The 101646-nt window shown below is 33.0% G+C and overlaps 11 protein-coding genes and 1 non-coding gene across 17 annotated transcripts; 6 read left to right on the forward strand and 6 right to left on the reverse strand.

The window, feature by feature from the left end:
* The first annotated feature begins 2509 nt into the window (after window positions 1-2509).
* Window positions 2510-3922, forward strand: LOC137809520 (uncharacterized). The gene has a single exon (XM_068610628.1). The coding sequence runs from the start codon at window positions 2510-2512 to the stop codon at window positions 3920-3922; it is 1413 nt and encodes a 470-aa protein (XP_068466729.1).
* Window positions 3923-19372: 15450 nt separating this feature from the next.
* Window positions 19373-23846, forward strand: LOC137812382 (inositol-3-phosphate synthase). The gene is made up of 10 exons (XM_068614333.1): window positions 19373-19712; window positions 19799-19867; window positions 19986-20121; window positions 21853-22100; window positions 22207-22433; window positions 22524-22639; window positions 22833-23009; window positions 23088-23276; window positions 23364-23426; window positions 23508-23846. Exons 1-10 carry the CDS (start codon window positions 19525-19527, stop codon window positions 23625-23627), a joined length of 1533 nt encoding a protein of 510 aa, XP_068470434.1. The 5' UTR covers window positions 19373-19524; the 3' UTR covers window positions 23628-23846.
* A 9016-nt stretch (window positions 23847-32862) lies between these two features.
* On the forward strand, window positions 32863-32935 carry TRNAA-AGC (transfer RNA alanine (anticodon AGC)). Its single transcript has one exon. It is a non-coding gene; the product is annotated as a tRNA-Ala (tRNA).
* Window positions 32936-34379: 1444 nt separating this feature from the next.
* Window positions 34380-37189, reverse strand: LOC137812384 (probable glucan 1,3-beta-glucosidase A). The gene is made up of 8 exons (XM_068614334.1): window positions 36679-37189; window positions 36394-36513; window positions 36094-36291; window positions 35827-35988; window positions 35563-35732; window positions 35300-35449; window positions 34825-35168; window positions 34380-34674 (listed from the first exon to the last, which is right to left on the reverse strand). Exons 1-8 carry the CDS (start codon window positions 36919-36921, stop codon window positions 34490-34492), a joined length of 1572 nt encoding a protein of 523 aa, XP_068470435.1. The 5' UTR covers window positions 36922-37189; the 3' UTR covers window positions 34380-34489.
* An 8733-nt stretch (window positions 37190-45922) lies between these two features.
* Window positions 45923-47745, forward strand: LOC137809794 (protein SOSEKI 2). Its single transcript, XM_068610871.1, has 5 exons — window positions 45923-46259; window positions 46339-46408; window positions 46502-46614; window positions 46722-47409; window positions 47496-47745. Exons 1-5 carry the CDS (start codon window positions 46061-46063, stop codon window positions 47638-47640), a joined length of 1215 nt encoding a protein of 404 aa, XP_068466972.1. The 5' UTR covers window positions 45923-46060; the 3' UTR covers window positions 47641-47745.
* A 6222-nt stretch (window positions 47746-53967) lies between these two features.
* Window positions 53968-55579, reverse strand: LOC137809795 (protein NEN4). Its single transcript, XM_068610872.1, has 5 exons — window positions 55093-55579; window positions 54955-55001; window positions 54761-54824; window positions 54478-54651; window positions 53968-54355 (listed from the first exon to the last, which is right to left on the reverse strand). The coding sequence occupies exons 1-5, from the start codon at window positions 55540-55542 to the stop codon at window positions 54263-54265; spliced, it is 828 nt and encodes a 275-aa protein (XP_068466973.1). The 5' UTR covers window positions 55543-55579; the 3' UTR covers window positions 53968-54262.
* A 1625-nt stretch (window positions 55580-57204) lies between these two features.
* Window positions 57205-60889, reverse strand: LOC137812385 (bifunctional aspartate aminotransferase and glutamate/aspartate-prephenate aminotransferase-like). Its single transcript, XM_068614335.1, has 10 exons — window positions 60572-60889; window positions 60276-60492; window positions 60110-60203; window positions 59908-60011; window positions 58755-59003; window positions 58552-58665; window positions 58306-58389; window positions 57922-58092; window positions 57698-57811; window positions 57205-57477 (listed from the first exon to the last, which is right to left on the reverse strand). The coding sequence occupies exons 1-10, from the start codon at window positions 60673-60675 to the stop codon at window positions 57337-57339; spliced, it is 1392 nt and encodes a 463-aa protein (XP_068470436.1). The 5' UTR covers window positions 60676-60889; the 3' UTR covers window positions 57205-57336.
* A 2797-nt stretch (window positions 60890-63686) lies between these two features.
* On the forward strand, window positions 63687-66230 carry LOC137812386 (L-ascorbate oxidase). Its single transcript, XM_068614336.1, has 5 exons — window positions 63687-64055; window positions 64186-64278; window positions 64426-64632; window positions 64739-64915; window positions 65077-66230. The coding sequence occupies exons 1-5, from the start codon at window positions 63768-63770 to the stop codon at window positions 66031-66033; spliced, it is 1722 nt and encodes a 573-aa protein (XP_068470437.1). The 5' UTR covers window positions 63687-63767; the 3' UTR covers window positions 66034-66230.
* A 6802-nt stretch (window positions 66231-73032) lies between these two features.
* On the reverse strand, window positions 73033-74835 carry LOC137809796 (fasciclin-like arabinogalactan protein 21). The gene is made up of 2 exons (XM_068610873.1): window positions 74206-74835; window positions 73033-74103 (listed from the first exon to the last, which is right to left on the reverse strand). Exons 1-2 carry the CDS (start codon window positions 74719-74721, stop codon window positions 73294-73296), a joined length of 1326 nt encoding a protein of 441 aa, XP_068466974.1. The 5' UTR covers window positions 74722-74835; the 3' UTR covers window positions 73033-73293.
* A 249-nt stretch (window positions 74836-75084) lies between these two features.
* LOC137812387 (photosynthetic NDH subunit of lumenal location 4, chloroplastic) lies at window positions 75085-77356 on the forward strand. Of its 4 annotated transcripts, XM_068614340.1 has the most exons (7): window positions 75097-75515; window positions 75611-75703; window positions 75785-75845; window positions 75928-75996; window positions 76268-76412; window positions 76893-76909; window positions 77071-77356. In XM_068614340.1, exons 1-5 carry the CDS (start codon window positions 75183-75185, stop codon window positions 76348-76350), a joined length of 639 nt encoding a protein of 212 aa, XP_068470441.1. In that variant the 5' UTR covers window positions 75097-75182; the 3' UTR covers window positions 76351-76412; window positions 76893-76909; window positions 77071-77356. The 4 variants fall into 4 exon arrangements, with proteins under 4 accessions (XP_068470438.1, XP_068470441.1, XP_068470440.1 ...); XM_068614337.1 differs by having other exon boundaries at window positions 75085-75515; window positions 76893-77356; XM_068614339.1 differs by having other exon boundaries at window positions 76496-77356.
* Window positions 77357-80306: 2950 nt separating this feature from the next.
* Window positions 80307-81390, reverse strand: LOC137812388 (heavy metal-associated isoprenylated plant protein 23). Of its 2 annotated transcripts, XM_068614342.1 has the most exons (3): window positions 81253-81390; window positions 80754-80918; window positions 80307-80673 (listed from the first exon to the last, which is right to left on the reverse strand). In XM_068614342.1, the coding sequence occupies exons 2-3, from the start codon at window positions 80914-80916 to the stop codon at window positions 80375-80377; spliced, it is 462 nt and encodes a 153-aa protein (XP_068470443.1). In that variant the 5' UTR covers window positions 80917-80918; window positions 81253-81390; the 3' UTR covers window positions 80307-80374. The 2 variants fall into 2 exon arrangements, with proteins under 2 accessions (XP_068470443.1, XP_068470442.1); XM_068614341.1 differs by lacking the exon at window positions 81253-81390 and having other exon boundaries at window positions 80754-81143.
* Window positions 81391-87221: 5831 nt separating this feature from the next.
* LOC137812390 (protein CELLULOSE SYNTHASE INTERACTIVE 1-like) lies at window positions 87222-98450 on the reverse strand. 2 transcript variants are annotated; one of them, XM_068614344.1, is made up of 8 exons: window positions 98305-98450; window positions 97948-98030; window positions 96887-96960; window positions 93568-96625; window positions 90354-92898; window positions 89055-89509; window positions 88224-88340; window positions 87222-88017 (listed from the first exon to the last, which is right to left on the reverse strand). In XM_068614344.1, the coding sequence occupies exons 2-8, from the start codon at window positions 97996-97998 to the stop codon at window positions 87877-87879; spliced, it is 6441 nt and encodes a 2146-aa protein (XP_068470445.1). In that variant the 5' UTR covers window positions 97999-98030; window positions 98305-98450; the 3' UTR covers window positions 87222-87876. The 2 variants fall into 2 exon arrangements, with proteins under 2 accessions (XP_068470445.1, XP_068470444.1); XM_068614343.1 differs by lacking the exon at window positions 98305-98450 and having other exon boundaries at window positions 97948-98278.
* Window positions 98451-101646: the final 3196 nt, after the last annotated feature.

The following is a 101646-nucleotide window of genomic DNA, read 5'->3' on the forward strand; positions in this document are numbered from 1 at the left end:
ATGTTTAAGTTGTTTCATTTATTATATTGTCACCTTATGAAATGAATCATTTAACTCTTTAAGCTAAGTTATCGACTATGAGATCATAATTATGACAAGTGGTTTGCTGGATGGATTAAATACCATTAAAAAGTTGAGTTAAGCCTATGATGGAAGCAAAAGGTATGGACATATGAAAATAAATATAGCCGAATGCATGAACTTTGTTTTAAAAGGGCACGTTCCTTACAAATTTATGTTATAGTTAAGACAACATTTGAAAAAACAACAGATAGAGTCCATGTTACGAGTAGGCCATCAATATCCTAAAGATATTACTTATAATTAGGAAGAATGAACAAAATTTGATCATGTGCATGTGCATAGGTATAATCAAGAAAATTCTAAGCTTAATGTTCAAGAGATAGTCTCACCTTACCTTGGTCAACGACCAATGCTGTAGACAATTAAATTAAATGATTGATGATGTGATTGTAGATAGTTTCAAACTCTTCAATTGTTTTATCCTTACCTTATTGCCATTTGTTTCTTTTTCCATTTAACATTAGTGACATTTATTGACCCAATGTACAACCTCCACAACATTTACAATGTTTATGAAATTTAGTTTCATCCAATTAAAAATGATGATTAATAATATACTTTTATGGTACCAAATTTCACACCTAACTTTCACACAATATAAATATTCAATCTCGAAGTAGTCAGAGTAATTATTACCTCACTTTCTTGAAATTTGTGTACTTAATCACAAGTCATTATTTGCAATTATAAATATTATCAGCATAATAAAATAAAAAATATATTAAAAAATATATATCACATATTTAAATAATGAAATATTTCACATAGTAATTAAAATAAAAAATAATTTATTAAATAATATTTTTAATAAATCAAAAAAATTATTAAACAATTTATTAGATAATTTCATTTTGTATTGTTTATTACATTCCAAATCATTTTGTTATTTTTTATTATTTTTTCATTATTAATAAAAAATTATTAAATAAGCAAAAAGTATTGATTCTAAATAAACAAAGAAATCATGCATAACAAGTACAACTTCAATATAAAAATAAAACATTTGAAACCATTGTTGTCATACACAACTTCTGTTGATTAAATTTGCACTAAAGTCGTACTTACGATGCATGTCTTCTCTCTTTTAGAAAACAAAATCTTTTTGGCCATGCAAGACTTCTAACAATTAGTAGATACTTAACCAAATTAAATTCGAATTTAAAAAGCACAACTTTTGTCCGTGAAAATTTTAAGGCGAAAGGTGTCTTTCATATCCTTACTTTTTTTTAAAAAAATCAAAGTTGTAGTGTTTAATAAACACAATTTTCTTTATATAAAGTCATGTACATTAAACATGACTTTTTAATATAAAGTATTTAACTAATACATTTGTAAGTTATATATAATTTAATCTTTATGTAATTTAAAACTTATAATTTACATTCTAATTTCATTTTTTGTTTTTTTTTTGTTTAAATATTGTGTGCAAAAGAAAAAAAAAAGAAAAAGTAAAAATAAATGACCAACATGTTATGTATAATATGTAACTAATCAATTGTTTAATCTTAAATTAGTTAATTTGCATCTTAATATGGCAAAGAATATTCTATCTCAATATTAACAACATATATATAACTTAATATTATAAGATGTTATATCTCAATATTAATAATATATATGGCACTTGAGTCTTTGTATCTATTAACTAAATGTTCTCGTATGTCAATACAGTCCCACATCGCTAAGAAATCGAGGCCAAGGGCAGTTTATATACTCCCTCCTCACTTCACCCTTCGAGGCGCCTTTTAAGGACAAAACCGTGACGGAGCACCAACCTCCAAAGCGGACAATACCTCGAATGCGGTGATTGACCCTAGTGATGTTGTCCAACGACTTGAGGTCGGAACAATGGCGCCCACCGTGGGGCCGAAGAGGCTCCTTCGCCCCTCAACTAGGGGGACAAACTCCCCTTAGACCTCGACTGGGGGGCTTGTTCCCATATGCCAATACAGTCCCACATCGTTCAAGAATCGAGGCCAAGGACAGTTTATATACTCCCTCCTCCCTTCACCCTTCGAGGCGCCTTTTAAGGAAAAAACTGTGACGGAGCACCGACCTCCAAAGCGGACAATACCTCGGAGCGGTGATTGACCCTAGTGATGTTATCCAACGACTTGAGGTCAGAACAATGGCACCCACCGTGGGGCCGAGGCAAAATTTCAATTTTTAAAGGCGCCAAGAGGAAGAAATCGCCTTATTGAGAGAGCAGAATGCACGACTCCAGTGACAGGTCGATAATCCCGAACGAGAAGGCCAATCCTGCTTCCAGAGCTGAAACAGTCGAAAGAAAGTCAAGTAAAAGGGGTCATCCTTTTACAGACGATTCATCACCACACCACTTCCTGACAAATGGAGAGGCATCACCATTAAACTCTATGACGGCTCGACCGACTCGGACGAGCATTTAAATGTTTACAAGACGCAAATGACTTTGTATACCACAGATAATAATGTGTGGTGTAAAGTATTCCCCACGTCGCTTCAGGGAGAACTTCTTACCTGGTTTACAGAGCTGCCTCCGAACTCCATTGACAACTTTGACATCCTAGCCGTGAAATTCTCCACTCAATATGCCACCAGCCGACCGCATCACATGTCCTCCATGTCTCTCCTAGCGGTACAACAAGAAAAAGGTGAATCTCTCAGAACCTTTTTAGATAGGTTCAACAAAGCATGTATGAACATCCGAGGGGCTCAAACAGGAAGTTGCATTACTGAAAGTCTCATCAAGAAGCCGTCTCAAGACATGGAAGACCTTCGAACTCGAGCAACCAAATTCATGCAAATCGAGGAACACATTGACTACCACCAACGGTTCAAAGCCGTCGGATCCGGAGTCCTCAAAGACCAAATACCGAGCAAAGAAAGAGAAATTGAGATCGAACGTACCGACCGAACCACTCCAAGATCCGACCAGAATAGAGGAGGCCGAATTTCCAGGTTTAACAGTTACACCCCTTTAACTGTTCCGCGGGGACGAGTCTTAGATGAAGCACTACAAACGGACTTAATCCCGACACTAAAGCGATATCAAACGCCACCAAATGCTGATACTGCTAAGCATTGTCAGTACCATCGAAACTTCGGCCACACGACCGAAGGATGTCAGGCGTTGAAGGACAAAATCGAAGAGCTCATCCAGGCTGGCCATTTGCGGCAGTTCGTCAAGAGGACAAGGAATTCAAGATCCCCACCACGGAGTACCGACCGTCCATCCCGTGGTGTCGACCGGTCATACCGTAACAATTACAAACGCCGAACTGACCATAGCCAGGCTTCGCGGAAACGCAGTGAAAGCCCCGTTCGGCGTACACGCGCCTGTAGCACAAGTCCCGATCGAAACGCCCGCCCTCGCCAACGAGTCCGCGAAGTCATCAACATGATTGCTGGACCCGTTACCTTGGGCGAACCGAACCATGAAGCAAATTATATAGCCAGGGGCTTCGCCGGTGGTGGGTGCTCAAATTCCGCCCGAAAGAAACATCTCCAGGACATCCAGTCCGCTCATGCTACCACGAGGAGGCGTCCACACATACCTCCGATCACTTTCACTGACAACGACTTCACAGCCATAGATCCAGCCCAGGACGACCCTATGGTAATCACCGTGGAAATTGACAAGTTCGCAATTGCCAAGACTTTGGTAGACCAAGGTAGCTCGGTCGACATATTATACTGGGAAATCTTCAAGAAAATGCGCATCCCAGAAGCAGATATTCAACCCTATAACGAACAAATTGTAGGGTTCTCAGGTGAACGGGTCGACATTAAGGGGTATATAGACTTATATACAACCTTTGGTGAGGAAGACGGTCTCCACAAAACAATAAACGTATGATATCTTCAGGTTAACGCTCAAACTTCCTACAACATCCTGCTCGGTCGTCCGTCCATCAACAGATTAAAAGCCATTGTTTCCACCCCACACTTAGCCATGAAATTCCCTTTGGCAAATAACGACATCGCAACAATCCATGTCGATCAAAAAACCGCTAGAGAATGTTATGTCGCAAGTTTGAAAAGTGAGCCAACTCGACGGCTCTACACGACCAATCTGGACGACCGACTTCCGCAAAAAAGAGGACGATCCCCGATCCGACATTCCGGACGACGCATGTCCCGGCGACAAATGATAGCCCTTGTTGATCTCGACCCTCGTATGGACGATCCCCGTATGGAGGCAGGAGAAGACTTGCATCTGTTCCCACTTCGCGACGATCGCCACGCTACACATATCGGCACTTCACTGAAGCCGAACGACCGAATGGCCATCGGCACGACACTTGTCAAAAATGCCGATCTGTTCGCATGGACAGCCGCTGACATGCCTGGCGTAGACCCACAGGTCATCACTCACCGATTATCACTGTATAAAGAGGCTAGGCCAATAGCTCAAAAGAAAAGACATCTAGGCGAGGAACGACGCCAAGCCGCACGTGACGAAGCCGATAAATTGTTACAAGCTGGATTCATTCGGAAAGCCCATTACACCACATGGCTAGCCAACGTGGTTATGGTAAAGAAAGCAAACGGAAAATGGCGAATGTGCGTTGACTACACCGACCTCAATAAGGCATGCCCAAAAGACTCTTACCCTCTGCCTACCATTGATCGTCTCATTGATGGGGCGGCCGGACATCACATCCTCAGCTTCCTTGATGCCTACTCAGGTTATAATCAAATCCAAATGCACCCGGCTGACCGAAAGAAGACAGCCTTCATGACTGATTCCGATAATTTCTACTATGAAGTTATGCCCTTCGGACTCAAAAATGCCGGGGCCACTTATCAAAGACTAATGGACCATGTATTCCATGACATGATCGACAGGAATGTTGAAGTCTATGTCGATGACATTGTTGTCAAGTCTGACTCATGTAAGCAACATATTGCTGACCTAAAAGAAGTTTTTCAAGCCCTCTGCCAGCACCAGATGCGACTCAATCCAGACAAGTGTGTGTTTGGCGTCGAGGGGGGGAAGTTCTTAGGTTTTATGCTTACCCATAAAGGCATAGAAGCTAACCCTGAGAAATGTAAAGCTATTTCCGAAATGAGAAGCCCCAACTCCATTCAAGAAATTCATAGACTCATCGGCCGGCTCACCACCCTATCCAGATTTGTTCCTAAACTTGCAGAACGAACGAGACCCATCGTCCGATTATTGAAAAAAGCATCTCGCTTTGAGTGGTCGGCCGAATGCGAGGAAATTTTCCTCCAATTGAAAACTTTTCTATCTTCCCCGCCGGTCATCCAGAAACCGGACGCCCGAGAGCCCATTATAGTCTACCTCGCCGTTTCACACGAAGTCGTTAGTTCAGTCTTAGTGCAAGAAATTAATTATGAAGAACGGTCAGTTTATTTCGTTAGTTGCGCCTCCATGGCGCCGAAATCCGATACCAAACGATCGAAAAGGTGGCTATGACTCTCATCATTACCGCCCGACGAATGCGTATGTATTTTCAAAATCATCGTATTATTGTTCGAACAAATTACCCCATTGTAAAGATTCTCACTAAACCAGATTTAGCCGGACGAATGATCAGATGGACGATAGAACTATCCGAATTCCATATTCAGTACCAACCACGAGGAGCCATCAAGTCGCAAGCTCTTGCTGATTTCGCGGCTGAACTCACTCCTTCCTCAGCCGAGACTGAACACTAATCGTGGATCTTATACGTGGACGACTCCTCCAACGAAAGGTCGTGCGGCGCTGAAGTCGTTTTGGAAGGCCCCAACGAGATTGTCATCGAGCAAGCCCTCAAATTCGACTTCAAAACTTCAAACAATCAGGCCGAATATGAAGCCATTTTAGCCGGTCTACGCCTCGCTCAAGAATTGGAAATCACAAAGTTAATTTGTAAGTGATTCAAGGCTAGTCATCGGTCAGCTTAATGACGAATATGAAGTCCGAGAAAGCTTTCTACAGCGATACTATCACTTAGTCAAACAGTTGATGAGCGCCTTTTCTGAAATTTCCATGCAACACGTTCGACGCGATCACAATACTCGCGCGGACGCCTTGTCCCGGTTGGCAACCACGAAGTGTAAGGGAATGCATAGGTCAGTCATCCATGTTACGCTTGCACGCCCAAGCATCGACCTACAGGAATGCCTAACGACCAACGCAAAATCTATATGGATTACCCCAATTAAGCAATATTTACTCGACGACACATGTAATCCTCTCGGTGAAAAAACCATGAAGTTGCAGGCCGCCCGTTTCCTCTTAATTGGCGACGACCTTTACCGTCGAGGTTATACCCGACCACTCCTCAAATGTTTGACACCCGACCAAGCTTCCTATGTCGTCCGAGAATTGCACAAAGGAATTTGCGGAACTCACTCCGGCGCGCGAACAATGGCTGCCAAAGTATTCCAGGCCGGATACTACTGGCCGACCGTCCAAGGTGACTGCACCAATTTCGTCCAAAAATGCCTTAAATGCCAAGAGTTTGACACTTTGTCCCACCAAAAACCTGAAGAACTCCATTTTATATTATCACCGTGGTCGTTCGTCCAATGGGGTATGGACATCATTGGCCCTTTCGCCCCCGGTAAAGGCCAATGTAAATTCTTGCTGGTCGGCACTGACTACTTTACCAAGTGGATTGAAACTGAACCTCTAACCGCGATCACCGCTCGCAATGTCCAAAATTTCGTATGGAAAAATATTGTTTGTCGTTTCGGCCTCCCACAGATCATCATCACCGATAACGGTCGACAGTTTACCGACCGGACGTTAGCTGAATTTTACGAGAAACTCCACATCAAACACATCGCCAGTTCCGTCGAACACCCACAAACAAACGGCCAAGCAGAAGCCGCCAACAAGGTCATTCTTAACGAGCTGAAGAAACGTCTTGGCCCAGCCAAGGGTAACTGGGCTGAAGAACTCCTAGAAGTCTTGTGGGCATATCGCTGTACCCCTCAGACGACCACACAAGAAACGCCGTACAGCCTAACATACGGCACTGAAGCCATGATCCCCGTCGAAATTGGAGAACCTTCCCTCCGCCGACAAACCCTTGATCTTGACCTAAACAAGGAAAGTCTCTCTGTTGGCCTAGATCTTATCAACGAACTTCGAGACAAATGTAGAATTCGTGAGGAAGCATGCAAAATCAGAGCAGCCAGGCGGTACAACTCCAAAGTTAAACCAAGACAGTTCCACAAAGGTGACTTAGTGTGGCGAATGCGAGGTGACGCCCGGAAGGAAGGCGACAAGTTTTCTAGCAATTGGGAAGGACCATTCCGCATAGCAGACACGGTAGGCGGCGAAGCCTATTATTAAGAACATTTATCTGGAAAGAACATACCGAGAACGTGAGATGCCACGCATCTCAAATTTTATTACAGTTGAATTAATACAAGTGCATTCTTTCCTCGTTCGGTCGGTTTTTCCCTAAGAAGGGTTTACGACCGAGAAGGTTTTAACGAGGCACTATAAACCACACCTATTTTTTCTCTCCCAAACTATGCCTCGTTCGGCACCAGAATTATCACATTATTACTAACGTAATCAGAATTAATTATGTCTCGTTCGACATCCGAATTATATTATTTCAACATAACCAGAATTCCTTATGCCTCGTTCGACATCCGAATTATTATTTAACGTAATTAATTATGCCTCGTTCGGCACCAGAATCATCACATTATTACTAACGTAATCATAATTAATTATGCCTCGTTCGGCATCCGAATTATATTACTTCAACATACCAGAATTCCTTATGCCTCGTTCGGCATCCGAATTATCACATTATTACTTTAACGTAATTAATTATGCCCCGTTCGGCATCTGAAATATCACATTTACTTATGCCTCGATCGGCATCCGAACTATCACATTCTAACGTAATCAGAATTAATTACGCCTCATTCGGCATCCGACTTATCATTATTCAACGTAATTAATTATGCCTCGTTCGCCATTCGAATTACCATTATTACTTAACGTAATTATGCCTTTTTCGGCGTCCGAATCATCATATTGCTTTAACATTATAGATCGCCATACCAACCAAACATTGTTCAGAAATCATCGCTCGTTCGTCCTACGAACTATACATACATACCCATAAATATTACAAATATCCAAGATACAAGTTTATATTGCCCACATGCCAGGTCCAGCAAACATATCATTGAATATTGTTCATCAATTCTTCAAACGAGGCGTTCGGTTGTGGCCCAGCAGTCTCTGCCTCGGCTTCTTCGTTCGAATTGTCAATGGGGTTGGTCGGCACCAGCTCTCCGTCAACCACCATTTTCTCTATATCGTACCGGTCGTCGTCCACCGGTATTCCATGTAAACAAGCCACCTGTTGAAGACCCAGCCGGAAGTACTCCTCACTTATGCGAAGCATAAAGTCTTGGCATTTTGTCACTTCAGCTTTGAGGGCCTCCTCCCGGTCGGCCCCCATCCTTCAATTGCAACTCAAGGCCCCTTTTCTGCTCTTCACACGCCCTTACGGCCGCCCGCTCCTCCTCCAGTTGGCCTTTCAGCTTCTCGACCATCCCGGCCGACGCCTTTGAAGCTTGGTTTGCTTCAGTCACTTCCTTCTTCAAGCGAGGAACGGTGACGGTCGTAACTCTCTCGAGTTCCTCGATCACCGTTCGGCTCGCCACGAGCGCCCGACTTTGCAGTTCTAAAGTCTCCACCATCAACTTTGTTGTAGGGATGGTGGAGAGCACTTCATTCTCCTCGGCCATCAACTCTGTTTGCAGGTGGGAAGCAATCTCCAAACCGGCCGTCAATAAAGAAGGCTCACCAACCGTTCGGGATGGCCCGGTCGACCTTCTTGATTCCCCTTAGGGGGTCGCCCCCTTTTCTTTGTTGCGGCCGCAGCTGTGGTCCCCGCAGCAGGCACCACGGTAGTCGGTCGGGCGGCCAACGCCCCACTTGTCTCAAGTGAACCCCTCTGTCGGTTCCTCTATTGGCGCAAATTGTTCATGTACTCGTTCAAGGATGTGTCCGTCCGTGTTAGGATTTCTGCAAAACACACAAGAATTAAACACTATTAATGAAGTTATTCAATCACAAAAAATTTGCAATCACATACCAATAAAATCCGCCCAGGGATCGGACGACGCATATAAGGCAATTATTTCCCTTGTTGGCAATTTATGCGGGAGCTGGTCGAATATCGCCATTACAGCCTTACCCAGCACCGACACGGCCGGACGGAAATTAGAGTTAAGGGCAACGGGATTCTGCATCCAATGAAATGGGAACCTCGTTCCACCCTCAGCAGAATAAAAATACTCCCGACCGTCCGGTTCCACGAATATCTTAAAATACCTCTCTTTGAAGTTCTTGTAAGAGGTGGTAAACGCCGCGAATCGCACACTCCCCGGGCGGCTCACCAAGGAAACCCAACTTACTGGACTAACCGGATATGTACTATAATCAAACAAAAACACTTCCGCCATGGGTGTCAACTCAAAAAGTTGACACACCATTCGGAAGGCTTGTAAACACGCCCATGAATTTGGGTGAAGTTGCGTCGGAGCTAAGTTAAGGATTCGTAGCACGTCCATGGTAAAATCATCGAACGACAAGGTCACTCTCAAATCAGTAAATAAAGTTGTATACACAGAAGAAATCTATCGACGCATTCTCCCTCCCATGGCAAACCCGGTCGGTATACCCACATATTTCGGCTATTAAAATATCTGAGGGTAAACCAAACTGCACAAACGGCGCCCTCGCTATCACCTTATCTAGGTCGTTCGGTTTTCTAAAAATCGTAGGAAAGTTCCTAACGCTAATGTCCACCCAGTCATATGTTGGACCCCTAGACCCACTTGTACTCTCACCACTCCCGGACGAAGAGTCCTCACTCCCAGATGACTCTATATTCACTATCCTATTTGACGAATGTTGAGACGACATAACTAACCTCAACGCGCAGAAACACACAGCCGGTCGGCAACACACGTTCACAATATAGACTCGGCACTCGGAGCGACTCGGATGCCGGATTCACAAAAACACGCAATTCACCCAAATGCGAACGCTATTTATAGCATTCCTCCTCTTCCCTCAACCGTTGGATGCACATTCATCCTACGGCCTCAGCCAGTCGGAAGTCGAACCGCCACTCGATCTCCACCGTCAGATCGATCTTTGTCCCATCCGACCAAAAGCAAACGTCTCGTCATTCCGTTACATTAAATGCCTGACACCTCGAAATGCACAACAATCATTACAAATCTTCGGCTTTTATTCACCTTGAGCCTGGGGGGCAAGTGTACCGGTAGACACCGGACGGACATGGCCGACCGACCGAATGTAAAATAAATGCAAGTGCATTTATGTAACAAGCCAAAGTAGTTAAGATACACCCCCGAAAAATAAGGAGAACGCGCTTAGAGAATATATGTTCTCCGGGTATTCCGGAGCACGACTGGCAAGACCTATCCATAACCACCCTGAGCCCAAGGGATAGAAAGCCCATTAGGCAATCCTATAAATACTGTGCTCAAGCCAGAGAAAGGTACGTTTTCATTCACTGACTAAATCACACTTAGAATCTCATACTTACTTGAGCGTCGGAGTGCCTTCGCAGGTACCCTCCCCCGCCCGACCGAAGGAGACACCAAGAAGGAGCGACCGACCAAAGGAGAAGAAGATCGACACGTCAGCAGTTATACTACGTCAACCGACCATGCCTGGGCCCCATCTCTCCACTCAGGTACAATTGGCGCTCACCGTGGGGCCGAAGATGCTCCTTCGCCCCTCAACTAAGGGGACAAACTCCCCTTAGACCTCGACTGCGGGGCTTGTTCCCGTATGCCAATACAGTCCCACATCGCTCAGAAATCGAGGCCAAGGGCAGTTTATATACTCCCTCCTCCCTTCACCCTTCGAGGCGCCTTTTAAGGACAAAACCGTGACGAAGCACCGACCTCCAAAGCGGTCAATACCTCGAATGCGGTGATTGACCCTAGTGATGTTGTCCAACGACTTGAGGTCGGAACACTAAATAAAAGTCAATATAATCATACAACATATATAAAAAAACTTAATGTTCAAATGCATCAATGAATAAAGCATATGGAAGTAAAGAGTAGATAGATATTAATTTTGTTGTTTCTATAATCCATTATGCAAATCAGGTAATTGATTGTCTACAATAGAGAAAATGCGTAAACAATACTGGAGAAAACATGTGAAATGAGTTTCAAGCTTGTTATTATTATAGAATAAGATTCAAATAAGTGAGTTTCACAACAAAATAATAATTAGAACCTGTAAAAACTAAACATAAAACAACAATTTGTTTGGTATTAGTTACGAGATTAGTGACATCACAGTAAAAAATGATTAATGACTTACTGGTTGAATACATATCACATTAATTTTTCTTTAATAAATAGATAATAATTTATAAATATTAAATACATTCTCAATTATATTAATTATATTCAATATTATCAAAATTCAAATAAAACTAACAAAATTAAAATTTTATATTAAAACTTTATATGAAGACCGTTGTTTTTCTCATTACACTAAAAATAAAACATATAAGTATTTATTATTGTGAATCGATTAGTGTTATAAAAGTTAATAAATTTATTTTTTGTTCGACATAATATGTGATGTCATTGAAGACATTTGATGTCGGAGCATTATAGATGTAACTAGTTTTTTTTTCTGTAATAGCATTCAATTATTGATGGTAAGTTTTCACCAAAAGAAAAGTATTATTTGTTTTTTTTATCATTAAGAAAAAAATAAAATAAATTATTTGTAAGACATGACAGCTTTTATGCAATGAACAATAATTATGACTTGTATAATTTAGAGTTGTTATTATATAAATCAATAATGAATGAATTATCGTTTATAATAGAATTAAAATAATTTTACAATGTTTGTGACGTCGATTTCATGTTTTTTCTATTCTCTGAAATTGGACTTGTAGTCATCTAGTGTTTTTAACAACGACACTAACGTGAGAGGTTAAAAAACTAGTGAGATGGTTTGCATAACATTTTAAAGGTAAAGAAAGGTAAACAAATCTATAAAATTTATATTAAATGCTGATATATTCCTTTATTATTATAAATATAAAATAAATAAATTTTATAACAATATATTAAAAACTATATTTAAAATAACATTTAATTAGTTGGAATATAACAACTTTACACTCCATAAATATTAATAATATCAAAGCATTTCAAAATATATTTAAACATTTATCACATAAGAAAAACTAAACATTATTTTCAAACAAAACAATTTTATGTTCAAATTCAATTATCTTAAAATCCATGTTCAAATTTAATCTATTGTTTACTTTTTAATTCTACAATCAAACAATATACAATTATGCTAAATTTTTAGGCCAATTTCAATAAAGTTCTCACTTTATTTTTTACTTATAAAATACAAGAATGATAACTTCTCTTATGTGAAAAAATTTCAAGTTATAAGAGACACCTATAGTCACTAAATAATTCTAAAGTTATAGAGAATTGAACTATATAATCAACACATAATATAAATTTCAATGTAAGGCTAAATAAAAGGAGATATTCAATTTAATTAATTGACCAAACTAAAATATTTGTGATGAATAAGAAAAGAAGAACAAATATCTTTAAACCAAAAGACACTTATGGGTGTGTAATAAAGGATATTTTAGATAATATTGTGATTTCAAGAATCATATCATTAATGTTGTGTTTATTTCTATGTATGAGGAGGGAGGAGGGTGCAGAAGGAGGGAGGAGGTAGTTCTTGTGTTTATTTCAGGAGTTTTGAGAGTGGGGGAGTGGATGAAGAAGAGGATGAGAATATTTTTTCAATCTTCTTACAAATGAAGGAATTAGTGTTGGTTCTATGTAGGATTATTGCATTTTATCCAAATAACCTTGTGCATCCATTTTATTATAATATACAATATACAAAATTAAATATTACGTAAATTTATTTATCAATTTAAAAAATATTTAATTATATTATTAATAACAACAAATAATTATAAATAATGAAATCAATAAAATAAAATTATAATATCAACAACACAACACATATATAGTTATATAAAATAACAAATATATATAATAATAAATATTATGTTTATAATTTTTAATATATTTAATAAATTTATTTTAATTTAGCACAATTTTTTTATTGAAAAATACAAGTAATTATAGATATTATATATTATAAAAGTTTAATTAATTCAAACCTACACACACAAAAAACATCATAATTCATTATTCAAAAGATTTTAATAATAAGGATAAATTTGTAAACTTACATTTTATATCTTAAAAATAATATTTAAATTCCTTCCAACTATCACACTTTACCCACAAATTTCAATAAATCATCCTCACAAATCCACCGTGAGAGAATTCTAATTTTTTTTAAAGGTATAAAATGTTATTTTACAAATTTACCCTTGCCTATTAAAAAAATTTAATAATGAAATGAGTTATTTTTGTTTAAAAATAAAGAACTTTCACATATTCATAAATTTAAAAATTATAATAAAAAATAAATATATATTAAATGTAAAAGGTATAATTTAAAAATTATAATCAGGAAAAAATATGTATTCAATAAATAAAATAAAAATAAAACTTCACGTAATTTATTAAAATATTAAATATGTACTATAAAATTGAAAAAAAAATAAGATATTATATAAATAAAAAAAATTATTTTTTAATATTAAAAACCATGTAGTAATGAAAAATAAAAAATACTACAGCAACAAAAGTATAATGTAATTAACAATAGAAAAGAATGTCATAACAAATTATTATCAAATAAGTTATAACTCATAAACATAATAATAATACACAAAAATATATTAATATAAAAAAATAACAAATTAAATAAAAACAGAACATCAAGTAATTTTTTAAAATATTAAACATATACTATAAAATTGAGAAATAAATCACATCTTATATAAATAAATAAAAAATACTATTTTTTAATATTAAAAAACCTTACAGTAATGAAAAGTAAAAAATACTACAATCAGTAGAATAAAATAAATGAAAGTAAATTCGAAAATAACACATGTTGGCCTGACTTTTCTTTTACATCTCTTCATTTTACAGAGAGAGTATATTTACTCTTAGATGGATATCCTCTCATTCTCTTCTTCCCAAAACCCTAAATTCGACAGATATCATCTCACTTCTTTTGTAAACCGTATATCCACCTAAACAAACAAGTCCTAAGTATAAGAAGCCTAAAATTCTCTTATTTTATTTTATTGATAGTCTAAATAACATATTAGGAAAATTTTGTATTACATGTTGATAATGTTTGTATAAAGAATTATCTTCGTGTCATAGAGTTGAGGTTTGCAAAGAAGAAAAACTTAAAATGACTCATGTGTTTGTCTTATTGGAACATGGAAAATGCTTTGAAAAATATCAAGTTGAAAAATAATACTATTTCCTTAAAATGTGTAATTCAATATTCCTATTACTGTGATAATTTATTGCAACTTTAGATTGATGTGATTGATAGGTGAAATTATACATATTATTGTGTAATTATTTATAAATTATTAGTTCACCTTGTATATATTGTTATGATCGTGCTTATGCAATAAGAAGATGGTAAAAAAGATAAAGCTATGAATAATGTTTTATTTGTACTGATAATGTCTTTCACTAAAATTTATTTTTAAAGTCTCGAATTATATATATACACATATATATAAATAAGTGGAAATTTGAATTTATTTAAATTCACACACTTTTTTATATTTTAATTTTAATCCCTCATAATATAATTTGATAATTAATATTTATCTTTTCTCATTATTAGATTAAAAATATTTTCTCTCTTGATGTGACTTGCTTATCTATATAAGTTTTCTTATGATAAAAACATATACATTGAAAATTGAAACATTTACGTATTTGAAAAGTAACAAATTATTTTAAGTTTTGTAATATATATTTGTGCCTGTCGGGATTTATTTTTCGAGTTTTTTTATTTCTGTTTTTTCCATTAGGAATTTTAAAAAAGATAATAAAATCAATTTATAGACCTATTTTTTTTAAATAAATTATTCAATTTGAAAGTCAACAATCATTATCTTTTTAAAATAAAATCATTTATAACTATATTACAATTATCTTCATTTTTTTCATATCAGTATTGTTGTTGGTTGTTGCTAACACTGATGTTCTATTTGAGAGGGAAAATAAATAAAAAAAGTGGAAGGTGAAAGAAAAGAAAAAGAATAGATAAAAACAACAAAAAGAAGTTATATTAATAAGCAGAAGAAAAATATTTTTTTGTTAATAATTTTAAAAAATACTATTATTATTCTTAATTTATTATTATTATTATTATTATTATTATTCCCCCACTTATTCCAAACTAAGTATATCTATTATCAATATATAGGGAAATGAACGGTGTATTGGTCAAGGCGAATTTGACTAACCATCCTCAATGAAAATAGAGAGAACTGAAATTTTAGCTTTTGCAATGACGAAATATTTTTTTTTTCATAATTAATAATAAATTGTAAACTAAAAGAAAAATCTATTTTAGCGTGAGGGCTATAAAAAAAATCAATAGAAAAGGTGAAGTTTACTCAAGTTGGGCACAAAAATAAATTTTAAATATTGTGTTTACAATGAAGACTTTTAACTCACACTAAAAATTATTAAAATAATAATTATAAGTTAACGTTTAGAATGAGAACACAAAGTAGATGCAATAAAAAAATAAGTTGTAGAATGATACTGGATCAAGAATGAGGACACAAAGTTGATGCAAATTAATACTTTACTAAATTTAGTGTAGGTCTAGGCGACACTAATATTTGTTTCCGAGATAGTATTCCTAATGACGACAATTTACTCACATTTTTTTTTCTCAAGTAGTGTCCCTAATGGCGACACTAAATTTAATTATCGTTGGAGATCCCACATTAACTAGATATTACGACATTTCATAGTATATGAGTGAGTGTAAACCTTAACTTATAATTTGATATTATGAGTTTGAGTTAGACTTAAAAGTCCACTTCTTAATATGATATTCGAGTGTGACAGTCTCCACATGAAGAGGGGTTATTGTTCGATATCTCACATAGACATTAAGACCATTTCATAGTATATAAGTGAGTGCAAAGACTTAAAATTCACTTCTTAATAATTATTTAATTTTATAATCATTTTAGTGTCCTCCAAATCTACGCTATAGTTAAATAATATATTTTTCTTTATGTAGCCTTAACCAACACTACCTTAAAAATTTGTATCCCATTGTAGGTTGTATCTAATGCATAGCCACCACCAAAACATTAACTTCCATTTCTATTGAGACAATAGATTATCGATATAGATCGAAGATTTAATGTAGTTAGTTTACATTTTTGGGTTACTGCACCAAAAATTAAAATAAAGACAAGATAAATAATCTTAAAAAATAGAAACATTGTTTTTAAATTCTTAATTATAATGACTATTCAATTTACTTCTCGATCTAATAGTTTTATTGAGGGTCAACTAATGAGTTGAAATTTATAAAGTTGAAAGGTTAGTTTTAATTGAAAAACAAATTTACAAACAACCATCATTCTAAACACTTTTTATGCTATTTATTTATTGTTAGGTTCGACAACTTTTTACTTTTTGTATACATCACCAAGTTGCCTTTTAACGTCCAACATTCAATATCGAAGTGTTTGGTAGAAGATTCCTTCTAAGTTTTAAGGAATCTTAGGTTCCATCATAAAATTATTATGCTTGTATAAATATTTTAAAATACTTTTAAAACCATTTACATGAATTGCATTCTAATTAAGTTTATCACTAGTGTTCTATAGAATGATTTTTTTTATTGATATAGATGGATTCAATTTTTTAAAAGTATTTAAAGAGATTCAAATCAGATTATAAGTTGCTTCAGATTGAATAAATTGAATTTAAATATACCAAAAAAAAAAATTGTTTTGAAAAAAAGAATGAGAAAGGGGTTAAACATTTAAGTTTATAGAAACCCTGCCTATTCTGTAAATCGTAAATGGTATCTGTGCCATAGTTTATATAAGTTTTTTTAATATTTTATTATTGTGTAAAATAATTTATATATTAAATACGACTAAATATTTTTAATAATTATTTTTATTAATATCATGTACAATTCAGATTTTTACTTTCTTTATTTATTGTTATATTTGTATTAGATTTTTTCACAAAATAATTAATATAGAATTAAAAAATCTTAATTACTCTATTGATTTCTTGTTTCATTTTTTTAAAATTGTGCAAGGCTGTGTAGGCTTCTAGTTATGTACAACAGATCAAACATATAACTAGCAATGCTTAAATGGGACTATCCAAAATGGAATTAGCCAACCCACATTCTCATCATTAAAGAAAAACAAAAATATAGATTTTTTTTTTATAAATTAACACATAGATATATTAACTAAATAATAAAAACTATAATACATATAACATCTAAAAGCCTGTGTGTGTGAACTAATTTAAGACTGAAAAACAAATTTAATTGAATATTTAAGACTTGTATTGGATTTATTAATTTAGACTAGTTTAGATATTATTTAGTTTTGACATTATGTTTTAAGTAAGAATGAAAATTAAGGGAGGTGTTATAAATATATAAAAAGAAAAACAGATGGGCTCATAAAAGAAAACAATAGCTGAGCTTTATTATGAGAGGGTGCCAATAAGATAATCTTTCTTTCTCTTCCATATCTGTGTGTATCTATATTGTTAATGAATTCTACTTAAATAGTACAAGAATTTGTAATTTTTTAAAGTGGTTGATTATGGATTTTTTTAAATATTAATTTATTGAGTTATGGTTTGTGTTTCGCTTGTTGTACTATTTGATCCGTACTTTCTGTTGTTTCTTTCTTCCTCTCTCCAACACAAGAAATGAGTGTAAGTTTAGACGACATTAATATTTGTTTCTCAGATAATGTTTTCAATTACGACAATTTACTCACATTTTGTTGTCTCACGTAGTGTTTCTAATGGCAACGTTAAGTTTAATTATTGTTAGAGATCTCACATCAACTAGATATTAAGACATTCCATATTTATTAAAATTATTTATGAAAATATATATGTTTGTTAATAAAAACTAAACTCGAAAAAGTATATTTAATAATTTTACATGAAAAATGTTACTTATTAATTAAAAAATTAACACATCTAATAAAAAATTTAAGCTCTTTAAACTAAATAATTTTATAATACTCATTAAAAAGGTAATTACAATTATTAAAGTATCATCAGAAGAACATATAAAGTTAAAAATATTTATCCCTAAATAAAATTTAAGAGGCAATGAAAGAAATAATAATAATGTAACACCCTTATGTTTATTTCAGAAGGGTATTTAATGAAGTAACTATTATTAGACATTTCTTATCTTAGACAAAAAAAAATTCAAAAATATATTTAATTGAATTATATGCAAGGCTTATTAATTTTAAATAGCAAGCTATATATAAAACTTTCTTAATAATAAAGAATATTATTTTTTTTAACATTTTTTTCTGTATTGAAATTTTAAATTATAAAACCACGTAAATATTTGTAGTTTTATTTATTCATAGTGTTAAATAGCTTCATTAAAATTTGTTAAAAAATCAGTATTAAAAAAATAAAATAAACAAAAATCTGTGAGAAATTACAATGAATAATATTAACAACATTAAATATTCCTCTTTTAACTGGATATTTTTAATTTATCAATCATTACCTCATGTTAATGCTGAACATAAATAATATTACAAAATGAAAAGTCTCATTCAAAATTTTTAAAACATTAAAAAAATATGTTATTTAATTTACTTTTCATAAAATATGAGAAATTACTAAAGAAGAAAAATGTAGTCATTTGTAGACGAAAAAAATCCAGTTAAAAAATTAAAAATGATCAACCAATATTAGATACTGAAATGATTGCTCCAATATTTTATACAAACATCATACTTATTAAAAAAAAACTCGTTAACATTCAGTATCGAATTTTAGGATAATAATGTGCCAATTAATTAGTTCACTGATAATTCCATTGTATATCTTGTTTAAATAGTTGCTATAAAATTGAATAATTTAATCACAGTGATCAAATATTGAATTCATAATATTTATATATAAAAGGACAACATACAAAAGATTGACACTGACAGACTGTAACTGTGTTTTAACCAGAAATTGTAGAAAAAAATATTGTAAAGTTGTAAAATAATAATGCACATAATATTTTGACAATTATTGTAAGAGTGTAGATCTCACAACCACTCATCTTGTGACATGTGAAGTAGCATACAATAGCGGTTCCTCTATATATTGAGGTTATGTGCTACGTGAAAGTGCACACACAACCACCCATCATCTTCTTCTTCCCAACAGAGTTTTTCTTTCTACCTTCGGAAAGCAAGAAAAATGTTCATAGAGAGTTTCAAGGTTGAGAGTCCCAACGTGAAGTACACAGAGAGTGAGATTGAGTCTGTGTACAACTATGAAACCACTGAACTTGTTCATGAGAACAAGAATGGCACTTATCAGTGGGTTGTGAAGCCCAAAACTGTGAAATATGAATTTAAAACCAACACTCGTGTTCCTAAACTAGGGTTAGTTCTGGCGTTTTCCCTTTTCCCTAGCTTTTGAATTATTTTGATTGTTTCGTTGTTGATGTGGTTTCTTTGATGTGTGTCAGGGTAATGCTTGTGGGGTGGGGTGGAAACAATGGCTCAACCCTCACCGGCGGTGTAATTGCTAACAGAGAGTTAGTTTCATCTTCCTAACCATTGCTTTTTTGAAACTGTTTTTGTTGTTATGATTATTATTATTTGTGGCTATGGTGATGATTATGGTGACCAATGAGAGGACGTTGTGGTTCTCAGGGGTATTTCATGGGCAACTAAGGACAAGATTGAAAAGGCCAATTACTTTGGGTCCCTGACCCAAGCATCAGCTATCAGAGTAGGATCTTTCCAAGGAGAGGAAATATATGCTCCATTCAAGAGCTTGCTTCCAATGGTACACTTCCATCTCTCTTGGTCTTTTCTTCACTCTTTTTCTGTGCTATTAACTCACTTTTTCTTCACTACAAAAAATAACACTCCTCAACTAAACTATATTAATTATTATAAGTACTTTTATTATTTTAAATTAAATCAAAATTTGTTTTAGACTTATTAAAATAAAAATATATATAGGTTATATTTGTTTATTTTTAATTGAGTTTGTATTAAAAAAATATAAATAGTTGATTGGGTTTGTATTAAAAAAAATCTTTTAGTTGAGTATACACAATATTTTTTATTTTTCTGTGAATATTTTATTGTTCAATTTTTATTTTCAACGAAATAATATAATATTTTTTTTTCTTTTTATCTCATTCATCAATCAACTCTTTTTCTCTTTTTTTTTTTCAAAATCTCTAATCAAACTCTCAACTAGTTTATACTCTATCTAAGAGCAAGTTAGAAGAGTTTGAAGAAGAAAAAAACGACTTAATATGCAAATTGAAAATGAAAAGACGAAGTCATATAATCCTAATAATCAGGGATAATCCCCATAATTAGAGATAACAATACAGACCAATTTATGAGAGAAAATATAAGTGTCAGATAGTTCTTTGACCCACCTAAGTCTTCTCTCCATAACTTGCATCCCATGTGAGTCAATGACAAGGTGGAACAGATTAACAGCATAACAAGTAACAGAAAATTCAACAATAATTTTTTTTTCATCCATAAAAGATTTAACGTAAATTGTCAATGTTAAACAAAAATGTAAAATATTAAAACAAAATTATTGTTACTGTATGTAGTTTTCTTTAAAAAAAAATTGGAGACAGATCCATATACGAACCAACCATTATACAAGCCATACCAATACAATTAATTTGTAATTCTTATATGAGACAACCTATTCCAGTTCAATTTTTTTTACCAAATACGAGAGGGCTAAAAACAACCCGATCAGCTTGCATTATCATTTTTATGAATAATGGAGAAATCAAATAACCCCTAAACCTAAATAATTTGTTGTTATTTTTAAAAATAATCATTAAAATTGACATAAATTACCTGCATAAAAACAAAAACAATTTATGATATTACACTAAAGTTTTGTTGTCAAAATATTATTAAGTTTTTATTAGAAATTATCTGAATTTCTTTTCTTTATCCTGCCCCACTTATTTTATTTATTTTCCTTTGTCCCGTGAGTTCAATTGTCTCAGAAATGCGTTTTTATCAAGGAAAAAGTGAGCAAGGCCCACAAGGTACTGGGCCACCGGGGACAAAAACGAAGATTGGAGATGAACATTATGAATTTTTTTATAATAAAAATAAGTATTAAATAGGGTGCATATATTTGGAAACATAAAGTATTTAATATTATTCTATTTAATAATTAAATTTATAATTTTATTAAACTATCGATATTGTAAATGTATTTATTTTTATTATATCAAAAAAAATATTTAGAGTTGTTTCTAATTATTTGAGAATACAATATTAACTCATAATTTTTTTAAATGTTAAAGAGAATATATATTTATTTATAGTTGAATAGATTAAATAAATACAATGTACAACACAGTATAAAGATGTGGGCGATGAGGTGAGTCGCACTCCACAAGGGTGGAAACATCAGTGACATGAACTCCTATAATACTAACATGTCGAAACATAAAAATTCTTAAATCAATTATACCTTTTTCTCCAACCATGCATGAATCAAGAGTTTTAATTTATGTAGGTAAACCCTGATGATATTGTGTTCGGGGGATGGGATATCAGTAACTTGAACCTGGCTGATGCCATGGCCAGGGCCAAGGTGTTTGACATCGACCTGCAGAAGCAGTTGAGGCCTTACATGGAATCCATGGTTCCACTCCCTGGAATCTATGACCCCGATTTCATTGCTGCCAACCAAGGAGACCGTGCCAACAATGTCATCAAGGGCACAAAGAAAGAACAGGTTCAACAAATCATCAAAGACATTAAGTAAGTCCAGCAACCTCAATCTAACTAACTGACTAGTTAGCACTTTGTATACTCTGTTTGAAACTCACAGAATTTGTTTCATCCACTATTTGTTATGAAAACTCAGGGAGTTTAAGGAAAAGAGCAAGGTTGACAGGGTGGTTGTCCTCTGGACAGCCAACACAGAGAGGTACAGCAATGTAGCTGTGGGATTAAACGACACCGAGGAAAACCTCTTGGCTTCCTTGGACAGGAACGAGGCTGAGATTTCCCCTTCCACCTTGTTTGCCATTGCTTGTGTCATGGAAAATGTTCCCTTCATCAATGGAAGCCCTCAGAACACCTTTGTTCCAGGTTTCTTAAATTATGATTATTATTAAGTGGATCATTAAGTTTTATTTAAGCAAAAGTAAAATTGATGAACTTTGGTTGTGTTGTCATCAGGGCTGATTGATCTGGCTATCAGGAGGAACAGTTTGATAGGAGGAGATGACTTTAAGAGTGGTCAGACAAAAATGAAATCTGTGTTGGTGGATTTCCTTGTAGGGGCAGGCATCAAGGTACATGTTACTAATGTCGTATCACGTGGTGCTACTTTCACTGGTTTAGGACAGAGTATCGTTGTTAAATTGTTTGGTTGTATGCTTAAAATTTAATTAAAATAATGTACTTCATTATTTTTTTAAATAATTTATGTCAGCTAATAAAATGGAAGCAAATTGATGTTTTTACTGTCTTGGTGATGAGTAACAGCCAACATCAATAGTGAGTTACAACCATCTGGGAAACAATGACGGTATGAATCTTTCAGCCCCTCAAACCTTCCGCTCAAAGGAAATCTCCAAGAGCAATGTCGTTGACGACATGGTCAACAGCAACGCCATCCTCTATGAACCTGGCGAACATCCTGACCATGTTGTTGTTATTAAGGTAACTTTTGTTTCACATTTTCATACTCTCTCTAATTGGTTGTTTATCTGATTCTTTTGTTTACTTGTTATTTTGCAGTATGTGCCTTATGTTGGGGACAGCAAGAGAGCGATGGATGAGTACACTTCAGAGATATTCATGGGTGGAAAGAACACAATAGTGTTGCACAACACCTGTGAGGATTCACTGTTAGCTGCTCCTATTATCTTGGACCTGGTCCTTCTTGCTGAGCTTAGCACTAGAATCCAGTTTAAAGCTGAAGATGAGGTATGCATATTATGTCTCTTAATCTTCCAATTTCCAACTTCTGTTATTTTCAGCTTTCCAAGACTCACTGAATTATGGGTTTAACAGGGCAAGTTTCACTCATTCCACCCTGTTGCCACCATACTCAGTTACCTGACCAAGGCCCCTCTTGTAAGTTTAAATTCTATATCTATATATAATATGTAAATTTGGAAGGTCGCAAAACTAATTATTGTGGTGGCATCAATACAGGTTCCACCTGGTACCCCAGTGGTGAATGCATTATCAAAGCAGCGAGCTATGCTGGAAAACATCATGAGGGCTTGTGTTGGATTAGCTCCTGAGAACAACATGATCCTGGAGTACAAGTGAAGTAGGGAGAAGAGAGTAACAGTTTGGGATAGTGTGGTTAAATGTGCCCAAAATTGAACTTATATCCCATAGCCTCTTTTTTCTGATATATATTGCTGCTAAAAAATGTGAAATTTAAAGATCTTACGATCTCTGGGTCTATGTTCCTGCCACTTATTTGAGAGCAGGCTATCTACGCATGTAAAATAATACGAAGTTATCCAAGTGTTCTGTGCTTAATTGACGTTTCTCTTCCTTAACCTCTTTTATTTTGTGTATTTGGAAGCATTGACACAGCCTTTTTGGAACTGATAATACAATGTTAACTTTCAGGGACGCTAAGGACCACACATCACATGAACAAAAATATTCCAATAATCACCCACAGTTCCTCAAAAAAAAAAGAGTCTAATACTGTATTTTTTTCTTCACTTTAATAAAATGATTATAAAAAATTTCATTTTTTTATTTCTCCATGCCAATAAATACACACGTAAACTAATCCCTAGTTAATAGGGAAATATATTGGTATATTGTAATATTTTGGATAATATTTGTAACAATCAATATTTAGCTTATTTGTCGGAGATATTTCTCACATATTTCGGGATATGAATGTGACTCCTGAAGTGCTATTGTAACTATCGTTTATTTATTACATGACTTGAGGTGTTTTTTTACTCGATTGGTCGGTTATCAAGTTCAAGACTAACTCGTCGAGTCAGGTACCGACTGATACATCTTAAATTTTAAAAAAACACTTAAATAACAATATTTTTATTAAAAAAAATAGTCATAATGTTTTTAGATTTGATCAAAATATTATGAATTAGAACATTTGAAAATTTTATTTCGACTTGTTTTGCTTTAGTAATTCATATTAATAATTCTCATTGACACTTTTAGGAATTTGGTTGATTAAGAATAACAAATGAATCCATTTTTTCTATCGGTAATGTCTTAATTTATCTCAATTTTGATAGAATTTTTTATATTAATTATGATTATGAATAGTATTTGATTTTTTAAATTGAGTATAGTGATGAGGATAAGATAGTACATATTTATGTCATCTTCGTTAACCTTTAATTTATTAGCTAATTACAAAATATATATTAATTTTTTTTATCTTAATTTTGCAATTTTTTTTGTGTGTTTTATTTTTATTTTTTCTTTAATTATTTAACATTCTTATTACCGGACAAAATCATTATTAGACTTAATTAAACTTAATTACAGGAATATAATCACTGTTAATGAGTCTATAATTAGACTTAATTATAGGAATATAATCACTATTAATGGGTCTATAATTAGTCTTAATTACAGATGTTATGTGAGAAAAAGAATCTGTACGGTTCTAATGCTATGATTATATATATGTATCATTGTTATAGATGAAAGACAGATTGAATAAAACAGAGAATATTCTTTCATGGTATCAGAGCACAAAACTCTGATACCCGACAAACACAAAGCAAAGGCAACGGTGCACAACCATGGCAGATGCACCAGAAAAGAATAATGCCAACAAAGCAGAGCACGAAGGAGGAGGTGCTAAGAAGACCTACTCGTCATATGATCTCAACGCGAGTGACAATCCTGGAAACATAATCACGCAAGTCCAATTGCGCGGAGAAAATTACGACGAATGGGCAAGAGCAGTAAAGATCTCGCTTCGTGCCCGGAGAAAATGGGGCTTCATTGATGGAACACATATCCAACCAGAGGATGAGGCACCCGACCTTGAAGATTGGTGGACCGTGCAGTCCATGATTGTATCTTGGATTCTAAATACCATTGAACCAAGCTTACGATCCACAGTAGCATATGCTGAGACTGCACATAACTTGTGGGAAGACATTAAAGAAAGATTCTCGGTCGTGAATGGACCTAGAATTCAACAACTAAGGTCGGACTTGTCAAGATGCAAGCAGGAGGGAATGGTGGTGGCAACTTACTTTGGAAAATTGAAGGTCCTTTGGGATGAGCTTGCTAACAGTGACAAAATTCCATCTTGTACGTGTGGTGGATGCAAGTGTGAGATTGGTGCTCAGTTGGAAAAACGAAGGGAGGAGGAGAAGGTTCATCAACTCCTTATGGGGTTTGATGACGCAAGCTACGGGACAGTAAGATCAAACATTCTGGCCTCAGATCCATTGTCGTCTCTGAACCGCGTATATGCTATGTTGGTACAAGAAGAAAGAGTGAGAATGATGGCCAAATCAACGGAAGAAAGGGGGTTGGTCGTGGGTCTCGCGATGCAGGCCAACTACAAAGAAAAAGGGCGTGGAGATATGGTAGAAAAATTAATGACGTGCAGTCATTGCGGTAAAAATGGTCATGACATGAAGGGATGCTTCCAATTGATTGGATATCCCGAATGGTGGGGTGACAGACTAAAAAGTGAAGGCAAATGGAACGGTAGGGGACGCCAAGGGATGCGAAACAAAGGTAACCCGACACGTGCAAATGTGGCACACGCTAGTGGAAGCAACAGTCAAGCCAACAATGACGACAAGAAACTTGAGATGGCAGGTCTGACCAATGAACAATGGAAGGTACTGGTTGATATGATCAACAAACGAATCAGAGAAAATGTCTGGTAAGAGCATTTGGGATTTGTGGATTATTGACAGTGGGGCATCAAACCATATGACCGGGTCACTGGAAAATTTGAGTGAAAAGGAAACTATACAAAGGTGCCCCGTAGGGTTACCCGATGGTGAACGTGTTCTAGCTTGCGAACAGGGAACAGTGACTCTTGAAGAAGGACTTGAATTGAAAAATGTCCTTTATGTTCCCAAATTAAAATGCAATTTACTTTCAGTACCTCAATTGACGGATGAAGAAAATTGTGTTGTAACATTCACTGATAAATTGTGTATTATACAGGACCGCACTTCGAGGACGCTGATTGGAGCAGGTGAACAGAAAGATGGGCTTTATTGGTATCGTGGGGTACGGAAGACTCAAGCATGTCATGTCAAGATGGAAAATCAACTAGCACTTTGGCACCAAAGATTAGGACATCCGTCATTTCAGATTGTGCAAATGCTTCCTGATATAAGTGGGAAATGTACTCGTGATGAGTTGAATACAGTTTGTGAAGTTTGTGAAAAATCGAAACAAACGAGAGATAAGTTTTTCTTAAGTGCGCATCAAGCTTTGAATATTTTTGATTTAATTCATTGTGACTTATGGGGTCCTTATAAAACTCCTTCATCCTGTGGTGCTTCATATTTTTTGACAATTGTGGATGATTGTTCACGGGCAGTTTGGATCTATTTGTTGAAAGAAAAAACAGAGGTATCAGTGACTTTGAAAAAAAATTTCACACTCGTTGAGAGGCAATACAACAAATGTGTTAAAATGGTTCGCTCTGACAATGGAACCGAATTCATGTGTCTAAAACACTATTTCATTCAACAAGGTATCCTTCACCAAACTTCCTGTGTCGGGACCCCGCAACAAAATGGACGCGTCGAACGCAAGCATCGGCATATTCTGAATGTTGCTCGGTCATTACGGTTTCAAGGCAATCTTCCCATTAAATTTTGGGGGGAATGTGTTTTGACTGCAGGCTTAATCAATCTCACACCATCCTCCATTCTAAAAGGAAAAACCCCTTATGAAGTGATCCATGGATGTGTACCCAGCTACGCGCACTTACGAGTATTTTTGATAGTCGTAGCCGAAAATGTGTGTTTGTCGGGTATCCATATGGCCAAAAAGGATGGAAATTATTTGATTTGGAAAAAGAAACTTTCTTTGTCTCTCGTGATGTACATTTTTTCGAAAATAAATTTCCATATTTTGAAGCCAAAAAGATGGACACTGCACCACCATTGCAAAACCCAATTATTGCCAACTCTTTAGAAACTGGAACGGACCCACATTTTCTTCATGAAGTTGCCTCCTCAAACCTAGATGAATGCATCGTCAACCAACCCATTGCATCTCCCATCCCAGCCAAGGAGGATGCTACCCTCACAGATGACTTCGACCACACTATCAATGACTCCGATCCGTGTATAGAAGCCTCGACGCTACCCGCGGATCCACCGTCGCGTCCGACGGAGACGGCGCCGTCGGTTTCTTCACCACCGCTGACGGCCGCGGTTCCCTTGGGCGAGGGCATCGCGCGAAGCTGCCTTCCGTACGGTTACGCGATTTTGTCGCAGCCACCACGATACCGTCAAGCCCCTCTGTTCCGTCACCTCCTTCAACAGAATCCTCAGGTGTTTCGTATCCTATACATGATTTTTTGAATTGTGATTCCTTTTCTAACCATCATCAAAGTTTTCTTGCCTCTTTACACACCGAGCAGGAACCCCTATTTTTTTCTCAAGCGGTCCGAGAACCCCGGTGGCGTGATGCTATGGCACAGGAGATTCATGCTCTCGAACTCAATGACACCTGGAAACTCACCGCTCTCCCTCATGGAAAGAAGGCACTTGGGTGTAAATGGATCTACAAAATCAAATACAACTCGGATGGAACAATTGAAAGATTCAAGGCTCGATTGGTAATTCTTGGCAATCATCAAGTGGAGGGTTTGGATTACAACGAGACGTTTTCTCCTGTCGTAAAGACGGTAACCATTCGCACAACTCTAGCAGTAGCAGCCGCAAAAGATTGGGAGCTTCATCAGATGGACGTTCACAATGCGTTTCTCCATGGTGATCTTGATGATGAGGTTTATATGAAACTCCCTCCTGGCTTCCAAGAATCTCAATCAGGGGCAGTGTGCAAGCTTCAAAAGTCTCTATATGGCCTCCGACAGGCCCCCAGGTGTTGGTTTGCTAAACTATCTTCTTCTCTCACTCGTTACGGCTTCCAACAATCCCCGAAGGATCATTCCCTGTTTACTCTCAATAATAATGATATACAGTTGGTTGTGCTAGTCTACGTTGATGATCTTGTGATTGCAGGGAATAATGGTACTGCCATCCAATGTTTTAAAGGCTACTTAAATCAATGCTTTCATATGAAAGATTTAGGCTGCCTCAAGTACTTCCTGGGGGTTGAAGTTGCTCGCTCCCCCAACGGAATCTTCCTTTGTCAGAGGAAATATGCCTTAGATATCATTACTGAAGTCGGATTGTTGGGTGCGAAGCCCGCCACTACACCATGTGAAGAAAATCACAAATTGAGCTCCGCTACTGGTTCTTTTCTTTCTAACCCGGCTACTTATCGTAGACTTGTTGGGAGGTTAATTTATCTGTGTTTCACTCGACCTGACCTTGCCTACAATGTCCAAGCTTTATCTCAATTTATGCAAAATCCAGGCTCCGAGCATTGGCAAGCTGCTCTTCGTGTTGTTCGATATTTAAAGGGGCATCCTGGACAAGGAATACTCCTACCTCGAGAGAACAACTTATAACTCTTTGGGTGGTGTGATTATGATTGGGCAAGTTGTCCACTGACACGGAAATCTCTCACCAGATGGTTTATTCAACTCGGCACTTCCCCAATCTCTTGGAAAACCCAGAAACAACAAACGGTTTTTGCCTCCTCTGCTGAGGCTGAATATCGATCAATGGCTAAGACCACCCGAGAATTAAAGTGGATTAAAGACATTCTCGTTTCTCTACATGTTCCTCATCCTGACCCAATTTGTCTTTATTGTGATAGTCAAGCAGCACTTCACATTGCTAAAAACCTGGTCTTCCACGAACGCACCAAACACATTGAAGTTGACTGCCACTTTGTTCGAGATGAAATCATTCACAAGCGCCTTCTTCCATCCTATGTGCCCACACATACACAACTAGCTGACCTTTTCACCAAAGCTCTCGGTGCTAAAAAGTTTGGAGCCATCTTGGTCAAGTTGGGCATTCAAGACTTACATGTTCCAACTTGGGGATATTACCGGACAAAATCATTATTAGACTTAATTAGACTTAATTACAGGAATATAATCACTATTAATGAGTCTATAATTAGACTTAATTATAGGAATATAATCACTATTAATGGGTTTATAATTAGTCTTAATTACAGATGTTATGTGAGAAAAAGAATCTGTACGGTTCTAATGCTATGCTTATATATATGTATCATTGCTATAGATGAAAGATAGATTGAATAAATCAGAGAATATTCTTTCAATTCCCCTAAATATTATTTGATACTCTTGTTTAATATTTATACAATTTTTTTTTCTTGATATATAATATTTAAAAAAGATTTTTTTTATAAAAAAAAATATTTAATTAGTATTTAAAATATTAAGAGATAGGTACAAGCAGAGTACAAGTAAACCCGTCTCCAATAAAGGTAAGATAAAAATCCATATCCATTGACTGTAAGATGGGGATGTGGACAGATTCAAACCTGCACTCCTTTCATCCCTTGGTTTTATTAATAATACTTTTTATATAAAATAATAATTATATTTATGGTAACTTTAAAATTATTTTACAATAAATGCCGACCATAAATAGAAAATCAGTATCTAACATTTATAAAGAGGACTTCACATAAAGTTATTAAAGAAACGTTGGTGTACAAACACAAATAAGTATTGTTTTTATGAATAACAAATTCTAATTAACAGCAAACGATCTAATGCTACTTAACTTATAAACATTTTTATACTCAATATTATTTGCATTAAGAATATACGAATTCCAAATAACAGACAGTTTTTAGATTTTTTTTGTATTAAAAATGAAGAAATAAGATTAAAGAATCAAATTTTAAAATAATTCTGATATATGATAGGATTCATATGTTACCAGCCGAATATTAATCACTTTTAGTTTTTTTTTTTATTAGAGACGGTTAGCAGAGCGAGAAAAGAGTGAAGAGAGGAAGTTTTGTCCAACTACGTCGCCCTTTGGAACGAACTGAGATTTTGTCAGCAGGCTCGTAACTCATGGTGCTTTAATTTGACCGTTTGAATTGTTGAAAAGTCATCGGAACAGTTACCTATAGGCTGCATATAGTAGTTGCAGTTTGGTGAATTTTTTGGTTTCTTGTTCTCTATTTTATCTTTGTTGTCTTGCTATTTGACTGATAATTGAGCACAATTTGTACTTTGATTTGAGACTCTCTTGTAACCTTAATTTTAATCAGAGCTTGATTGACTAGCTTGTGTCCGTGGTCTTTACTTATCACATTGAGAGGAATTTTTCACGTGTGTCTTCCTTCCTATGTTTTTGTTATTACCATTATTTATTATTGCTTCTCACATATTCTTATAAGTTAGAAAAATTATTATTAGTTGCTTATTACTATAATTGAATTATTTGTTTTCCTGTGTTGAATTTCCCATCACGACAATGGTGGTATCAGTGTGATTCAAATCTATTAATTTTCGTTTAGTTAATTACTCAGTTGTATTTTTTTTTCATGAATAGTATTAAATATAAAATATTTATACGTTAGGGTTTAGGGTTTGGGTGTGGAATCTGGAATGACGCAGATCCTTTTTCGACTGGGAGAAGTCTTTGGTGGAACAGCTAGTTCAGTTATTGCAAGAGGTGAAGTTGACTTTGGGGGAGGCAGACTGTTGGGTTTGGAAGGTTGGGGAAAGTCAAACTTTCTCAGTCAACTCTGCTTATGTTCAGGTAAGGCGGGGTAGAGGAGGGGAATTTTCTCCTGAGCACAGTAAGTTGTGGAGGTGTAAAGCCTTGCCTTCTGCTTTGTTCACTGCTTGGAGGGTGGTGGAGAATAGGATTGCCTCAAGGGTTAATTTGGTAAGGCGTGGAGTGGCGGTGGAAAATTCCTTGTGTTGTTTGTGCGGGGAGGAGGAGGAGTCGTCGTGTCACTTGTTCTTTGTTTGCAGGTTTGCTTGGCGTATCTGGTGTTTGTGCTTTGAGTGGCTTGGAGTGTTGTTTGTTTTTCACAAGGACCCTAAGTCAAATTTTGCACAATTCAGGATGAGTCAGACTTCTGTTTCGGTTAACGACGTTTGGGGTTCAATTTGGGTTGGCATTGTGAGCGAAATTTGGAATATTAGGAACTCAGTCATCTTTAAAAGTGGAGTGGCAGATGTGTCTGAGGTGTTCGCTTCAGTGCAAGTTAAGGTATGGTCTTGGATTCATGCGAAATCTCGTTTTTCTTATTTCCCGTATTCTAGTTGGGTTTTAAGTCCTTTGGACTGTATGAGGTTGATTATGTAATGTTGGGTAGTGTTGGTTTGGTAGCCCATTTGACAAACTGGTAGACAGACGTTCTAATAGGAGTTATTGTCAGGTATTTATGTATAAGGGTTGGACCACCCCTGAAGTGGTCCCTATTTATTTATTTATTTTATTGCTGATAAAAAAAATTTTATACGTTAGGACTGAAAAATAATTAATTAAAAAATTGGTAAAAAAACAGCAATACAAAGCTTTTTCGCTTTTGCTCTCGAAATGAACTAAACGAATAGTGGTTACTATTTCCTTCAAAGTTATATTAAATGAATTATTGGTTGTCTAAATGAACTGAATGAACAATGAAATATAAAACGAATAATGGTCAACATTATTGATTGTTGTTTAGAAGGGAACCAACTTCATAGTGTAGAATAATATGAATCAATGTTCCCCATTATTAAGGCAGAGGTTCCATCACTCTAATGTTACATTGTATTTATTCAGGAAATAGATTTTGTTCCTTTAAATCATAATATTTAATATTACTCACTTACCAACACATGCTAAATTTGTAAGATATAATAATTTGAGTTTAATGTTCGCAAAAACCATAAAAAAATGATTTTATTATTGATTCAAAAGGTCGAACCCTGAAAAGATATTTTTAGAATTCTTCATTACATAATAAAAACTATGTAAGGATTATAATCAGTTCTTATGTGTTTGGGCCACATTTTTTAGGCCAAGTTTTAACACTTTTCTTGTAAGAAAATAGATAAAACGAATAAGAGAGAGACAGAGAAAAGCAAATAATAGATGGAGACAAGAGAGTGCATGGAATGGATCCATAATGCATAGAAGTTACCATTTTTTCTCTCCACATTTGGACCATTTAGCCAAATGCAGAGCATCACACATGGACATCCCTTCAATCATATGCCCTTCAACACACTAATTCACTTCTGGACAACACATTTTAATCACTACACTGTCTCTCAATATATCTTAAGCCTACAACATCAATATTTTCCACTGCATTAAATCAATTATTTTCTCATATATAATAATTTAAAACTATATCATGGTGTGTTTTTTTTACATCATTAATATACTCTAAAATATATTTTAACATAGATTATTAACTTTTTATAAATAGAATCAACAACGGGGATGTAGCTCAGATGGTAGAGCGCTCGCTTAGCATGCGAGAGGTACGGGGATCGATACCCCGCATCTCCAATATTAATCTTTAAATTTTGGGTTTTGGTTACCACATTTGAACAGTAAATTTATTTAAATATTAAAAATATAAAATGTTTTAAAATATAAGAAAAGTGAATTATTACCAAAAAACCCCCAAGAAGTATGATTTACACACAAATTAAAGTTTTAAATACAAAAATAATTCATTAATAAGTTGTTATTTTTAATGCATGACACTATGTATAGTGAAAATCTTTTAATTAGTAATGGGTAGATATCTTTAAAGTATCAAATTAAGTGTTTTCAGATTATAATTATTTTTAGCCAAGTATAAAATCTAAAACCTAAATGATAATTATTTATCAAACCCTCTATTATGTAATACTAGATTTTAAACCGTGCTTTATACGGCTTCTTTTAAATTAATAAATTTTCATTTTAAAAATATATGAACATAAATAAAATTATCAATTTATAAATATTTAGTAATATATTAAATATATCTATATTAAAATTAAAATTAAAAATACGAATATATATATATATTTAATTAAGTATGTTTTTTAATTTAAATTTATTTAAATATATTATAATTTATTCTTTCGCAAATATTGATAATACTGAAAAATTACTGTATAAAATTTATAATTACTTAAATTTGAGTGTTCGCTTTATAGTAGTATTTTTTTATTAAAACATACTTAATTTTTCTGTATTTATTTGTAAAATTAAAAATTATTTGAAATTGGAAAAAATTATAGTATGATTTTAAAAAAAATATATATAGTCGCTAAAAATTTTAAAAAATTATTTTTTATTTTAAAAAGATGTTACTTTTGATCGGATAACGCAGTTAATGTTTTTGAAGTTTTAATTGACTCGCAACATAAATTCAATAAAAAAGTAATATTTACCATTTATTATCATTTTATATTAATAATAATTAGCATTGGTTCTTTAGTCTTAAGTTCAATACTTGATATATTTTAAATTTTTTTGAAGGGTTATTTGAAAAAAAAAATTATCTACAAAAGATTATAATTTTTATTACTTTACAACATATAAAAGTTATTATAAGAATGATCTAGTTTTAAGTATATAACACTTGTTGCTTGTTAAGAATTATTATTTATATATATTAATTTTTTTTAATCATTTATTTCTCTCACCATTTGTGAGAAGAAAAGAAAAGAAGACTTGTGTGGACCCAAAACATTACATGCATTTCCTCCCAAGTTAGTTGAACCAAATACCACACTTTCCTTCCCATCCGCACCAAACAGTATACCCCGAAACAAACACAACTTTAGTTATTACTTAATCTTACCAATTAAAAATATAAATTACTCCATAAAGTAAAATTTATATTTACTCTGATCATATATTTATGTATACGAGATGTTCGATTATATAATTAACTCGGAATGAATGCAAAGAACAGAAAGTTGTAGCATGTATAGAATTAACCAGGGACAGTGAGTTTTGTTTTTGTTTAACAGTATTATCTTTTTACGTTTGTAAATTACACTTTCATCTTGAATAGAATCGAAATATAAAAATAGCCAACACTCTTTTTGAGCATAGGTCACACTAACTAAGCCTAACATAATCGTTTTCAATCATCCACTTGATATCCCAAGAGTTAGAATCACATTTGTATGCCCAATAAGCCCATCCAAATTTGGCACCAGAGTATACGTCCAATTGGGCTTTCACAAATTTTTGCTGACTTTGCTTTGATGCTCTCTGAACTTTCCAATCACCACTCCACTCCCCTGCACATTCCACCAACATGTTATGATATGCTATTGTTTTCTTAGAACACAAGCTTTTAAAAGAAGGCTATGCAAGTCACATATCAGAATCCAAGAATATGATAAAGCATTTATGCTACTTTCTTGCATGTGAAAAAGTAGAAAACTTGCCAACAAAAATGAGGGGTCCATTAGATGTGGTGAGAGAGCTAAGATCTGAAGCTCTTTGGTTTTTAACATAGTCGATGTTCTGCTGCACATTCATATTGGAGAACCTATCCGAAAAGAGATTGTAGTAGTGCACGTCAATGGCCACTTTACTGAAAGCTCCAGCAAAGGACAAAAGCACTTTTGATTCTCTATCCAGAGGGTTAGACATGATCACGTAAGCACTTGACGTGTGTTTTCGAACCGCATCATAACCTGCTTGATAGTAGCTTTTAAGGCTTTCCAAATTGACACCTTGAGGCTCATTCATTAGCTCAATTGCTACCAGACCTGATCTGTTTGCATATCTGAAACCAAATTTTGGTATATGCAATCAACACAAATAGTATATAGTACATGGTATGATGTGTGATGTATTTATAAATATAAGGGTCAAGATGGTGACACATTTTAGACAATTAGTAAAAGGGACATTAACCTTTCAGCTAGGAAGTCTATGGCTGCCACAGTGTCAGATATGTATGAATCACCCCATTCTACATGTCCATCTCTTGATGCACTGTGAGGTTTTCCATTTTGTGAGCCTGGAGCAGCATGCAGGTCCACAATTACCTTAATTCCATACTTTCTGCAACAACATTAAAGAGTGTCATTTATTGTGACAACGTGATAGAAAAAGGGGCTTTTCCAACTTTACATTGTAACGAAATTGACAGGGCACTGTCCCTTAAATGGTCTTACTCTGCCCATGTGAAGGCATTGTCTAGTATTTCCAAGGATCCCCCAACAAAAGGCTTTGGTGGTGTTGGGTCTTGAGCTATCCACCACCCCACGGGAATTCTGACACCATTTAAGCCATTTTCTGACATGAACTTGAAATCATCTTCAGTGATATACGTATTCCTGTGATCCTGCATGAGCATGCCCCGCATAGCTTTATCATTGATAAATTAAGATTTGATATGAATTTCTGCCCCTTGTTCTCTTTAAAGCTGATATTTTTACCTGCATGATTTTGGGAGCTTTGTCAGGGCCATAACCATTTGTAATTTGGTATTCCCCTCTTAGAGTGCTTCCTGTCAAAACATTCATTTTGAAGACTGAAGGGTCATTATCATCCCAACTGGATCCTTCATAATCTGCAAGTACCACAGTCTCCGATATGGCCTGATAAACAATAGTAAGAGCATAGAAACATTACATCCTACAAAATCTATAGTGGTCACGAGAGTTAGCTAAATAATAGTACAAACACAAATAAGACCAAAGTACCTGTAAAAACAGACCGTTTGGTGCTCGGATCCGAACCCTGTTAGGATCATCATCATTCCTCAGAATCTCAAATGTTTCCATGTCGCTTGGTGAATCAGAATCAGCCACTAAACTGTTTCCTTCGTCTTGATTTGTCAATCTCACAAATTGCTTACTAGAAACTCTAAAATTGAAGGCCGTTTCATTGACTCTCCACAACTGCGTTGTTGATGGATACAAAAAAAATGCCACTAATTAAATACACAAAATTATAAATGTGTAACAAATAAAACTCTTGAAAGTGTATGTGGAGGAACCAACCCTGAAGGTTTCCCAACCCGAAGCTTTGGTGCGGTTGGCAACAACAATACTTCCTCCCCCATTTTCTGCACAGAGATACTTTTGCAACTTGGTAGACATTAACTGCACTTGAGTTCCATCCTGAAAATGACCAAAATAATCTATAAACAAATAATTTAACTGTAAACTAGTGACACAATTTTCTATGATAGAAAAGATAAAAAAATAGAGGGCAGTGCCAAAAGATCAAAATAGAATGTACAAAATTATTAATAAACAATAATCTGATAGTGATTAGCAACATACCAAAAGATCTTTGTTGGGTATTCCATCAAAGAGAGAAGGTTTCATCCATCCCTCAATAACGAGCCAATTTCCAAGATTCACAGCTTTGAGGGGCAAATTGAAATTTTCAGTCTGGGCAAGAGCATAGTGACATGAGAGGTAGAAAGCTAGCACAAGGTTCGCATAGAATAATTGGTTGCTCATCTTACAACACTTTTTGGTGTGTGGAGTGAGTGCTACGCAAGAGGATAGTGTGTATAACATATATAGAGTTCAAAGTCTACAAATATTTTCGCATTTAGATGTTGTGTTTGATGTTATATGGTGTCATTTTGCCCATCACAATCTGAAGATTGGAACCTAAGTTTTAGATTTAGCACCCTAAAAATTAGCCAAAAAGCATATAGAAAAAGCTTCAATCATATGCCTTCAAATACCACATAGGAATAGTATGTTTCACGCAAATTTTTCCATCAAATGACTCTCCATTGGCCTATACAAGTAGGTGAAGAATATCATCTCAATTTCATTTGTGGATTTAGATCACCTTTGTTTGCTTTATTATTTCTCATTAAAAAAATGACACTTTAACAAAAAACATTTTTTATATCAATATTTTCCCACTTAGTTATTATTTCTTCTTGTTGAAGTATCATTTTTCTGTTGTTCATACAGCACTTTCGCAGAAATAGTATTATTTTTAGTTTTTCATATCATTTTTAAAAATAATGGTGCATGTGTATATTTTACTCAATTGACATCTCAGTGGATGTTATTTTTTTTTTCTTTTCTTGTCACGTTATTTTCTTTATTATGTTTATGTTTGTCTCTATGAGAAGAAGAGTTAACTTCAAATCCATGAACACTGACACCAACCCACGTGTGCTCTATCCCTCCCCTTTGATCCAAAATATGACGAGTTTTTCTTCCTTCTCAGTTAAACCAAACATTCAAACAAAGGTACCTCTCTTTTGCGGCCATCTATTCAACTTTCTTTACTCACTTTCCTTCCTCTGAATTAAATTAACGGCTAAGGTGTTTGAATAAAATTACTGAGAAATATTTATAAAATTACTTGTTCTCGAACGAGTTTGGAGTCTAGATAAAGATTGTTCTGCTTCCACCTTCGATCGGTATAGGACGCTTCAAGCTTTTTGCTACTCCTTCCTCCTCTCGGTCGTCTGACTCCACAGGCGGGATGGTACCTGCAGAAGACACTCCAACCCTCAAGTTAGTCGAGGTGTTAACACTCGGGCATCAAAGTACTGTAGTTAATGACGCACATCTCTCCTTGAAATGCATGCTATTTATATTATCTTAATGGACCTTCAATGGTGGGCCGGATTAGAAAGTTGGTTCATGTTTAGGATTGCACTAAACAACCCTTAACAATTGATTAACTCTACTGACTTAATCAACCGTTGGTTCATCGTCAAGGATCGGTCGATCACATGTTGTCATGTGACCTTCTTATTTTGATTAGGTGGTTGGTTGGTCTGAGTGCTGGCTGACTCGAGTCGTCCGGTCATACCGGTACATTACTCATTTCTTTTTCTTTTTTTTCTAATTTTGGTTTGTAGTTGCCATAAAAATGATCCAAAATCCTACCGCACAGAAGAAGCGGCCAAAAATGTTTGTTGAAAAAGTTGAATGACTATTGGTGCATGAAAAGACTATAATGATTGAGTTTGTTTGGCTTAAAACTTGCAATCCCTATAGAGTAGAGTAGAGGCATTGATTCTACAGAGAATTTTCTTAACTCTCAACCCCTCTTACTTTATCTTCCCACATTGCAAGTGATGCTTCATGCAACTGTTGTTGGCTCAATCATGTCAAAAATTAAAATTGAAACAAACACACACCCTCCATAAATTCATACTATTTTTTGCCCAATAAGTGGTTTGTTAACATGATACGTTGCTCATTCTCTTTAAGTAACTTGAATTACAACCTTACTAATGCACGGCTATTTTATGATAATTTAAAAACAATATTGATTTTAAGAAAGGCAATTTGACAATGATCTGATATATTTTCAAACTTAAATATAGAGCTAGCTAAGTGGTTTTAATATACAATAAAAGATGCATTAATGTGATACATGTGTGTTATAAAAGCAAATATAGAAAGACGTATTAATGTGAAATGGGCACACAGTGAGAGTCATAGATTTAAAAGTGTTGGGTTGAACGTAAATTGCAGATCGAAGAATAGCAGTTAAAATGTGGTTGAATGCATTGCTTTGGAATGAATTAAAGAAGAAATATAGGCTTGGAAAAGTACTTGTTACTTACCATAATTTTCAATCTCTCTCACCGACACAATACGTCACATAGGGTGTTAAAAGGTTAGCAAAGAGTCAACAAGAGGTGATGTAGTATTTGAACAAATGAAAGTTGCTAATAACTTTTGTGTTGGTGACGTGGTCATGATGGAAGTCTTCATACAAGAATTTACCACCCGCATTAGGTGTGGAACCATCAAGACTATTCAATACTCACAAATTAACTAACCAATCTCAACGTTAGACCACTAACTCTGTATTTTCCCTTCTTTCTTTTCTTCTTAATTTTCAAAACTAAGCAAACCAGAATTTGGAAAACTAATTAATTACTAGAGACGTGCTTACGTAATGTTAGGAATCTAAAATCAATCCAGATACTTAACATGTAATAATCGAACAAATTTTAGTCCTTTTTCTTCTTCCCTTATTTTCTGATATATTTTTGGAAAATTTTACATCTACATTGTTAAGAAGTGGACTTTAAGCTTAACTCAACCTCAAAAAATCGGCTCATTGAGGTAAGGTTTGCACCTACTTATATACTATAAAAGACTCTAATCTCTAGTTGATTGTGGACCCCCTCATGCCGAGACTACCAACTCGTACATGGAGATATATATTATGGATGGTCCGATAATAGTCCGATAGCGGGTGACCTGATAAACCCAACAAATACTCACTAGGATAAGCTCGAAATGACTCTGATACCATATTACGAAGTGGACTTTAAGCCTAACTCAACCTCATAAAATCGGCTCAATGAGGTAAGGTTTGTACCCACTTATATACATCTGTCAATTTTCCTACATCCTTCTACCACCTAATAAAAGATAATATTTTAATTTTTCAGTTCATTCATCGGAAATTATTTTATATTTTAAGATAAAAAATTATTTTGTTGGTGTTGAATAGGTGTTGAGTAGAAAATGGGGTGTTTTGTCGGTATTTCTTTTCTTTAGATTGTTCCGTTCTTGTTTTACTAAATGCTAGTTATTGTTTGGGCCTTGGCGTATTCAAACTCCCGTCAAACAATACTACGTTGTCATACATTTGAGGCTAATACTTCCTGCACCTAATGAATTGTCACTTGCACTCTATACACTTTTAAATCTCTAAAATTATTTTTTGATCTAGAATTGAAAATTTAAAATATTAAAAAAATTTAGAATATATTTTTGTATTTTAAAAATGAAATTTTGAAATAGAATTGAAAAATCAAATTCTCATTCTGAAAAAGTTATATTCTGAAATATATTTTGAAAAAGAAATTATGAAAAACAAAATCTGAAAATATATTCTAGAAAAAAAAATTCTAAAATTCAGAAAAGTGATTTTAAAATTCAAATCTAGAAACGTATTAAAGAAAAATATTCCGAATGTATTTTGATCCGCACTCCCTTCTTGTTTAAGGAATTTTTTGTCAATTTATGTAATTAGTATCGGGTGCAGTTTACAACTCTTTGGGTGCAGAAAGTAATTGACCACATTTGGTGTTGCGGTGAATGGGCCAACCAGAAAAAAGAAACCCAAAAATGAAAAACACAAGGCCGACCATAGAGCATCACAAAACCTAACCAAAGCTAAGCCTAAGTAACAAAACACACCATTTGTTTGGAACTGCGTTTCAAAACCATTGACCTGCTTAAAGTATTACAAGCTTCTTAGTATTAGATGCCAAAATCGGTTTAAATGTGTGAACCAATAGACTTACTATATAAATTTAAGTTGAAAAAAATAATTTTTAATATATTAAATGATTTGACTGGTTCTCTATTTGAGTTGATTAAATCCATTTTCATAATTTTGAATCTTTAATTTTCAACTTAACAATATTTTTAAATGACAATAAATACGTGTTCGAACTCATGATAAATGAATTTTTATTGTACTGAAATAAGTAAACGGGTCAAAAAAATCTAACTAATAAAGCATGTTTAACTTAGTCAATTCACTCGTTAAGTTATGAGTTAAAGTGGATTAAAAACTGAGTAAAGTTACTTTGACACCTCACTTTTTCCCTTCCATTCACTTAACTACTTATATAATAATAAAATATTAAATTAAGTTATTTAATTAAAATATAAATTGAATTATTGAATAGAAGTACAAACTTACCCTGCATTGAATTGAAATATTTAAATGAATGACTCATTAGTTGAGTTAGTTGAATTTGACAATCCTAATTGATATCAGCAATAAGATGAATTTTGTTTTAGAAAATGTGGGTGATAGAAGCATATGTTATTTGAGTGAAGGAAATATATATAGTGATAGATGTAGAAATGTAGTTAGAATTTGAAAGTGGTGGGGGCAAGATCTACAGAGTAGACGAAGCAAAGAGGCAGAAAAGGGTTTTTTTCTTCTGACGAGAACTGTTTCACGTGCTGTAGCGGAAGCTGTGTATACATCATGCATGCATGGATCCAATGCAATCCAACAGAGTCACAGGAACAGCCATAGGAGCTTCCAAGATCCAACATGCAATACATATCAACTATCTCTTTCTACCTGACCCAACCTCTCTGAAACTCTCTGCATTATGTTTCACTTTTCATCGTCATCATCCATTTATTAATGCAACCAGACCATCCCAACCTCTCCACTGTACCACGCACGTAACACAAAACAATCATGCTATTAGTTCCTTGTCCTTTTCACCTTTTTTCTTTTTAGATCGGTCAACTCAAACATAACCTCATACACTACCTTATAAATTACTGTCTAATTCACATTTTATTAGGGTTTTCCATTTGAAAAAAATACGAAACATAGTTGTTTTTGGTTCTTTTTCCTTATCAATGTCACGAGATGCAAGGATGATTTTGGCAGTTGCTTCGTCTGCTTCGCCGTATTTTGGCTAAACTGTTTGCAACTGCGAAGCTGCAACTAGTCTCGAGGAACGAGAAGAATCTATGCAATAAGTAATCCCAATGTGTTGTAGATGTTAGTAGTGAATGTTGTAGGTCGATTCAATTTGTGTTTTTGCATTGTGTCCGTTTCATTTACAATCAAATAAGAATTTCCATTTTAAACTAACATGTTTTAAGATTTTTTTAACATTTTTCTAATTGTAGAACGTGTAATAAATATGTTCAACAATGTTGCAATGGAACACAAATGCCCATTTCACTAATTTGAAGTACCTCAAGTTAAACTTATTTTTATTAGTTATTCAATTAAAAAATCATCAAGATATTAAAGACTCCAATTTTTTTTTTCACTTTAAAAATCAAAATAATTAGTTGTTATTTGACTAAATTAAATACCATTTTATAAATTAAAAAATAGTTGATATCTATATTGGATTCATGGTGACATCATCATTAAATAAACTATATTAAGAAAGAAATATCTATATTATATGTACTCAAAAAGTAATGATATTAATTATCATTTCAAATAATAAATAATCCGTATCAGTATCATCATTGAAAAACCTAAAATAATAATAAAATATGAATTATGTCAATCTTATATAATATTGCACAATTTGTTTACTTTGGATTAGATTTATTTGTTGTCTTCAAGCTTTTTTAGTCAATTATATATTTAGTTTTGAAAATTAAATATATTTAATATTTACAAAATTTTCAAGTTAATAAATTAGTGAGCGTTTAAAAGAATTTGCTGAAAACATGTAATTAGGGTTTGAGAGAATTTAAGATTTTTTTTTAAAACAAAATATGTTTCCATTTGTAAGTTTTAAGTAAAAGAAATTTACAATAATTTAAATGATTCCATTAATGAAAATATATTTATTGGTTTTGAATTTGTGAAAATCTCTAATAACTGTTTATGTTGAATTTTTGAAAATTTTGAATAAAAATTTAGGGAAAGACTGACAATGAAACTAAATGTCAGGTACAAGACATTAAAATCCCATATATTTGCTTTATTTAAAAAGGAAAGTACGATCAAAGAAAAGAGAAGGAGAGAAAAATGGAAATATTTTGGATTATTTGGTTGGTAAGAAAATTAAAGAAAAATATTTGAAATGGGTAAAATATATACTTAAATGGTATAAACATCCTTAAAAAATAATTCAGATAGAAAGAGAGTGTCATTTTACTCATCATTTTATAATGATGTTGTTTACTTTTTTTTTCTAATTTGAAAGGAACCAAATTTATGATGGGTGCCACCAAAATGTTTCTTTCAACTGATTTACATGTGAACCAAACAAAAGGAAGGAATATAATATTAAATTATTTATCTTCTCTCCTTTTAGTTTAACTCAACTAAACAAAGTGTAAGTTTCAAACAAATAAACCATTAGAATATTTTTGTTGCATGAAGTGTTTAAATAAATGGTTATTTATTGCTTAATTTGAATTGACAAAGACACTTTTTTAAGCATGGTTTCCTCAAGCTTCTGACTTTATGTTGCATTAACATGAGACAATGAACTCCAAGAACACCAAAGAATTGAAACAAGCTAAGTCAAATAACTTACACCATTGAAGAACCTTCCTCTTATCAAAAGAGATTAACGTAAGAAAATAGTTGACACGTAAGAAAAATAATGGATAAGACATTTCTTTAGAGAAGGAAATACACAAGTAGAAAAAATTGAAGCTATGTATCATGCAATAATGGAGCAGAAAGAGAGAGAGAAAAAATAGGCATTCCCTATTCTAGTCATACACAATAAAAGATAAGATATTCATATTACATTTGCAGAAGTGTAGAAAACTTTTCACAATGAGTGGTCATCTATGAAAACTTTGAAGCTCAACGAGTTCAAAAAGTTGACAAGTCAAATCTATTGTTGTTATTTACTTTTAATCGATCATTTTAAAACATTCTTCGCAACAATATAAGTAATGCTCCAAATGTGCAAGACTGTCTCATTTAAGAAAGATATTATCAAATGTTGTCACAGAGATAAAAAAGTATTTTAATAATATCATCATAATCATTACTATAATAATGATAATTCAGCAAATTACGTACACCCTTTTATTTTTTACACTTCCTACAATATCTGTATCTTTAAAATTTTCACCTTAGTTCAGAATTGTTTTGAAATATTATTGTTTTGTGGTACTTAATTACTAAACACATTATACAGTATAGATTTAAACCTTTCTTTAATTCCTTAACTTCACGAAATTGTCATTTTCAGCCTTTAAAAAAATATTTATCTATTCTTTGTTTTAAAAGGTTTCAGAAATTAATTCTAAAAATTACGGCGTGAACCTTTTCTTTATCAACTTTATTATATTATTGTTTATGTGACACATAGAAGATATGTTCTCTATTGTCATGCTATATTATTGAATTCATGATAAAAACAACCATTTATTGATAGAGATGTTAGCTTTTTATATAATTTTTTATTAAATCACAAATATTGATGAAAAAAATACGATTTCTTTAAACAGTAAAATTGATTAGTGAGTATGCGAAAACTATATTATGAAATTCTCTTTGTCTAAAGGATCGTGGATTTTATTAATAGACTGACAATGGTGTTCTTAAAATAATTTTTTTATTTTTCTTCCAAAATCAAACAAAAAATTATTTTCTTTATTTTATTAGTTAAATAACTGATTTTTTTTAATATTTGAGTTTTGAATATCGATTGAAAATTTATTAAAATATTTTTTAACATTTAAATAAATATTTGAATGTAATTAATATTACGATAATTTAATTATTCTGAATACATGTTTTAATTAATATGTTTAAATTTAATTCTTTTGGACATGATTTGTGATCATTGGACCCCTAATAATAATAATAATAAAATGGGTATACTAATATAATTAAGTCTAATGATTATAGTATAAAGTTGTATTAGTTAAAAATCATTTCACGTACTCATCAGTTCCATGATTCCTTACTTTTTAATAATCATGAACCCAAAAATTGGAAAAGCGTCGAGACCATCATTCCCTAGCAAAAAGCTTTCTCCCAAAAATCGCATGTAAAGCTGTGCAAAGAGTTTATACGACTGGAAGCGTTGAAAGTACACAGGCAAGTCGAGCAGTTTTTCTTTTGTTTCGTTTTCGAAATCATGTTTTTATACACATTTTAACAAGAAGTGCAGAAAGTTTAGAGAATGGGACTTGTTAGGGATATTTTACTAGTATCAATTTAAAACTATACAATTATTTATAAAATAAAATTTATAGTGATTTATATATTATGAAACATATATGAGATATCTGTGAATGGTTATCCTAAAAAAGCAATGGTGTAAGAAAGTGATAGAATAAGAGAATTCATAATTTGTATAAGAATTGTGTTATGTGGATGTTTTGTTAGGTTAATGAGAAAGTAAAAAAGAGAGAAGATATTTAATTGTTAGAAATTGTGGTATTTTTGTTGTCTTACCTGTCCTGTCCCCTCCCTAGAGGAGGGTGAGGAATGGAAAGTGATAAAAGTAAAAATGCGTCAACGATGTGAAGTGAAAATGGGAAAAAGTTGTCCTTACTAAGCCATGTCTGGCAAAGGTGACTGTTGTCTCAAATCAGGAACAGAGAGAGAGAGAGAGAGGGTAAAGTCAAAATTAAATTCATTTATTATGGGAAGCTGATTGAGACCATCACCTTGTCCTTCACCTTTTCCCTTCTCTTCTCTTTTGCTTTCTTTTCACCCACTCCTCCTTCTCCCATTGTGTCTTTCTTTCTTTCCATTTAACGCTCCTTTTTTAAGGGAATCTTTCCCTGCAACCACATGTACCATCCTGATTTCACGCTTTTTTTAAGCTCTATGCACTATATACACTGCCTCATCCCTCATGCTTTCATATACATCTAAACTAATATTAAATAAATCCCATCCCTACCCTACCACTCCCATCCTAATATCATTTTTCTCTCTCATTTACAAACTACTTTTTCTTAAATGGTAATTCAAAATTTTGAGTGAATAAAAGAAATTGGAGGTGGCATTATAATTGTGGTATTATTAAAAAATGGTACGAACTTTGTAAACGGGTTTCTTATCCATGCAATGCAACATTAATTACGCACTCCGACTCACTCTCTTTCCCTGGTCCTTTTCTGGTGGAGTTTCGTTGTGGTGCGAGCATAAATACCATTCTGGGGCCTGCTCATTCCTCCGCTAGCCACCGTTATCAGAAGCAAGAAAAGAGGTTTATTTGGTTGGAGCATGGATGTGAATAGTGTTCGTTCACAAAGAGGAAACAGGGAGACGAGCCCAGACCGCGCCAAAATATGCAGGTTGAAGCATAAAGTGAAACCCTCTAGAAAAGTTCAAGTAGTGTACTATCTCTCCCGAAACGGCCTTTTGGAGCACCCTCATTTCATGGAGCTCACCCTTTTGCCCAATCAACCTCTCCGTTTAAAAGGTACGAGCATATATCAACACAAAAAAGGAAAGCTTCCTCCTTCACCTTTCTTTTTCTTATATGGTTTCATTTTCTAAAGATGTCTTCGACCGGCTCATGGCTCTCCGTGGGACTGGCATGCCTCTGCAATATTCATGGTCTAGTAAAAGGTAGTTAGCCCTGTGTATTAAATCGATTTCATTCATGTTCTACAAACACACGTTCCAATTTAACAAGGTTGTTTTTTAATTTGGCAAACTCAGAAACTACAAGAGCGGTTATGTGTGGTACGACTTGGGTCTGAAGGATGTAATACATCCCGCAGAAGGAGGCGAATACGTGCTCAAAGGATCTGAACTGGTGGAAGGATGCTCTGGTAGTTAATACTCTCTTTTTTTATTTTTCATTTTTTTTACTTTCGTTGTTTGGGTTGAAGATTAATTAATTATAACACTTTTGATTTTGGATTGATTCACGGTTCAGAGAGGTTTAATGTGAGCAACAAACAGGGAATCCATCAGCAGGGAGAGGGGAATTACAACTACAATTACGATTCAAGGAGCAAGGCGTTGGGTGTGTGCAACAAGCCGCCGCAGAAGGAGCGTGAGGAGTACGAGGATTACGAGGAGGGGGAGAAAACAAGCTACACGAGTTCCACCACTACCCCACACTCGCGTTGCTCCAGAGGCGTGTCCACGGAAGAACTGGTTTATGAAGAGGAGAATAACAACGGCAACGCGACGAAGGTAGCTGGTGCGACAACGGCGAGCGATAATAATGATAAGAATTTGGCAGGCGGTGAGGGTGACGCGCGGAGTGAGAAGGTGAAGCGGAGGGTGGAGGGGGATGGGTCGGTGTCGAGCCGTTACTCCGTTCTGCTGCAACTGATAGCGTGTGGGAGCGCGGGGACGGAGTTGAAGGGGAAGCAGGGGCCTCGGCTGAGCGATGTGGGGACCAAAGAGAGGGAGAGGGAGAAGAAGAGTTTGTTTTGGGAAGAGGGTGATAGCGAGATGGTGAATTGCGTGTCGGAGAATCCGAGGATGTTGGGGAATTTGCAGGCAGAAGAGAAGGAGTACTTCAGTGGGAGCTTGGTAGAGTCAATGAAAGCGAACAGGGTGGCGTTCCAGGGGGAGCCTGTGCTGAAGAAGTCCAATTCCTACAACGAAGAAAGGTTTGGTTTGGTTTGATTTTGAGTTTGGTTTGGTTTTGTTTAATTTTGATAAATTGATTAATTAGTTTGGTTGTTGTTATGTGCAGGAGGAGTAGGCTGGGGATGGAGGAGGTGAAGGAGGCGAAGGTGGTGGTGGAAGAGGAGAAGAGGGTGGTGAAGGGAGGAGGAGGAGTGAAAGAGAAATGCATCCCTCTGATGAAATCTCCGAAACAGAGTAGTGGTAGGAAGTGATGTGGTCACGTGAATGCCCAGGAATTTATGGGATTTTTAAGTACAGCATTTAATTAGGGGTTCAGGGCTCATTGCCTGCATCATTAATTTCTTTTCACTTTTTAATTCCCTCTAATAACTGCTTCTCTGCTACCGAATCTTGCTGCATATTTAAAATAATAATGTCGTAGAAAGTAGCAACCATAAATCTCTTTCACCTCGTATCACCCTGACATCAACTTTTATGCTTTCCTTCGATAAGGAAAGGGAAAGAAATAGGATTTTAAAAATGGAGGTTTGAAACACAAATTGCAAACTAAATAAATACAACTGCAGCCTCACATTAACTTAATAACTTGTAATTAATAAAAAGTATATTTATTATTATAATTAATGTTTATAATTTATTATATATAATATGATTAATTATGTTATTTTATAAGAATTAGTTTTTTATAATCTTTAATTATATTTTTTATATTTAAATTATAATTCTATTTTAAATAAAAATAAAAAGTAAAAGAATAAATTTTAATTAATTAATTAAATTTTTTATATATGTGTATATATATATATATATATATATATATTCAACTTCACAACTCTTAAATAAAGTTTAGAGTGCAAAATTTTGTTGAGTTTCCGTATTTTAATGTTTTGATTTTCACACTTTAGTAAAATTGTTTTTTCTTGCCCAACAGTCTTAACTGTTATTGTTCATCTATTAAAGTGAGATAGAAATGTGTAATTTTTATGATTATGCATCTTTCATTACTTTACATGTAAATTTGAAATACACATAATCAAATTTAATCATGAGGATTTTTTTTTTTATAAATAATTTATTTCACGTCATATATGTAATAATGATTAAGAAATATATAAGATACCATTATAAAATGAAAATATAAATTTGTCTAATTACTTTGATTAATCGGTCTCATTTATTTATCCAATATTATTTGTGATATAATGATGATCTTATCATATTAATATTAATAATGATAGAAAAGTGTGGAGACTTTCCAAAATATTGTTATACGACACACATCATTTATGCATTTGACGACAAATTTAGATTAGTTTGTCAATTAAAACTTATGCATGCAATGGTAGATAAATGGAACCTATTGAATGACATACTACACTTGATCCAAGTTTTATGAAGTTAGAATATATTTACACATGTATGGAACTAGTTACCTCACCAAGAAATTTAATGTTATTAATACATATGGACTAAAAATAATATTTTTTATATTTATAAACTAAAAAAATATTTAATTTAGAGGAGTAAAAGTAGGAACAACATTGGGATGGGGCATGCGTACTTTGCATCCCACAACAATCAATTCTTGATAGAACTATATTTTTTTATAAAATAGTCAGGGAAACCCAACAAGAAAGAAGTGAAAATATATAAAAGATAATAATAAGGAGTATTGAAAAAAAAATGAGGAATATACCTATCTATCTAAGGAGTTAATAAAGAAGAAACAAGTTAATAATGTCTGTTGCAAAATAATAGTATTAGAGAGATCAGTTAGGATGATTGAGAATGGTTATCTAAAGGTATGAAAACTTAAAAGAGAAATAAAAAATTTGAAATAAATTACGAGGGATTGAAAAAGTGAAAAACATAAGAAAGGAAGAGAGAAGAAAATGATTTTTTTTTTAATAATATTTATTTTTATGTGATGACAAATGATTGTTGTTATCAGAGGAGGTGTGAACATAAAAATAACTAACATGAAAATATTTTCTAAAAAAAAATATTTGTAGTAAAAACTAAAGAGGCCAAGGAGATAAACAAAACAATATTTTAAGATTTAATACTAAATGACGAGTCAAAGTAATTACTATTTAATTTTAATGTTAAAAAATTATAAAAAAAATTGAATATGAAATTAATTTCTATCATACATGATTAATTGTTATCTATAATTAAAAAGAATATTGAAATTTTAAATTTTAAAAATATATTTAGGTCATTGAACTAAAAATTACAATACTTTTGAAAACTAATTAAAAAATATAATTATAAAAATAATATTATCTTTATTCATTTTTTATTTATTAAATATTTTAAAAAGGGTTCGTATTCAGTTATCAAGAACCGAATTTTGACCTGCTTTACAAACCGTTTCTGTAATTAAATTTTAAAAAGTTTTGTGTTTGTATGTTTTTAGCACAGTTTTTTAAGAAAAGTTTCCATTTTTCAGCTATAATTTATTTATCGATATATTAATTAAATAGTTGAATAGATTTATAATATTTTAATTCTTTTGACGAACAATCATTTTAACATAATAATTTTTTTTTATTACTCGCGTTATTTAAAGAATATAGTACTTCAGATGACAAATAATAATAAATTACATGTACGCTTTGGATTGGGTTTTTAATGTTGCTCGGTTGAGTGGCTGGGAATTTTGATGTATGTGGAGATGAGAGGAAAGTAAATAAATTAAAGTATATTTATTAATTTATTTTTTCAATAAATGTGTGTATTTTAAGTCATAGGTGAACGGAAAAAAAATTACCCAAAGACACATTGGCAATTTTTAATATAACATAATTTTTATATTTTTTTCAATTATTCCAATTTAATCTGTTACAATTTTTTATGATATTTTCTATTCAAATTTATTCACATGTTTTCTATTTAAATAATCTCACTTTAAATTATTTTTTCCTTTTATTTACATTGTCATCCCAATTCAAACATAATATTGAGCAAGAAAACATACGGAGCACTCAAATATGTTACATGATGGGTTTATCCTCTTACATAGAGTTTAGAAAGTATTTTTAAATTCAAAAAATTCATTATCAACTTTAAAATTTGAAATTAAAAATTGTATCTCAAATTTTACAATTTAAAAGGTATTTTCTGAATTCAAAAAGTATATTGTGAACCCTAAAATTCAAAATACACTAAAAAATAAATTTCAAACTCTAAAATTTGAAATGCAATTTTTAATTTCAAATTCTAAAGTTCAAAATGTATTTTTGAATCCAAAAAATAATTTTTAAATCTATAATTCATAATACAAAGTTGTATTCTGAATTTTAGAATTTTAAATTTTAGAATAAAAAAAGGAATAAAAATATCAATAAAAAAGATAAAATTATCATTTAACGTGTGTTTGAAGAAATTCAAACCAATTATTTTCTGCCTAAGTAAAGAAAATCCAACTTGCCCATTATCCGGGATAATCTACTATATTAAGAATGTTTCTTCTTGGACCTCCATGTGTTTTTCTACCATCCCTATACACAACATGAAAAATATTTTTTTATCTTTTTCGTGCCATCCTCATAGAGTAGTTTTTGGATTATGTAATTCAAAAACTAAAAAAGACTTTTGAATTACATAATCTAGAAACTAATCATGCATATGAAAAAAAACTTTTAAATTATGTAATTCGAAAACTAATTACAAATTTGAAAAAAAACTTTTAGGTTACATAATCTGAAATATTATAAAAAAGTATCTTTGGATATATGAAAATTTATGGAGGTGATAGAAGAATATATGGAAGTGGACGAAGAAACATTCCTCTATTAAGGAGGATATTGGGTACTAACGTTATATTTTTATGGCCCAATACAGTTGAGAAGCTCACAAGTATAATTTTAACCTATTCAGACTATAACAATCTCTCCAAGGTGAAAATAAAAAATGCTCTATTATTATTGATTATCCATAAAATGACCTAAATTTATAGTTTCTATATTTTTAAATGAAAATGGTTCCCTGCTCAAACCACGCTTCTTCATTAAATTTCATATAATCCAACAACCTAACCAACATTGACGTTGGAATATATATATATATATATATATATATATATATATATATATATATATATATATATATATATATATTCTCTATCACTCTTTATCCAGTTAAGAATTATTTATCCAATGAGGATAGAAGTAGAAAGGAAAAAAAAAAGGGAACTATTGTGTTTATTGTTTAGATGTAGGAAAATGGAGAGTCAACACATTTAAGTGAAAAGATTGTAAATGATATAATTGATGTGATTGAAAGGTAAAAAATTAATTGTTATTTTTTAATTTACCAATATACCATTGTCTTGAAATTTGGAAGGATTTTAAATAAAATAAAGATAATTATTAATTGATTGTTGAAAATATTTCGGACATAAAATTTTGAAAGATTTAAATTGAAATAAAAAATAATGTTTATAATTAAAAGTATTTATATTTATTTTATTATTATTGTCTGAAATTTGTTAATTCTCATCAAATTAAGAACACTGTGACCATTGATTATTGTAATTACAATATGATTTGATACAAAATAGAACTCTTGATCGAATCGATTATCTTCAAGCACAATTCATTAAGATCCACATGCTAATCAATTATAAGAAAACACATAACCAGTTATATTATGGGGTATCATGAAGTCAAATGTAAACAATTATACCCCTTAGTTTCATACCAACATTGTCTGGAGTGCTTCAAATCCATGCACCATGCAACACAAATACAACATTCAGTAACAAATATTAAACGTATTGTTTCAATGGAGTGAATACATTTTCAATTGTAAACTTAAAATATACATTTCTTATATCACGTACAATGGTAACATATGTTCTATTTTTATTCTTGGTAACCATAACCAATTATGATAATTGATTATGAAGAGGTCCATAATCGATTATGAAAGAAATATTAATTATGAATGAATGGTCTAATCATTCTCATGTTAGTGAAGATTTAGAGACATATTAGTAATTGATCTATTCATAACAAAGTTTTTATAAATTTTTTCAGGATTTAGGAGAGTCCATCTTTCACTCTCCTCTCATTTTCCCCCCTCCAAAACTAGTGTCAATCCATCAAACTAAGCATGAACAATACCATAAGGTTTTCGATCCTCAAATGCATACCAACATTAAATACACTTATTCAAACAAAGCATTAGTAACAATATCAACTTAAAATACTTCTAGAAAATTCAACGAGTGTGATCATATTGTTTACTTAAAAAAAGTCCAAAAGAAAAGAAAAGAAGTGCACTGCAAAAAAAATATACGTTTATGAAAAAAAAATATAAAAAAAAATATAAACATTTTATATAAATTGAAAAGACACAATTTAAAAGCTTCCTATTAGATTTCATAAATAAACTTGAAAACACTATTTAAATTTATAAAGCCTCCTCAATATTTATATCTGCAAAATATTTATAAATTTATTTTATTATTTTTTAAAAATAAATTACGAAAACGTATGCACTACACATATTTACAATATTTTTTATTAAATTTTAAAACTAAATATTTCGTCCTACGCGACATTTTTTTACTAAGCTTTAAAAGTAAATTTATGTGGATTTGTGACAAATTTCTAAAAATTTGCTTCGACGACACATCCCCCATCAATCACTGCAACATAAGCACATCAGCTACTGCGACACAAGCACACATCAACAACTGCTCGCGATTTCAACTATTCATTAACTTAGTTTTTTCTATAATCTTTTATTATTTTTTTATTATGATTGGGTTGTACTTTATGGAGATGACAAACACATGAATTAGCTCCACAGTGGGACAACCGCATTACATTCTGATTCTGCATCATTCAGCTACGACTCTGCTGTCAATCTTCTGTCACTTCGTCTTTAATCTTTCGCCACTCTGCTGCATTCTACAAGCTAATTCTCCACTGTAAACAATTGGTTTGATTATTATTTCTTATTCTAATTTCACTCTTTTCATTGCAGGTCTTAATAGGTGATGCTTTAACCTGTGATAATGCTAATGTGTGCACTGCAACTTGTATCTATTTAAAAAGTGGACTCGCGGATAACCAAAGTGCATAACTTGTGACTATTAACACTTTGTCTTTCATGTTATATAGAGCATAGATCTTATAAAATTCCATTCAAATTTAAGTGCAAGTTTTGAGGTACTTTTCTTTTATAACAATGGATCAAAAGACCACAAAGAATTCTGATGGAACTAAGTCATCAAATGGATAAATGTTTATCATGACACAAACTTAGGAACAATGAAACAGAATTTTTGTAAGATAGTCTTATTCATTGTTTCATTTTTTATAATAGTTTTGTTTGAATCATAAGTATAATTTTTATTTGTTTTTACTTTTAGTCAAAAGCTTGATAATGTCATTACTTCTCAAATTCAAAAAAAATAAAAAAAATCCAACTCTCCATTATGTATTTTACAAAAATTTGGAGACAATCGAACATATGACTATGGTTTACTTTCCTCCCAATAACAAACTTTTAATCAACGTGTACTTGCGATTCAATGGACCGGTTAAGCTTGAATCCGAAACTCATTGTTGGAAAATATTGATGTCAATATTCATTTTGATTTCATTTACAGATATTGTGTTGTTAATTATCATCTTTGAATTAAGAAATATGCTTTACATATGAATCAGAATAACTGAATTATACACAAATCAAACAATTAATTGAACTCTACACAAATGAATTAGTGATGCCACTTGGTTTGTTCAGAATCCTGAAAAACACTCTGGCATCTTGTTCATGCACAGCTTCCTTTCAATATATGCCAACTCAACTAAACCAAAACGTGAGGCCTTTTTGTCTTCCATGATGCCACTTTCTTCACCTTAGTAATGAATGAGAATGCTTGAGAAGTTGTTGAAGTGGTGGTTGCCCTTGTGCTTTATACAACAAGCCCTTCACTCTTTCGGTCACCTACGTTTAAAGAAATTCCACTGTCATTGTTAAAGGGTACAAATATCTGAGGTTATATATATACTAAAAACATGCACTTGAAAATCAAATAAGCACTATGCCAAGAATGTATAAAATAAAACCTTTCCCAAACTTCCCCTAGCATAGGGGACAGTCCTCTGATACCCTAATGTAGTAGGGGGAGACTTTCTACTAGTCTCTTCCTTGCAGGGTGATTTCCCATTGCTTCTGCTTCGCGTCATAATGCTGGGAGATTCATACCATTTGCTTTCAAATATGTTTGGTAGACTAGATTCCTAGCATCACCCATAAGCCATAACAAACGTGTGAGAATCATGCTAATAGCTCGAATATTTGCTTTCAAAGGTAACCAAGTAGAATTGAAAATGGAGATTAATTGCACACCAGAAACAACACCGTTGCACAGTGCTTAACCACCTCCAAGTTCATGCGAACATCATCTAGGCTCCTGCATACAAAAATTGTTAGCTTTGATAGTGATTCATCTAATTAGTTAATGTATTAAAATTGAAGTCTTGTATATGATGCTGAAGTTGGTACAAATAACCATTATCAGTACTAGAGTTAAAAATGTGTACCTGTGCTTTTGTTGGCCCAGACCAAAATAAGAAGCTAGTGATGCCATCTGCTCATAAATAATAGTGAATAAGAACTTGAAATAATTACGAGGATTGTGTTTGTTGTGTGAAGAATTAATCACTAGCTGCTATATATACCTTCATATTACCGGCTCTTCTTCCAAACTTCTCAGTTAGGACCCCCAAAGAATCAATGATTCCAACAGGTAAAGGTGCTGGCCTATTGATACCATCAAAGGCCTCTTTGATTCGGACACAGTCAAATCTCTGGATGTTATGCCCGGCCCACACCCTTCCATTTAAGATACTGAATATTCTGTCTGCAACATCCTCGAAAGATGGTGCATTTTCAACAGCTTTACGAGTTATTCCATCACTTCTGCTAGATTTCACTGAGACCACAGACAGATCTTTGGGTTTTATGAGGGTGGTGTAGCTCTCAACCTCGTTGAGTTTGTGAGGAGTAACTACAATAGCACCAAACTCCAGCACCCAGAAACGTTCTCCACCTCTTTTGGGCACTGTAGTTTCCAAATCAAAGAAAACAATCTCGGGGGCGTGCTCGTTGCATGAATAAGAGAAATCCATGATGAGAAGGCTTTTGTGTTATTTTTCCCTTTCCTATAGATTCTTTCATGTGTTTTACTATATATAGATGAAGCTAAGGTTTGAAAGGTGGTATTTTGGGACAGAAAAGTGCATGTAAAGGAAACCCAATTGTTGTGTGTGAAGGTTGATTGTCTCCAGGTTGAAGTCACTATGCAAGATTGCAGGAAGAGGAAGGAGCTCCTTAGCTTCTTGAGAATGTTTAACTTTGGTGTTGATGAGAATATTGAAGAGGTAGAGTTAAGATTGCCCTTTCTTCTAACCTTCCTTCTATTTTTGAATGTGTTGCATTGCCTTTCCAACAGGAAACTTCTAATCAGACCTTAACCTTACATATTACAAAACTTGTGGTTCTGGGGCAGGTCAAGCCGTTTCTTGGACTTCATTACCACCTTTGCTTTTCCAAATATATTATATGCTTGGGATCCTAAGTGTGGTCCCTCAGTACCCTTAAACAAAATTCAGTTTCTATTTCATCCAATATTCCTGGGCTTTAATATACGAGGCCCAACTCAAGGCTCTATTGCATTGTACAATTGCTTCCTACACCTAATCATTTTAAACTTGCACCCAATAACTTTCTAAAATTCTAGGACTGTCCTTGATTCCAAAACTGAAATTCCATAACTAAAAAATACATTTCGAAAAGGAAATTTGGAATAGATTTTTTGCGTTCTAAAAATGAAATCAAAAAACAAATTCTCATTTTAACAAGATAAATCTGAAATACAAATAATACATTTTAGGAGGTTGTCCAGTTTCATAATCACTAAGAAATGGGTTTAAATATTTTATTATTAGCTAATATATAAACATTTCCGTAAGTATTTTTGAAACATTGTATTTTCACTACTTTAATTATTTTCTTAGACTCATTTTACCTAAATTTTTTACTCAACCACGAAAAAATATGAAACATAACTTCATTTCTTTCTAAATTATCAAATTTCGATTAATGAGAATAATTCTTATATTATTCATTCACACGGTTTGACAATTCAATGCTAAAATTTAATGGGTCTCTTTAACTATTTTTATTGGGTGTCTATATATTATATTTTAAAAAATTTGTAAAAGAACTGATTTTGCATGTCAAGTTATCCTTTCCCCTGCAATAATTAACTAACGATTTTACTCAAAAAACTCAATGAAAAGGCCTGCTGTTAATATGCTAACCTTCCAGTATAACGTCAATGAAGAAAAGAAGTGGTAGCTTAAAATTTCCAACCAAATGAGCAATGCTTAATAAAATTATATATTTATCCAGAGTCTAAAAACTAGTTTATAACAGCACTGTTCATTTGGATCCTCTTCCCTGCTTTTAAGGTTATTGTTTATAGATTATCACAATAATCGATTATAATTTATTATTATTATAAAACAACTTATATATCATTATTATTATTATTATTATTATTATTATTATTATTATTATTATATATTTCATCTATTATCAAATAGATAACTGAAATTACAAACAATTTATTTATCTCAAAAACCAACTAAAATTTCTACATTAATTTCTACAATAATATATTGACAGTGCTGATACGAAGCCCATTTTTAATTCTGATCCGATTGATAAATTGAGAGATTCCTTTTATGTAACACAAATAAAAGGGCCAAAAATTTAGTGGTTATAACTTTAAACCATTAATAAGACAGTTGCTTATTTTATTAGTGGAAAACTAGCCAGAGCCGATTATTTTCAGACAGATTAGACATTGCCAGCATTAAAATAAAAATAAAATACAGCAGTTACACGAAACATCGATATTAAACAAGTGCAGCAGAGCTTAGAGGGATGAGTGCTTTCTTAATTCTTTCTACAGCTGCCTGTAGGGTAGTAAGGGATTCTGCATAAGAGATGCGGATGCAAGTATCATCTCCAAATGCACTCCCTGGAACCAAGGCTACCTGTAAGCCAAAATGCCAAAACACAAAGTTATTATACTTTTCACTCTCAGCACTTTTGTAATAATTAGAACAACAATTTCTGCCCTTTTGCTAAGAACACTTATTCTTTATTTCTTTCTCGACTATTTTACAGGTTATACAGTAAAATAAAATATTATTTGAAAATTTCCTACATATAAAATATCATTAAATCTTTAAAGCAGTTACATCATGAGAATACCTGGCCCACATCCAGTAGGTATCGACAGAGGGACTCAGAATCCTCAATTTTACCGAATCCTTCAGCTTCTCTTCCATAATAGAAGCTGAAATCAATGAATAGATAAAATGCTCCCTGCGAGTGAAAAAGAGAAGAATCTTGTTTAAGTAGAAAAGCAGACAAGGGTGATACAAAACAAAAAGAGGTGGATTATTAACAAAAAAATAAAATAGAAGAATTTGCACCTGAGGTTCGGATATCTTCACACCATCTATTTCTCTAAAACTTTTTACCAGGAAATCCCTTCGCTCTCTAAATGCTTTAACCATGGTAGAAACTGCCTCTCCACCAGCATAACCTAGTCCTAATGCAGCAACTGCAGCTTTCTGGGCAATACTACTGGCCCCTGAAGTGAACTAAATTCAATATGATGCATCAGTGCATGCCGCATATAATATGGTATAGAAACAATAGTCTAACAAATTCCAAATGAATTCTAAAATCTTAATCAAATGCTAAATCTCATTAAACCTAATGTATCGTAGGCTGTAGCAAAGGGAAATTCAAGACAGGTAGAAGTATAGAATTGGATGAGGCTGATGAAAATGACCAAAAATAATCAAGCATACCTGACTTTGGATCTTTCCACATGCAGCAACAAAATGTTTTGGACCAGCAATATATCCAAGCCGCCAACCCGTCATTGCAAAGGCCTATACGAAAACAGCTCAAAAACATCATAATCAAGCTTAAAGGCCTCCATGGCATATCATTAACTACAACCACACTGTGAAATAGACCATAAGCATTTGAATATAAAATAAGAATGAATGATTAACACACCATTCAACTCTAACAAAAAATTACATACTAACCTTAGAAAATCCATTTACAGTTAGAGTTCTGTCCCACATTCCCGGTAAAGATGCAAAGCTTGTGTGGGTTGTTGGGGCATAAATTATGTGTTCATAAATTTCATCCGAGAGGACCTGCATAAAACAACCATTAAGATCTTGAAAGAAAATATCATCTAGGTTGCACATTAAAGCACTAGTGATCTTCTCGTGGATGACAATACCAGAAGCCTTGGGTGCTTCGCAACAATCTGGGCTATCTTTTCAAGTAATTCCTTAGGGTAGACAGATCCTGTTGGGTTAGATGGCGAGCAAAGAATAAGAAGTCTCGATCTTTCAGTTATTTTGGATTCAAGAAGTTTGGGATCTAAGAGGAAATTATCAGATATTGATGTTGGAAGAATCACTGGTGTTGCATCAGCCAACCTTGCCATTTCAGGGTAACTAACCCAGAATGGAGCTGGAATAATGACCTGAAATATTTACAACACAGATGAAAGCCACCAAAGTGAGCAAAAGGAAAAATTACATATGAAGTATGTGATAAGCTGTCTAAAAACAAATCAGACATAAATATGCATATGAAATACGTTGTACATAGTGTAGTGCCTTTTTTATTTGTTTGATCCAAGAGCAAACATATTACTTGATTAGGGAAGCATTGCCCATTTATGTAAAACAGGGAAATTCTGATCTCTTTCTGTTAGTTGTATGAGTAGATTGATCCTAACTCTTGATTTTAATCCCTAAATTTATGGGATTGATTCCCTCAGTCTTGTATATAACAGACTACACAGCCAGAGACAATAAAACAAACACAGAGGAAAAAGGTGCAGAAGCTGAAAGGCCGTAGGATCTATTGGATAAGCAAATGCAAGTCAATAATTTCAGACTGGAGACAAATTGCAGTTATAGTACCCCCTTTATACTCGAATATAAGCAAAAAAATGGGTCATGTTCAGTGGACTTAAATATAACAAAAATTCAACTACTTTAGCTCTATTTAATGCTATTATTTAAAAACTATCCTTATCTTTTAAACCTAGGCCTCATATCCAATATATATGAATACGGATAATCTGGAAAACATACCTATGGAATGAAAAACCTTAAATTAACTTAACTATCATTCTTAATCAATATGAAATTAGTTAATTTTGCTTATATTTAAGTCCAAAGCCAGTAAAAGTGTGGCACCACCAATGTTATACATAGAAATTTCAAGCTTCTGCAACGAGCTGAATAGACAAAAAGGAATCATTCTAACAACAAAGTTCAAATCAACCATCCATTTTCAGACATAAACAAATGACTAGGCGGCATAAGTAGTTAGGTTCTCTAATGCTTACTGAGCATAAACCAAACCCCTTTACTTACCTCATCTCCAGGGGAGCAAACTGCCAGCACCGCCTGAGCAAGACTCTGTTTGGCTCCGTTACTAACCACAACCTGATCAGGAGTATAAGTAATCCCATTCTCCTCTGCAACACCGATTCAAAACTCAAAACTCAAAACACCTATTTCTTACAATAATCCAAATGAATCATAAGAAAAAAATCAAATTCAAATAAAAACCAACCTTTTAGCTTCCGACAAATCGCTTGACGCAGTTCCATGGTTCCGGCATTGGGCGTGTACCTCGTGTAACCTTCGCGAATTGCATTAATCCCAGCCTACGCACACAATTACACTATCAAAGGAAGAACGGATGGTTGCGAACGAAAAGGGAAATGCAGAGATGAAACCTCGGCGATGGGAGCGGGCGTATCGAAATCAGGCTCGCCGGCGGCGAGTCGAATGACGGGAACGCCGGCTTGGACGAGGGAGGTGGCGAGGTCGCTGATGGCGACGGTTTTGGAAGGCTTGACGGCATTGACACGTGGACTGATGGAAGGGTCAACGGGGAAGTCAGCTTGCGAAGCCTTGACGGCGAAGGTGTTTGATTGTTTTCCGGGACGTGTTCTGCGAAGGTGAGATCGGAAAACGGTGAGAAGGAAAAATTAGTGCGAAATGAAATTGGAGGGAAGAAGAGAGGACTCACTTGGGAAGGAAAGAGAGGGATCTAGAAACGTGACGAGATAAGGACAGGGATTGGTTCCGTAAAGGGATTCCGCAGTTGGCACCGTTATGTACAGTCTTCGCCATAGGCCAACAGAAAAGAACAGAAGAGAAGAGAATGGAGATGGAGAGGGTTAAACGGGAAAGTGGCAGTGGTTGTTGAAAAAGAGAAAGCTTTTGAAAGCAGAAGAGTGAAGGATGGTAGGTAGAGGGAGTTTGTTTGGTAGGATGGGTTTTGGGGTTGGAGAGTTGGTGACACTCTCCACTTTCATCAAAATTACATATTCACCAAATTATTTTTTATCATATTAATAACAACTCTATTTGAACTTATACAATAATATTTTTATCAAATATTATATTTCTCTCCTTTTTTTTATCATTATAAATGTGATTCATATATATATATATATATATATATATATATATATATATATATATATATATATATATATTAACTTGAATGTCTGAAACTTTTTCGCAAGTTCTAATCGGTGTTTAGATATTATTTTTTAGAACTTGATTCCATATAGTCAATAACTTGACAACAAGGTTTTACCACCCTTTTTAATAACTTATACTGTCATACTCAGTGTTGTAAAATATTTGTTTACGATGTGGAAAAAAAAATTCACTCTTTTCTAAATATTTATAGACCTAAGAATTTAAGTTTTATTATTGGAAGATATTTTTTTACAAATGTATCTCTTACATTGCCGTCTATTCTGTAAATAATTATTATTTGATTAGAACTTGAGAGTAATTTTGTAGGAAATCAATATTCTCTTATAAAGAATATTAATTATAACAATCACATAAATGCATATTTGCGTTAACATTTTAAATTTTTTAATTATTTAAAATATAAACAACTATAAGTTTTTTCACTAATGAGTTCTACATTATAATAAAATATTATTTATATATTTAGTATTTTTCAAAAATATTAAAACTAACTCTTTCATCCGTCATGAGAAAAAAAATTGTTATAGGAATAATAGACTCCATAAGAAACACATGAAACCCAATATTGTGATATTGATCATTCAAATAGTGAAGAAACTTTATAACTTGATTTCTTTTTAACAAAAAATGGAAGAAACACATAGCAAAATATTTTACTTGATAAGTACGAACAGATCGGGTTCAAAAAAAATTTAATTCATCCTAAATTATTCTTAATTTCGTAAAATACTTAGTGACTTACCAATCATCTTGACTTAAAGAGATGACTTTCAATTAAATCAGACATTTTAGAAAGATTTCTTAAAGTGTTTTATTTTTTTGTTATTCCAAATATCTATCAACATATCCATCCATATAAACGAAATATAGTTTATTACTTATCATTTAAAAAATATCAACAAACTAAAAAGACATAAACTTATCAATCACAAACTTTCAGTTTTTAAGGTGGTGTGAAATAATCTTTTGTATGAATTTGTTTATAAGGTAATTTATCTTCATGATGGACTCCTACGAGTATGTTATGTAATGATTATCGAAAGTTTAATTTTCAAGCAAGTGAAATGCTCAAAAGACCCAATATTTGAGAGACTTATTTTCTTTTTGTTAAATATTTTATGAAGTAATTATTTGCCTCTTGCTTTTCTTCAGCTGTTTTTAGCTCTGCCCAGAACAACTTCCACTCTGATCATCATGGTCACCCAATTTTCTCTTTTCACTGATATTTTTTCACACTCTGACTAAGTCAATTTGTGTAAAAATAATATTTTATATTGTTAAGATTTAGTTACAATTGAAATAATATTTATGGCATGACTCTAAGAAAAAAAAATTATTATTATTATAATTATTTATTTAGAAGTGTTTCGTTTTAATGAAAATAATTTTAAATAATATTAAATAATAATTTGCTGAATAATTAAAATGTTAAATTTATTTATTCTTTTAAACGTTGATATTTGTTTCAATATGTTAAATTTAAAAAATAATATTTTTTAAATACTTTTAATTAATTATTATTTTATAATAATTAATTATTTTATTATATTATGTATCCTTCTACAATATTAATTTTTTAATGTATTATTATTATTATTATTATTAATATTAGTCAAATTATATGTTTGATTTTATTAAAAACTTTCATATAGTATTAAATAAGAATTGACTGATATAATATTAAATGATAATTGACTGAGTAAGTTAGCATGTTAAATAATATAATTGACTAAATTAGATAAGGTCATACATATTCACTCTTTTTCACTTTTAGAAATGTGTTTCACTTCTTTGAAACCAAAACAATTTACATTTCCTGGGAATATATTTATTTATATCTATGCTTGTTTTACATTCATTTGTTTATATTTATGTTTGCTTGATATTTATTTATTTATACTTAAGCTTGGTTTATATTTATTTATTATACGCATTATAATTTTACTTCTATGTTATTAACACTATCCATATTATGTCAATTATTACTTTGTTGTTTGAAAAAAATGTTATAATTATTATTTTAAAATCATATAATAATAAATTTTGATATATATTATACATATTATTTGTTATTATTTTAAATCCTTTTATTTTTTAAAATTAAATTTGCATAATAAATATAACGGGTCACCATAATATATATATATATATATAGATAGATAGATATATAGCACTGAGACTTGCGATTTCTTCGAGGGCATTCGAATTATATATTACATGATTACGATTTCGTCTTTTGGAATGTACATTGTTAACGAAGTAAGGTTCGTTATGTCAGAAATTGAGGGTTATTAGTAAAATGAGTTAAGTGTATGACTATTCTTAAGAAGGCTTAAAGATACAAATAATATAATCAGGAGTAATAGAGTGGAAAAAACTATAATAGATAAAAAAATCTCTGTAACAAGTTATTCCAAAAATAAAAGATTGTGTGTATTTTTTGTACAGTGATGTTGAAGTTGTAACTTTGTAATCCGAAAAGAGAGCGTCAAAATCGCCAAATTGAATATCAAAGAAACTTCGGGGCAGGGTAAGCTAGCTGATGGTCAACACGGTGCGGGAAATCAAAATTTCACTGTAACACATTTCATCACTATATTATATTAATCTAATTCACTTCATCCATTATATAAACACCATTCTGGCTTTTAACATCTCTCAACTATATCTCAATTAGCTTTCTCTCTTTCTTACGCATATTTTACTTGCTAGCCATGGTTGAGCTTCCGTTCAGCTCAAGGGCTATTCCAACATTGTTCATTCTCTGTTTCTTCCTTATTTTTGGGAATTTCCGCAATGCAGAGGCCAGAAATAGACATTACAAATGGGAGGTGAAGTATGAGTATAGGTCCCCTGATTGCTTTAAGAAGCTTGTTATCACAGTCAATGGAATAACTCCAGGACCCACCATCCAGGCTCAGGAGGGTGACACAGTTGTTGTTCAAGTTAACAACACTTTGATCACAGAAAATCTTTCCATCCACTGGCATGGGATTAGACAGGTTTGGCTTCATTTTCTACCCCAAAATATTTTTTCAAAATATAAGCTTGAATGAAAGAGATTTAAATGATTAATTTAGACTTTTCATCTGTTCTTATTGATTATTCATGTGTATGGTTTGTATGTGGCAGATTGGAACTCCTTGGTTTGATGGATCAGAAGGGGTAACTCAATGTCCTATATTGCCTGGCGACACATTTATTTATCAGTTTGTTGTAGACAGGGTTAGTTCCAAAATTCTAACTTATATTAACCCACATGAATAATCATGTTAATTCCTTATCTTCTGTTTGCTGTTTGGTGTTCAATTCTTTCATACATAACACCAAAACAGTTCTTAGTGTCTTATTTGCTTGAATATTTTGTTACAGCCTGGTACATATCTTTACCATGCTCACTATGGAATGCAAAGGGAAGCGGGGTTATATGGACTAATTCGTGTGGCACCCCGTGACCCTGAACCCTTTAACTATGACTTTGACAGAAGCATTATTCTGAATGATTGGTACCACAAAAGCACTTATGAACAAGCTGCTGGACTGTCTTCAATTCCATTTCAATGGGTGGGAGAACCTCAGGTAAATTAATTGTTCAATGCAAAATCTACCATCTTTACTATTTCCTTTCTTCAATGTGTAACTGTTGGTTTTATTCTTATTCTTTGTATATATTTGTTTTCCCCAGTCACTTCTGATTCATGGAAAAGGAAGATTCAACTGTTCCAAATCTCCAAGCTTGAGCACTGATGTTTGTGACATATCAAAATGTTCTCCCTTTATACAAACTGTGATCCCAGGCAAAACATACCGACTCAGAATTTGCAGCTTGACTGCTTTATCCGCTCTTAGTTTCCAAATAGAGGTAATCAAAGGTTTTATATTCATACAAATTCTTTCAATTAGCTTAAATCGAAGTATAACTTAAACTGAAAGTTTAATTTATTTATTCTGTCATAATCTTCTTCCTTACATGTCATGCTATTCTTTTGCCACTTGATAATAACTTCTGACTTGTCAATGCAGGGCCATAATATGACGGTGGTTGAAGCAGATGGTCACTATGTTGAACCATTTGTGGTGAAAAACCTCTTCATATACTCTGGTGAGACCTATTCAGTTCTGGTGAAAACAGATCAAGACCCATCAAGAAACTATTGGATCACCTCAAACGTGGTAAGCAGAAACAGAACCACCCCACCAGGGTTGGCCATTTTCAACTACTACCCCAACCACCCAAAACGGTCCCCTCCAACGGTTCCACCTTCCCCTCCTGCATGGGACGACGTCGAGCCAAGGCTGGCACAAAGCCTCGCCATCAAGGCACGCCAAGGGTACATTCACAAGCCCCCAACAACCTCGGATAGAGTCATAATGCTCCTCAACACGCAGAACAACGTAAGCGAGCGCAGACACTGGTCTGTGAACAATGTCTCTTTCACACACCCTCACACCCCTTATCTCATTGCCCTCAAAGAGAACATAACCAACGCATTTGACCCCACTTCTCCCCCTGACGGCAGTGAATTTGCCAACTACGACATTTTCAGTGTGGCTGAAAACGCGAATGCCACTACTAGCAACGGCATTTATAGGCTGAAGTTCAACACAACGGTGGATGTTATACTTCAAAATGCCAACACCATGAACAAAAACAACAGCGAGACGCATCCGTGGCACCTTCACGGGCACGATTTTTGGGTTCTGGGTTATGGGAAAGGAAAGTTTGACGTGAAGAATGACACGAAACAATATAATTTGGAGAACCCCATTATGAAGAACACGGTTCCGGTGCACCCCTTTGGTTGGACAGCGGTGAGGTTTAGGTCGGATAACCCTGGCGTGTGGGCTTTCCATTGCCATATAGAGTCTCACTTCTACATGGGCATGGGAGTGGTTTTTGAAGAAGGAATAGAAAGGGTTGGGAAGCTACCTTCATCCATCATGGGCTGTGGTCAAGCCAAAGGTTTTCATAACCCATAATTATCATACACTTCCTTTCATTCTATTCTTTTTTACATGAACTTTCTTTCTCTTGCAATCGATGGCAAGAACTGATATATGTTAGATAGAGTTCTTAGTGACAGAATCACTGTAATACTCAATAACTATATATCTTATTGTTATGACCAAAAACGTGTCAGCAACTGCGTTTTGAAAAAAAATTGTCACTTACTATAGTTCAGATGAATTTTTCTTTAAGAGACTCACTATAATACTCTTATGATGATAACTATTACTTCAAATGTTTAGCAATAATAAATACACTCCACTTCTAAAAATTATAAACTTTTTTCAATACACAATTTTTGGTTTATAGTATTAAAGATTTAAATACTCGCTAATTATTTTATTAAAAAAATCAACTAGCTAGTGAACGAATATAAAGGTCGAAAGTTCAACAAAATTTGGTATTTTCTAATTTAACTTTTTATCATTTATATATCAAATACAAATTGCGTCATTTGATTAGAAAGAATGCTCATTTTTATTGGTAATATATTGAATAACCTTTTATTCTACTTTACTTTAAGTACGAGATTTTTAAATTATTTTCAAAACTTTTATTTCATTATAATTTTCTTATAAGCACTCATATTTTTATAATTTTTTTATTTACAATTTACCTTTGAATATCTTAAAAATAATTTAACTATCCTTTTTATTCCTATTTTTCTTGTAAAGCACATTTCAATTATTGCTGCCACTGAGATCAGATTGACCGTACTTTATAAAAAAATAACTAACTTTTGTTAAGGACCGAGTTAAGTAAATATAATATTATTATTTTGACTGTTGACTAAATAATAAACATATGCACCCACAAAAATTTAAACAGAAACCACAAGTAATAATGAAAAAGAAAAAACCTTTTAAATTAATAACCAGATGTTGAACAGATATTTTCACATATGTATGGGAGAAAATTTAATTTATTTTCTTGTAATCACAAAATGAAAGATTGAGATTAATAGTGATTCATTTTCATTATATATAATAATATTAATATAAGTAAGTAAGTATATATATATATATATATATATATATATATATATATATATATATATATATATATTTGAACGGGTGTTGGAACTAGAGAACGATTGTTTTTACTTCTACCTTCGGTTGTTATCACTCTAAACTTTCTGTTTCATCTTCCTCCTCTCGATCGTCTGGTCTCACAGGCAGAGATAGTACCTGTAGAAGATAGTCCAACGCTCAAGTCAGAGTGTCGGTCATCGAGTGTTAGAGTACTTTAAATAATGACATAGTTTTTAGGGTTTGTGCTATTTATATTTTCTTAATAGGTCTTTGTTGATGTGCCAAATTAGGAGGTTGATTCATGTTTAGGGTTGTGTTAAACAATCCTTAATTATAGATTAACTTTGCTTACTTGATCAACTCAAGATGAAATCTTATTATTGTAGTTATTGATCGTAGTTGATTGATTGAATGGTAAATATATATAATATATAATAAGAGTGAGTATGCTTATATATACTCTGGATCTATTTCCTATATATTTATTTGACTGAGAAGGCAATTGTATTTGAGTTTTATATCATCTTCAGTATATAATTTTGGCTTAAATACGTGCTGTTTCGTCAAACACGCTTCTCTGATAACTTCATCGATCATCACCAAACTAATAGTCGACTACTAGTTAGAAAAATAAAATAAAATATATATGACACTAAATATTTTTTCACGTTAACTAATAGTTTGGTAAATATTTTTTCTTAGAAACTAATAACATTATTACGACTACATTAAAGTATACTTTAAAAGACGTGTTGAGTTAATCATAAGACGTAGTGTCATGTGGAAAGCGCGTTCATCCCGAAAGGGAAATTTTAATAGTTTATATATAAATGTCGCATGCATTGTAACTCTTTTCAGCGTCTCCTAATCTACTTTTAATAGTTCTGAAGATAAGGATATACCAAAAATTGATACTAATTCAATATTAGTGAGTTTTAAGAATTTAATTTAATGATTAGTGAAGTTTTCTTTACAAGCTAAGTTGCATCAATGAAACGCTGAGTAGCTGATAATTTAGATTTTAAATTTTGCTGGGGTGGGAAAGGGAAGGGCTGTCTGTGGTCCGCTGAAAAAAACGTGGGATGGGTTATTTATTAAAAATCCGCTAGTTCATTTAGACCCGTCCCGCATAGTTCGTACGGGTCAAGTGTGGGACGAGGTGGGTTGATCCGCATAACTTTAAAATGTAGAATTTTTTTATACTTTCATATTTTCTTCATGTAACCTCATATTTCACATTCCGAAAAATTTAATAACATCGTAGTAAGCATCGTTTCATGAAAATAATATTATGAGATTATTTAACTAATGCATCTAGATAATAAAAATTCAATTTTTTTATTTAAAAAATATTTCTTATGCGGGTTCGGTCAACCATTATGGAGAGCCGGCTACAAAAATTAGCCCACAGATTCTATGTAGGATGGGTCAAGTGCGGGACAGGTCAAGTGCGGGACGGACCTATATGGAACGAGTCAACCCACATTGTCATCCTTATAATATAGAGAGGAAAGGAGATAAAAAAGAAAGAAAGTTTAAAGGAAATAAATTTCTTTTATAAAAAAAAAGAGTATAAAAATTATTTATTCAATTATGGAGAAACAGTCTTGAACATATAAACGTAAATATGAATCTTGAACATTAATTGATAATAATTTACAACATGTTCTTTTGTAGTTGGCATGTGCTATACCTAAGTCAAAACCATATATAAACTCAATAGTTAATCGCAACGGAAATTACGAGGCAACCCACAGAAGCTGTTGCTCATCAAGTTGAAGAAAAAAAAATATTGAAAATTTGAATTTTCTATCACGAACTTAGCGTCAAAAGTTAAATAGTTGTTTCCATCATTCTTTTTTCGCAATTTAAAATAAAATGACAGACAAAATAATTTTTTGAAAATTTAAAATAAGAATTGTTTTCTTAGACTAAATCCATTTCTAAAGTCCATGAATATCCCTTTCTTATTTTCATTTTTCTACCGTTTAGATATCTTCATTTGAGCTTATCTTCTACACATCACTTTCCGTGTGTATTAACATCATTTTTCAATAGCACATTGTGATTTCTTAATATAATATAAAAAAACGATGATACTCTCTTTTTTAAGTCCTATTTAAAAAAAATGGTTAAGTACTTCACAAATATAAAACTAAATTTAATATTTCAAAAAATTGATTAATCATTTTTTATTTTTATGTAAAAGAAATATCAAATTAGTTAGTCTGAGTACGTTGAGTAAGTTTATAAATCAGATAAATAAAATTTTCATAGTTGTATTTTTTTAACCACAACTTAACATCAAACTTAAATTTAACTAATTTTATTAATAAAATGAAATTTAAAAAATAATTATCAATTTGAGTGTAAAAATAATTTCAACTTAATTCAGTTTGTATCATAAATCATCAAATTAAAAAGCATAATTCAAGCTATCGTAATTTTTTTACTCAACTCATTCGTTACAAATTTGTTTGTTTGGTTTAATAAATAAATTTAAATTTGAGATTACGAGTAATTTTAAAATAAGTCAAACTCACGTTTTAAAATAACAATATTAAAGTATATATTTGGAAAAAAGTATATTCTTCTTCTACTAATTAAGTGTTTCTATTTTTCTACTAATAATATTCATAAAAAACTCTATTTAGTATCTAGTGTTTTTTCACTTAAAAATAAAAAGAAAAAAATGACAAATTTAAAAACTGTATTTATATTATGAATATGTTAAACTAGTCTTGATATTTTTAACAAATTAAATTTAAACTATTATTAGACTGGCTTGTATAAAGGAGCCAGTCTTAATTAAGATTGGTCTTAAGATAAATGAGTAAACTAAGACATTGCAAAATAGAAGGTATGTTCTCACTTTGAGGATGGACAATATATGGGGGTGTGTGAAGAAATTAAGGGGCGCAGGAAGAATTATCTTTAACCCCAAACCCTAAATCGAGAACTATTTCTTTACACATCTTCATATTTTCTTCTCTCACTTCCATAATTTTTTATATTTTCAAAAATATTCCTCTGTAATGTTTTGGATTATGTAATTTGTAAGTTTTTTTTTTTCAAATTCGTAATTAATTTATAGATTACATAATCTAAAAGTCTTTTTTCATATACATGATTAGTTTCTAAATTATATAATAAAGTCTTTTCTAATATGACATTAGCTTCTGGATTATGTAATCCTGAAACTTTTTTTCCAGATGGATATGTCTAAATTACATAATCCAAAAACTACTCTTAAATTTAGACTTTCAGATTGTATAATCCAGAATATCATTTTTTTTAAATATATTTCAAATTACATAATTCGTAAGCTATTTTCGAATCCAATATTAACTTCTAAATATGTAATCCAAAATATAAGAGTAATATAAAAATAATACAAATATATTTTCAGGTTTTGTTGTATGGAGTGAGAGAGAAAAACATAGTCCTGATCGAGATAATGAATCAAAACAATTGGACTTGGTTATGGAAAACTTTTTTTCATGCACCTCCGTACAATTTTATGACACCCATAACTTTTAAAATACCAGAAATATTTTTTTATATTTAGTGGGTGATTCATTAAAAACTCTAGATTATAGATCTAGAAGGTATTTCCAGTTTGAAAATATCTTAGAATTCTATAATCCAAAATAAGTTTCTTCAAAAAGTAGATATTTTTAGATAACAAAAATTATAAGATATTTTTAAATTGCAAAATCCAAATTTATTCACTAGTATCAAATAATTATACTCCATATTTCCATCTTATTTTCTATTCACTTTCTTAATTCAAAAAATCTCAATTTTTACTATTTTTCACTTTAATCTAAACAATTACCATTTCCTTAATCCAAACAAATTCAGTATGATTCTCTATTAATCAACCTTTATCTTAACTCATTGGATTTTTAGCTCAATTTACTCTGTATACAAATAAATTACTCTGCTCTTTAAAGAATTGATACATTAGGCATATGATCGATTCATATGTTATATGTTTGATAAATATGAGAGGTATAAGATAGATAATCATAAAGCAATGATTAAGCTTCAAAGTCATACAGTGCCTTGGCATGCAAGGTTTTTAATTTTTAAATCAAGTTGGACAAACGAATTAAGAGCTTATACATAGACCATGAGACCCTCATTTTAACGACACACATGCATAATACTCTAGTTAAAAATAGCTTTCTTCTTAAAAATTGTCTGCCTACAAAAATAATTATATGTATTTGAAAAATAAGTTTAAATGTTTATTGAAGTTTTTTTATTTATAAACTTATTACTTTATCTTTTAGTTAGTAGATCTTATGATAGTGAAATATAATCTGAATTACTGCGTTTTATTTTTAAATGATTATTAACTGATTTGTTACTATAATAACTAATACATAACATATTTAAATTAATTTCTAAATATAGTTATTCTATAATACCTGAGTAAATAAAATAAAAATATATATGTGATAATAAATTATATATATATATATGTATTACTTAGGAATTTAAATATGCTAAATAGAATTTCACCGAATTAATCGTCAAAAGCACACCTTATAGTGTACTATTATTGTAAAAAAGAAATATTTTTAATAAATATTGGATTTTGTGTTCTAAATTATGTCTATTTTTTTAAGTTAATTTTTTCATTTTGATCACTCGATATATTACTTTTATCAGAATATTTTTAGGATAAAGACATGGTCAAATGAAAATTGATTTGTTGACTATCACTTTTTAAAAATAATTATCTAAGTTTTGTAATTTTAAAATATTGTATTCAATAATAATAAGCAATATAAAAATAAAGTTGAAATAAAGTAATATATTTAATTGCATAATGATATGGATGTGAAACTAGTATGGTGAAATATATCATAAATTAAAAGAACAATTGCAAATAAGAAGTTTAAGGAACACTTCCAGGAGGAGAATTACCCATACAAAAAGAGAAAAATAATAATTTGACATTTTTAAAAAATAAAACAGTCATGTACAACTCACTTTAATAATATAATAATATGTATTAGTATAATTTAAAAAATAAAAAAGTATAATCAATAAATTAATTCCAATGAGTGTTTTTTAAAAGAACAAAGCTTATTTGACAAGGTCTAATAGTAGAAACCAACTGTTCTACTGGTATTCTCCTATGTAACTCTTTTCAAAATAAAATATTATATTATATGAAATAATATTAAATAGAAAAATATACATCAACCTTCTTCTAATATAAAACTTTATTTTTTTCATCTAAAATTTCATTTTTTTTTTATAAAATAACAAAAATACTCTTTCTTTATATTATCAATGAGTTGGTTCTAAATATATCATTCCTCTATTAAATAATGATATCTTCACTTAACATCTAAAAAGTTATCATTTTATATTAATATAATATTAAAAAATTATTATTTTATATTAATATAATATTAAAAAATTATTATTTTTTATTAATATAATACTTTATTTAAAAAACTATTATTTTATATTAATATAATATTAAAAAATTATTATTTTTTATTAATATAATATTTTATTAAAAAATAGTTATTTGAGTTATTGTTTTTTAATATTAGATCTAAAAATACTCCACAACCAATAATATTATTATTTTAATATTTTTTATATATTATTTTATTACAAATTTATCCTTATATATATATATATATATTAAAAGTATGGAATTTAGAGTTATATTGTGAAAGCATAATTTAGGTTTCTATTTCTTGTTTCTATCCTATCAATACTTTTTCGTGTAAAGATTGAAAAGTCATTTTAAACATGTATTTTAAGAGTGAGTGTAAAAGGATCACTTCCCTAAAAAAATGAAAAAGGTAGTTTAATATCCACTCAAAATAAATACACTTACTTGAGAACCTATTCTAGAAATATAATAATATATATTAGTATTTTAGATTAAAATGTAAACAAATCTGATTAAAATATGAATATTTGTACTATAAACCAAAATTTACCAAGAATGCTACATACTTAAAAAATTGTTAAGCTTTTACTGAAGAACAAAGTCAACAAGATTGACTGACTATGACTATACACAGCCGAGGCTCAAAGTAAAGGAACACTCACATTTCACAGGAATACACAAGCTAAAGAGAACTAACATCCATAATAGAGTCAACAAACTACAAGTTTCACTTCAACAGGGATCGATCATCGTGGAATTGAGGATGACATTATTCACAGGCCATGGTGGTCTTCAATCTCCACAATTGCCTTGACCTGATGTATTGGAGGCACCCCAGTGACGCAACTTCCACGTCCATCAAGAGCGGAACAAGTTCCCTGCGGCATCTGTTCTGCAGAATATCGAACATCACCCTCTCCTTCACCGCCTATGATAGTATCATAAGCAGCAGCCACAGGATTGATATGCGGAAACGGCAAATACACACTGTGCACCACGATCTTCACGTTGCGGATCAAATCTGCAACCTTAACCCTCACGTAGTTAATCCTCATCGGTGCCGACATCTCTCCTCCGCCGGAGGTCGTGATGAGCAGCGGCTGACCTCGTTCCAGCGTCGGCAGAGCAGTCCCGGCCGGAAGCTTCTCCAGATCCGCAATTGACAGGTATTGGTTCGGCACGACGTGGAACCTGACGTTACTGATGTACGCGTGCGAACCGGAGAAAATGGAGAGGTCGTCGACGGCGAACACGGTCATGTTGTTGAGAGTCACGAGCTCCGCATACTTCACCTTCATCGCCAGAGCGAGGATGCTGAAGCCGTTGTTGCGGAGCCTGAGCATCGCATCTCGGAGCATCAAGCGCATCATAGAAGGATGCGCAGCCGCATTGTTAGAGTGGAGATGATGCTGGCCGTGACCGGAACGGTGATCCGGATGGAACGGAAACGAGAGCGACGTCATCCTCTCCACCTCGCAAGAGAAAGGAGATAGTGGAGAGACGAAACCTTGGAGGCCGTGAACAACGACCATGCCGTTGTTGAAGAGATCCGGTTGCGTGATCTCCACACCGCCGACGAAAACCTTCACGAAAGAGGAAACAAATACATCTTAGTAATTAAACTGAACAGAAAATAAAACTGATTCCGACAAAAATTAATCTATAAGTTAACATGAGAGGAAGACCTTTGCGTCGGCTATGGTGTTGTTCCTCTTCGTGTTCCTGTTCTGATGAAGCGTCTCGGAGGTAACAGTGATGCAACGGCCTGCACTCAAGGTCTCAATCTTGGTGCCGAAAGCAAGTTTCTGGAGATAATCGATGGTGAAGAGGCCGGGAACGGTGTGTTCGCGGAGGAGGTTGGGGACGGAGCAAGAAAAGCAGGTGCGGAGAGAGGCATCGGAGGGAGCGAAGATTGTGGAAGGGCCGGTCCAGGCTGAGGAAGCGGTGGTTGCTGCGTCGGAGAGCGACGGCGCCGCCGTTGCCAGCTCGTGGAAACCCAGGTGAGATAAGATCGGAGGGAGAAGCGCGGTGTGAGAGAAGAACGAGTGTTCTTGGATATTGTGCGGAGTTGGCGGAGGATTGGAAGGCTGGAAGGGAGCTTCGAATCCTTCGTTGGAGGCGGTGACCTTGGTGCCGTAGAGTATGGCAGCGAAAGACGCGGTGCAGAGAAGCGCTAATCGCAGGGAGAAAGAATTTTCCATGGCGGAGAGAGTATTCAAGAAGCGGAGATTGGAGTTGGGAGTGAGTGCAAGCGGGAAATGTAGCAAGTGAGGTGCTTATATGAGCGCGCGCGAGTGAACGGTTTTGAAAAGTTCGTTAGGGGTACTTGTTAGTTAGGTGGCTGTTCGAGTGAGAACGTTCTCGAGTTTCTTTATCTTTTTTTATTAATTATTTGTGTTCAGACCTTGGTAATCTCTCGGTCCATCTGGTGGCCCAATTAAGTTTTGTAGGCCCAATAGGTATCTTTTTTTGTAGCCCAAAAAATAAAATGTAGAGTTTATTTTTGTTTTTTTTTCTTGAATAAAATCTTTAGACAGAAGATATTTAAATATTTTCTTTAAACAAAAAATGAAGAATAGGAATGAAAATGCTAACCGTTAATATTGGGAGTGAGGCACAGAAAGAGTTGAAGAGATATAGATAACGTGAAACAGAAAGGAAAATGGCACTCTCCCTGTGTTCCGGTGTTCGCGTTCCTTATTGCTCTCCTTCGTGTTCTTGGAAACCAAATGGTAAAAATTGCGAAGCGCCTACTAAGATGTCATGTACCGCAGTTCACAGTGATAAGAAGAATCCATTGGTTGGAATGGGTATTGGGTTGGTAACGGCTTGGGTGATGGGTTTAACGGCGTTAGATGCGGACGCCACAAGAATCGAATACTACGCTACCGTTGGAGAGCCTTTGTGTGAGTACAAGTATGTGAAGTCTGGCCTCGGTTACTGTGATATTGTCGAGGGCTTCGGTGTGGAAGCTCCAATCGGTGAGCTTATCAATGTTAGTTACTCACTCAATTTCTGCACGCAGGCAAACATTTTAGTTAGTTGGTTGTTGTTCTGATTATGAATATTAATGGTATATGCACAACACAGGTTCACTATACTGCGAGATTCGGTGATGGGATAGTGTTTGATAGCAGCTACAAACGTGGTAGATCTCTCACCATGCGCATTGGTGTTGGCAAGGTATACAATTTATTTTTTATCCTAAAGTATTTTGTAACAGTTTTTGCTGTGTTGTAACTTATGAGAGTGTATTGTGTCTAGGTAATCAAGGGACTGGATCAAGGTATTTTAGGGGGTGAAGGAGTACCTCCAATGCGGATAGGTATTAATTTCATTCTTAGATCATTACACGTGTCACTTGATACTCTCTTTACAGACTTGCTAATTTACCATTTTTAACCCAGGTGGGAAACGCAAACTGTATGTTCCTCCGCAGTTAGCATATGGCCCTGAACCTGCGGGGTGCTTCTCAGGTTACTTTTCATCGCATATGGAAAATTTCACTGCACCTGCAACACCAATACAGTAGTAGAATAACACTATAGAGAAGGGAAAATTATGTGTGTATGTATATATATATATATATATATATATATATGCGAATTTGTTTCGGATTTTTTAACTATTACATGGAACATGCATTTTTTAGTTCATTACTTGAGTGTATGATTTATTATCAGAAGATGCCTTGATTATGAAAATTTGTTAGATTTTTTACATGTTTGTCACTGATTCAATAAATAGGTGACTGCAACATACCCGCCAATGCCACTCTTCTGTATGATGTTAATTTTGTTGAGCTTTATTCGGGGAACAGATCAAAGTGAACGAAGTCAAAGCTGATAAGATATATATATATATATATGCATATGAACCACACATGGATTGGGTGAGTTTTCATATCTCCTTAGAATTTTTATGTTCTTAAAATACATTACTGAAATGGTAGCCAAACACTATTGTTGTGTTCAGATTACTTTCTGTATGCTTGGCAGCGGGCACCAAGCCTTGTTGGTCTTCTTTCCTTATTATCAAAATATAGTAATCAACAGCTTCGATTCTTGACCATGAAACAAGAAGATTCTATGCATTTTTATGTACGCATCTGCATGATAAAACATTGATTAGATGCTATAGTAGTTTAATCGGTTGGCATTGATTATATCTAATAAGCATCTGCACCATAAAACATTGATCACCTGCTTTAGAAGTTTATTCGGTTGGTATTTGATGAAACATTATATCTAATAAGCAACATTAAAATTTGATGACAGAAGTGATCATTAAAACATAGTCTGCTTAATATTTCTATTCTTGTGTGAAACACAGGGTTCTTTGTGAAATTTACATCATGTTGTTTAAATGGCAGGTAGAAGCAGACATGCGGTAAATAAATTTAATATATCTTCTTATAGTATAACGTGAAAAATTCTACTTAAAGCTATTAATGCTAAGAGATAATGATGTGATATACTGGTATGCTTTCTTTTCTTCTCTGGCCTAGTTTATCTAAAATAGGTACAATTCTAATTTCTTATTGCTTTTAGAGCAATAAAATAGTGGAGAATGTGGATCAACTTGTTTGGAAGAATCTCCTTCCCAATTCCAGCTACCTCAAGTTACTGTTCCTGGATAGTGGAGTGGTACATGATTGACCTGGATATCCCTTTTGTGAGTAATGACCAGTCCTTCCTCGGATATCTATTACATAATTCACGTGTATCTCTGCACAGGACATGCGAGCAACTTGTGTATCTTTAGTGTATATGTAATTTTCTGAATGATAAAAAATTATTAATTCTTGATATGATAAATGTCACCTCTTATACATGACATGCTTTACCCTTTTATCTTCCCGTCTGAAATAGGATTATATATGCTTAAGCAGTGAAATGCAATTGGAGAATTAATGTGACTAAAGATATCCTAAATTTTAATTTTCTCAAATGCAAGTTGTGCTTCTGTGTTTGGTTCAACTTATGAGGCAGATAAGCCCAGGAATACTAGCTAACTTTCTGAATGCTTTATATAAGCAGGACTCAGTTAAACTTTCTTGCTAATAGTTCACTGTGAACAGAATTTTAAATCTGAAATTTACCTACCCAATTTGGTACTCCTCTCCGATCTTCTTGTGCTCACCAGTTGGTGTGACTGACTAGTTTTGAGATTGGACAGCATATCTGAATTCCTTCAACCTTAACAAATGTTTATATCAGTATCCGTATTTTGCACCCCTAAATATTTTCTTACAACGTGATGACGTTAGGTGTGGTGATGATAATACTAATAATAATAATGAGTATAGTCATCTGCATAATTATGTTGAATCCCTCTATATTATCCCGAGGTTGCATGGGCCTTTACACTTTGCGAGGATCAGGTAAAGGGAGAGGGAAACAAAAAAAGCCAAAGCAGAAAAAATAAAGCTGATTCCTGCCTCTCACTTTGATTGAGAGGAAAAAGATACGCCTTCCTTGAACATTATTGTTCCTGTTTGCTTCAGCTTCTTCTGGGAACCAAGCGTATTGGAATTGGTTTAAATTTTGTATGCTTTTTCAAAAATAGCATCAATGCAGACTGTCAAATTTTCCTTTTTGGTGATAAGAGGGGCCAAGTGCTCCGTAACTAGGCAGCTAGCAACGCTCGGGGTCGGCAAAGCCAAAATGCAATGTTACTGTGAATGTGTATACTACAGCGAAAATAATCAATGCCTCTAATTAAGCAATTTGGAGTCCTTTCTAACTATATTCTACTTTGCTTGGTTAAGAATATTGACAAAAATACCAAATCTTATGTCATAAAGTGATAAGTAAAAGTTTTATCCACATATACTTGCTTGGGAAATTAAAGGATAGATTCTATGAGAATTTTAATGATAAAATAGTCAAATATAAAAAACAATTGCATATAAAATAAATTAAAAATAGTAAGATATTTTAATTTTTGCCACAAAATGAGTTTAATTTGAATGAGTAAAATATTTGGATTTAAGCTCAATAGACTTCTTAAAATGGTAGCATCAATCTTTCTAGGGTTACAACTTAATTATCTTGAATTATCTTGAATCCATGATTGTAGGAAGTGAACTTTAAATCTAACTCAACATTATAAGATCAATTTATAAGGTAAAGTTTGCATCTACTTATATATTATATAAATGTTCCCGTTTCTAATCAATGTTTCTAATCAATGTGAGATTTTTAATATACAAAGTTACAACATTAACATGCTTTTAGGTTCATGAATGTGTTTAAATAACTTAATTGTAAGCAATCATGAGTTAGTTAAGTGCATTCATGTATCTTTCTACTCCCATTCACATACTTTAAATTTTTATAAACTTTTAAAACATTTTAGAAACTTCTAAAAAATTTACAAATTAATTTTCTTCCTAATTTTTTCTTCATTCTTTCCTCTTGTTTTTTTTTTCGTCTTGTATTCCTTGATACTTGATGTGCTCTTAATTCAACAACAAATTCACATCTAACATACCTATAAAAGAAGTATAAATAACATTTAACCAAGCTCAAGGATGAAAGTCATAGTCAATTATAACTAAGTTACTTGGAATATCATGTCTATGTATGCTTGAGTTTCAAACATCTAGAAGTGACTTTGTCTATATATATGTATGTATATTTCTATGCATGTCCATATTAATCATTTAAGAATACACTAAGTCACATGATTCTTTATGTATGGAAAGTAAAGAATGTTCAAACGACAAAAATTTATTTTCTTGTAGAGAAAAGTTTTGTTGATCCTATGAACAGAAAATAACATATATTTAATATATTAGCACCCTTTCTTGAATAATATGTTGTTATTAAAGCTTCATTCCTTTCTTGCATTCACTGGGCCATAGAGATATTAAAGAGTCCATGAAATATTTTGATTCCTTTTTTAGTAATTTAATCTCCATTTCACGTGGCTAAACTTCATAACTAAGGAAGAAGGAATAATATGGAAGACAAATCTAATTTGTTAGAAACTTGCAAGTTCATAGATTGTGTTAAAAACCTTCTTAAGTAAGGTGGAACTTACTTTCTTTAGGAACAAATCACTTTATTTTTATTCTTTCTTTTCCTTTCTCTCTTTAATTTCATTGTTATTTTATTCTTTGTTTTCATAATGTCATAAGTTTGCTCTTTTATAGTAGTGAAACTTTCTTGTAATAGACTTTTATAAATAGAAACAGTTAAGTTGCCTAAAAATGGACTCTTTAAGAACACACATAATCTTTCATTACGTACAAAACACTTCAATCCTTCTTTTACTGTCTCATTTAAGCTATTTAAAAGAAAAAGGTTCTCACTTAGCTACTTAAAAATATATAGCTTCAAGCACTCACAAAATATTTCTGTTTTCTTTTCAACAAAGAAAACTTAAGCTACCAAACAAATTTGAGATAGTTTGAGTCAAAACAAAAATTTCCTCTCTGCATTTTAACCTTATGAAAACTCCTAATTTCTTCTAAATGTGGTCCTTCAACGAATGTTTTTAAAAACTAGACAAAATTAGATGCAAGATATACTAAAAGTTGAAAATAAACTTTAAGAAACAGTTAATAAAAATTAAACTGCCATTAAGGTTTAAAAACATGCATCAGCAAAGAAGTACAGTGCAGAATCTGGAACGCTGAGGCAAAAAAAGAGAGGAAAACAATGATGACAGCAACGTTGTTCCCATCTTTTTATGTAATTAATAAGCAAAAAAGAAGTGAACACTCGAGGAAAGCAAAAACTTGAAAATGGAGGAGATAAGAAAAAGAAAAAGAAAAATGTAAAAGACAAAAAGAGTGCATTAAAATTTGAAAATTTACAATGCTGTGCGAAAAGGCATATATTTTGTCTACATGATGGAGCAGGCATTTGGGTTGTCATCACTGAACATGGTGACATAAGGGTCTTCATATCTTGTGATTGTTCCAGTGTTGGCAGGGACCTCCACTCTCCTCACATAACCAGGAGGAGCCTTCTTATCATAAGCTGCCACTGCGTATGGATGAGCCACCAAATTGTAAGGTACATACGGCCAAATCTCAGCCTTCTTCCCCGTTGACTTCGCCTTCTTCAGCACCTTGTTTGCTTCAACATACCCACTCACTGTCACTTTCTGCTGTTTACGGTTTATCTCCACAGATTTCACTCCTGCACTCACCATTTCATTCAATCATCTTCATGTTAATATAGATGATGACGAAGACAAATTTATATATAACATAACTCACCACTTAATGAAGAGAGGGCGTTCTTGACCTTAAGCTCACAGCCATCACAATCCATCCTCACCTTTAGCTCCACCGTCTGGAACTGCTTCTTCTTTTTCTTCTTGTGTTGGTAGCCACTGCCCATCAGATCAGACAAGTACTCCAGTGTGCCTCCAACTCCCATTTCTGTGTGTTCAGACAAAAGGTGAAGAGGGCTTGGCAATGAATGTGTATATATAGCAACAAGATTACGTTGTGTGTGATTAAAATGATGGAAGCATACATATACACACATATATAGCACACACAACTACAACTCCATACAATGTTTTTTACGACATTACTTTTGTTTTTCTATGTTTCTGTCACTTTAATTATCTTATATTGTAAAGAACTTTTGATATTAGTACAAGAAATTGATTGATATTGAAAACAAAGGGAAGACAGGTGTGAAACAAAAGAAGATGCAATGCAATTAGGAAGCTTGTTTCTTAAAAAAACGGATTCCTTCCTTCCTTACCTTGAAATAATAAAAAATAAGAGTGATATCTGCTATGCGCTGTGAAGAAGTTGTATACTACGTTTGAGATCTCTCACTTACCGAGACAGAGTCTACTTATAGAGAGACGTTTAAACAGATTCAAACAGATTAAAGGTGGTGGTCCCAAAACACCACAAAACAATACCCTTTTTCTTACCTCCGTGTAAAACCAAAAAAATTGGATTAGGTTGACTAGAAAACATATTTTAGATGAGTGTGCTTAATTATTGTGTTTCTATTATAATCTTCATTTAAAAAACCTTTCTGTTTGTAATCAAATTATAATAAATAAAATAAAAATCTAATTAGTTGTTCGTGATGTAGATTGTAGATTGGTGACTAAACCACATTAAATGCTGTGTTATTTATTTTCTGTAATTGATTCGTGATTGTGTATTGCTTACGCATGTCTTTACCATCAAGATTTTTCCTTCCAAATGTTATATATTATTATCACTCTCAAGAAACTCTAGCTAACATAGATTTTTTAAAAGATTATTGATATCATGAGAAATGTATTAGTTTGTAGTTATTTTTAGTAGAGGTGTGATATTCAACTATCAAATTTATTAAAAAAAAAATATTTTAGATCATATATAATGAGTCTTTTAGTTTTTCTATTTAATCAATAATAATGAGTCTTTTATTACATTTATTTTAAATTTTTTTATAGCATTTTGGTCCGCGAAGCACAGATGCTGGACTGAGCTTAATAAAAAAAATTGAAAAAGAAAGACTTGCCTTGAAAAATGTATTGTTTGTATTTCTTTTATTATTTTTCTTGTGGGTAACAATATATTCCTTTTGACACTGAGAGGCTAATCTTTTAACGATATATGACTGAAATAAACTTAATAATACATTTTTAATTGATATGATTAGGACACTAAACTATTTACTAATTATGTACCAACATTGTTGGTTTATTAATTCACTTTATAAAATGGCTTCTCTTATTTTGTAACATCAAAAAATCTTAAAGGAGAAGAGAACATTGAGAGAAGGAAACACTCAATTATTGCTAAATGGTGGTTGGGTTACGTGTAAGTTTAAATTTAAATATATTACATGTCTATGTCAGTCTTATATTACATGCAAAAGCTTGATATTCATTAATTTATAACTATATAAACAAACAAAAAATCGTATTATATATATTATATCTTTACGAAGAGCATATCAAATAAAAGTATAAACGGAGTTTATTTTAATTATTTAATCATTGTTAAAATTATTTAAGATAATTGTAAATTTAACTTTGTGGGTTTATGACTGCAAAAACAGCTTTTGTTAATAGGTGGATTTCTTGTACTGTTATCCTCTTTCTTATATTTATATAAATCATTTTATTGGCTGATAAAAACAAGTCACAGTGCCCCTTTTCTAAAGAAAAATATTCTGTCACAAAAGTAAAACTGAACCTTCCACGGCCTTTCTTAAAAGCCTTCTAAAAGAATAAACTTAACTTCTTTCTTTATATTTTCTAAAATAAAACACCATTTATACTTACAAGTTAAAAATTATTAATTATTTTATAAATAAAAAATCGAAGTGATTCGACACCACTATAAGCATTTTATATAAAAAAATTAAAATAATACTAATAATCCAAAATTTTAAGAAACTAAATATATAAGTTTTCTTTCTGGTGAATTTCATGGTTGACGAAATGGTGAGAGATGCTGTTTTACGATTTAATTAGTATAATTAGCAATGAGGAGAAGAGTTATTAATTTTTTGATTACTTTGTTAGAGCTAAATGAAGTTTGAAATTAGTTTATGTAAGAAAGTGGTGAAATGACAGAAGCCAATAACGCGTTTGGTTGGGAACATTTCACACACCAGCTGTTGGGAGGAGTTGGTGCAGACGAATTCCAAAACCGGTTTTAGTTTAATACAACAATCTCAGCAACCCTAGTGTGGTGGAAGCTTCTTAAGTTTCTCCAATCAGACAAATAAATTATATGTAATTTAATTTCACAAAATTAATTTGTAAAATAAGAATTACATTCTATATAATAACTCAACTTTACAAAATAATTTTAAAAATATAATATTTTATTGTTAACTGATATAAAATATTTTATTTTGTGTACTTTAATTCAAAGCCATATTGCACAGGTGTCTGTCATGTTACGAGGTAGAGTTTTCTTATTTGCATGTAAGAGAGCAGAATATTTTACAATTTTTTTATGATTAAAATATAATTTATCTTTATATAAGGCTAATGGTTGGTGAAGCTACCTTTTGTAAAAGGAGCATTGGACTTATTATGAAGTAAGTTTTTAAAATAAAAAAAATATTTATTTTTTATATTGAAGATATAGAAACTATAATTGTAGTAAAAAAACTTTGAAATTTTTGTTTTTTATGAAAAGAAACAGAGATAAATTTAAAAAATGATATATCATTAAATCTTTTATTTATTTATTTATTCATTCATGTCGTTGTAACTCATAGCAAGTTCTTATGCCTGTCTCTTGAAACATTGGAACATATATATATATATATATATATATATATATATATATAATATGTGTGTGTATGCATGTCGTTTAATGAGTTTGGTTTTGTCCTCTTACAGCTATATGATGGCCTCTAAATATAGATGTCCATTTGAATGAATGCATGTGATTTAACAAATCCCTATTCTTTTGACCAACCTCATGAACATGCCTTTCTATTTGATCACACATACCCATGCATATATTATTTGATGGATCAATATACCTAAAATAACCATTTCTTAAAAAAATAAAATTATGAGCAAACAATTAAATACCATTTCTTCAAAACTATGAACTAATGAATTTGTTGCCTCCACTAGTGGCTGCATATGGACAAACTCATCAATTTCACCTCTTTGAGTTAATTTAGAGTTAGTACTAATTAAATGCTCTCTAATTAACGGTTAGTGTTAATTCTAGTTTTGTTTTAAACAAAAATTGGAGCATAGTGTTCCCTAATATTATTCTTTCTCCAATCTAAATGGTTCATAGTACCTGTTTCAATAAATTTATTCATAAACCTTTCTAACAAAGAAACATATTTTTTAAATTAATTTATATACATTTTTTTTAAAAAAATATGCAACTACAAATTAGCTTAAACATAAATTATTTTATTTTTGAAGAAATTTATTTTATTTATTCTTATTTTTATTTTTATCTCTTCAAAGTGTTTTTAAAAAAATTATCCAAATGAATGGAGAAATTTATGTATTTGTATCAATAAAGTTTCTTTTTATGTATGATAAAACTTTCATAATTATGGTATGCAAGGTAATTAATTGGGAGTTTATTCCTATTGAAAATGAAACAGTCGAAATCGAACGAGTCACATTATTTGGATTGATGATCGATCGACTGAATAATTAATTACAATAAAGAATAAATAAAACATATGCGACAAGTATGATAACATTTTACATATCAACATTCCTGTGAATTTGGACAACACTTCGATAAATCCGGAAACTAAGATAAATTAGCTAATAATGTTTTATTAAAGATACATGTCAAATATGGTGCATGAATAAAATAACCTACTACTGAATACTATAAATAAGTCTTTTACACAAGAGTAAGGTACGTTTTTATCAATTACATACACTCTTAATATACAATACTTACTTTATAATTGGAGAACCTTTTACAGGTTACCCCCCTTGATCGAGCATCAAAGAGTTGAAGAGTACGAGAGGGAGAATACAAGAAGGACAAAGGAGGAGCGACAAAGATATCAAAAACAAAATTATTACTATTAGCTCTAGTTCTAGGTACTATCTAAACCTCTTTAGTTTACACAAGTACAAAAACAAAAAATCATCATTTGATAAAATTCACATTTCTTGTTATAATTCATACACCCATAATTAGTGGATGGCAAAGAATTATAAACCTTAATTACGTTTTTTTTTATTTCTTTATTTGATAATAGATCAAATTATTTTTTAAAATCAAGAACACGCGTCAAATTATCTTTAAAATTACAAAGTGTTAGTGTAATCTTTCAAATTACTACTAAACAATAAACTACTTTAGTCTCTAAAAGTATAACAATATTTTAATAAGTTAAGAAACCAAAATAATATCTTAATAAAATTTCAAAAATTAAATTAACCAACATTAATAATCTCATGGTATTTCCTTTTCTTTTCTTTCGGTGCTAGACAATATATCCGTTGAACGAAATAGCATGATGATTTATTTTTAAAGTGCCTAAATGGAGCAATTAATCAAATAATTAAACCAAACTGCATGAAAAACCTTTTTCTCTTCAAAAGCAACACTCCACAGAAAGCTTCCACTTTTGGGAAAAGTTGGATGCAAAGAGAAAGGGAAACAAAAAAATAAAAAGTGAAGCAAATGTGGTAAAAGTATACGAGTGCAAAGCTTTTAGTGAAGGAAATAAAACAATGGCCACGTACCAGTGATCATGCATACGTATAAATGGCATATATGATTTTGAAATCATAATAACAATATATTATATATACTATGAAATATTTTTATTTTAGTCCTAAAATATTATAATAAAATAAAAAAATCAAACTAAACTTAACCTAAAATTATTATAATTATATAATTAAAACTAGTATTACTTATATTAAATATCATGCACCTATAAAGTGATAATCCACTGCACAGGAAAACTTGTCAAAACAAGAAATGTTACAGCATTTTGTAAACAAGATTAACTATAATGATTATGACTTCATTTAAAGTTAATAAAATCAGATATTTTAAGTTATTTTCAATACTTATATGAATTAGCAATTACTTGATCATATTCTGCTTTAGTTTAAGAAAAAATGTTTCTCCTCTCATGACATAACATTTTGATGCTCCTGTTTGAAGGAAAAGAGAACTAACATGGAAAGCTGCATCAAGCTTTCTGCGTTTTTTTTCTTTCCTTTTTGGATTCTGTATTCCTATTATAAGAAAAAGAAACCACTTTAGGAAATGGGGATGAAGGGTGCAGCTAAAGGCTGCATCAATCTTTCTGTTGTATCAATTGTTTTGAAAAATTACGTTTGTGGTCTTTTTTTTCATACCTTAGAAATTTAAATTAGGAAAAAACATTGAAATGTATGTGTTTTTTTTTCAGTAAACTACATTTTATTTTTCCTAACTTCTTAATTGAAATTCCACATGCACGTAATATACCACTAGATTATACAACCATTTAACATGGATAGTTATATTTAATAATATTTGTAATAATTTACGTATGAACATGGCTAGAATGAATTAGGCTTATAACTCTTACGTGAAAAATGGAATAACAGAAGTCAACATGTGACCTCGATGAATCTCAAGTCATCATCATATTGCGCAAGGAATTGAAGTTGGTTCAGTGGATTTTCTTTTTTCCTAAATCTTGTGAACCAGTTGTTGAATGAATCATTTTGTTACTGAAGAAACAAAATAAAATAGACGTAAACTTCAGCTGGCACGCAATATTAAACAGAATTAGGTGAGGGTATAACGCAATGCAATATTCATGGATTTGCCATTGGTCCACATGACTCAAATATTCTTTTCCTTCCTATGCTACCACCATAATGCCCTACTCACTTTCTCACATTTCATGCTTCTATTAAAACCAGAACATGCTCTTGAAAATTCAGAACTAATTTTTTCTTCTTTGTGTAGATATAAAATGGCTTATTGTTACTTTTGCATTAGTCTCAAGTGCATAGCTTCAAATATTGCCAAGTAGTTTCTGCTCAAAACGTCATGTCAGGAAGTCGACAAAGGCTTCTTAGCTTATGACAAAACATAAGAGGAAAAAGAAGATAAACCACTCTCGAAATCAATCCACACCCACCTGATTCTCATAGAATACGAATTCTGATGTTAAATCAAACTTAACTTTAGTCACACAATCAAAATACTATATACCATACAAATACATGTTAAAAAGAATAAATTTTGAGCGCACAATAAAAAATAAAATCATCCATATATAATTGTATACTCAAGATTAACTATTTTTTACCTCACTGAATACTGAACATGCTTACATGTACATGTATAAAACAAAAAGTAAAACCAAAACATGAAGCAGTAACAAATGTGAAGGTAAGCACAAGCTGCATTACGTGTAAAGTTCCACTTCAGTGCTAGAGTCTCCATTACTAGAGGGGTTCAGTTGGTAAGAAAAACACTGATGAGGTATGTGACACCCGTGTGTATGAGGATTCCACACACCCCATTAAGTTTTCTCTCTTCTACTAGATCCAACCAGAGAATGAAGAGACTCCTAACTCTTCCATTACGGATAAGTAACAAGCAGATCCACTCTCCAAGTACAACAATTTTTGTCATTCATATTTTACATTCAATTTACTGTCAAATAACTATACTAAGTCGTACTTATTACAATACAAGCCCCAATACAAAAAATGATATGATAAAACAGACTCGCTATAACTTTAAATTGACAACACTCAAAGAATCATACAAGAAACGCGAAGCTGGCCTGATCTTCGTGCCCCTAGTGTTTTATCCTAGGAATGAAAGATCAAGTTACAAAAGAATATTATGACAAAAGAGTCTGTTTTAACTATGTAATTTGAAATATGTAAGGTGGATGGTATCACTTGTTAGACCACTGAAATTCTATTTCTAGATTCCGTGGCGGCCCACTTTTACTTTGAGGCAACAAAGCGTACTCTCCTGCTACTGATCCAAGCATTACCACTCGATCAATTTGGATTGTTACTTTTCCAAATTTACTCTGTCAACAAATCACATCAGAGGGGTTAAACATGTACTGAGCAAACAAGTCTTAAAGACACTGGTTAAGGAACCATGACAAGAGGTATATAATTAAAAATGTTAATTATGTTAAAAATATAAAATTCATTTAATAATGAGACCTGGAAACAACACATTTAAAGATGAATACACTGCTGCGTTTACTACATGTTTTTGCACATTTACCTTTCCCACTTTGCTCTTATTTTTGCAAGAGATATGAAGCTTCTGGCCTTTGGGAGGACTCTCAAAGGTCCATGAAAAGCTCTCATCCCACTCCGGATTAGGTCCAGTTGAAACCACCTGTCACCCCATTATCAAGGATATTAGTAGTGCAGTATATTCATTTTTGCATTACAGAATACACTATGACGTTATAATAAGAAATCCACAGTTTTTATATACATTCAGCCAAAACCACAGTTTTTATATACAATGCTCTTTGCATTCAACAAGATTAAGCTCTTGCATGTACATCTTGAAACTCAAGAAGGTCAAAATAGTTTACAATTAGGAAGTGGCATTAGATAGAATGCCCAAAATCAAGGAACCAGTAAAATTGCAAAACCAACAATTAAGAAAAACCTACGCTAACAGGGCAGATTTTTTTTTTTGGCAAAAAGGGACATGCAAAAAGGGCCAGAAAAAAATTATTTTGATAGTGAATAAATTATTCTGCCAATGCAATATGTAGCAAAACCTCAGCAGAATAGGTAGATGATCAACAAATGTTCTTCTAGGAAACAGCTCAAAACATGTAAATCCTAATTGAGTATTTCTGGTATAGGCATGATTTGCAGTTAGAAAAGGCGGCTAAGATCAAGTGATTGCAGGGTTAAATTTGTAGATGACTGGCATGGAGAACAAAACCCAAATTTACTTTTACACCCAATCTCACTGGATTCTACTGCATACACAGACAAAACCAAGTAGCCCCCTCTTCTCCCCTAATAACAAAATACAAAAGATTCAAAGTTAATAGGAAAATAAGAAATCATAAATATAAAAAAAAATGACCTGGGTTTGCCTTGGGGGAGTGTTGCCAAGTGTAAGCTTGCAGTAAACACTTGGATTTCCAACAGATTGCTTCATGTTGTTACCACGTTTGATGATCACTACCAATGTTCCTGGCAAACACTGCAATAAAAATTCTGCTTTCTCCTGAAACCGAGGTGGCCCAGACTGGATCAAGTACTGCAGCAATGGAATAGCATCTGCAGCTGCAATTGACTGAGCTCTAGAAACTTCAGCTGGGCATGCTGACCAAGCTTGTCTGAGCAAGAAAAGTGCATCCAATGCTGCTTCCTGACAAGCTTCTGAACCTGTCTTTAAGGCTGTAACCAGATGGGGAATGCTAAGTGTCGCTGGTTCAGTTGCTCTAAGTCTTGGGAAGTTGCTAAATAGAGAATTTAAGGCTTTCAGATACTCGTCATTCACAGTTCCAGAAGCCCATAAATCTTTTTCAATAGCAGCTATAAGAACACAAAACCTTAGTTAGAAATAAAAAGTGGGGAGGGGGAGATGTGTTTCTGTTTAAATGAATCACCATTGTTCATCAATCAATTCTGTGGAAAAACTGAAATCTATAATTGTTAAAGTTACATTAATTGAATACTTAATAAAGCAACAAGTGCCTAATTTTGCTACAAGATTACATAAGCAAAGCTACAGTCATGTTTTTAAATTTAATGATAGGTTGAAGTTCAGAGGACACAGGTTCTATAATTTATATGTTTCCGACCATAAAATTAGGTGCACGGTCATAAAAATTAGATCTTCTATTACTCATAAGATTTATCCACTTCTTCATCTGTAATTTATTTGATGAACTTCACTTATTTTATTGAAAAGCTTTTAGAAACCAAGCTATGGCTTGGCTTGAGAGAGTGAGGCAGAAATAATTTACCATGTTCAATGTATCATAACGTAAAAAAAACACCATTTTTATGTCAATTTGTTTAACAAAGATAGCATTTCCTTTGGTGTATTTTTAACTTGCCCAAAATATTTAATATTATGTTTTAAATATAACTAAACCAACATAAAATTATCACCAGAGTTGCTCACAAAGACTCGTCACTTATATCCACTCCTACTTTTAAAGAACTTATTATTATTCTTGTTTAAAAATCAGTTTTGTTCAGTTTCTAAAACATTCATTATTCAAATTTACTCCAGCACCAAGGCTACCTCTTCTACAAAGTAAAATGAGGGCATGCTATCATGCAGCTTTTTTTAGAAATTCTGAAAGAAAAAGTAATAAATGTTTCAAACAGCCAGGTAGTAAACTTGCAAGATAAGCAAAGAAAAACGCACCAGTTATGGCTCTGACTGTTTCACTAGAAGCATACTCTTGAATAGTGTTATTTGAGAAGAGAAGTTTAACAAACATTGCAGCCTGAACTGATGTTTCTGGATTACTTGAACCTATCAGATCCAGTACAACCTGAACACCACCAGCCTCTGCAACTGCTCTCCTATTTGATCGACTGTACATCACAAGATTCTGCAAAGCACATATGGCTACAACTTTCATTTCTTCTGTTGGTTGGTCTTCAAGAACATTTACTAAAGCACGACAAGCTGAAACTGCATCACTTGTTCGAGCAAGACCCTCATTCTGAAACAGATCCCCAAGAGCCAAAGTTGCCAATAACCTTGCTTGCTGAGCTTGAGTTTGTGGGTCCAAAAGGTACTGCGATAATGGTACGATAGCTGATTTTGTTACTTTTGTTTCTCGAATCTTTACATTGTTCAGCAATACTTCTAAAAGCCTTGCAGCAGTTTCCTCACACTGATGAGATCGCAGGAGCTCCAAGAGAGCCTCTATAGCTCCACTTTCTGACATAGCTTCTGCACTAGTTCCATCATCATTTTCTAGCACCAGAAGAGCATTTAAAGCACCAACAACCGTGCTCTCTGAGCCAGATCGAAGTAACCTTACCAATACAGCAATAGGCACTTCCAAGTAGAATTCAGAGCTAAACTGCAGAATACTTGACAAAACAGAGGCAGCAGACTCCCATAAAGCATGAGGAAGAGAAGGATCAGCTTGCAATATCACTTTGGAAATTTCAATAACACCACCCTCCTTAGCAATTTCGTTTGGCCATGTTAGTGCAATACTAACAAGGGCTTTTACAGCTCTCTGTTGCAATATGTGTATACCAGAACCAAGAACTCGAATGAGAGGGCCAATTGCTTGCTGTGTCACGGGATCCTTCTGAAGGCGTTCTTCAAGAAGTAGATGTGAAAGAAGCTCAGCAGCCAATTGTTGCACTGCTGAAATTGGAGAATCAAGCAAAGGGATAAGTGGTTCAATAACTTGACGAGAAGTTAATGAATGGTCAGCACGACACTTTGGATGTTCTAAGATATTAACCAACACCTGCAATGCACTGTGCTGTCCATCTGGCCCAAATTCCTGCCTTGTCAGTAACAAAAACAATGGTTCAACCACTTTAGCAGCAGATGTACCTTTAGCTATGCTAGTATTATTAGTCAATATACGCAACAATTCTGCAAAAGTAGCACATAGATAATCAGGTGCTTCATGTAAGATGTCAAGTACGCTTTCAATAACTCCAGCTTTCACCATTTCCATTTTACAAGCAGGCCTGTCTTTTCCCAACTTGACTAGAGCTCTGGAAATGGCCTCATGTAGTATATAATTCGTACCAGACAGTAGGCCAACTAGAGGAACAACTGCACCATGTGCAGCAACTAATTCAGCCAGTTGCTCATCATCAACAAGCCTATCCAGTGCCCGGACAACTGAAATATGAGCTGGACTGAACTCAGATACCAGGAGAGAGACAAGAGGTTCAACACAACTTGCAGCAGCTGCTGTGGACCGAATCCTTGTATTTCCAAAGAGAGCACAACATAATTCAGCAGCATCCCCTTTCAGGTCCATTGAAGAATTTGATGAAAGGATCCTACAAAGAACTTCCACTGCATTTTTCTCAACATCTGCAACAGCAAGAGCTCTTGATGGATTTTCACTCAGCAACCCCACTAATGCAGCAATTGCAGCATGCTGCTCCTTTTCTGAACCAGTACTGAGAATCTCCACCAATGGTTGAACAGCCTGCCGAGCAATCTCTGCATTTCTGATGTGATCAGCAGAAAACAAACTTTCCAAGGCTTTTGCAGCACTATACCTTGCACCTCTTCCTCCTAAACGTAGCACAGCTACAAGTTGAGCAACAGCACCAAATGCTGATTCATGTCTTCGTATTTCAGCACTGCTAAACAGAATTCCTAGCAGATCTGTAGCAGCTTCTTCAGTTGCATCTTGTGGACTGAGTGAAAGATACTTCGTAAGTGCCTCTAAGGCCCCAGACTCCACCATTACACTCATATTTGAAGGACAATCTTTACTGAGCTGAGTCAAAAGTACAAGTGCCAAAAATGGTGCCCCAGGACGATCTGGAATTGGTTTGAGCAGATCAACTAAGGCAGGTATAGACTTCCGAGAAGTAGCTCCAACTCTTATGTCTTCAACTCGAAACAACCTCTCAAGAGCCACTTGATCAGGATAACGCACCAGAGAAAATTCCTCTGACAATTCCAGAAGATCCTGTATATCAGTATCAGCACAGCCAAGCAAAGAGATAAGTCCACCTGCTGCCCCAGAATTTGCCACAGACAGGAGTGTTCCCCTGCTACCATTACAGACAAGGCTAGCTATTGATTGTGCAGCAAAATATTTGTTTGCTGATTCCTCTGACTTCAATAAACTGGTAAGTGCAGGTATAGATTTCATAGTTGGATGGGCCCGAATGATATCTCTATTTTGAAATAATATTGCCAACAACAAAGCATGAATCCACATGATTCTATCTTCTTTGTAGTCCATCTGCATGTTCACCATATTGAGCTAACACGGTTTATATACAGAAATAAGTCTCATAACATTGTTTAAGTTTTACAGCAAAGGATGCTTTGAAGTAGAAAGTAAACATTTACAAGGGAAAATTACAGTTTATCTACATGAAATCTTGGTCTAAATCAAGTTTAAAAATATTAACCTCCCTATCTCCTCTTCCCTCTCTCCGTGGCCGGGAAATACTAGAAGAAACATAATGTTATAGTGGATAATGATTTAGTTAAAACTGGAAGCAGATAAATCATTAGCCAAACATGTGATAATATTTTTTTACACGGAGTCACCAAACTCAATACATAATCGTATCCTAACACTTTATTTTCTACTTTTTACCCAAAAAAATCATTTTGTCTTGAACAGCTTTTCATTCTATAAAGATTTCAGTGTTTCTCCAACCATTATGTTCAATTTCGTAGAAGTGAGAATCGAGAAAATTATCACAGGTAATGTTTCTATCAAAGGGATAAGGTGGGAGATTTCGAAAATTTGAATGAACTTTATAGGATTTTAATTAGCTTTTGGACAAAACTTAGAGGGAGCAGAGAGTTAAAGCATGATTTTCCATTTTAAGTATTACTTATGATCAGAATCACATGGACTATCTATTTCTTTGGATTGACGAAAAAGGCACTTAAATACCTGAGAATATTGCGAGAAACAATTTGAGATCCTGTCAATGAGAACATCAATTGCTCCAGCCTCCATTATTGCAATTTTATTTTTTTCATCATTACAAGCAAGAATAGACAATAGCCATAGCGCCAAGTCAACACCACAGATAATGCTAGTGCTAGTGTTGGATTCAGAACTGTTGGCCTCTTCTGTTGTGTGCCTGCATATGCTAATGAGTTCCTTGTTGTCATCATCCAGGTAACCCGAAGAAGGCAGTGCAGAAACAAGAATATCAACAAGAGATCGAATAAGATCAACACACAAGTTCGACGAACTCAGATCCTCCACCAGTCTCTGATGATTTGCTTTAGAAGTACAAATAAGAAGTGCTGCTCCGCCAATTTTGACCTTCACATTTGTGGAACTAATTATTCTTTTAGCTATTGAAGATATGCATCCAGGTGCTGACACAATAGTATCTCCCAAAACAACAGGCTGATCCTTACATAATCGAGATAAAATCTCAATAGTTTTATCCTGCAACATTGGCTCCGAATCAACAATACACAAGACTATTGGGCTTATGCTTTTAGGGAATTCAGCCAAAACAGCACAAGCAGATTTAATATTTGCACTGGTCTCTACCGACCTGGACAGGATGGCAAGTGCTTCTAGAGCCTCTGATGTAGCAACAGATCCATTAACAGCAGAATCTAAGAAAGAGACTAATGCAAGAACAGTTCCAGCACGATTCACACAATCAGTTACAGCATAATCAACATCCCGAGAATGTAGGAGGCGAGCAATTGCTGCTGCGGCATGAGTTTTTCCAGAAATTGTGCCTTCACATAATATTCTAGTAGCAGGTAAGATAACTTCTTCTGCAATAGCTTTCTCTGCAATTTCACCATCTAAAATAAGGTTCGCCAGAGCACATGTGGCCATCTCTGCAACTTCCAAAACTGAAGAGTTTGCTAGTGAAACTAGAGGGGATAATGTATCTCTAGCGATAGCAGCTACATCCCTGTTCTCTTTGATGGAAAGAAATATTGCAGCCATGCAGTGGGAGGACTCAATCAGGATACTTTCAGATTCAGCATTGAGCAATTTCTTGGCTGACAAAAGAGTTTTGACAGCAATGCTACTTTCACGCACATCTTTCCTTGTTTCAAAAATTCCTGCCAGAGCTGATGCAGACTTTGCCTGAGTTTCTTCTCTGGCAGAGCTCAATAATATTATCATAGTATCAAATGCATCGCTGGCAGCACTACCTTCACGTAAAATGTCGCTAAGGGGAGCAACAGAAAGCATACTTCTCAAAGCATCCAAAACATAAACCTTAGAATCAGGAAGATCACTAGTCAATAAAGCTGTAAGCTGACTAATGGTTGTAGTATCTGATTTATGAATTAAATGATTTAAAGTCTTTGCAGCAATATCTTTCCCATTTGGGCTTCCATTCTTCAATAGCCACAACAATGCAGGAACAGCATCAGCACTTTCAACACAAGCACGTATATCTTCGCTATGATTGCACAGGTTCTTAAGGATTGTTGCTGAATCTTCCTTTGCTTTTGCTGATCCTGTCTCCAAAATTTGAACAAGTGGAGGTATGCCACCAGCTGCAGTAATTGCCCATTTACTTTCATCATTTTCAAATGATAGAAGGCAAAGCAGGGCAACTGCACACTCTTGCTGCTGTTCTGATGAAAGCCCCAAAAGAGATATCAATAGCTGAACTCCTTCACGGCCCTGAAGTGCACGCCATAGACTGCCTTCACTTTTGCACACTGTCAACAGAGCTTTTATAAGTTCGTCTTGCACTTCATTTACAGCCATTGTTATCAAACCAACTAGCAGATGTTTTGCATCGGCATTTGCAAGTTTATTTGAAAGTACGGAATTTCCATACAAACTAGCAAGCGCTTCAATGGTTCGTTCCTTTACAAGGAAGGGCAAGCGAGGCTCAAATTGTTTGAGTAATGTCTGCTCGACAACCAAAGGATCTGATGCTCTGGTTGATTCTGCCTTGTTATCATATATCATGAGAGCTGATGCCAAAGCTCCTAATGTGTCAGCAATTTGGGTAGGTGAGGTGCATGATTCAAGACTTTGACCAAGGCTAGATATGACGTAAGACAAACCACCAGAGATGTTTGCTAGAGCACTCATAGCATTCTCCTGTAATGCTTGAGCACACTCACCCTGCATGAATTCTTTGGAAGGAGCTATGGTAGCATTGATCAGAGAAGGAATACCATTAGCATTGGCTATCTCTCGCCTTGCCTCTTTGCACTGGGCAGAAAGAGATTTAAGAGCACCAGCTGCTTCAGCTCTAACAGAGTCATCATTACCAGGGCCTAATAGTTTCAGAAGTTGTTTTGTCACCTCCGCTGTCAACACCTTTGAACAAACAGATGCATCCTCCATCATTACAGAAGCAAGTAAATTGCACACATTAGCTAAACTACTGGGCTGTCCTTTTGCCAGTAACTTCACTAATATGTCGACTCCTCCAGCTCGTATAGTTGCATTCCAGAATCCCTCAGTATTGCTGGAGAGATTTTTCAATGCACCAGTCAATAAACCTTCAACTACATTTCCTGCCTTCAGGCCAGTTTTCAGCTGCTCCCAGAGCACTGGTACAACTCCTTCAGTTGAAAATATTTTTGAACCAACATGATCCTTTACACCACCCTGAGAGACAGCATAAATAGTATTTGCAGCAGCAATTTGTCCTTCAGTAGAACTGGACTTTAATAGACTAAGCAATGGAGGAATGCATCCTCCAAGCAAGACCTTGACCCTTAGCTCATTTTCTTTACAAAGGGAGCCCAAGACGGTCGCTGCCTGTATCTTCACATTCAATGAACCAGACCTAAGAAGGGAAACAAGTACTGGAACTGCCTGAGAGTGAGATCCAACAGCACTAAAAGCATTTTCACGCATATCTATAAGCTCCAATAGCTGCCTTAAGGAATATTCTTTCTCCTGCACAGAATAAGAGCTCTGACGCAGCTGCTCAATGCATTGGGCAACACTAGCTAATGTTCCATCTGGATCCTCCATGCTGCTGTTCCGCTCTCTGCAATAGCAACCAGTTAAACATGTAAGAAGCCAAAATTTAGTGAGCACCAATTTGAATGTCCATAGTTCATAAACAGAGCAACCAATGCACATGGTTCTTAGTTCAGTCCCACAGGTTAGACTGTTAGCTTACTTGGCTGCAAGCCGAACAGATACTAACAAACAAATGTATTAAAAATAAGTGTTACAATCATTGACTCTAGCAGCTTTGCAAACAAATTAATCAATAATTTTAAGTATTCCTGTGTGACAAACCGACCTAAATCCCATCTTCAGAACAGAATGTGGTGTTGGGGGCTCTGAATCTTGAGTATTCCTATCACCATTTCTTTCCTGCAATCAAAAGAATAAAAATGAAGAATGTTATCTGCTAAGGTATGTTCCGCATCTCTGAAAACATAAAATAAAAGATGGAAAGTAATGAAAATAAACACAATAAAAGGAACCGCATAAAAATAATCAGACTATGAGCATTTCTTGTTCCTTTTCCCTTTTCACATGCATAAAGCCAGTAATGGATGGATAAGTAAGTAATTCAATCTAAAAGAAAGAGATGAAATGGGAAATCAAGCTCTGATGGAAGAGAGATGAATCAATACAGTTTGATTACATTCCTCACGAAGAAAATGAAAATTTCAGAGCACTAAACAAAGAAAAATTGCTGTTTTTTGTTTTCAACACAGATGATTTATTATCCTTTAGGATGGCATCTTATTGAGCAAACCCGAGGGAAACCTGAGGAAGTGAAAATCATTCTTCATCAATATAAGGCATCAGCAAAGAACCACGCATCTTAACAAACCCCTGGACAGTTAAGTAAAATACACAAACAATTTTATAACCGCCATTCACTTCTTTCCATTTTCTACTTCTGCCCTCCTCCCAGAAGATCTATTCCATAGTTAATTGTGCTACAAAAACCATTACTCACCAAATTCATAATATCCATGAAACTGGACGCACCATGAAGAACCGTAGAGACTGTATTCTAGTGTATCAATTAACATACTAATCACACATCAACAAAAAAAAAAGTAAACCCTCCACATCTGCACAATTAAATCACATAGTTCCTTTAAACGTCCATGAATGAATGATCCCCAATGACACTTCCCAGAATCGCGAAACGTCAAGCACAAAACTGCAAAACATTGACTGAGCAAAGCAATGGACAGAAAGTATCCAGATGCAACCAAACGTGAGAGAACAAGATCCATAAATAGACTTCCCCCCATGCAAAGACTGACCACGGCACAACACTGCTCACTCATACTGGCACAAGAAAAGAGAAAGATGAAATTGCTGTGAAGAAGAAGGTACCAGATCATTTGCATTGTTGGCAGCGTGTCGCCAAGCGAGTGTGGTGGCCATCGTGGCTTGCGGTTGCTTGAAGGAGTTCAGATCTGGAAGAGTGAAAGCATCAGTGAATTGATGGATTGAGATCGAAAGTAGGAAGTAGCAAACACATGATGGTATGAGAGGAAGCGGAAGATGGTTGAAGAAGTGAAGAATGGAATTGTGAATGGGAATAGGAGTGGGAAGGAATGAGAGGGAGTGAGTTTGGTAGAGGATAAGAAGACGAGAGAAGGAAGATGAGGAACAAATGTAGTTGGTTGCACCTTTTTTTTTATTTTATTAATTTTCACTTTGTGTCTCTATTGTTTGATTGTGTCTTACGTTTTCAACTTTTCGTTAGGAAGTGTCTGTAAGGTGTTTTTGACGATCTCGCCGTCGTCATCGGAGCACCGACAGTGGCAAGTTCAGTTCCAGCTCAAACCTCATTAGCTGACTCACCCACCCGTCGCAGTCAAAATTTGGAGACCAGAGGTTTCATTGTTTTATCCTATGGATATATATTCATTGTTTTATTTTTTTATACACGTTTTTATCAATAATTATAATAAATTTTAAAAATTAAAAAACACTTTTATATGTGTTCCTTCTAGGATATGGGATCTACAGAACTCTTTTTTCTCCTTCCTTCTGGTAGGTTGTTAGGATTTTGTTGTGATCCTTTCGATCTTCGCGTTACTCCTTCGACTTCTTCGACTCTCAGTCTTTGGATAGAAGGCACTCCGACGCGGTAAAGAGAACTTACCTTATTGAGTCTGATTAGTGAGATAAATCACACTTATAATTGTATTACCTAATTTTTAATTGTAAGTTAGCTTCACTAATTTTGATTTAAACGTTAATGATTATTTATGTCGATCGGTCGGTCAGGAAGACCGAATGGGTCATACCGCTACATGTAATACTTATTAGTATGATTTATAAACCAACCATTTGAAGACACCATTAAAGAGTTGTCTCAATTCTAAAGTATCTTCTTCCTTATGCATAGTTTACCATATCCAATTATATTTGAGATTTCATAAACATTAAGACACCCTCAACATGGTGAAAAGTGGGACAACGCCACAAAATACTTCAATGTTTGATTTTGGTGCCTACAATGACAGCATTTTAGGATAACATAAAACTATGTCATTATTAGCCACAGAAGACAGACACTGAAGTAGATTAAAAAAGAAGCAAATTATAAAAGCTTGAAAACTTTATTATCACTATTTGTAGAAGTTGAAAAATCAAGTAACAAGTAAACTATATAATATCATGTTAAGCATTTGTTGTTAACATTCCTAAATTAAATAATAGTATATTATAAATCTCAGAAGTTGAAATGTCAGCACTGGGCACCAGTGATTGGAATAGTGGAGTCATTACTGAATCTGCATTTGGAGATCACAAAATAATAAGAAATAAAACATTTGAGGGTTGTTCATTGACAAAATGATTGAAAACACAACCACACTTTCCATTTTATATGCAAAACAAACATGTTCGTTAGCTGGATGGTAAGTTTTGCCATGTGCAGTGTCTTTCTACATTAAAAAAATAACAATGAATTGATTTGCAGTTGTTTTTGTTCCTCCTTGTCATCATCTTCTTAAATATAACTTTTAATTTTTACCATTCTGAACAATTAATCTGCTTACAAATTGATATTTATTGAATAACATAATTTAAATTTGTCTGTCAAACAACCGAATATTGAAAATTAGTTTAAATAACTACATGGAAAAAAGATAGGGAACCTTAAAATCATCTTCACTAGGACTTGTACAAATAAAAAAAATGGTATTTTGCTAATGACAGAAACAGGCAGTATCCTGGTACTTCAACTAATTTGGTTGGTAATTAAAAAATAACGATTCTTAAGGAACTCGTTAAGAAATGAATTAAGAGTACAAAAGTTTAGTAGGATTAAATATATTTTTTTATCTATTGTAAAATTGGTTTTTATTTCTAAATTAAACTTTACATATTGTAGATATTTTAATAAAAAAATTATTAAAATAAATTAATATTTTTTGGTTGACATTAATGTTATAATATTATAATATAGCATGAAATATATAAATTCATTTTAATAATTTTTTTACTAAATATTTTTTTATTTCTTAACATAGGTTTTTGTCTAATTCTATATTCGTTTATAACATATTACTAATTTGCCTGCTAGCATAATAATATTAACTATGTTTATGTTTTTAAAGCATTACTTGTTTGTTTATTTAGATACTTTATTTATCAGATATTCAAAAATGGCAGAAAGGAGAATATAACGTTATTATCAAATTTTCTTCTTCTAAAATTGTGTTGAAGATAGTTGAGTTTAAAATCGTTTGAAACGAATTGAGTTTTTTGCTTTTCAACTTTTGACATATCCAAAATTATTTTCGTCTGTGCAATCTCAAATTAATAACGTAGTTCTGAAAGTTTACATGAAGTTTGTGCATAGAAATTAAGACACATCCAACAAAATGAAAGATTTGTGTAACATTTTTTGTGTGCTAATATTCTATTTCTATTATAGTGAAAATCAAACAAAATAAAAATATGTAATTTTATTTCATAATTATAATTAAAAAATGCAAATACACAAACATAAGAAGATATGTTTAGTGGATATAATAAAAATACAAGCCGATAAGAACTACGGTAAGAAATGTATAGTTATATCATAATTCACTACTGTAATAAAGTTATTTTCCAGAATTCTTAGATATATTTCTCTTTTTTTACTTATAAGAAATTAAATATGGATATTAAGGATTTTAGAATAATGCGCATTGCTGATGAACTATAGTTATAGTTGTATATTTAAAATAGTTTATATGATGTCTTATATTTAAAATTTAGGCTTAAATATTTCTTTCCTAATAAATTTGTGATTTTGATTGGGGTACTCAATAAAAGTTGTTATAGTATTAGATTATTTTTTTTTAATTTACGAACACTCTTTAAATCATGAAATATTTCTTAAGTGACAGATTAGTAGATGTAGAGAACTGATACGTGCAATTTTTTTAAAGTAAGTTTTTAGTTTTAATAAATTTGAAGATTTTGTTTTTGTTCACAATAATTTTTTCCCTGTAAATATTTTATTTTTGTTTGGTTTCTATTACGTTGTAGTTTTTTTAAAATTATTTTATTAAAAAAACAAAACAAAACTAATTAATGTAATCTAGTTAAGGATTGTATCTCAGTTTTTTCAATCTTTCTTTGACAATAAAATTTAAAAGAGATAAAAAATCTTATAAAAAGAAAATAAGACTACAAACTCTAAGGGAAAATAAATAACTTGCATCACATTAATTAATGTTTTCTTTTAAATAAAATATCTTTAAAAAAAAATACATGTGTTAATCTTATTTTATGATTAGCATGGTCACTTATTAGATAACTTATCTCTTAAAATATATCAATAAATTATAGGAAACAAATAAATACAAAATGAAAGAAAGTTATTGAACACAAAAACCAAACTCTACACATTTATAATAATAAAAAAATACATGTGTCAATTTTATCAATCACCAAGTTATTTAATAAATAATTCAATAGTGAAAGAATGTCAATAAAAAAACAGAGATCATATTAGAATTTTTTTTTCTATCAAAAGCCACAATAACAATAAAACATTATTGACCACACCATAAACAAACACAAACT

This window comes from Phaseolus vulgaris, chromosome 2, assembly GCF_000499845.2.
Source record: "Phaseolus vulgaris cultivar G19833 chromosome 2, P. vulgaris v2.0, whole genome shotgun sequence".
Taxonomy (NCBI): Eukaryota; Viridiplantae; Streptophyta; class Magnoliopsida; order Fabales; family Fabaceae; genus Phaseolus; species Phaseolus vulgaris.

Bases quoted from the DNA above. Each gene is read 5' to 3' on its own strand.
- LOC137809520 (XM_068610628.1), top strand. From the start codon at position 2,510: ATGACTTTGTATACCACAGATAATAATGTGTGGTGTAAAGTATTCCCC.
- LOC137812384 (XM_068614334.1), bottom strand. From the start codon at position 36,921: ATGTTATACACACTATCCTCTTGCGTAGCACTCACTCCACACACCAAA. The intron at 36,292-36,393 runs GTTGGTTCCTCC...TCAACAACGCAG, and splicing joins CGGGTTGGGAAACCTTCAGG to TTGTGGAGAGTCAATGAAAC. The intron at 35,989-36,093 runs GTACTTTGGTCT...ATTGTTTATCAG, and splicing joins CAAACGGTCTGTTTTTACAG to GCCATATCGGAGACTGTGGT.
- LOC137812382 (XM_068614333.1), top strand. From the start codon at position 19,525: ATGTTCATAGAGAGTTTCAAGGTTGAGAGTCCCAACGTGAAGTACACA. The intron at 23,010-23,087 runs GTAACTTTTGTT...GTTATTTTGCAG, and splicing joins ACCATGTTGTTGTTATTAAG to TATGTGCCTTATGTTGGGGA. The intron at 23,427-23,507 runs GTAAGTTTAAAT...GCATCAATACAG, and splicing joins ACCTGACCAAGGCCCCTCTT to GTTCCACCTGGTACCCCAGT.
- LOC137809794 (XM_068610871.1), top strand. From the start codon at position 46,061: ATGGATGTGAATAGTGTTCGTTCACAAAGAGGAAACAGGGAGACGAGC. The intron at 46,409-46,501 runs GTAGTTAGCCCT...TGGCAAACTCAG, and splicing joins TATTCATGGTCTAGTAAAAG to AAACTACAAGAGCGGTTATG. The intron at 46,615-46,721 runs GTAGTTAATACT...TTCACGGTTCAG, and splicing joins ACTGGTGGAAGGATGCTCTG to AGAGGTTTAATGTGAGCAAC.
- LOC137809795 (XM_068610872.1), bottom strand. From the start codon at position 55,542: ATGGATTTCTCTTATTCATGCAACGAGCACGCCCCCGAGATTGTTTTC. The intron at 54,652-54,760 runs GTGTGCAATTAA...GGGTGATGCTAG, and splicing joins GTGCAACGGTGTTGTTTCTG to GAATCTAGTCTACCAAACAT. The intron at 54,356-54,477 runs GTTTTATTTTAT...CTTTAAACGTAG, and splicing joins CTAGGGGAAGTTTGGGAAAG to GTGACCGAAAGAGTGAAGGG.
- LOC137809796 (XM_068610873.1), bottom strand. From the start codon at position 74,721: ATGGAAAATTCTTTCTCCCTGCGATTAGCGCTTCTCTGCACCGCGTCT. The intron at 74,104-74,205 runs GTCTTCCTCTCA...TCTTTCGTGAAG, and splicing joins ACACCATAGCCGACGCAAAG to GTTTTCGTCGGCGGTGTGGA.
- LOC137812388 (XM_068614341.1), bottom strand. From the start codon at position 81,027: ATGTGTGTATATGTATGCTTCCATCATTTTAATCACACACAACGTAAT. The intron at 80,674-80,753 runs GTGAGTTATGTT...TGGTGAGTGCAG, and splicing joins CGCCCTCTCTTCATTAAGTG to GAGTGAAATCTGTGGAGATA.
- LOC137812390 (XM_068614344.1), bottom strand. From the start codon at position 97,998: ATGGCCACCACACTCGCTTGGCGACACGCTGCCAACAATGCAAATGAT. The intron at 96,626-96,886 runs GTCGGTTTGTCA...TTGCTATTGCAG, and splicing joins GTTCTGAAGATGGGATTTAG to AGAGCGGAACAGCAGCATGG. The intron at 88,341-89,054 runs GTCATTTTTTTT...ATGGGGTGACAG, and splicing joins CTCCCCCAAGGCAAACCCAG to GTGGTTTCAACTGGACCTAA.
- LOC137812386 (XM_068614336.1), top strand. From the start codon at position 63,768: ATGGTTGAGCTTCCGTTCAGCTCAAGGGCTATTCCAACATTGTTCATT. The intron at 64,056-64,185 runs GTTTGGCTTCAT...TGTATGTGGCAG, and splicing joins ACTGGCATGGGATTAGACAG to ATTGGAACTCCTTGGTTTGA. The intron at 64,916-65,076 runs GTAATCAAAGGT...TTGTCAATGCAG, and splicing joins CTCTTAGTTTCCAAATAGAG to GGCCATAATATGACGGTGGT.
- LOC137812387 (XM_068614337.1), top strand. From the start codon at position 75,183: ATGGCACTCTCCCTGTGTTCCGGTGTTCGCGTTCCTTATTGCTCTCCT. The intron at 75,846-75,927 runs GTATTAATTTCA...TTTTTAACCCAG, and splicing joins AGTACCTCCAATGCGGATAG to GTGGGAAACGCAAACTGTAT. The intron at 75,997-76,267 runs GTTACTTTTCAT...TTCAATAAATAG, and splicing joins ACCTGCGGGGTGCTTCTCAG to GTGACTGCAACATACCCGCC.
- LOC137812385 (XM_068614335.1), bottom strand. From the start codon at position 60,675: ATGGCGAAGACTGTACATAACGGTGCCAACTGCGGAATCCCTTTACGG. The intron at 60,012-60,109 runs GTTGGTTTTTAT...TCGGTGTTGCAG, and splicing joins GATTTGTCGGAAGCTAAAAG to AGGAGAATGGGATTACTTAT. The intron at 59,004-59,907 runs GTAAGTAAAGGG...TAAATATTTCAG, and splicing joins TTTGCTCCCCTGGAGATGAG to GTCATTATTCCAGCTCCATT.